The following is a 144,179-nucleotide window of genomic DNA, read 5'->3' on the forward strand; positions in this document are numbered from 1 at the left end:
AATGTGAACCAGTGTGTGGCGCATTTGAGCCCAAAACCAGCTCATAACTTTCAGACATCAACAACACACTTGATGGTTGCAATGAATAATAATAATAATAATACATATGATCATTCCCTAAATAAATACCAAACACATTCCTTCATGTACACTGCCGTTGAAAAGTTTGGGATCAGTAAGATTTTTTATGTTTTTAAAAGAAGCCTCTTTTGCTCACCAAGGCTGCATGTATTTGATTAAATAATAATAATAATAATAATAATAATGTTAAATATGATTACAATTTAAAACAGCTGTTTTCTATGTGCATATATTGTGTAATTTATACCTGTGATCAAAGCTGAATTTTCAGCATCATTATTCCAGTCTTCAGTGTCACATGATCCTTCAGAAATCACTCTAATATGATTTGATGCTCAAAAAAATTCATTATTATTATCAATGTTAAAAACAGTGTAAAAAATGTGATTCTTTGATTAATAGAAAGTTTAAAAGAACAGCATTTTTTTTAAATAGAATCTTTTGTAACATTATAAATGTCTTTCCTGTAATTTTTTATCAATTTAATTCATCCTTGATGAATAAAAGTATTGATTTATTTTATTTTTTCCCACCAAAAAATTTAATAAAAATTGTTACTGACCCCAAACTTTTGAACAGTAGTGTTTAATGTTACAAAAGCTTTTTATTTCAGATAAATGCTGTTCTTTTGAACTTTCTATTAATCAAAGAATCCTGAAATAAAAATTTAAATAACTGTTTTCAACATTGATAATAATGAGAAATGTTTTTTGAGCATCAAATCATCATATCAGAATGATTTCTGAAGGATCATGTGACACTGAAGACTGGAATAAGGATGCTGAAAATTCAGCTTTGATCACAGGAATAAATTACATTTTAAAATACATTCACATAGAAAACAGCTGTTTAAAATTGTAATAATATATTACAATATTACAGTTTTTTTTTTTTTTTTTTTTTTATCAAATAAATGCAGCCTTGGTGAACAGAAGAGACTTCTTTTAAAAACATAAAAAATCTCACCGATCTCTCTCACACACACACACACACACACACACACACACAGTCATCTGTAGGACGAGTGAAAGCGAGCTTTGAAACCTGATCTCCTCCGGCAGTGCTATTTCTGCCTCTGCTCACCACAGGAATGGCTGGAGAATGTTCCGGGAATGTTTGGAAAGGCTTATCAGGAAAATTCAGCTCTGATCATTCCTAACTGAAACATGACAGACAGTGACTGGTCTCCATAACCAGTAAGGATCTATGTGAAATGAGAAAGTCTGTCCAAGACATCTAATGATGAACAGGGAAACTTCAAGATGGGAAAATGCTGATCTTTGTAAAGAAAAGGTTATTTCTGAATACTGGAAACTACTTACTTGTTTCATTCTGATAACTGTATGAATTAAGGGTGATTGGGACATAAGGTCAAATGGGACAGAAGAGTTTATTTTCTCACCTGTGCCCTGTGAGATTACATCATCAAAATTGGATATCCTCATTGTTGTGACATCATAAAAAAACCTTATAAAAAAAATAAATAAAAAAAAATAAAAAAAAAAATTTTCCTTTCCCTTTGTAACATCACTTATCAGGCTTATGCTACTCTGAATAATACCTGAACTTCGTACTTTGAGCACTTCTTGCGTTGTTGTTGCTTTTGCCTCTTTATGATGACTCGCTGAATTTTGTCCTAATTTGTAAGTCGCTTTGGAGAAAGGCGTCTGCTAAATGACTAAATGTAAATGTAAATGTAAATGAAGTGAGGAAAATGATATAAGCTTTTGCTAGTTTTCATAATGAGGTCATAAAATTGTCATAACTACTATTTTACACAAACCTATGATGAAAATGATGCACTACTGCAACTAAATCAGTAAAATGTGTTAATTTCATGTTTCTATTTTCAGAATTAGGTTGTTTTTTATTGTGTCCCATCCACCCAAACACAGTTATATTTGCTGGATTATGCTGAAATAAAACAACTAAAATAAAACAACCCAATTCTGAAAATAGAAACATCATATTTGAACTAGATTTTGCTGCAGTAATAGGCCTACACCATATTTATTAAATCAAAGGTTTTCAGGTTAAATATGTTTGATAAACAGTTTATTGGGGATGGGGTCACCCAACCTTTCCTACAAATATTATTTTATTTTATTTTATAAAAAAATGTATTAATGAATTTTGGACCTGAACCATTTTTCTAACTTGTTTACACTTTCTAAAGACTTTTGGACTTTAAGTCTTCTTTTACCTCAATTACGTGTGTTGTGTTTTATGAATTGTGGATGAATTTATAAATGATTGAGAAATAAACATGGACTCTTAATAATGATGAACAGAAAAAGAAAACCTTGCATATGAAAATATATCAAAGTATGAAGTAATTTGTGTAATACATAGCCTATGCTTACACTAGCATGAATCAATGATGAGATGTCCCGTCCCTATCACTTAAAGGTCCTGTCCCAATTGGCCAAGGGGGTTTTGGCTCAGTTTACATTAAGGTTCATGCATCCTTTCATTATAATATAAACTTGTTTCCTGTTCAAATGGATAGATAACATCTTCAGTATTACATAAATTGTGTTTTTAATTTATGGCAATAAACCTTGAACAAGGTGGAAATTCAAAAACTGTCCCAATCACTCTTATTTCACCCAACATGAATCCAAAGACCAAATCATTTTTCACAATAAACTTTCAGAACAATGACACTTCCTATTGCCTGAATGCTTTATAAATGCCATCTCACATTTATGAGGGAAAGACTTCTCTCCAGTACTGGCAACCAAGCCAGATTCTGTATAGGACATGTTGTAAGACAGGCCTGTGTTTCTATCAAATACCTTGCCTTATTTAGTCAAATTCATATGTCAAGAGCTGAGTGAATTGTTCTGTCTATCAAATATTTTTATATTCCACAGAATAAAGAAAATTACGCAGGTTTAGAATAAAGTAAGGGTAAACAAATGACATTTTCTCAGCCCAAGACGACACACAGATGCAAACTTGCAGTATCCGCCATCAGCACTAGATGTCTGCAGACACCACACTACACCGCGAGCGTAACAGGTCCTTTTGAAGCAACTAAATAAGGAAGGATAGCATAACATGGATTTAATAAAAAAAAAACTAAAATAAAAAAACTCGCTCGTTAAAATACCCGAGTGAAATTTCAATGTTGTTTTCTAATTTCTCTCATAAATCCCCGGACCGTTAAAAAAAAAAAAAGAAAAAAAAAGTAGCCTATCTATAGTCAGTATGTGTTACAACCTATTAAATAACACTGAAAACAACAACCAAACCGTTAAAATAGTCGTGTCTTAAAACAGGAGTCTCGTTAAGAAAAAAGGTGGGAAAATTTGACCAAATTAGTAAATGTACGTGTTGTTTACGTCCAGAGCACCCTCCTCGTCATCTCATCCCTGAGGAATCATGCGTTAGTCGAGTGTGAGCGTGAGAGAGAGAGAGAGAGAGACATGCATGCATGCAGTTCGCCGGGCCTAGTCTGTCTGCGTGGAGATATTCACACGACATTAAAAACATTCACGACTGCGTAAGTTGTCATCGCATTACATTATGTCTATTTCCGGGTGAAATCACGGCTCAGAAGTTCGTGTGTCTGCGAACTGTTGTCAAAATAGCGGTTGCGTGTGGAAAGGGAGGGAGTGCAAAGCAAACAGGGAGAGAGAAAAAAAATCACCGAGCGATCGCTTGTTTCACTCACTCAGCCTGCGGAAAGAAGCAGGAAGAGGACTAGAGCTGTTCACCTGTCGAGTGAAAGACTGCACTGGACATTTGAAGGAGAAGAAGACTCTGCTTTTGTCTTCTTACTGAGATTAAAACCTGCCCGGTGGTGTTACGGAGTTCAACGCACAGTTAACTTCGAACGTTCAGTTTCCGCGAATCCCACAGAACTGGCGTCGGACATTCCATTCCCGTGGGATAATCTATTCTAAAGGTGAGCGTTCTGTGCTGGGAAGTGTTTTATGTTCTGTGGTGTGTCTGTTGCTTTGAGTGGCGTAGATTTTTTGTTACATTGCATTGATCTTTGTCCGACACTGACCGCCTCAATTGTTATTTGTTTGTGAATGATATGCCGTTGAATAAATAAATCGGATGCTACGCTGCAAAAATGACACATTCGTGGAGATAAGTGCTTTAGTGTTCCAACATGGTTAATACAAAACATAGAATTTGCATGTTTCTGTCTAAAATTTTCAGACTTGTAAATTCATTATTTAGATTTGGAGTATCACATTGTTATTCAGATATGTAAGAGTTGACATCTATTCTGGACGCTTTCACTTGCTTTATGTGGCAAGTGACTCTTAAAAAATATATTTTTAAGTTAGGAATCACAGTTTTATCATTAAACAATGTGTTATAGCCTATCCATTACGGACACTCGTTAAAATGTAGGACTGCTTGGATGACAAGTTTACCTGGCAGGACATAAACGTGTGTTTATCGGACAGGGAGGCACGACATCGGTTGTTTTGTCATAGACGGATGCGATGGCATAATACTGGACTAAACTATGACTCAACCTCCATATGGACATGAGTAATGAACCTCAGGACACGCCCACAGGCCGTTCACCAACCCTGGTGGTGCATATTCTACAGAAAAATGAAAATAACTTTCTGGATCTAGTAATGCGTTCCAGACCATTCAGAACCTGGAGTTCTTAAACTTCCTTCTTGAAAGATACCACTGGAGAGGCTCTCCAGGTCGGACGTTCAAGTTGGAAAATCAAGGCAGGTCAAGACAGGTCAACACAGTTTGACGTCATTCCCAAGGTGGTGGCGATTAAATCAACATTCCATAGTTATTTCCCATTGGAGAAGAAAATATTCTGATTTCCCTATTGTGTGGAATGCAAAATAGTTCAAAAGTGGGTCGAAATTTAAACCCAAAGATTCTCACTTCTGGCTTCACCTGTTTTTTTTATTTTTTATTTATAGATTTGGTCTTTTAACCAACATATTTATCAAAACCCAATTTTTTCCTGGCATATTCTCTCATTTTAGTTTTTTTTTCTTCTAAAATGCATCTAAATGAAATAATAAATATAGGGTATGTAGCTACACTGTAAAATAAAAAAAAGATTATATGATCAATAAGTTGACAACATATGTTTTTACATTGATTTAACTCATTAAAATAAGTTAAGCAATTTGCAACTTTTTTCAGGAGTTAGGCTATACAAGATTCAGCAATTGTTTTTAAGTCAGTTTAATGTAATTTACGTTGAAATGACTTAAACATCCAAGACAAGTTGACAAAAAAATTTAGGCAGCAATTGTTTTTGCAGTGTTGTATAAATTTTTTTTACATTCACACTATCGTATGCATATACATTCTAAAAATTTGCATAAAAACATATGCGCTCATTTGAGGCAGGTACGTTTTTTTTGTCCGATAAGAAGACTAAACTACGGTGGAAACACATTTACTGAATAAATCCTTTGATGCGCAACAAAAAACCTCACATGACTTTGCCTCAACAGAGGATTAACCGGGACTAACCAGCGGATTAACCAATCGCATCGCACGGCATCTCAAATGTTGGTTTGTTCGTTCTGAAATGCAAAGTCTGTCATCAGAATGACTTGGTTTAATTCCCTCCAGAAGCGTCTCACACGATTGTGTTCCCAAACACCAGCATCCCAACAACGCAAGAGAACATGCCAGCGTTTATTGCGTTTCGTCTGCGCGCAAGTCATTTATGATGGAGGAAAAAGAACCTCAGTGGCTTCCCTGGTTACAGCAACTTCCATTTTTATTACGGATATTTTACGCTTATTTTGCGACGATTTTATTTTCCTGAACACATGAAAGGTCATCTTCAGTCAGATAGTTTGTGTGTGTGTAGAGTAAGACACATGTGTTTTTTGTGAGTTGTTCGTCTTGGCCCTCACCCTCACACATGTGACCGGAGCTTCAGAGAGACTTCGGTGGCAGACTGTGATGTCATCAGTCAGGGGACACAAACACTTTGGGATGCCCACACACACTCGCTCACAGTCAGAAGAGAGGTCACTGTGGTGACAGGGGCCATGAATGGGCTGATTCTCTCAGTCATGTGAGAGCACAGTGTGTGTGTTTGTTTTAGAGGCGCAGGAAAACATTTTTCCTTAGAAATGGGGACACACACACACACACACACACACACACACACACACACACACTCCCAGGGCCGACTGTATGGTTTAAAGAGCAGATTATCTATCGGAGAGCCAGTTAGCATTAAGAATCTTTAATGTTGTATGTTTTAGAAACAATAACAATATTAAATGTCAACAAAATTGACCCTTTTTACTTAATACAGATTTGAGGTCATATTGTGCATGTTATCGTAAAGAAAAAAATGTTTGTCTTTGCAGTCTTTCATCAAAATGTAATAACTTGCTCTGCCTTTGAATCAAATTACATAGGCTGTGCAGAATCCCGTTGGATAATGGTAGGTTTTGTAATTCTGTTAGTCATTGTAGATAAAACCTTGCCAATAGTTGGTAATTCAATGCTGATTAACTCTAATGTAATACTGTAAGTGACCTAACTCCACCTAGACTATGTGTCTATGTAATACTGTATCCGGGATTAGAAATAAAAAAATATGACAAAGATGAAGAAGATAACTAAGCGAATCCTTTCAGCTCAAAAGCCATAAAAGTGTAATTGGCTAATCTAAAACTCTAGGTCACAGAGAGTGAATTTGACATGGGTTTCATTTTATTTCATAGTACATTAGCACTTACGTGCTATAAAAAAAAAAAAAATACAATGTAACAAACATATGCATCTGTTGTGAAACACATGTTCTCATTTGTCTGCTTAGTACTTCCCGTTTTTGTTCTGAAATGGACATAAACGGTACATAGGCAAGGTTCAATTTCCTTTAAGATTATGTAATTGTCAAAGTGCAATAGGGCATTCATTCCGGGCCATCATTATTCAGTTTTGATTATTTCTTTGGTGAAAGACGTGCATAAATTAAGCAGAAAGCCAAAATATTAAATGTCATGGATCAATATTAACGGAGTAGGCTAATCCAATATTTTGTTCTAGACGGGGGTGAAAATGACTTTAGAAATCTGTTGACTTTAGTAATCTTTGTTGCATTATATGCCAATGGTGACTGTTCAAAAATGGGAAAAAGAATGAGAATCTTTAATACTTCTGGAGTTACAGGCGAGCAAACTTGGGAAAAAAATAATTTTTGTGGCACTCAGACAGGAATGTTCTATGCAACTGTTTTCAAGAGGGAAACTATTTCTAGTTTCAAACATTAGTTGTTCTTCGGACATTCCTCCTTGAAAGAAAAAAAATCTGGTGTATGCAATGTACAATATAGCAATTTATTTGCATTGAGATCCCCATATCTCTGGGATGTAGAATTTTTACCAGACGTTATGAGATATGTATTTTACCAAATTACATTAATTTCATGTAATTTGGCTCCAAATCTCAGGTGAAAATTCTACAAAATAGTAGATTACGCAGTAAATATTCATCCATGGCTTTTAATATTTTGGCTTTCATCACTATTTACGTTAGTCTTTCTTCAGAAAAAAATATGAACAATCACAAATGTCAGGGGAAGTTTCGGAAATTTGATTGATTTGACACAGAATGACCCAATCGATTTGAATAAGTAGAGTTACTCTTAGTGGTGTGATATTTCGATAGACCGATACCAGATACCAGCTTGACTTGAAGCACTTGACTTGACTTGAGATGTGTTCTCGCTCTCTTTTCTCTCAGACGGTGAATTGACAGTTTGACACACACACTCCTCCTATCACTTACCTGTGTCATTCACTCCAGTTGAATAGTGTTGGGTCCTGAATTTAGGCGTGAAGTATTGAGCATAATTTACTCATTTCCGCAGGTTTCGTGCTCACGCCAAAAGAGCGTGCACCACTGATCTATATAAATGACGCTCTCATAAAGCCGCCTCTCAAACAGCTCGCGAGTACCAAATTTAGTTCTTGGCTTATTTGGCTTAAATGGTCAAAAACACACAAAATGATGTTAAAATGCCGTCATGGCGAGTATTCACGTAAACACAGTCAGTTTTGGAACGTAAATAGTTGAGAAAAAACAAATGTTGTATAACAGTTGAATCCGTGCTTAAGCTTTAGGGTCTGTTTACACGGCACAGTTTTCAACTAAAAACGTAAAACTTTTTATGCGTTTTGTCCATTCGTTTACATGACAAGCGCGTTGTGGGAGCCTGAAAACGCAAACTTTCAAAAACGGGTTTCAAAGTGCAAGTTTTTTAAAACGGTCTCTGCATAAACAACAAAAACATGAATATATGAAGATGACGTCATGCACATGTTTATTACGTGTTCAGTCTATAGTGTTTCATCGCCATCTAATGGCCTGGCAGAGGAATGCAGCGCTTTTAGTCGTTTTCGTGGATCAGTGTGAATGGGGATCGTTTTGACAATGTCTGTACGCAGAAAACTCAAAAGAAAAACGTCTCAGTTTTAAGCATATCGTTGTTGTGTAAACGTACCTCTTAAAGTGACAACAGTCTAATAATAACCCTGCTGCTGTTTGTCATGTTAATCAAACAACAAAAGACAAAGAGAAAATCGCTTCTGCTCTTTAATTGTAAGCATTACTGCAGTTAGACCCACCTAAAAAACTTAAAGGACAACTTCGGTATTTTACACTTAAAGCCCTGTTTTCAGATCGTTTCTGATGAAATACAATGGTTAAGATTGAAATTTGGACAAATGCTGCTGGCCCGAGAATTTTTGGTTTCTGTGGTAGCACCCCCCCCCCCCCCCCCCCCCCACCTCCACAATGGTTGCATAGGTGCACTGGAATAATCCTTCCTAAAACGCATTAAACTTTCGTTTACAAAGACGTGAAACTCACCGAGTGGTCAGGGGTGTTCACTGATATGCTCACACAAAAATTGCTGCAAAAGATGCTTTCCAACAGGTTTTATCGTAGTTTTTGTCCAACTCCATTGACTTGTATTGGATGAAAAACTACGATAAAACCTGTTGGAAAGCATCTTTTGCAGCGATTTTTGTGTGAGCATATCAGTGAACACCCCTGACCACTCGGTGAGTTTCACGTCTTTGTAAACGAAAGTTTAATGCGTTTTTGGAAGGATTATTCCAGTGCACCTATGCAACCATTGTGGAGGTGGGGGGGTGCTACCACAGAAACCGAAAATTCTCGGGCCAGCAGCATTTGTCCAAATTTCAATCTTAACCATTGTATTTCATCAGAAACGATCTGAAAACAGGGCTTTAAGTGTAAAATACCGAACTTGTCCTTTAAAGCCATGTTTATTCCATTTGTCTCATTATTCTATCGTATTTATTTATTTGTGTTATTGTTTGCAATTTGTCTATTTGGTTTTAATTTATTGACTGTTTACATGTCTTTTTTGTAAAAATAGTTCAAAGGTTCAAGTTGCTGTGTAAGCTATAGCAACAAAATTTCCCAAACTATCAAAATACGTTGATGATAAATAAATAAATAAATGTATATTTAATTTATGTATACATGGCAGATTTCACCATTATATTGAAAATGGTATTGTACATCAATATTTTTCAAGGTATCGTATCTAAGTTAGAAATTCCAGTATCATCACAACAGTAGACGATATACTTAAAAACTGAGAAGTTTTTCCTTTGAGTTTCCCGCGTACAGACTATTAGGTTGCATTAAGATGTCATAAAGCCTTGTTAGAAGTGTGAGTCACTGATGTTTCAGGAGGGGAGGTCTCCACAATCCATTGCAAACTGATTACAGTCTGCTCTAGCCCTTTCTGATCTGTTTCAGTAAGAACATGTGATTAAGACTCTATAGATTAAAAATGGATCGTAGTGACTGGATGTTTTGAATTCTACAGTGCTATCTTTTCTTGGATTTCAGTTATATAGAGATTTGTGGAATAAAATATGGCCATTTGGGGCATGATTTTTAAGTTTTTGGAAGTGTCAAAACAGGTTTTTACTCAAGTGTCAGAAAGTGGTTCTGCTTTCTTTTTACATTGTCTCTGCCCTGGTGTTTGTGCCCATAATTTGATCAGTTAGTGTCAGGACAGTCAGTACAAGACATCTGTGCTCATTTCCCGTGGAAGTGAACTGGGTGTATGATTGATAGTTTTAATTGAGTCATGCAAGCCTTCACACCACGCTTTCTTTAATTTGCATGTGGCATCACATTTGCACAGTTGTCTCTTCTCTTTCATGCACTTACATAAATGCTGAATTGCGTTCTCGTCTACAGACCTGATATCCAATGCGTATGCACACTCAGACACCTGTATGCACACCTGTGCACTTGTGGGATCTGCTGCAGTGAACAGAGCTGTAAGCGTGCCCGTACCTGGATTCCTACAGTTCCCTACATACGAGTCAGGACACGCTCAAGAATTCAGTTTCGAGGAACAGGAAAGGAGGGAGTGAAATATACCAAGAGAATAGATGGAAGAGAGGAAGAAAGTGAAGGAGGAGAAAAGTGTTAGAGCAAACACTATTGATTTGAGTCTTTACTATGTTGAATATGCTTTGGGAAGTGATATCAAGTGTGTATGTGTGTTGAGGTGCTTTTGTAAGGGCCTATTTTGTGTGTGTGTTTTGGAGGTTCAAGAGGCTGATCTTTGTAACTTGACCGAGTGAGATATCTATTTTAAGCCCCTTTTCTGGTCAAGTTTTTTGTGCCCCATATCCGATCCAAGTCATTGAATATTGAGTATCTGACAATATCAAGTTCCAATTCGATACTTGCATTTTCCTAGTGCTTGGTGCACAAGTGCATTATAGTGATTAAAATCAATGCAGTGTATACAGGGACGCACAGAGAGTTTCTCAGGGGCTCTAATGCAAAAAAGGGGCATACATCACTATGGAGTAGTGGAATATATTTATAGGCCTATATTATACATGCATATATATGCACAATAAGCAGAGTAATTGCAACAAAAAAATTTAAAAGTGGGTTTAAAGGATTAGTTAATTGAATGAGAATTTTCGGATAATTTACTCACCACCATGTCATCCAAGATATTCATGTCTTTCTTTCTTCAGTTGAAAAGAAATTACCAGTAAGGTTTTTCAGGAAAATATTCCAGGATTTTTCTCCATATAGGTCCAAATTGCAGTTTCAGTGCAGCTTCAAAGTCTCTACACGATCCCAGCCGAGGAATAGGGGTCTTATCTAGAGAAACCATTGGTCATTTTCTAGAAAAAATGTACATTTATATACTTTTTAACCACAAATGCTCGTCTTGCACTAGCTCTACGATGCGCCACATATTACGTAATCACATTGAAAGGTCAGTGACGTAGGTGAAAGTACAGACCTAGTGTTTACAAAGCAAACGTGCAAAGACTAAGTAAAAAAAAAAAAAGAATAAAAGGTGATGATGATGATGACCCTAATGATGTCGGACCATTTTTGCCGCCTACGTCAGGTTCCCGCCTGACCTTTCCAATGTGATTTCATAATGCATGAAGTCGTGGACATACAAGACGAGCATTTGTGGTTAAAAAAGTATATAATTGTTTTGTTTTTTTAGTTTTGAAAATGACCCTTTGTGTCTCTAGATAAGACTCTTATTCCTCAGCTGGGATCGGGTAGACTGACTTTGAAGCTGCACTGAAACTGCAATTTGGACCTTCAACCCGTTGGTTCCCGTTGAAGTCCACTATATCAGTGGTTCCCAACCTTTTTTTGTCTGAGACCCCCTTTTTCCCAAGAAAATATATTAGGGCCCCCCTTCACATTTAATGATATTTTCGCTCTTGTAAGCTTGCAGCAAGGATGACAAAATATGTTGTTTTCAAACAAACGGTATGTTTACTATAACCAGATATGTTTATGCACAAATAATAGCCTATAATATTGAAAATACAATAACAAAAACATTAGTAGGCCCTTTGTAATTTAAAAATGTAAGCCTAGGAGTAGCCCTAAATTTGCCCTATTTTAAATGCAATAACAAAAAAATCAGTATTCACACTTGTGTGTAGGTAAAAAAAGAATGAATATAGGCTATTACTAAATGACTTCTGTCTGGGGCCTCAATACTTGCATGTTATTTGTGAGGCTTTATCAATGTGAGGCTTTATTTTTTAGGCTTTTGACGCTATAGCGAGCGATAATAAACTTGCGTTTATTAACAGAATAATGCGTCTTTCGGAAGAACATTGTAGCCGGAACTACTTCTCTCTCTGTGTGCATCTATGACGAGTCACGCAGGTACTGGGCTACTCCGCAGCGGCAGCGATCCGAACCAGGGTAAAATAGTCCCAATGTAATCACTTATTATAGGTGTACCATAGTGATTCAGGATAAGACAAAAACACGGTTTGGAAAATGGATTCATGATGAACTCGCTCATAATATAAATTTTGAACAGAAAAAAGTTAAGGACTTTTATTTAATACAAATTGCTCAAAACTTTTCAAAATATGACGCGACCCCCCACAGAGCTCGCTGAGGCCCCCTTGTGGGCCGCGACCCCCCTGTTGGGAACCAATGCACTATATGGAGAAAAATCCTGGAATGTTTTCCTCAAAAACCTTAATTTCTTTTCGACTGAAGAAAGAAATACATGAATATCCTGGATGTGATGGTGATTAAATACTCAGGAAATGTTTATTCTGAAGTGAACTAATCTTTTGAAGGCTAGAAAGCATGAAGCTCGCGGTGTCAGAATGCCAGTCTGTCAGTTAAGTCAGAAGCAGCGAGATGCATCCCATAGCAGATACAAGTAAACAGTAAATCATTTATTTTCGAGCGATTCATTAATAGTGTGCATCAAATATGCTAAACACGGAAGTTCGAACGTGTGTGACGTGCAACAGACCTTGCACGTCACAAACGCACATTTTGAGCTTCTTCTTTTCCTTTAAATGGCGTTTGCCAAACCCACTTGAAGTGCACACTGCCACCTACTGCACGACACCTGCGAGACAGCTGACGTAAAATAAAGGATCACTTAGGATAGCCGATGACGATCAGTTATAAAAATGCTTAATCTTCCCCAATACTGATCCTTTTGATGTCCAATGTTAAATTTGAGTCGTCATGCATAACGCAATAAAAAAGACGTGATGCGTAATAGAGCTGCTCACTTCTGGATTACTTGAGAATCACGATTTGTTTTTTTAAAACAGAGATCATGATTTTCCCACGATTCTGAACAATCAACTAAACAAAATAACATGTAATTTACTAGAAATGTTATTTCTAATTAATCTGAATAACTCATTTTTAAAAATCGGTTTAATTAATTATTCAATAACAAATTAATTTTTTAACAGTCACGAGTATCATTACTGGTAAAAATGTCATTGATAAAATCGTCAAGTTACTTTCAAAAGGGGATTTATTCTATTTTGATCGCTTACGTAGACATCAGTGTTTATATCCGATCTATAAACTTTTATAATGTTGATGTTGTTTAAGCTGTTTCATACCTATTGGTCAGCGGCAATGCAAACGCAGATCTGAATTGTTGTCATTTTGTAATGAGATGGCGTGGTGTTTGAATCGAGATCGCGATCTATTAACGATTAATCGTGCAGCTCTAATGCGTAGGCTAATCACACAAACATATTTCTATTCTTCGAGAGCCTAAGTGAGAAACCGTCAGAAGCGGTGTGACAGCTGCTTTCTCATTCACACTGTCTCTCGCAAATGTGTGTGCGCGTTGTGAATTGATAGTTTGTATAGTCTATGCTTTCCATCTGTCAGCTCTTGCATAACTTTCTCATGTAGACTCATATCACAGCTTTATTCAGACATGCACATATAGTTAGTCGTACAGGAAGAGAGAGAGAGAGAGAGAGTGAGAGACACTTGTGTGCTCCACCCGCGGCTAAAATGGGACCTTTGTTCAGTCAGGCCTCGGAAGGTAACTGATTAACCTCTTTTTTAGTATGTGCTTGTGTGTGTTTATTGAAAATTTGCCACCGTGGCTCAGCAGTGAAAGGGCAGCTGCACAATGGACTCTAAATTTAGAGGTTAAAGGAATAGTTCACCCAAAAATAACAATTTGATCATCATTTACTTTCATGTAGTCACCATGCAATCAAAATTCACATATTTTTTTACTGCACAAAAATGTTATTGCATTTCTTTCCTTCACAGCCGTGAAGTTTCGTTCCTCCCAAACTTAACATCCACATCAGTTAGATCAGTGATTGTCTTAAAATGCAGGCTACTGTTGCGAAACTTCAGGACATGTTCGAGTTATTAAAACTGTTTTAAGCCTCGAAAGTAATACTGTTTCCCAAGCGGCTTTCTGTGTGCGTGCTCCGAGAAATGAACTTTGGGCTTCGGGTTCGCACCTAAACGTTTTTGTTTGTTTAAAACTGAGATCACGATTCTCCCACGATTCTGAAGAAAAAACATTACACAACTAAACAAAATAACACATAATTAGAGGTTCTGACAAAATGTTCATTGCTTCAATCTATTTAAAAAATGCATTCATTTGACAGAAATAGTTAAAAAAAATATTTGAATGGAGTCAATGTCTCATTCATAAAGACTTGTTTCATATTGGATGGATCAGCGTTTGTGAATGAATCTCTTTAAAGGAACACTCCACCGTTTTTTCATATTAAACTATGTTATTCCCTTAACTAAGACGAGTTGATACATACCTCTCTCGTCTCAGTGCGTGCCCTCAATCGCTCTGGCGCGCGGCGACACTTTGATAGCACTTAGCTTAGCCCAGTTCACTTGGGAGCACTTTGACTCGGCGCAGTAAAAACTCACTCCTGAAAAATCCTCTCCCCTCTCCCTCTCACTTCTGTCATTAGAACCAACGTGACTTTTTACTGTACCGGGTCGAAGTGCTCCCAAGTGCTATTCCGCCATACATTATAGTTATCCTTTTTACCCGCTTAGAAAAGCGCCACGTTTTATTTTGTGTCACCATACTTGGTCGTGTAACTACTCGTGTAACTGTATTTAAATAGGGAAAACGTGGAGGTGTTTGGTCGCTTCTAACTTCATCTCTGTTTGGTTCCTAATGAATGAACTGGGCTAAGCTAAATGCTATCAAAGTGTCGCCGCGCTCCAGTGCGATTGAGTGCACACACTGAGATGAGAGAGACTGAGATCAACTCGTCTTAGTTAAGGGAATAACATAGTTTAATATGAAAAAACGGTGGAGTGTTCCATTAAGGAATGATTCAATGACAAACACTTTTTTAAACAGTCTCTTGTCGCCACCTACTGCTGTAACAATATAAGCGATACAATACAATGCAAGTGTGAAAACACTTTCAACAAGGTAATTTGCTCTATTTTCATCACTACCATGTAGATATCAATGTTCATACCCAAACTATAAACTTTCACCCCAGTACATATTTGTCCTCTGTTATTTAAATGTTTGTAACACATAAATAATGACAATGTGTGGTTGACCAGGAGTTCAGGCAGAGACAGAGCACTGATTGAGTTTAGTTCAGTTTATTTTTAAGGTTTTGTTGATATTACAATCAGAATTGTATCTTGTAATATATTGCGTTGTTCATATTTGCCTGTTCAGGCACAAAAGGTTGAGTTTTAGTGGCCTCCGCTGTCACTACGAAAAAAAAAAAAAAACATTGTTCCTCCTGTTCTTCCAAACTCAAGACTTTCTTTCTTTATGGAACACAAAGGGTAAATTGAAGATTAGGTCTGTCAAGCTCCAAAAGTGTCTCATAAAAGGTCAATATGATTTGTACACTATATACCAAGCTTTCAGAAGCCACACAGTAGCTTTTGTAAGAAATCGAAATTACATGTAAGTCTTGAAATTGACCCTAATCTTTTCTAATGAGCTATTAAGCATTACAGAGCTGGCACACACACTTGGGTGAACAACACATTGGAGGAAGAAATGAATTTTATAAAAGGGTGTGGATATTTGGCTGCTGGTGTTGTACTGACGTGGGAAATGTTAGGCAGCTACAGCGCGCTCTTTGTTTATTATGAGGTTGTGGCGACACATGTGGGTAGATAGATATTCTTTTGGCCACTCCAATGTTGCCGTTTAATCACAAATTTACTACATAAAAACTGTACTTCTGTTTGTGGTTCTTTTCTCACGCTTTGGAGAGGCGTTACATTTAGAATTACACAAGTAGCCAACTCTGAGATCATCTTTAGTTCCTGTAAATTATAGCGATGAAAAACATGTCAATCATAATTATTATGAGCAAATTGAGTTCCTCTTTTTTATGTCACTTGAGTTGAAGGATGCGACCTTTGGTACAAATCCAACCTATACTTGTAGCTACTATGTTAAGTCATCCAAATGAGGTATGTCCTCTTTTATGCTTAGCTTCATACTTGTTAAAATGTGGCTTTTTCGCAAATGGATTAACGCCTTCTTCCAAAAAATACTATGTGCTCTATTTCATTTGGTATTCAGTGCTTGATGATGTCTTATATAAATCAGGTTTTCTTTCATAGTCTACGAGTTTCAAAAGCTTAATCAGCATCTTAGGGCCTGTTTACACGACGCCGTTTTCAACTAAAAACGTAAAACTTTTTATGCGTTTTTTCCGTTCGTTTACACAACAACAGATGTGTTTTGGGTGCCTGAAAACGCAAACTTTCGAAAACGGGTTTCAAAGTGCAAGTTTTTGAAAATGGTCTCTGCATAAACAACAAAAATGCGAATCTCTGAAGATGATGACGTCATGCACATGTGTATTACGTGTTCAGTCTACAGTGTTTCATCGCCATCTAATGGCCTGGCAGAGGAATGCAGCGCTTTTAGTCGTTTTCGCGGATCCGAATGGGGATCGTTTTGACAATCGTTTTGCCTGTTCGTGGAAAACTCAAAAGGAAAACTTCTCAGTTTTAAACATATCGTTGTCGTGTAAATGTAACCTAAGTCATTGTCCCTTTCTTATTTAATTAAATATGTGGCCCTTAGATTTAGGTGTTCAGTGTTGATATTTACATTGATTTCACATTTAATCAATTAACAGACGCTTTTATCCAAAATGACTTACAAATGAGGAGAACAATAAAAGCAATCAAAACAACAATAGGGCAGCAATATGTAAGTGTTTTGACTAGTCCCAGATAGTCTAGCACTGTACTCAGTTAAAAAAATTTTTTTTATAAATAGATATATAGAATATAATAGTGTTAGTATTAATGGTTCAAGTCTTTAGCTGTTTCTTAATATTTACCCATGACTTCCTTTTCAAACATGTTCTGATCAGCTTTAGTAATTATTGTTTCCTGAAATGTTTTACTTGTTCTTTCTAGAATAATTTGTTTCCTGGTTGTCAAAAAATGTGAGAAAAGCCTGTGTGTGTGTGTTAGAAGGAGGATGTGGGTCAGTGAGGAATGTGGATTCCTGGCATTCCAGTGTGAGAGCGGGAGGTAGATCAGGACAGATGAGGAAGAGAGGAACACCTCTGGGTTTGGGCTGTAGGGTTTGTACCTCTAACTGCGCCTCTCTCTGTTTGCTCTGTGATAAGGACACATACAGTGGTGTGTGTTCATGCGTGTACAGATGAAGAATGTTCATGCTCTCCTAGGGCTGCACGATAATGATTAAACTGATAATCACGATTATTTTGAGATTAATCACTGTTATACTCATTTGAAAAGAATAAAATATATACTGTATATATAGGCTTTTGCTTTGTATTTTGTCTTCACCTTAGATATTTTATGAGAAGCAATTCAGTTGTAAATGAGACAAACCACAGATTCAGATCGCTCCACAAATGCAAATTCATACAGACAGCCCACAAAGAGCGATACTCGTGGTCTTTTTTTCCTTTTAGCCATTTTCATCTTTGAAATGGGTAAACATTGCAAACAGACAGTGGCTATGTGTTTTTCAACTGCTTTACATTATGAAAACTGGTCAAATTGAAAGAAGCTTCTCTCAAAAACGTGAAAAAGTTAAAGTCCCCCTGTAGTCAATCATTGTATCCCTTAAAACTCATCTTTAAACGCCAAAATTACATTTAAAAAAAATGTCCCTTGAAAAAAAGTCTTAATGTCTTGAATATAACTCTACACCCTTACCTCATTTAGTATTCATGGTTCTAGGAATATGCAAATGAGCCCCGCCTCCACTCACTCACACCAGCTCAGAGATCCTCTCGTTGACGATCACACGTTGATCTGATTGGTTACAAGGTAGTTTGTGACGTCAGAAACACCAGCGATTTCAAACCGTGTTTTTGAGACTGTCTTTGGTTCACTGCAGTTTTAAGGAGAAAATACTCAACAATGATGTTGACTTATGAATTTGCACATGGTTTGTCTTAAAGCATTTTAAAAACACCCCATAGACATATAAACAACATTAAAATCTGGATTTTCGCCACAGGGGGACTTTAAGTTCCAAATATTAACTCCAATAATTCCAAATTATGTTACATTTTTACTTTGTATTGTAGCCATAGACTGTAAAAAAATATGGACGACGCCCCTTCGCGAGTCTGAAGCTGCCAGTGTCCCGATATGGCGCTGACATCTTGGGGCTTGAGTCTGCGCAGTAGCGATTTCGGGACCAGACCTGCGCAGTAGTGAGCAGGAAGTAAAGCAGCGAAATCAAGGCCCCGCTCTCACTCTCGTGTGAAATAATTAATTATAGAAATTTAGATATTAAATTTAAAGCTCCAATCTCCTCGGTCCTCCGAGGACCCCGAAAAAAAGTCGGTTGGTGCTTCAGTGACTACTTCGCTCAGAGAACCTGTCAATCACAGCTGTCAATCATGATGTCACACCACCGTTTTTATAGCATTAAATAACTAACTAAAAACAAACTTATTTTTAAAAACAAACACTTGAACTAACAGTAAATGACAGAAACCACCTTCGGAAAAAAGATATTTGAAGTGTAATTAAATTGTTTATTTGGTCTCAAGTCCCGTTGAATAACACAGGGAGGCAGGGCTTATGACCTATACTAGGACCAGTCACCGGGGGGCGAACGAGACGTTTTGGCCTCACTTTTCAGGGCTTGTGCGGCACGCTTGATTGTAGCACAGAGTTTGCACAGACTGAATTTATTCACCAACTACTATACAAGATGGTCAAGATTTGGATGTAGTATCAGCATATCGCAGAGGTGACACACGGCCTCGTGAAGGAGCACATATGGCTGTGTGACTCTTTCATTCGAGCAAAATTTCACAATGAACATTGCTAAACTCCAGCATACATGTTTGTCGGTGTTGGCAGATCATCAGTGCTTTTTTCGCATCACAGAGAGAGTGTGTTCATGGTTGACAAATCAACTTCGTTGATTAGGGCTGCATGATATTGAAGAAAATTGCGATATGCGATAACTCATTAAATAATGCGATATGCGATACGATAATGCTTAAAGTGTGTAAAATAAACTTAAATTACCATAAAAATATATTTAAAATTATAAAACCTACATGCGTGTTTCACATTCTTTTTGTGACAAGAAAACATCCCTACAACTTCTGAAAGTGAAAATTTTTTGTTTTACTGAAGCAACAGAAGTGTTATTTTAGGGTTTCAGGTTATCCTACATTAGATTTATTTAACAACAGAAACTGAATAATCAAATGTAAAAATAAAACACTGCTTAGTTTTGACTGTATGAATTAAATATATATTCTGATTCTTATGAAAGCTAAAAAAGTTATTCAGCCAAGAGCAGTGAGTGATTTTCTTTGTCTTTTGTTCATGACCCAAGTTATTGCAAACCGTTGCGATATGCATATCGCGATATATACATTTGCGATATTTCGATAATTGTGATATATTGTGCAGCCACATTTGTCACAGCTGTGGCTGTGGGTTGATTAAGTAAAACACTGGGCAGAAAATTTGTCTTTTTTAAAAGAAAAGCCTTGTTTGGGGGATTTATTCTATTGACATCTGGCGACCGCAAACAGGAAATACAGGGGAGGCTTGTTACTAATGCAAGATAACAGAAATGTAAAAAAAATTAAAAAAATTCCAGGACAAATAATCAGCGGAGCAAATATCACAACAATTATTTGTAATGAATTGAGAGAAGCAATTAAAATATGATTAATGCTGTCCTGTGTCTGAGTGTGTCTGTCTGTCTGAGAGTATGTGTACGTTTGTGGTGCTCATCTTGCAACGCATGTGTCTAAATGTCACTGCAGGGGCTTTGTACGTCCTGCTAGCATTGTTCTCTTAGCAGTGGGAGTCAACATTGTGTGTGTGTGTCTGTACCATTAATCATTTTGGGGACAGATTTGGGTAGGCCCATGTCCTCATTTGTAAAACCAATATAAAAATAAAGTAAGTAAAGTTTTGTTAAAATTGTAAAATGCATTAAGTTTTCTGTTAGGGAAAGGGTGTGGGTTAGGGTATTTATAAATAGATGTACATATAAAAATAAAATAAAAAGTCTGTGGAATGTCATCATTTACATTGTAAACGTGTGTGTGTGTGCGTATTTCACAGCGAGAGAGAAAGAGTGAGCAACCTTTTTCAAGCAATAAAAACAGGCCCTATTTTGACACCCACTTCCCTCGCTGCAGAATGTACTTGCATGTACTGTGGTGCAGCGGGGGTCAGATGGTGGGACTATGGTATATTTATGTACTATGATAGTGAATGATTACCATATTCAAATACCATGGTATTTCAAAGAATAACAATAACAAAGAAACACATGGTGCTTTGAAGCACTCAGTACTTTGTAGAATACTATAGTTTTACCATAAAAAAAAAAAAAAAAACGTGGCATTGCAAGGTACATGCCAAAAAACTTCTTGTATTACCATGTTGCAAGTAAAGACAGATATTACTGTGGTCCATGTACCAAAAAAATTTTATTACCATGGTACCGTTTCCAGAAATCGTAGTAATACCTTTTTTGTGTGTGTGTGTGTGTGTGTGTGTTAACAACACAGAGTCCATCAGAGAATGTAAAATGAGCCGATTTCCAAAAAAAGTGGAGTATCCCTTTAATAGTTGTTCATATCAAGAGGCTGTGGCATAAATTGTGTGTTTTTCATGAAGGAGAGGTTATGTTCATGTAAAATCTGCATTAACTTTGCCTCATTACACCCTATTGTTGGCAAACATTAATGGCGTCAGGTTAGCTAGAATAACCAGAGGTGCTGCTGTACTATGAAATATTAGCTCCATGATTTGCTGTCTCAGCTGATATGGGGACACTCAAGGTCCTTCAGTTCTGACTCTGTTCATCTCGCACGTTTTCATCTGAATCCTCTTTGTGTCTCTGTCAGATGCAGCATCCTCTTCATCCCATCATGGAGCCGGCTGAGAAATAAGAGACTGCAGAGACAGCAGGTGAGTGCTGACAGACCACAACACAAGGACCCCATTGTAAGCCATTGCAGCAGGCGATCACAATATTCTTATTCAGGTAAAAAAAATTAAATGTCTTGCTAAAACCTTAGTAGAAAGTATCAACAATTCCATGCATTGGGTGATTGGTGTTCTATTGGGATTTTTAAGAATAATTAAATGCACAAATTTCATGCCTTTTTTTGGGGGATATATCCATTTCATTCAGGATCTCTCATGCCTTTCAAAATGCACATCAAAATAGTTGGATGGAAACCCAACTGAGACTCAGAATGATATCTGAAGGATCATGTGACACTGAAGACTGCTGAAAATTCAGCTTTGCCATCACAGGAATAAATTACATTTGAACATATATTACAACAGAAACCAGTTTAATGAATGGGTGAACGGGTTTCAAAGTGCAAGTTTTTGAAAACGGTCTCTGCATAAACAACAAAAACGCGAACCTCTGAAGACGATGACGTCATGCACATGCGTATTACGTGTTCAGTCTATAGTGTTTCATCGTCATCTAATGGCCTGGCAGAGGAATGCAGCGTTTTTAGTCGTTTTCGCGGATCCGTGTGAATGGGGATCGTTTTGACAATGGTGTCGTCTGTACGCGGAAAACTCACAGGAAAAACTTCTCAGTTTTAATCATATAGTTGTCGTGTAAACGTACCCTAAGAGACTACTTTCAAAAACATAAAAAAATCTAAATATTTTCCCAACCTTTGACCGGTAGTCCCATTACCTTTCCTTACTTCCCTACTTGCTAGATTCGCCACTCCCCCTTGTATCAGGACCTCAGGATTTACAGATTAAGCACTGGCAGAAACCCCAGGAGGGTGATGTTCAGGGTATCGGAGCCCAACACATCCTTTACCCCAGCAGCCTGTGAGCGTGACTTCACTGCCTGAGACTTCTGAGTCAATGGGACAGCAAGTTTTTTTGGCTAAACAACATCCTGCTAACTCCTAAAGGTCAGAAAGGAGGCGGGTGAAATAAAAGTGTAAAATGCCAGCACTGCAGGTTATCTATTCCACACCCTGTGGGACAAGCACCCCTTTCTCTTTTCTAGGATTAAACAAGAGAGTCGCAGCTGCTCAGTGGTCTAAACTAGACCCGTTCAGTTTATATGCCACACAGTTTCAATGGAGTAAAGTTCCTCCGATGTCACCCAAGGAGGTCAGTTCAAGAAGAGGGAAAAAGTTTAGCCCTCGACCTAGCTAAAAGTGCTTTAGCCCTCCACCTAGTTGCGCAAGTAACTTTTTTCTGGTCTACTTGTGCAACTAGGTTGAGGGCTAAAACCAGAATGTCTCATCGCTTAGTTGAAGCTTTTATATTAAGTCGTAGGTCTTCAATCTTGCTGCTGGGGACCCAATGTCCTGTAGAGTTTAAGTGTCTACTTTGCATTATTTTCGGTTGTCAGTGGGGAATGTTTCTTCAGGAGTAATTGTACTAAAACTCCTATGGTCCTTGGGGAGAGTAGGACAGAATATGAGGTGCAAGTTTGCTCAGTAAATTTGCAAGTACACACACAAAAATTACGCAAGGTTTTATCACACCATTTCCACGGAAGCTAACCCTAGGGGCAATCATAGCTTGTTACTTGGCATGTCTGCCCCAGACAGCATATCTGCAATATGGCAGTTGTTCATATCTCATGGCGAGAGACAGAAAGGATGTTAGAAAGAAAATGTTTGGTTACTTACGTAACTCTGGGCCTCTGATAACAGAAGTGAGGTGTCCTCCTCGCAGATGGCACGGACTGGAGATATGCTGAGAGTAAACTGAGGATAATCAAGTCGTAGTTTTATTCAGTTGTTGTTTTTGGAAAGTACCTTTTTTTAAAAACTTTTTTTTATATAACTTTTCAGAACTAAGACAAACAGCAACAAACGGAATGTGCCTTTTGTTGATTTTTTTTTTATTATGTATTTAATGTCTGACCATTTTGATCTTTTTGCTTGTGGGAGGAGATTATGTCTAAAGCTGTCAATTTACTGTATGTGTCAATAACATCCCTGTTAAATCATAATTAGATATTGCAGTATATGATGCTTGACTGGCGTTGATCTTGCATCTTAAAATTATTATTATTAGAATATTTACAGCAGTTCAACGTTACAGACTGTTTTAAATGGGGTATGTTTTAGACACTTTTTAAACACTATAGTTAGTGGTACGTGTATGCTAGCATTTACATAGGATGTGGGTTTAATTGTAAGTGAGTTAGACAGATAGCTGATTAACCCCTCATCTGAGAGCTGTTTACTGTGGGGATAGTGGTGTGTCTCAGCAAAAACCAAGCCTTAAGTGCTTTTTTTTTCTTTTCTTTTTTTGACTGTAGAACTAAAAAAGGGAAGCAGTGCTTGTCGATTACTTTGTATATTTTTGCGTTGTGCAAAAGGTCATGTATGCACAGCAAAATGAAGGTCACAGTAATTGCTGGAACATTCACAACAAAAGAGTAATAAAAGGGCAAACTGGTTGAAATACTTTTTTTCTATCACAGTTTTATGTACAAATACAATTCTTAGTGAGTTAGTAAGTTGACTTTTTGAAACATGTTCCCACTGTGGCACTTTCAAAAGATTTGAGTTCTGTTGACATATTGTTGCTTATTACGTTAACCTAATATTGTGTATAATTTAACTACAATTTGTACATTAATTGATTTTTTGGTAAAAAATTAAGTTGTGTCAACTTGAATGACATTGTCGTGAAAACTTTGGAAACTGGGCAGTGGATTACTAGTTCCCAGCATCCTTTGCATGATAGGACTGAATAAGGTGAATCAAGTGAAATTAAGTGTTATCTTATGTATTTATTTTTAGTGAAGCAAAAGACCTGTTAGTGTTTAATACAGTTATGTTTGACATTTAAAAGTTTTTGTGGTTACCACTGTGCTGAAGAGTAGTTGACATAAAGGTTAATGCTACATTCACTACATAAAATAAATTATTCCTAATGCCAGTGTCAAGTAATATCTTGTTTTTTTTAATTGGTTAAATTTAGCAGTATTACATGGCTGTGCAATTCAACTGAAAGAGATTCCAGGACTATAATGTAATTAAAGTAATGTGTCTTTTTTTGTGAATGATTGAATGATAGGAGGAGGAATGTGTGGACTTAGCCTAATAATAGTTCCTGCTCTTTGGAATCCGAGGGACATTTGCATGTGGTTTTCCTGTTTGCCTATGAGAGTGCGAAATTCATGTATTTGTTTTTTTGTGAATGTGTGGAAAAAAAAAGTCTTTCTGTGACCTCTGTTGAACCCACCAGAGTGAGTGTGTGTGTGGGGTGTGTGGTGTGTGGGGTGTGGGGGGGGGGGACATAGTGGGGCATAGTGCGCCCAACCATGCTTTTTTATTACAGAGGTCTTTTGTTCCTCTGTGGTAAAGAAACTAACGCAAGTGTATTCTCTCTCTCCCTCAAAGAAGCAATTCATTTTCACAACATGACAACATGGGAGGGTTTATATTGCCTCACAGTGCGTCACAGTGCATCTGAAATAGAGGAAGTGTCACATAACTGATATTCTGCTTGATTTCCTACTCTTGACATGGTGAAATAACAGTCATTTACAACAGAAAAACTTGAGGTAAAGTTCTAGATGCATTGTGTTACTAATTCAGTAATGGCTTGGTGGTGGTGTCTGAAAGCATGTTTTAAAAATGCTGGGAACTCTGTTTTTGTCAGGAATATAGTAATGGGTTCATGCACAAAGTGCTGTTTTTGGTAGATTTTTTTTCCCCTTTTATTAGTGGCCCAAGAACAAAATGGTGGTATTTGGTGATGTTTCATATTGTTATGTCCCCAGATTCCTTGGCTCATTCTCTCATGTTTTAAGCCTAAGCTTGTGTTGTTGTTGTTTTTCCCAGCATATCAATTATAATTTTTTTAAGACACTTTTCCGCCTGATATATTAACTTACCAACATTACCGTACATTATTGTATGCTTGTACTGCTTGTGCGACTGCACTAAATTGATGTATTGTGCGTGAAAAAAAAGTACCAGGAATACTGGTAAAACGATGACCAGTTTTAACTGGTTAATATCCTTGTGAGTTTATCTTTAAATAATTTCCGCTTGGACCCTGATAGTTGCAGATTGTTGGGCTTGTTTTTGTGCTGCTGTAAATAATTTGACATGACTCTCTGGTATACTGGATGCTGATTGGTCTATTGCTGCATTCTGTGGTCAAACATTTTTATATAATGACCGACACAGATAATAGGCCATTGATTCAGGCAACTGGTTTTCTTTAACTGTGCTAGTTTCATGTGTTTCATATCACTTTGTGCTCTTTCTTCTCGCATAATAAAATAATTTCTCAAATCAAGCATTCATGATAATGATCAATATATCTTTCTTCTTCTTTGTCTGTGTTTTCTCTTCCCTTTTTTGCCCATCTTCACTCAAACATACAAATTCTGCAGATCCACGTGAATGATCATGTGCTGACCAGGCCCGCATTAAGAACACACAGGGCCCTGGGGCCGTAGCGAACCCAAGGGCCCCTTCATAGTAGCCCATCTTCTTTCCACAACATTTTCTACTGCAGGAATAATTAGTATTTAAAATAATGATATTTAAAAAAAACTCATCTTTGATCACCAAAATTACATATTTAAAGTTTTTTTCCTTGAAAAAAATTATTCATGGCTTAAAATAGCTTGAATGTAACTACACCCTTACCTCACTTAGTATACACGGTTCTATGAATATGTAAATGAGCCCCGCCTCCACTCACTCACACCAGCTCAGAGATCCACTCGCTGACGTGATTGGTTACAAGGTAGTTTGTGACGTCAGAAACACCAGCGATTTCAAACCGTGTTTTTGAGACTGTCTTTGGTTCACTGCAGTTAAGGAGAAAATACTCAGCAATGGTGTTGACTTATGAATTTGCACATGGTTTGTCTTAAAGCATATTAAAAACACCACATAGACATATAAACAACATTTAAAAGCTTGATTTTCATCACAGGGGGACTTTAATACGCAGAGATGCAACGTATCTCTATAGAAAATATAAAAATATTTTAAGCAGCAACACTTTTAAAAGCATAGATGCATTGACACCAGATATGAGGTCAAAGTAAACAGGTTTCCAGAAACAGCAACAACTTTTGTTCATACGACTGCCTTAGGAGTTTGCTTTAAACAGTTGTATCATTAGAAGGTCTTCTTTCTGGCTGTAGAAGAGGGGAATCATCCGGGCTGGACTGGGGCTCAAATTCAGCCAAATTCATTAAATAAATTAATGATTAAATAAAAGATAGTAGTAATAAGTAATAATGGATAATTTTTGAATTTACTGCAAATGTGTTAAACAGTATTAATATTGCATTATATTGCAAGGCTCTTAATTATTGAATTAATATTTTGCAGTTATTAGAACTGAATGTACAGTAGGTCCTGAATAATGACCATAATTCTTGTATAGAATCCAGAGTTTAACTGTAAGATCAAGATGGGCGAAAGCCAAGCTCCTCATTACCATGGATTTATGGTTTCTATAATAACAGCAACAATAATATAGATAATAAAAATAAGATAAGATATTTAATAATAAGATATTTGCAATGAAAACATCTTAAACACTATAAAACAACCTTGTTTGTCATTATATTACCCATGATTTAATATAAGGCTAATAATAGTAAGATTAACAGTAAATGCCATAATGTCACACAGCTTTAGTAACTGCATGGTCTTTTTTATAGTGGTGGCGCTGTGTGTGTGAAGAGCTTGTAATTACTGTTGTCTACAGTTAACCTTGACACTTGAGTGTACATGGGAGCTATTCAAACTGGGTTCAGGTTCACCACAGAGCCTTTAAAGTGCCCCTATTATGCTTTTTTTTTTTTATATTACCTTTCACTCAGTGTGTAATATAGCTGTCTGTGAATGTAAAAGTCTGTGAAGTGCACGATAGATAAAGTTATTGTCTCCCAAAAGAAAGACTCGACTCTGAACCGCCAAAACGGGTCGTCTGGAATCCGTCCTGCGACTGCTGGATTAATGCGGTTTAATCAGGTAGCGGCTTCATCGTTTGGCTTTTGCTCTCTGTTTCCCAGGTGCTCCACTAAATAACTGCGCTTAATGTGTTGGGGTGTGGAGGGGTTTTGGCGATTGGCCCACCAGGAAAAGTTCAGGTGCTCCCGATCGCCAGTCAATCTACTTCCCAGCCAATCACGGGCCCCTTCCTAGCCCTATTGTTAATGCGGCCCTGGTGCTGACGTGCATTAATATAAATTAATAAAGAACACTTTATGACTTTACAATTTGTTGACCAGCTGATGCCATAATGGGAGTCTTGATTAGTGCTGCTAGAGATAGAGATAGAGATGGAGAGAGCTCTAAATCCAATATCCTTCTGAGAACTTTTACAGCTTAATGACCCCCCACCCCCATCTCTCTTTCTCTTTCAGGCTTTCTCACGCTACGGTCTTTTTCTCACTCGTTGTATCTGGCAAATGATTGCAGCACTGTGTATTTGGTGCCTTTACCATCCTTCACTCTCACTAAAATTGACACAGTGACATTACATTCATTGATACAGTAGCCCCAAAAAAGTATTTGGATGCTAAAGTCAGGCGTCTAGTAGTCATTTCAGAAGTCAGGGAGGCAAGACTGTTCGGTATAAGAACAGAAAAAATCTTTTTAGAGGTTTGTTTCTCCAATTTGCAGCAAATTGTCGAGGGCTGGGCAGGACAAAATGTCAATGAGCTTTCAATAAAACGTGGCTGCCTATGCGGTATAAAAACAAAAAGAAATTGGTCCTGGTCTCTTCCCTTTTGCCTAATAGGTAGGAAAACTTCAACACCCACAATGCACTGGGCATGGGCACGCCCAGTCTGTTTCTATTGGATAAGCTTGACCAGAGAACTTGAGTAGGAAACACCTCTTAGCAAACTTTAAAAAATCTGCAAACTTGCACTTTAAGCATTGCAGTTCACATAGAATGCTCTATGTGAAATGCAATGCTTAAACTGCAAGTTTGCAGATGTTTTTTGTCTTTAAATGATAAAACAATAGATGTACTATTAAAAAACACAAAGTGTTCATAAAAAAAATATATATATATATATTTATATATATATATATATATATATATATATATATATAGTGCTTCATTTTGCAGAATATACTGTATTATATATATATATATATATAGAAAATAAAGTTTTGTTTTTCATGTTGCTTTGATTCTATAAAAGCATAAGAGGGAGAAAAGAAACTTATACAGTCACTGAAAAGGTTCATAAAACACTCTTTACCAAGTTATTTTAAAACAACAAGACCACACTTCAGGTCTACAGATGTTGAATCCTCAAATTAACTAATCATGTGACATTTCTTTAGTAAGGATACAGGATCATGGGCTTTTCAATCCATCCAAATAAGATTAATCAGCGGAACTGTGACCACAGTTACGGCATCACTGTCCGGAAATCTCCTGGAATCAGTGTTGCCCTTGTCTCTGTACGGGAATGAAGAGTCAGGGCTTTTTCAACGTGTTTGCTGCACATTCGGGCCCTCAGTCTTTTGTTGTATACTGCATCTTTGATCTGCTTTATGTGCTCTGTGTGCAGGGTGGGTGTTAACTCAGTCACTTCTGCAGATTTTTTTTTTAGCATTTGCGCGTGGCTGGGTCATAAGGTCTTCCATTAGTCATGGTGCTTTTGAGAGAGACACACGTGTGTGTGTGTGTGTGTGTGTGTGTGTGTGTGTGTGTGTGTGTGTGTGTGTGTGTGTGTGTGTGTGTGTGTGGGAGCGAGTATAATAGGGAGTGAGAAGAACTTCCTTTTTTGTTTGTGTTAAAATATCAATCAATAGTAAAACCTTACGCTCTTTTACCTTAAAACCCTTTACGGTTCCCTTTGTTTAATGTCCCTCATCTCTATCAAAAACAGATTACAGTTTTTTTCCAATTGCTAACATACTAAAATGACATGCACAGCACAATTATTTCAACTGACACACAGAGAGCAAAACCTCCAAAAGTATAAATGTCTACATTTTCTGCTTTACACACATTTTGCAATTCAAAATGGCACTTTTTATATGCACTGAACACGGTTCTCTGCATAAGACACAACAATCTGACATAAAGTCACATGTTTGCCATTTCAAAACACTGCCATTCAAAATGACACACATGAGCTAATTGGCCAATACATGTGCCACCTGACCAAACACCTCAATGGTTAATTGTTAACACTTCAAAAATTTTTAGTTTACTGTTTTTTTTTGTTGTTGTTTTTTTTGTGAGCATATTTTTGTTCAGTCCAATGTAAATATATCTGCTGTGCATATGTTGCACTGACTTGTTTGGTGAAAAATAAAAAAAATAATGTTTCAACAGCGTGTGTGTGTGTGTGTATCTGCAAATATTTCTGTGCATGTGAACAATCTGAAGAATTTCCTACAATTTGAACTATTTTAGTATTATGGCAAAGCAGTGCTTTTCATTATGCCCAACAGTGTGTAGTTGGTTAGACAAAAATCTGGTAATATGAATGAAGTGTGTGCCATTTCGTGCAAAAGTTTGATTTTGACATTTTGGTTGCAGTGCTTCATTTTGCAGGCTATATTAGGTATTTTGCAGTTTGGGCGTGTGGTTTTGTGAATTGTGTTAAGTATTTTGATAAAACCAGCCTAGTTTGCGAAATTGTGTGTTAGCAATTGGAAAAAACTGTAATCGACAAAAAGTCCCATAGCCACACTCTTTAAAACACAGGCAACTAAAGATCAAAGAATTCACAACATTCGATTACAATAGTAATGTTTTTGGTAACACTTTTTCAGTGTCCTTGTTACATGTACTTATCATAGTAAATTATGCATAATTACATGTAACTAACCCTAAACCAAATTCATAATCCTACCCTAACCCTATAGTAAGTACATGTAGTTAATTAATATTACTCAGTACTTAAATATATAATTACACTGTAACAATGACACCTTTAAAAAAAAAGTGTAACCGTTTTTTTTTTTTTTATAGAAATCTTTTGGATTAACTCGACTGAAATGTTATTTTATATTGAATAAATTTACACCATTTTAGTCAGAGTAGACGAACTTAAATTACTGAAGAACACATTATTGATGGATGATTCATGACATTTTAAGGGCAAGGAAAAAAGATAAAGGATAAAATGACAGTTTAATTTTGTCTTTCCAAAAACGTTTTTTTCTGTAATCCAAAGCTTTAATTCTGTGTTCGTTATTATAAGTACAAATAGAGGCAGTGCCGTTTTATTATATATGTTATAATATTCTGCTTTCCGGCTACTTTACTCATCTGTAATTTTCAATTAAAAATGGCAGCTAATATTTAGCTGTATCAATTTTTAACGGTGCATTTGAAACAAAACAAATAGTCTTTTTTTCTTAAAGGTTGTAAAGGTTCAACCAAACCTTTAAAGGTACATTTAAAAAAGAGCAGAGATGATTTAACTACATGGCTGCTAAAACTCAAAACAAAAACATTTTAAACTAAGACTGATAAAACAAAAAATTGTATTCAAAAAGATGGATGAGTCGGTCTACGTGCTCGAGTGAGAGCTGAGTCTATCCTAGGGAATAGAGCAGCGCCCAGCAGTCAGACAAGTCAGACGGATATAACATTTTACCATCACACATATATCACAGTATAACGTCCCATCACGCAAAACTGTCACTGCAAGAAAAGATGCTCTGTACCAAAGGAAAGTTTCTACGCTGAAACACAGCCCGTCGAAGACTATCACTAGCCAATTCACCTTTATTTATACAGCACTTTATACAGTATAGATTGTTTCAAGGCAGCTTTATAGTGATAACAGGAAAATTATGGATTGTGGCTGTTGTTCTTGAGAAATGCCACTACTCGTGGACCACACTGAATCCTATGGAACGCTAATTTGCCATTACATCACTGGGAATGGGAAAATGGGAAATACCAAGTATTAGAGTACTGGGTATTATAAATACTCTAGTATTAGAGACGCGCAGAAACGATCACTCTTTGAGTCTATGTTTCTCTCAGTTCTCCGGTCTGGACATGCTCTCGCAAAGCTAACTTATCAGACCTCAAGATGCCGCGCAAAATACCACCATAACCAGTCAATTTTAAACACACACGTTCAGTGTTTTCATCCGTCATGTGCGAGTGCTTAAGTACTCAGGTACTCGTGCCCATCCTCAATAGTACACGTGTTCACTTAATATCTCTTAGTTTGTGGCAGTTGTGTAAATGCAGGGCAACCATGAGGATGTGGCTCCTTCAAAAATATTTAAAAGTTCTCTTTCATTCAATTACATTATTTATTTTTTAAAGGAGTATTTTGAGCAGTGAAGAAGAAAGTGTTTCAACCTGCCCTGATGTGCAGTGACTGCAAATCCTCTCCTCTCTCCGTAACTGTGTGTTTTTATGTCTTCCTCTGTCTAAGATGGTGTTCACAGAGTCTGTACTTTAATACTTTGTGTTCTCTCTGTTAGGGTTGTCAAACGTATCAGTACTTCAAGTAACGGTCGGTACCAGTGTTGCCAACTTAGCAACTTTGTCGCTAGATTAAGCGACTTATCAGACCACTTTAGCGTTTTTTTATTTTTTTAAAAAAGGAAACAGTTTCTTTCCTACTTTTTTCCACCAGTACTGTCCTGCCAGTGTCTTGCTTTCCCACTGCTGTCACACCTCTCTCTGCGTCTACCCTGTTCAGTGAGTGACACACACACACACACACACACACACACACACATTTGTTATCTTTTAGTAGAGCACAGTTTTTAGTATGACTGAAATATAAGTTTAATTGCAATACCAAAAGATTTATGGCACACAGCTCACAAATAATATAAACAAGATAATAATATCATAATAAAATTATGATAACCATTAAATGTCAAAACCGCAGCCTATCGGCTTTGTTGAAAAATGAAATATGATTGATTCACTGAGACATGCAGATTTGTTGAATCAAACTGTTAACTTATGTCATAAAGTCTGGTAACTTATGATAAGTGTTTTTAAAACGTCTCTTAGGGGTTGTTTGCTCATAAATCTGGCTGAACTGGTTAAAGTTAAGATAAATTTATCTGCAGTCGAGTGACTTACGCAAAGCTCCTTTTCACATTCAAGATTTTTTTTTAACAATTTTATGTTATCTGAATCGGCGACTAGCGATTCTGCTATTTAACTGTTTCTCAGGAGCTCTGTTATATGTAAGCTCTCGAATTAAATATGAAATATGTAAGCTCTCTTGGTTTTTATTGACTCAAATACTGAGGTTTACCTAATTGATAATCAAATATCCCAAAATATTCATTTTTAGGCCTGTGTGAGGAAATGGCCTACAATAATTATTATTTCACGTTGATACTAAACGCAACCCATAGGAGTTGTTCAAATTAATGGGACAGTCTTATGTATTCATTTATTATTTCAATTTTAATTTTCATTACCATTATTTTATTTTCCTGTTTGTCATATGACCAATCAGTCTTGGATGCTGATTCCTGCTGTTTGCAAGCGTTTTCACAAAGAAAAGCACACGTTTAGTCCTTCTGTTCTCCTGCTTGATCACTGGCTCTTTAAGAGTGCTGGAAAGCTTTATGTGAACTTGATCACAGTCCAACAAAGCACTAGTTCATAAAGTGCTCTTAAAGGAAAAACTTACGTGAAGGGTTAACCTCAGAGCACAGTAGCTCTTAAGAAAGGGTGGCGTCGGCCGGGAGACGTCAGAGGTCTGAGAACGTCAGTGATATTGAGCTGCGGTTGGGCTTCCTGAAGCATAGAGTTATTAGAAGCTCTTGATGTGAGCTGTAATGGATGTGGTGAACTGTGGCCCCTCTAAAAGCAGACAAAGTGCACTTACACAGCATTGACACAGCAATTAACTCTTGTTGCTTTTGGGTTTGCGTATATCTAAATAAACAATAGTGTGCTTGTATGTGAAAATCTGTGTTCACAGTTTGAAATACCACATCCTCTGTCCCCTAATGTGGGTATGTCTTTGTATAGCTTGCCATTTCTCACCAGTCTGTATGGAAGCTAGCCGTGAACCACATCCCCCTCCTCCGACCCCGTTGTCTCGTCGATTGACATTGTGTGACTGAGTTTCCGCACCTGTCTGGTGTCTGTTTGATGAAGTATGAGGTTTTGAGTTTGTTTGTTTGTAAGGTGAGATGAGCAGCATCATGTGGTTCACTGACTCATTGTTATGCTCTTCAGGGAAAATGCTGGCTGAAAATAGCAAGTGTTTGTTTTTAGACACACAAGGGTGCTATTTTTGTAACAATGTAGTTTTGTTTTTGTTTTTCGTTTTCAAGATATAGTTCATCCAAAAATGAAAATTGCCATAATTTACTGTAATTCTAAACCCATAAGACTTTATGGGAACACAAATTAATCTAATATTCTCCCATTACTTTTGAAAGCTTCAAAAAGAATATAAAGACTAGGGGCCCTATCTTGCACCCAGCGCAATTTACTTTATACACCGACGCATGTATCATTCCTATTTTGCACCCGCGCACAGCGGACTTTTCCCTCCACAGACGCACGTCAGTAAATTAGAGAATGAACTTGCGTTCCCGGGGGCGGTTCAGCGAAAAGAAGAGGCGTGTTCCGGTGCAAACGTTCCCTGGTGCTATTTTGCAGTTTCAGAAAACAATTCCGCCACTGACCAGGAAAAACCTAGTCTAAAGACAGTGGCGCGTTATCATTGGAGCGTTCAGATGCTATTTTAAGGGCGCATGCTTGGCCATAATGTAGCGTGTGCACAACGCGCATACACTTTGCTTTTCTCATCTACACAGACACAGCAGTTTTCATTTTTGCAAACATAGTTCGAATTACAGGGGACAGAAATATCAGTTTTGGGGGGGTCAGATAATTTTTCTGATATTGTGAAAAAATATTATTACAGTTACAATACAAGTCAACTCCTATTTTCACTGTAGGAACATTTTAATGTAAAGCGATTTCAGACACCCCTATTGTGGACCGTACCATTTTTAACCACCGTGGCTAGAAGCAACGGAGATAGAGAACGACTTCAACTTCTCAAGCAAGTGTCAACGTTTAATGACAAAACGCTAGTTTCATAAAGTATCATTCTTTTCAACATTCCTTATTTGTATATTCAAAAATATTTAAAATAATCTAATTTAATACAGTTATCATTTTTCAATGTAAATTAATTAATTTTATTGGTAACAGCCTAGTGTCTAATTATTTTAATTGAATATATTTATAAAATTTAAGAATTTGAAATGAAAGATGGAGCATACACTTAATAAAATTAGGGGAAAATGCCCTTTATAAAGTGTTTGTATTGAAACAGTGATGTATTGAAACATTGACAATTTAAGTTTGAATGGAGTAAAGCCTCTGTTTAAGGAAATGTAATTTTGCCAAAAGAAGAACTTTTATTTTAAATAAATGTTAATTTTAAATCAGCCTACTTCAGTGTGATATGTTACCATATTATCATGCTTAACACTAAGAATTTGAATAATTGTAATGTGATGATCAGATGCAGATATCTAAATATAGGCGGTTTGCGGGTGGATCATTTATTTTTAACAGTGGATTCGGGTGACTCAAAGTGCACCAGATTAATGAATTTATCTTTAAAATGTACTAAATTTTCTTACGGGGGGGCATGCCCCCGGACCCCCCTAGAGATACCAAGCTCCACCCACAAAAATGCAGTGGGAAACACATCAGGCTAAAATCACATGATGATCTACAAAAAAATACACATTTAATTATCTTATTATTAAAATACAGTATTATGATTTTACCACCTCCGCCTCATTTTGAGCCAGGAAAAACCCTGAAATAGGCAATAGGCTTTACTAGTAATTAGAATGGTATTTCAGTGCACTTAACTTCTAACTTAAGAAGGAGTTGAGTTTGGGAGTTTTGGGAGTTGATCAAAACAGTTCTCTTTTGGATATATAATAACAATGAGATATTCTGTAGCCTACTGATTATCAGTTTGTCGCATGTTTAGACCTTGTATGTGTGTTGCACAACACATGTTGCACTTGGCGATCACGGTGGGGATTGATATGGTAGTGCACCATGATGGTCATAGAAGAAGTGAAGGAGCAGTACCCCCCAATTATGGTGGGGTAATTCGCACTCTGTTTGCAAACCATACATAATTACAAGGAAAAAATATTCCACACGAGGGAAATCATTGAAGATGTGAAAAAAATAGGCATAAATCTAGCTTACACATTTACCCAAATTATTATACGCCTGTTTAACCGAAGCTCATTTGGGTGGGTTTCTCCAATCCCCATACAATGTCACTTCTCTGTGTTTTACAGCCCTGACGAGAACGTCGGTCTCCTCGGCTGTGAACCGCTCCTGGCGCGCGCCTGGCAAATCCGCCGCTATAATAGCAATCCGCTATGGAACAAGTGCGCCTGCTCTTAAAGGGAATGTGAGATGATGCTCTGATTGGTTTATTTCAGGTTACGCCCAAACCACACCTATGAGTAATGTAGCTACTTCAGACCAACTCATTTTAGATTTGCGTCGGGCGCAAGAGTCATTGATCCCGCCGGTATAATAGCAACAGTGCCGAGATCCGCCCACAAAGTTACTTGCGTTTCGCGTTTGATACTTGCGTTTCAGATCGTTAAATAAGGGCCCTAAGGGTGTAAAAATATATCGTGAATATATAAAAATATATACACACACAAAGTAAAACCAAATTTAGCATTTTAATCAACAGTACAATTTTTTTTTAAACCTTTTACTATATGTCTTGAAGTATCGCAATAATATCGTATCGTGAGTTCGGTATCGTGATATGTATCGAATCATGACATGAGGGTATTGTTACACCCCTAATAAAGACTTTGTAAAAGTAATCCAAATGAATTGAGCGGTTTATTTAATTAGACTCTTATTCTCTTATAAACATTGATCAACGCACATACATAGAGCAAGCATGGTTGAGCTTCTGTTTACCATATTTGAAATGTTCACGTTGATCACATTTCTCTTTTTTTCTCACATGCAAAAATGTTTTATGTAAGTGTTTGCTTAGGTATTACTATATACTACACATATTTTTCAGTCATGTGACTGGTGTGGAGACATGTAGGGCAAAACATCCATAGAACTGCATCACAGACCTGTCAATTTCCCATCTGTTTCAAGCCACAAATATTTTGATCGCCTCTCAAAAGAAGAAAAACAATTGTATGTGGACAAAATGCAAGTTTTGGGCTCTTGCGATCCATATACAGCAGATGCTGCAGTATTTCAATCACTAAAACTGTGGGACATTATAAATGCTCAGCGTGAAAAACACTTGAAGTGCCTTAATATGCTAAAACAGTGGTACTATTAAAAAGATCAAATTCAGTATAAACTTATTGATGATGCATAAAGGTAAGCAGATGAGTCCAGAATACAAACGCAACACGTTAAATGGATGTGGCATATAATTAAAAAAAACGTTTTCAATGTAACACTTTAGAGAAACTGTGCGTTGCTTTTATATTCTGGGTTCATCTGCTTGCCTGTACTTACTATGCATCAGCAATAAGGTTTACATTGAATTTGGTCTTTTAATATCACTGCTTACTATATTAGTACTTAAAAATAACTGGCAGCCAATAGAGGAAAGACTTGTTCTTATAAGGGTGTGACATCAGATGAAAACTCATAATGATTTGCTCATATTTGAGCCCCCTCAAAATGACACCACAAATTGTTGAGGAGAGGTGTGCTTTTACTTTTCTAAATCATTTCTAAATGGGTCTGACAGGCGAGACCAGAGGCATTTCTAGCAACCAAAATATCATACAAAATCCATTCAGGACACCTTTGCAACTGCTTAGTAATGCTTTGGCCATCTCTCATAAAACTCTAGTAGCAGTCCTAGTAGTTTCTAGTGCTGTGGATGAAAATACTCTTATATAGTGCACTATTTGAGGGGACAGTTATTTGTAGTGGTGTCCAAAACGATAATGAACATTATCGAGGGCACTCGTTCGATTCTACTCCACTGAGCCTGTCTAGGATAATTTGGAGTGCCCTCTGAAATCAAAATGTAAGTTTTTTTTTAGCTTTTAGGACGAAAATGTTAGCCTTTAGGTTATGAATAAGCTGCCGTGTTCCAAAACAATGACAAAATTCGCATTTAGGAGATACAAGCATTCAAAACTTAGTCTCTCACTTCCGCTAAAATGGAACACGGAGACTATAGCTTCTCATCACATCTTCTGTCCAATCAAATGCTCTCCAGAATCTAAAGCTCCGCCCCATATGCTATAAACAACACCTGGCCAAAGCGACCGTTGACACGTCACAGAGCAATATGGGTTGGAGATGTGTGTTCGGTTGCTCAAACGTTCGAGTTTTATTCCGTTTTCCAACTGTTTGTTGGTTATGAATGAAACGGCTAGAATTTATTCACACCTCTACTATTGAATCCAACGTATCATCAGCGCTCGGATTCACTTCCATGTCGCTGTGAAGTACGACTTGCAGTCTGTGAGGTAAACTAAATGATATTGGCTATTTGAAAAGGGGGAGGAGCCATTCAATATGTCCCGCCTTAGCTTCCTGTTTCAGTGGAAATTACGTCAGTGCATCAAACAAAGCTGCGCTTCTGAGGCACTTCAGTGGGACTTTAAATAACGGGCCAGTGCGGTGCCAAAATCAGACTTCTGCCGGATTATGACCCCCCTGCTTCTCCCTACCACACAGGAAAATGAGACACGACAGTGCACACATTTCTTTACCCCCTCAAGTTTACCTTATTTCAATGGAAATTTTGCTTTTACTTTCATCTTTTTACTTTACCTTTGTGTTTTATTTTACAGCTAACCTTTGTTTGTTTTGATTTTTGTTGAGGTTCCCATGGTTTGGCTCCAGCGCGCTCTCTGCCATGCCTCCCGCCAAGACAGATCAGCTGGACTTGTGGGCGGAGTCAGGGCTGGATGGAGACGACCAGGTGATGGTGGACTTCCTGTTGCCCACTGGAATCTACATCCAGATGGAGGTTCCTCGGGAGAGCACCATCCAACACATCAAACTGGTGCGTATGTTTCTTTACAAGCAGATTCTCCCTTTCAGAGTCTGGACGAACACTTCAGGTGTGAAAACTGGGCTTCAGATAACTATTAAAGATATTTTTGCAAACGCAAAGCAGCCCCTGGCAACCACCCAAAACAATCAAGCATTCTGGTGGAGTTTTCCATGTCTTCTGAAAATGTAATTTTTACCTTTTAGATTCTAGTTTAACCATTACCAGGAAAGAATGCAAGGGCACTTCAGATAGTTTATAGCTGAGCACTTCAGCTTCAGTCCTGAGAGGCCAGTGTCCTGCTTAGTTCAGACAAAGTTCCTCTGAAGCCCTATTCGGACGGTAATTGTTTCTCTTGCGGTCGTAAGGTATTTTCAACATTTAAAGGGGTTAGTCTGTGATTTTATTGCCGTCCGAATCCAGAATGTCAGTGTTTTTCTCCCACCACCCACGTAAAAGTCCCTGGCCGAATTACCTACTGTTTTTTGACCAACACCATTTAATTGCTGTCCGAATCCACATCTCTGAGTTTACAAGAAGAGATCACTTCAAAATTCATTGTTTCAATCCTTTTGATCACTGCAGAGCACCGTACGTGTGATAATTGTTGTGCTTCACTGTAATTTGCATGCATTTTAAAGATGTACACTTTTATTTCATCCCCGCTCCACCTCTGCGAACAAAAAGGAGAAAGAGAAAAAAAACAAGTAAACATTTGAAATGGGCCATTATTGTGGCAGCAATATATGATACAATTTTTAAATATGTAGGCTATTATACACAACATTAACAATACAAACCTGTAAATAAAAGGCTGCATTAACTTGTTTACGCTTACTTCCATATTTTTTAAATAACATCCTTTTGAGATAAAATGCAAGACATGAAAACCGCATACGCGCATCTAGCTTCCTATTTAAAAAAAATATATTTTTATTTAAATAATTAAATAATAAATAGAACATTATTTTCCTATTATTAAATTAAATATTAATTTATTTGTATTATTCCAAGCATATGACACTTTAGTTACAGCAGACAATCATGTGACTGACCACTTGAGCAGCGGGTTCGTGGGATTACAAAACTCACTCCTCCACCGTCAATAAATCGCCATCAGAATGCATGGGTTTATCACTGAGATGCCATGCAAATTTAGTTTTACAGACGTCCACGTGAGAAACAATTACCGTCTAAATAGGGCTTAAGACAAATAATTCTCGGCAGCCATCTTTGAAACTGGCAGCTATTTCAGTCATGCACTCCTATCTCTTTGAAACATCAAATTGGAGATGGCGGTCTAGTGGGTTAAACCACTGAACTGGTAAATTGAAGGTTGCTGGTTTGATCCCAGCAGTCACCACCAGTGTGTCCTTGAGCAAGACACTTTACTCCACGTTGTTCCAGGGGGATTGTCCCTGTAATAAGTGCACTGTAAGTCGCTTTGGATAAAAGCGTCTGCCAAATGCATAAATGTAAATGTAAATTCTTCAAAGCTGTTCACCAAACTTACCATAAAATTTCATATTTGAAATCACCAATGATATCTGACAGCAATTGTCTCATAAATGTTGTTTCTAAACACTCAAATCATGACAAAAAACTGCATTTTTCCCATTCATAGTAGTATGAGTGCACCATCTTTGTTTAGCTAAAGTCTAAACAAGCTAACCATGTGCTGAGTCCGAAATCGAATACTTCCCTACTATGTAATATTCGAAAAACAGTACAGCAACAGAGCAGTATGTACGAATACATAGTGTTGGATAAACAGCAGGCATGAGATTCTGAAGTGCGCATTCGATGGACACTTTACCATCCCATAAGGCCATGGGAGAGGATTTATGAATGACAGTGAAGCGACACAATTGACGGTGTAGGTCACATGACAGTAACAACATGGCAGATGTAGTACGTCCAAATATCATTTGTACTACACTAGGGTTGGGAATCGAAACAATTCTGGAATCGAAAACTTGAGGTCAAGAATCGGATACTTGTTTTAAAATTAAAATTTCAATTCCTCTTATAGATTCCTTGTGAGCATTTCAATATAACTTTAAACCAATCAAGCACGAGAAAATTCACTCGTTCTTGACTGAATAACGTCTGTAAAGCAATTTGTAATGTATATTTTATTTATAAAGTGCAGTGTTATTTACATTTGATTACAGTTTCTGTACCCGAAAATCTTAAAACACTTTATTTCAATCTTATATTTGTTCAGTTGTTTCTTTTGTTGCGATTGCTAATTTTTTTATTTGTTCTTTTTTAATTACTGAGTGTTTACTTGTCTTTAATAATGCTTGACATTTATATTAGTTAGGCTAGGTGTTTTTCTATGGTATTTTTAAACCACAGGCATGCGTTCCTTGTATAAGTGTTATTTAGCCTGTTGAATTTTGCTCATTATATTCAGCTACAATTAAATGTTTTGCAATAAGACTAAATGTGAGCAACCTTTTTGGAATCGAAATTCGGAATCGATAAGCAGAATCAAAATCTTATTCAAACAATAACCAACCCTATACTGGCCATCCAGCACTAAAGTTGAAGATCCCTGGTTTATATAGTATAGCTAGTATTGAGAATTTATATTTAACATGCAATTTTGATTGTATCATTTACTGTCATCATCCTGTTTTTGTGTAGCTGTTATGGAAGGAGGCACAGACATACCCTCTCTTCTCATTGCTGGGGGAGATGGAGGGTCACATGTTCGAGTGTGTGAACCAGGCAGCAGTTCACGAGGAGCTGGAGGACGAGAGCAGGCGACTATGCGACGTGCGACCGTTCCTGCCTGTCCTCAAACTGATCACACGCAACTGTGGACGTGCAGAACGCCTACTCGACTCTAAGATCGGAGTCCTCATTGGCAAAGGTGACACATATGCACTTAATCACATGTGTAATGAGAGCTATACTTTTAGCTTATATCCATTAGATTTGGATTTTTCAGTGACCCTTTCTGCAGTTTACATTTGTTACCCCAGTGGGTAACAACAAGCAAATGTCTTTTTTTTTTTTATTATTATTATGAGAGGATCACTGAATCATTCAACTCAAACAATTTGGTCAAAAACTGTGATTAATTCAGGAATAAACTATCACTAAATCTTGCTCAAAGGCATGCAACAGTTGTTTTTTAGGGAAAAAATTGTTTGCAGACCAAAAATAGACCAAGCAACTAGCAATATTGTGTCTTAAATGCACATTACTTCATATTCACTTTTTTACTGAACTGATATTATTTGAACTGAAAATTACACACTCACAATTGAGCTGTTCAAAATATCAGGACTGTGTGATGACCTATGGCACAACAACTTGAAACAACAACACTCTTGCTTTTGTCTTACAGATTTAAAAAAAAAAATGTGTTAATACCTCAAATTTTTTATATTTAGGTTTTTTTATGTACAACATGTAATACATATATATATATATATATATATATATATATATATCAATGTGCTTTGTTTAAAAAAAATATTGGCAATAAAAATGAGAACACTAGAGTCGGGCATTGTTTGAATTGAACTAGTAGTATAATCAGTATTTAAAGGGAGACATGAAATTTGCCTTGATGATTTGACAAATCAGCTCTTTGTACCATTAAAACATCCTAATGGTTTCATAGCTTAGGTGCGCTCCATTCGACCGTAAGTGGACTGCGAAGTGGACTTTCACAGGGTATTTCGCCATCTTAAGTGAGATTCCAATCCAAAGGGAACGAACATGTTCAGTTCGAAGGGCACTGCAAACGGCGCAGGGAATAAGGGAACATCGATACATCAATGTGTAATCAAACCAACTGTCATTGTGCACCGCATCACCAGTCTGAACTAACCATAGAGCAGAGCCGTTGGAAGAGATTTTAAATAAAAATTTCTAACGGCTCTGATTTTACGTATGCATTTGAGTATTCATAAATATTGTTATTATTATACAAACTAGAGTAGGCTATTTATGAATGGTTGGGGTGATGAATGTTACATTTCCATAGTCTATTGTATGAATATCTACACAAATTAAAAGTGTTGAGAAGCAACTGAGGCGCAGTAATTATTTTTTATTTTTTATTTATTTACCTCAGGAATGTTTGCTAATTGCTATGCAGCTGCGCGTGGGAAAGAAAACGCACGAGATGAGACCTCTACAATTATTACGATTATATTAAGAGCACATTTATATATAGATAACCAAATCAAAAATTATTTTCATATTGAATGTCCGTTACAGTACAGCTTATGTTTAGTCATGAAGTAGTCTAATAAACTAATACAATGCTTCGATTTTTATTTATTAGATAGGATGCGATGAAGTAATGTGTTTTGTATATATAGGCCTATTATATGATTTTAAATTTGAAAGTAAAGTCAATATTTATTTAAGTTATATCATAATCTGCGCGACCCCGTTGTTGCCTTTCTTTGATGACGTTGCAGTGCATTCCAGATGAGCGATTATTGTCAGCGAAGCCCACTTCAACTGATGGACCGTGTTTAGGGAGTAGGGGGCAGTGAACACTGCGTAGGGGACCCTGTCGAATGGAACGCACCTTTAGACACAGACGGATACTCATACATCATCGCACCATAGGCCCCGCCCACTGGCGTTCAGTCGCTTAACGGCTGACATTTGGCCTACACTGGATGTGAGCGTCACGTCTAAAACAAACAGAAGCCATTATAATCAGTGACGCTGTCTACACTGGATACAGTTTACAGATGTGTGTTCAGATTCAAGTCTGTCGACAACATAACAGGACAAATGAAGAGTGAAAGAACGTTCGCTTCGATTCCAGTTAAACTGTTTGTTTGCGTCTCTGTACAGACTTCAGAAGGATCCTAGCATTGGAAACAAGTGGATGGTTTAGTTTAATGGTGTCCTGGATCACGTCTAGCTAGAGTGCGGTGATACTGTTTCCTATGCAGTGATGTTAGCCAATCATAACAGTCGAGTTTACTGACAAGCCTTAAAGTAAACCGCCCCGTAAAAAACGAATCGTTTCTGACAGAGTGAAGGTTGAAAATAAGTTTTTCCGCATTAATATTTGGGGGGGTTTTTTTGTCCAAAAAAACTTTATTAATCTGAAGGAACACATAAAAAAATACAAAATCCATGTCATAACCCCTTTAATGATTAATGATCAATAATCAATGATTATACATTTCTGAGTGTATTATAGACTTGAAGTGAACTGAGAAAAGCATATGTAGGTTATTTCAATTATCACATTTTCTGTTTCACACATGTATGAAGTTTGTAATGTGTATCTGTTAATCTTTGGCACACACTTTTGGTGGCAGCAATTGTGCTTGAGACTCAGCAGAGGCAGATTTGAAAGTGATGCTGATTGTATGTTTATGTGAATGTACATATTATTCATAATAAGACTATGATGAGATGCCAGGCACAGCCCGCGAGGCTTATGTACTCACACACTCTAATTCCCTTACTCATTCACTGGCTCTGAAACAAACACACACACACACAATATGGGCAATATCTCTTAGTGGAGAGGATCAAATGAATTTTTAATGCTCTTTAAATGTCATCATGTGTGTTATCTGGAAGCCATTTGAAACCTTTCCCTCAGAGCTCTGTTTCGCGACAAAACACACTGATGTCATTCAACAGGAACAGACACTCATTAAAGGAGTAGTTCAGTCAGAAATTAAAATTGTCATTATTTCAACGTTATTTAAATGAAACTTTAATTTTGCTGATTTTTTTTTTTAGTGAAACAAAAAAGGATAAATCTTGTATTTTTTTTCAATTAAATTACATATTAGTCCATACGCCTAGGCCCAGTTTCAGACAGGGCTTAGATTAAGCCAGGATTAGGCCATAGTTCAATTAGGCTTTTATAAACATGCCTTATCTTGAGACAAAACAATGGCACTGACATATTTTAAGATATATCCGTGCAAGTTACTTTCAGCTCAAACATGTACTTTAGTCTGAGACTAAGCCTTGTCTGTGAAACTGGGCACTAGTGTTCTATACACAGACCGTTGCATAGCTTCACAACTCGCAACACACACTGTTTACTGTTTCTTTGACTTATCACACATTGTTTTTACTCTTTTATAAAACTTAAAAAAGGCTTGATTTTGGACCAGTGTTAAAGTGTGCATGTTTTTGAAGCAGAAATTCACAGCATCATATATGCATAAAAGTTAAAACAACATTGTATCTGTGACGGAGTGATTCACATGATTTTAAATCAGATTCTATGTTATTCATTGCATAAACAAATTGTCTGCCGTGGATGTTGTTGAAATTGTGAGAGTGTAAAGTCACTGAACGTTATGCCACATGGCACAGGTCTTCACGAGTTGGACGCCCTGCAAGACCAGGAAGTGAAGGACTTTCGCTCCAAAATGAAGCGAATCAGCGAAGAGAAAATGCACCAAATGCAGATGATGTCGTGGGGGGAGTGGCTTCGGAGCTGTTACTCCCCTCAGCTGGAGACAGGGTTATTGGAGAATTTGATTGACAAGCATGAGGGCGTAATCAAAATTACCATGCACTACGACCAGTCACAGGTGTGTGGTGTTATTTTAGTACATGGTATGTTGCATATGTCTCTACCATGAAATGAATGATCAGTCTTATCCTTGTATTTCTTTCTCTCTGTGTAGGACACAGCTAGCCTGAAAGTGTCATTGCATTGTTCAGTATCTGAACTAATGGACCAGGCTCTCAAGAAATGGCAAACCACTCATGGCCCAGAGGAAGACATTGGTTCCCGGAGTGATTATGTGCTGCGTGTCAGCGGCAAACTGGAGTTCCTGTTTGAAGATTACCCTCTTAATCAGTACAAAGTAAGATTCAATGGCAGAAATGGCTTTGAGGGGTCAAACTGTATTTTCTAAGGTTCATTGTTGTTAATATAAGTACAGTACAGCACATTACATACCGTTTTTAGAGCAACGTGCAGTTTAAAATCTCATGTATTTTGCTCCTCTTCATTCATTTGATGATTTTGATAATTCAGTTGATAATTCATCATCATGCAATTTCAAACCTCTATGATTTGTATTACCCCCCAACACACACACACACACACACATATATATATTGTGTGTGTACTGGTTTGACCTACATTGAGGACCAAATTATAGTGTGGTGTGTATTCAGGTTTCAGGCCATGCCCCCTACATTATGAGGACATGCCATCATAATTCAAATCGCTAAATAAACAAAAAAAAATTGTTAAAAGTAAAAATTAAGTTTAGGGGTAGGGTACACACACGTGTTTGACCCACTGATCTATATAAATGACGTTTAGTGGTTTTACCTCGTAATATTTAATCCAAAGATTAACATGCCTTAACAAAATGAATGGGGTCAATAGAGTGGTGCAGGTAAATTTGTAGGCCAAAATGCGGAAAGGAGTTAGCATTTTAGCACGGGACTCAATGGGTTTTTTGATTGGGGTTTTGGTTAAATGGCTGAAATAAGGTCTGAGGTGAACACAAGCTCAAGACACTTTCACGTTTTATTCTACGAGTGATTTTTCTAAAGCTCTGACATGTCTTAAAAGAGGCAGTTGCTAACAAGTGGCTGAATGGGACTAAAGAGGCTGTGGGGAAGCCTCTCAGGTAAACTTAGTCCGCTTACAAACTATTCTAACTCAAACGTTCTGGGAAATTGATTTTAGATAAAAACTGAAAGAGCTGTTGGAAGCTTAACGATTGTGACGTTGAAGTTGTGGGACAGTGGTGTAGTTCGTCTATAGCCTACCTTTAGTTTTTTACTTCTGGCGACTGCATTTTAGCCTGACTACGTCAGACTTCGTACTTCCGCTCAATTTCATTTCGCTTCTGTACTCAGTCTGAGACAGCGTCATAGCTTTCCGTTTTCCTCCGGCCTGAAAACAGCCGGGCCAATCAACGAACAGAGGGCGGGCTGAGAGCCGTGACGTAGACGCTGATTGTACCGTGGATGCATAGATTTACTTCACATAATCTGCAGAAGTCGTTCACAGCCATGTTCACTCCGGTGTTTCGCTCGATGGTTTTTGTTTTCGCATCATATGTGTGTTTACAGTGGAAGTTAGATGCGGCTGAGCATGCGCATAACACACGCCATAACCAAACATTATGTGATTGGCTTACGGGTAACCAATGATTTTAAACTTCAGACAAGCGCCCCCCCGCGAGAGAGAAAACACTTCTCTATTATGCCATTCTAGACTCTGTCTACGAAGCAAAGCGAAGTAGCAGAGTTTGGTATTACCAGGCTAACTGCATTTAGGCTTCAAACAAAAAATTGTTCATCTGTGATAATTATCTTGATGGTGCAAATCTCATGAACTTCTGTTGATCACAGAGCTTGTTTTAAGCGATAATCCAAAAGCCTATGGAAAAATCGTATTGGGTTTTTGTCTAGGTGTGATGCGAACCGCCAGCTGGCCTACAAAGTGACGTCAAACCTGCACCACTCTATAGCCCAGGTGACAAGTGTGCTATTCTCCAAGCCTTCTGGAGCTATAAATAAAAAATAATTAAATAATTGGCTATTCACTGAAAATATAGCTAAAAAATATTTGTGTGAACTTTATTACTTTACATAAAGTGGAGCTTTAAAAACATTGTCAGTAATCACAAGTAATGATTATTATACTTGGATTGGGTTCTCCATAAAATTCACCATGCATCAAATGAACCCAGGGAGCTTCAGTGTAGATTAGCCTTTTTACTATGGAAAAACAATTAAAAAGAACACCGCTAGTGAAATGTGTCTAACTGGTAGGTCATGTTCAGACATCAAACAAAAGAGTGTGTGCTTTACTTTAAATGTTGTGTGCATAATAGTTCAGTTCCATCATGAGCGATCGGTCACAGCAGTCCATTAAAGATCATAAGTGCCATGTTGTTCCAGGAAATACATAAAAACTCAAACCATGCAGACACAGTTATCAGAAATCATTTTACAACTTACAAAAAAAGTAGCAGTATTATTTCGGTCAAGTCACCTTTATTTATAAAGCGCTTTTTACAGTACAGATTGTTTCAAAGCAGGTTTACAGTGATAACAGGAAAATAATGCAACATAAGTGTCACAGTTCAGCTTAAGTAAGTTCAGTGATGGTTCATTTTTGTTGTAAAAAAGTTATTTAGTTCATATATATATATATATATATATATATATATATATATATATATATATATATATATATATATAGCCGCTCTGGAGAAAACCGCAATGTCATCGTCCAGCTCAGTTCAGTTCTCATATAATGGTGTCAATGCAGACAGATCAATAATATTGTTGAATATTAACATGGCAGTATCATGGAATTCTTTTAGGTACTTGGTGCCTCAGTAGGATAGAAGTATGATCTATATTTTCTGTATGAAAACACTAATCTAAATGTTTGTTTGTGTGTGTGTGTAGTACATTAGGGCTTGTTTGTTGGCAAATGAGAACCCTCATCTGACAATGGTTCACTGTAGCGTTGTGAAGGCCATGTTTGAGAAGGAGATCAGCACCATTGGATCAGTGCTTGCTCGGAAGTGTTCGAACCCTCCTCTACCACTGCCTCCGAAGAAGAGACAGCCGACGGTAAGGACACTGAGTGTCTGTGTGTCCTGCACTTCTGTAATCAAAGGTCGTCTTCATTTGTGCCGCTAGCACCAAACAGCACCGCAAAAATAAAAAATACATTTAAACGGGTTTTCCAAACACTCCTATTGCATCTCCACCTCGCATCTCATCTGCCGTTGTTCAAACAAGCAGGCGGTCCCACCCCAAACTCACGCCAATCGTTGAGCAGAAGTTGACAAGTTGGACTCCTCAAACAAATAGAGCATTGTTTCAAAAGCGCCATAGGGTCACAGTGTTTACACTATTCACTAAATCTAACTACGAATGAGATGCTTGTAGTTCTTTTTGCACATTTAACTGGAATAAGAGAAAGTAAAGGCAATTAGCTGAATCATTTGAATACATTTATCTCAGCAGGTGTTGTGTAAATGCATGTGCATACAGACAGAGTAGGAAACATCAAACTTGGTGTTTTTTTTGTTTTTTTTTGCTGTGCAGCTCCTTTACAGTATTGTGATACTTGTTCATTGGCTGGTGTGTTTTAGCTGCCGTGTGGATGAGTAGTGTTTTCTGTCTGACAGATATATCATATAAATCGTGGTCATGTGTAACGTCCAGTGTACATTATAGTTTGTTTCCTTCACACACAGTTTTGGGCCAGTGAGTTTCAAAAATGTGTTCCAGGAAGTGAGTCAGGCATGTGTGTGTTAGCACTGATCATGTGAGTTATTTTGCAGATGTCAGAGTGCTGACCATGTCAAAACTGCTGCTGTTAAACCAAAACCCATAAGGGGAATGTTTATGTGCATTTGTGTGAGAGTGTATGTTCACGTGAATTTGTGTCTTTGAGGTCACAGTGTCAAATGTATAGCAAATTGGTCTTGTGCTCTTAGTCTGAAACTAAACTGAGACCTTCAAAAAAAGGGACTAAAGTCCCTAAGTCAAGCACTACAACACTACTACTATGTACTAACCTACCCTTAAAATTACCTTATTTTAAATTTCCTTATACTTAACCCACCATTAAACCTACCCATACTACCAAACCTGTATCTTACATTTCGTGTATCCCTCTTCAATAGCAGTAAGTGTGTTTTGTGATGCATGTATTAACAGCATTGCAATACTTGATTCAGCATTTCACACAATAAATACATAGTACCTAACAATTTTTTGGATGCAAGTACACAGTAGTTAAAGACAGCTAATATAAAGTGTGACTGCAAATTGTATAGTGATTTAAACTTAAGCCACACTTAATGTCTAAATGTCATTGCATTAGACAAAATAAATATCAAACCAAGAACCATATGCAAAGAAATGTTGCAAGAGTGAACTTTTAAAAAATGCAGCCATTTTAGGGGATGCCAGGTCATCAAGTTCATACACGTGTCCCAGGAGAGAAACCACATATATAATTCATCACATTAACTGTGGTTGCGTTCCATTGGCGTTTGACTGCCAAAACATGTCCGACATTTTGATGTTAAAACCTATTTGAGACAATTACTTGTGTAAAATGTTTTGCCTGAAAAACTTGAAATTAATGCTAATTTTGTTACACTTTAATACAGTGTAACCATAATTTTCATAATTGATTGTCATAATTTACTTACATGCTCCTTTTATCTTTCTCTCTCCGCAGCAGTTACATACGTGTGTTTGGAAGGTCCATTCTTTGTTCAAAATTAATCTTGTGAAAGGTAACAAGGTGAACGCTGACGATGCTGCGAAGGTAAATACTGTCAACACCTCTGAATTTAGCATGATCTCACTAACACTAACCTTTATCTGCCTCCTGCTGGCCCACAATCAGTATTACATTACAATTAAAACCTGTTTATTTGAAGGTGCAGTTTGTTCCATTCCAAAGTAATGACTATTTCCAAATTCCTAACATACAAAAGCAGACCTTTAGGGACAGTAAAGTGTAAAGTTCTTGCATGCAACCTTTTGCCTCAATCAGCAACACACATCCAGATGTCAGCAAGAAGAGTAGTCCCACTTCTAAACTTATTCAAATAAACAAGAACACACATTGTTTTACTGAAGAATTGTGAGTGAGTGTTTCACCAAAAATACATTATACTTAAAATATACATAATTACTGCTTTTAAACCTTGCCTGCTTGGCATTCCATTGCAATTAAGTTAATACCTAGCATATTTCTTTAATCTGATCTTTACTTCATCATATGTTGATCTAAAATTACCCTTTACTTTTTAACAAACCTTTATACCAATGCAAAATACATTTTCAGTCTGACAATTACACAAAGCAATCAAAGCACTAACAATAATGTCAGTCAAGTCAAGTCACCTTTATGTATGTAGCGCTTTATACAATACAGATTGTTTCAAAGCAGCTTTACAGTGATAACAGGAAAATTATGATTCAGTGATGCAAATGGTTTCAATTCTGTGGTAAAGCAGCTCTAAACAGACAATAGTAAACATTTATTATTCAGCTGAAGTCAGTTCAGTGTAATAACTTCAATAACTGTGTAAAGATGATCAATATGAAGTGAGTTCAATTCATCTATAAAGCAGTTCTGCGGAAAACAGTGATGTCATCGTCAGCTCAGTTCAGTTCTCATCCAATAGCGTCAGTGCAGTCAAATCAGTAATATTGCTGAATATTATTCAGTCAGACAAATCTGTCATTGTCAATTACCTGGATAAGAGCAGCATTTGCACATACATTTGAATAATCTAATCCAAAAACAGTTGCATGTCATTTGTGTAACTTGTGTGCGTGTAGATCCAGGTTCGAGCGGGGCTGTTTCACGGTACGGAGATGTTGTGCAAGACCGCGGTCAGCAGTGAGAGCAGCAGTCGATCTGAACATGTGTGGAACAAAACGCTGGAGTTCGACATCGCTGTTTGCGACCTGCCGCGGATGGCCCGCCTCTGTTTCGCCATCTACGCGGTTATGGACAAAGTGAAGAAACAGAGATCCACCAAGAACCCCCAGAGCAAATACCAGACTATCCGCAAGGCAGGGAAAGTGGTGAGATTAACACACACACAAACTTTATTCATAGCACACATTCTTAAGCAATCGCAAACCAGTCCTCGAATTTACTTTTCCAAAGGGTAATGGATGGTTACCAAAACAATAATTGGGGATCCAAGTCTATTTTTTATCCCCCACCCCTCAATTTGAGCACTGTCACATACACTATAGCCCCTTTCACACATACAGTCTTTACTGGTCAATTACTGGTAACAGATCATATGTGAACAGGACCTTTTCAAATATACCGGTAAATTTGTTCCGGCAATTTACCAGTAAGCGAAGTTCATTACCAGTAAATTACCGGTATATGCGCTGTGTGAACGCGGAATGAAGATTGCCTGTGTTTTGCACGTACGAGGCCAGAACGCACTGACGCAAGAAGTGATTTGGGCCAATCAGAAGCTCTGAGCCATTTATAAAAGTATGACGCAGATGACACGTTTACTCTGCACTGTTTGAAATAGCCCATTTTTTTTATTTACCGGTAAAGTCATTCTGCCAATTTTACGGTAATTTACCGGGATTGCTGTGTGAAAGGGGCTATTCATCAGGGGCTATTCAAAGGGGCTAGATCATCTGTTTTGTTTGTTTTATTTTCTGTCTAGCACTACCCAATAGCATGGGTGAACACGATGGTGTTTGACTACAGAGGGCAGCTGAAGACTGGGGACATTATCCTTCACTGCTGGTCCTCTTTCCCTGGTGAGAACACACACACACACATTCATAGGCGCCAAAAATGGCCGAGCACCCACGGAAAAACATGAGATATTCACCATTCATTTTAACCAATCAAAAAATCGATTGAGATTTTTCTTTTCTTATTGTTGGGTCTCACATCTGGTTTCGACGGGACAATACACACAATTCTACTGTAGATACTGTAGTTACAGCACAACAACCTGACACAAAAGCTTGTGCTTTTTTGTTTTTTGCATGATGATAAATTGCATTTTAAGTAATTAACTCCAAAATCATCAGGTATATCACCAAGAGAGCTACTCGTGACTACACTCATGGAAAGAATATGTGGTTTTGTTTAATTGGTAACCAGGGTTTGAAATGAACTTTTTCACTCACCGGCCAATTTGGCTACTAAGTTACCGGCCATTTAGAACTTCTATTAGCCAAAAAAAAAAAAGAGAGAGAGAGAGAGAGAAAAGAACCAGATTAATACATCACGGTTTATATATAAGCTTATACTGTATATAAGCTTACATAAATAAAATTTGGATTCCATACATTCATTTCTTATTCAAACCAAATCCTGTCATCCAGCATCTCCTCACAATACAGTATAAAGAGCATTAAAAAAAAATTTGAATGTTTGAAAATATCATTGTATTTTCTGTTAGCCAAATGCTTTTTAATCTTCACTATTGCTTCAATGCAAGTGAACAAATGTTATTTGTTACGTAGTGACTTGTATTTTCAAGTAAGCCAGATATATGTTGGTAATGTATTTGCAGTCCGTGCGTTTCTCTTCGTGAGACACAAATAACTTTTGTGTAATGAATTCATCAAGCACACCATCGTACGGAGGAAATACTCTCAGATTACTGGGGTGTGATTGTGACTATGGTTGTGTAAACTGCTGGGTAGTGTGTCACTGAGATGTGTCATAGGGTGTGTGTGTGTGTGTGTGTGTGTGTGTGTGTGTGTGTGTGTGTGTGTGTGTGTGTGTGTGTGTGTGTGTGCTTGTGTACTTGTACAACTATCTTTGTGAGGACCAGTTTGAGTTTTAGACCATTGGAGTGAGGACAAAGTGAGGACATTTTGGCCGGTCCTCACTTTCTGAGAGCCCTTTAAAGGCCTGTTTGAGGGTCAAGACTTGGTTTTAGGGATAAGGTTATAATTAGGTTAAGGGTAGGTTTAGGGTAAGGGTTCGGGTTCGGGTTAGGCACTTAGTTGTGATGGGTAAGGTTAGGGTAAGCAGCTAGAGATTGCATTGTGTCAATGAATGTCCTCATAAAGATAGATGTACAAGAATGTGTGTGTGTGTGTGTGTGTGTGTGTGTGTGTGTGTGTGTGTGTGTGTGTGTGTGTGTGTGTGTGTGTGTATGTGTGTGTGTGTGTGTGTGTGTGTGTGTGTGTGTGTGTGTGTGTGTAGAGTTAGAAAAACACTGTGTGAGCTATCAGTTCATCTGTGAGTAGTACTTCATTTTGTGGAAGGTTGTGCACTGATGTCTTGTAAAGGAAGGAAATGTGTTCAGGAAATGCCTTTTTTGTGTGTGTTGCAGATGAGCTGGAAGAGATGTTGAACCCTATTGGGACGATTCAGACCAATCCATACACGGAGAACGCCACAGAACTGCATATAAGCTTTCCTGAATACTCAACACAACCAGTTGTATTTCCCGCTTTTGACAAGGTATCCATATCTCACATATCATACTCACACATGTGAGCACGACTAATTAAACACATACTTAATACCAAAACATGTACACACGACTACTTGCACACATTATCTTCTGTACTCTGTAAAACCCAATATACAGTTTTTAGTGTGGATAACTAGTTTACTAGATATTACTAGCCTATAACCCCACAGAGCGTCCACTCAACATTTACTAAAAAAAAAAAAAAAAATAGCAGAGCCATCAGAAAATTGCCTGATTGGCATCTACACAATATTTTTGTCAAGAATTGCCCACTTAGACAACGCTTGTCTGACTCACATGTAAAGTGGAGTGTATTAGTTAATGAATCAGAGTTTTGTTAATACATGCTGTTCAGGAGCGCAAATACATACAGCAAATTTGCCTGTGAACGCTTTATATACAATTAAATATAGGTAGGTCTGAATCCGGGTGATCACTCCTAAAGATTTTATATATATCATCATATCGTCCAGCCCTAAAACTATTTTTTTGTCAGTGTTTATTTAAATTTGAAAAATTGCAGAAAATAAATGGTAAATATTTAATTGATGAATTGTCAATACAATATATAACAATACAATATATAGGGTATGATTTTACACCTAAATTCCAGTTGTTTCTGTGAACTGCAGCGATCTCAAAGCTCTTTCCCATTTTAAATGTGTTTTGAGTGTTTTTCGCGGCATTCACGCTGAAAACCAATGCTGCAGCTCAGTCTTTTTGCCACTCAGGGTGTGTAACTGCAGTCACTCCAGCCGACAGTGACGTCATGCACGTAACCTCTTCATAGTGTAGCTAAAGAGAAATATTCCTTTTTACTCGCAATTCCTGTCCTGCGGCAAAACATGATGACAGTTGCGTTTGAGACCATACGATTTTGAGTGCAACCTGGACGCAACACTGAGTGGTGGGATATTTTGCTAATAAAATGATTCTTTATAAATGTATAACTTTATTATGTCTTAACTCTTAGTATGTTTAACGCATGTGCAGTAAGGTGATTGTTTCGGGAATATTTTCAGCCTTTTATTCTCTTTTGGCTGAAAACTGAAAAACCATTTTATAAGTTACCAAAATGTAGCCAAAAATTGAGAGTTACCAAATGTTTCAAACAAAACTCTGCTTGAACCGAAAACACTGCACACTCGCACCATTTTTTGCATACATTAGTCAGTGAATGGTCATAACGTAATCTAACATTTGTCATGTTCTGATATTTTTCTTCCATAGATCCTGGAAAAAGCTGCAGAAATAGCAGGATCCAATGAAACCATGACAATGGTAAAATTGTGACATCCATAAACATTCAACATCTAAGGTTATATAATGTTTAAATAATGTCCCAGCTTCTTGTTTTCATGTAATTGTGGATTCTAGTTTTATCATTGATGTCATGCATTAATATCATAAGCTCCACATAAATACCATTTCTATGAGATGATCTTCCTAATGAGCTGAAATCCATGCGTGTAGGGTCGTGGGGGTAAGAAGTTTTACATCGAGCTGAAGGAGATCATGGAGAGGGATCCTCTCTCTCAGCTGTGTGAGAATGAGAAAGATCTGATCTGGACGCTTCGCTACGACTGCAGAGAAAACTTCCCTCAGTCTCTCCCCAAACTGCTGCTGTCTGTCAAATGGAGCAAACATGAAGACATGGCTCAGGTATACGCTCAAACATACACACGCTTACACATTCATTGAGGACATTTCATATTCAACAATATTATTGATCTGTCTAGTCAAGTCAAGTCATCTTCATTTATAGAGCGATTTTAACAATGTAGATTGTTCCAAAGCGGCTTTACAATGATAATAGGAAATTTAAGTAAAGTGTTTTGGCTTTAAAGCAGCTCTAGAATAAAGTTATTGTCCAGCTAAAGTTAGTTTTGCTTGATTCACTTCCGTCACAACGATCATTAGTTATTAACTTAGGGGCCGCTAACACGACACCGTTTTAACAGAAAACTCTTAAGTTCTTTCTGCGCAAACTTCAAAAATGCGAACCTGTGAGAGCGCTGATGGCGTGCACATGCGTATTACGAGTTCAGTCTATAGGGATGCATGTTTGAATATATATGTGCGCAGGCGTGTAGTCCTTCCCTACAAATCAACACACATAAAAACTACTTGTCTGGCCTTAAAATGTATAATATAGAATTTTTATTGCTTCCACGTAGCCATGCGAACCGGAATTATCCCGACAACGCTTTATCTGTAGAGAGGTAAAGGGAAGGGGGCCTTCACAGGGGAGAGACTAGTTGACATTTCAGGACTGCGTTGTTGTCGCGTCCAGGCTAGGTCCTTCATCAGATCTGGATACGGCCTGGATCCGGCAGACTGCAGTAAACCTCGGGATAAACAGAGAGACTAATATTAGCGTAGATGCCATTCTTCTTATGATGTAACGAGTACATCAGGATTTATGGGAAGTGTTCCCGGTTCCGTCTGACCTAATCTATGCAGCCTAACATTGAATTATATAAGTCTATAATGTGTTTTAGTCTAGCTTTGAACTGACAGAGTGTGTCTGCTTCCCGGACAATGTTATGAAGATTGTTCCAAAGTTTTGGTGCTAAATAGGAAAAGGATCTACCGCCAGCAGTCGATTTTGATATTCTAGGTATTATCAACTGGCCGGAATTTTGAGATCGCAATAGACGTGAAGGACTATAATGCGTTAAGAGCTCGCTCAAGTACTGTGGAGCTAAACCATTTAGTGCTTTGTAAGTAATCAGCAATATTTTAAAATGTATACAATGTTTAGTCATGAACGCATGGTCTACATTGACACCATTATATGAGAACTGAATTGAGCTGGACGATTACTTGAACTAAATTAATAACTTTTTTACAACAAAAATGAACCATTACTGAACTTACTTAAGCTGGACTGTGACGCTATTTTCTTCTAGAAACAAACTTTGTTGCATTATTTTCCTGTTATCACTGTAATTCTGCTTTGGAACAGCCTGTATTGTAAAAAGCGCTATATAAATAAAGGTGACTTGACTTGACATTCCCCTGTAGATGTGTTCGAACTCAAACAGTGTTTTTCTCTCTTGTACTGCAGTTACAGGCTTTGCTGCAGATTTGGCCCAAGCTAAGCCCTCGAGATGCTCTCGAACTCCTGGACTTCAACTACCCCGACCAGTATGTCAGAGAATTTGCAGTCATCTGCCTTCGAGATATGAGGTGAGCAGCCCACGCTGTCCTGGGAGCATGTCAAGGAAACCTCATGAGAAATGCGGAAACCCTGAATGTTTGTTCATGTGTGTGTGTTAGTGATGACGAGCTGTTGCAGTATTTGCTGCAGCTTGTGCAGGTGTTGCGCTATGAACCGTACTACGACTGCGCCCTCAGCCGGTTCCTCCTGGAGCGCGCTCAGACCAGCCGAAAAATAGGCCATTTCCTATTCTGGCATCTCAGGCAAGTGTGTACATGTGAAGAAGCCTGAATATGTCAATAATTCAGTTCACCTGGTTTTTCAGTATGCTTACGCAGAACTCAAGGTTATGATTGTGTGTGTGTTGTACATTACAGGTCTGAAATGTACATGCCAGCGGTATCGGTTCATTTCGCTCTGATTTTGGAAGCGTACTGCCGAGGCTGTATCCCACACATAGAAGTTCTCAAAAAACAGGTGCAACACTTTCATTCCAGCCTATTTAAGTATTTTCTGTTTCGGTCAGAGATAGCATTTGGTCTGTTTAAAATAAAATCAGATGGCAAAAATGTTAGAAAAAATACAATTGTAGACTTAGGGAGAATTTCTGCTTCATTGATCAAAACATTGCAGTTCTGATTTCTTTCCTTGGTGATACTTTTTTTCTAGAGTAGAATTTGATTTATTGAGATTGTGATTTTTTTTATGTGTTCAAATGTACCAGTTTTTGTTACGATTGAACATTGTGTCTATAAGTGCTGTGAAAATGTATACAAAGTTGGGTAACGCTTTACAATAAGGTTCATTAGTTAACAATAGTTAACTACATTAATTAGCATGAACTCATAATGAACTTGCAAGTAAATGTCCACTGAAGGCAAGTTTGAAGAACCCAAGTGCAGTATTTATTCCTCAAACATGATTAAACATAAAACAAAGGCATGGCATGAAACTCAAAACAGAAACATGAACATGGACGTGAAGCTTACCAATAGTGGTTACAGGAAACAATACTTGACCAAGACACATGGCAAACATGAGGGCTTAAAGACACAAGACTAATGACTAGACAAGGGACACCTGTGAACATAATCAAGACAATCAACCAATGACAACATGACACATTCACATGGGGAACACACATGGCAGGATCACATGACAAACATGAAACTAAACCAAAACATGACAGAACTGCACTTCTACAGCATTTATTAATCTTTGTTAATGTTAATTTCAACATTTACTAATACATTATTAATTTTGTTAACATTAGTTAATGCACTGTGAACTAACATGAACAAACAATGAATGACTGTATTTTTATTATAAATACAGTGGAAAAAAATTATTGCAAATGGTTAGTTCATGTTAGTTACCTAATGTTAACTAATGAAACCTTATTGTAAAGTGTTACCCAAAGTTGTATACTTTATATAAAGTTGTAGATACAGCAACAAAGGTTTATTAAGTCAAATTAAGTCAATTACAAATGAGCGGTTGTCATAAAAAGAGAGCAGACATTTAAAGTACTCCTATTGTGTGTGTTTTTTTTATATATAACCTCTCATGCAGTGTGTACTGCAATATAGCTGTTTGTGAAGGTAAAAGGTCTTCAAGTTTCAATGATCAAAGTGCACAACAAAAAAAGTAATTCCAGTCTTACTTTCTGTTACATACCTATGCAACTAACAATGTAACAAATTAGCATAATGCCAGCCTATGGTCTTCATTGGCTGCCTGCGAATGACGTCTACTTTGACGCGTCCTCAAATACTGTAGTTGCTGAGACTGGAAGAGTTTGATTCGTGTTGTCAACATGTCGAGAAGACACTGTTTTATGCGCTGGGAATCCACTTCAAAACGCTGGAATTGATTCGGAAAAAACTGCGCCATCGTTCGTATCGCTGTATATCAAGCGCTGAGAAAGATCCAGAGCTGAGATTCCGATATGGTAATAGGCGTTTGTTTTCCGACACGCTCTGTAAGCGGTTGACCAATCACAACAGACTGAGCCATCTGACCAATCAGAATAGACCAATCACAACAGACTGGACCATCTGACCAATCGTAGCAGAGTAGACCAATTACAAAAGACTGGGCCATCTGACCAATCAGAGAAGAGTAGACCAATCACAACAGACTGAGCCTTCTGACCAATCAGAGCAGAGTATACTCTTGGAAAGGAGGGGTTTAGAGCAACTGACTGATTATTTGAATAAACTATTTTCAGACTCTTATAGAAATGAGGTGATTTGCAATGTATATTATGAGAAAATAAGTGTTTTTTGACCTTGGATGCATGAAACCTATTGTAGGAGATCTTCAAAACAAAATTAGGAACCTTTAAAATAGCATAATAGAGGCACTTTAATAATTAGCATTATGAGGATTGAGTTAAAGCAACATGGCTAACATGTGCTGAACTATTAGTCACAGATAAAAAAATAAAAAAATGTGTTAAACGGAACCGTGTCAAAAATAACAAGTGCAAATGCAAGACATGGACAAACTGTGTCAGTGAAGAGGAACAGTACTTAACCGTTCAAAGTTTGCCAAAAATGACAGCTGGACATTTCAAAATCAAGGCAAAAGTATAGTGCTAAAGGTCAACTCTTCTGTGACACACTGTCAACAAAAGCTGTTACAAAACATCTGATGTTTAATGTACAGTTAAATCATTAAGATTTCCTTCTTCCGGCTCAAACCTGCCTGGAAGCTTCTAGTAATTTTGCAGACCTTTACTTACTGCGTGTAATGTGCTACATTTGCAACTATTGAGCGATTAAATGTAAATGTGTAAAAAAATAAAATAATAATAAAGTCAACAGCTTCCTGATTCTTACATCTAAATATCATTAAACATTTATGGACTTAAGTTCTAGAGTGCAAAGTGTACAGATGTGTCCAAGAGCAACCAAAGCAACATTTAAGAAACTATGCAGAGAAGTTGCTATGCTGCTGATATTTTTATCACATGACTTGTTTAGGCATCAAATTTATTCATTCAGGTCAATCGCACCTTATAGCGCTTTATACAATACAAATTATTTCAAAGCAGTGATAAAGAGAGAAACAATGATTTCGAGCTCTTTAAAGCAGCTCTAAAAAGACAATAGTGTCATTATTCAGTTGAAGTTCAGTTCAAAAACTGTGTAAAGATCATCAATTATGAAATGAGTTCAGTTCAGCTATAAAGCAGTTCTGGAGAAAACAGTGATATCATCGTCCAGCTCACACAATAGTGTCAGTGCAGTCGAGTCAATAATATTGTTGAATATTTAGTGTCCTGAACTAATCAAGCCAGAGTAACTCAGAATGGAGAAAAAAAATCATTAAATGCATTTGCATCATTGATTTTTGTGCATTTCTTATTTCTGAATAAAAGTATCCACTCTACATGCAAATGGAGTTTTTTTTATGCGCATTAGATTTTACTTGCATCTTGCTGTTTTCATTTTTTTGAGTGTGTGTTTATACAGTAAGTTAATAACTAATGATCTTTGCAATGGAAGTGAATCAATCAAAAACTAACTTTAGCTGGACAATAACTTTATCCTAGAGCTGCTGTAAAGCCAAAACAATCTGTTACTGTAATTTCCTATTATCACTGTGAAGCTGCTTTGAAACGATCTATATTGTTAAAAGCGCTATATAAATGAAGGTGACTTGACTTGACTTGTGATATCCCACAATGTGCATACAAATATTCAGTAGCTGGAAACCCAGCTGTTCCTCTTCACATTCAGAACGTTTTAAAGCAGTTTTGAAGGCAGGATTGTATGGCCATACGATTTGGAAATTAACATTATGATTATTTTGTAGGTTGAAGCTCTCAGTAAGCTGAAAGCAGTAAATGAGCTGATTAAACTGGCCACCATAAAAACCAAGACGAAACAAGCTCATCTTAAAGAGGCCATGATGACATGCCTTCGACAGACGGGATTCATCGAGACTCTGTCCGACCTGCATTCACCTCTCAACCCCAACTTATTGCTTGCTGGAGTCAAGTAAGATTTGTGTGTTTCGTTCACTGCAAGTTCACTGCACACCAGTTGAATTATATGGGGCGAATGAACTATATTAGTTGGTGAAGGAATTGTTTATTTTCAGTATTATTAAAGTAAACATGCATCAGCCTTTTTACTTCCACAATGATCAGGTTAAAGGAATAGTTCACTGAAAAATGTAAGTTTCTGTCATCATTTACTCACCCTTAAGTTGTTTCAAACCTGTATGAGTTTATTTCTTCTGTTGAATACCAAGGAAGTTATTTTGAGGAATGTGGGTAACCAAACAGTTGATGGACCCCATTGACTTCCATAGTACTTTTTTTTTCCTACTGTGGAAGTCAATATGGGGTCCATCAACTGTTTAGTTACTCAGATTCCTCAAAATATAATCTTTTGTGTGTGGAGTGCTGCGGTGTGACCAGGAAAGCACAACACACACTAACAGTTTCCAGTCACAAACAACCAGAGTCCCGATTGTGAACACAGGAAATCTCACAAAATCTCTTGCATCAAACAAACAATTTAAAGTAAACAAACATGGCGGACGACCGGCGAGAAGAAATGGCACTTATAGTGTATGGACTGCTTTTTACAGAAAATTCACGGGGGAAAAAAAGAAAAGTGGTTTGACTCTAGATGAAGTCGTGGAAACGGTGTGAACATGGACTTTACATGTCTTCCGTCAGCTCGCTTTCTGATTGGGTATTGTTTCGTTTCACGTGATAATCTCCAGAGCGTTTGTCCTCGGGGTGTAATATGTTGTAGTGTGTACCCAGCATTCTGAAAAGTTGTCTCTATGCATGACGGGTGGTTTGGGGAAGGAGTTGAGAAATATGTAGGGTTGGTGACGTCAGCTGAAAATTAAAATGGTTTCAAAGACTAATTTTGATGGAAGATTATATACAGTATACTGCAAAATACCATGGAAGCTTGTTTCCGCCACAGAATGAAAAATAAAAAAGGTAATTGCGAGTTTACATCTCACAATTCATCTCACAATTCATCTCACAATTAAAAAGTCAGAACTGTGAGATTTAAAGTCGCAATTGCAAGAAAAAAAGTCAGAATTGCGAGTTTATTTCTTGCAGTTCTGACTTTATATCACGCAATGTAAATTCGCAATTGTGAGACAAAAAGTCGCAATTATCTTTTACAATGTTTTATTCTGTGGTGAAAACAAGCTTCATTAAAATACTGCATACTAAGAAGAATTTTCTAACCAGCTTTTTTCTCCTCCTCTGCCAGTGTTGAGAGGTGCAAGTACATGGACTCTAAGATGAAACCTCTGTGGATAGTTTACAATAACAAGCTGTTGGGAGGAGACACAGTGGACATCATCTTCAAAAATGGAGATGGTGAGAGAGAGACGGCTCAGATGCGAGACACAAGGCTGTCACAGAATCACATTACAATACTTTTACAAATCTCTCTTTTTCAGACCTGAGGCAGGACATGTTGACTCTACAGATTTTGAGGTTGATGGATCTGCTATGGAAGGAGGCCAACCTGGACCTCAGGTAGAGAGTGTGTGTGTGTGTGTGTTGACTCTACAGATTTTGAGGTTGATGGATCTGCTATGGAAGGAGGCCAACCTGGACCTCAGGTAGAGTGTGTGTGTGTGTGTGTGTGTGTGTGTGTGTGTGTGTGTGTGTGTGTGTGTGTGTGTGTGTGTGTGTGTGTGTGTGTGTGTGTGTGTGTGTGTGTGTGTGTGTGTGTGTGTGTGTGTGTGTGTGTGTGTGTGCGAGTGTGAGTCAATCTTGAAACTAGATTTTGACAAGAACACTAAAGACCTCCTATTGTTGAACTGGGACGCCTGTCAACATTGGAAACAGCTCCCTCTAGTGTATCAGAGTGCTCTTAGGCCTTGTACACCCAATTTGGGAATTACAACTGCAACTGTTAAAGTCCTCATGAAATCAAAATTGACCCCATTTACTTTGTTAGCACACATTACTGGTCTTAGGGTGAACAATTAATCCGTGCAAGTTAAGTTCATCAAAGATTCTTGGAAAAAAAATTTTACATAACTGTTTTCAACATTGATATTAATAATAAACGTTTCTTGAGCAGCAAATCAGCTTCTTAGAATGATTTCTTAAGGATACTGACACTGAAGGCTGGAGTAATGATGCTGAAAATTCAGCTTTGATCACAGGAATAAATTACATTTTAAAATATAAAATATAATTATTATTTTTTATCAAATAAATGCAGCCTTGGTGAGCAGAAGAGACTTCTTTTAAAACATTACAAATCGTACCGATCCCAAACTTTTGAACGGCAGTGTATGTGCTAGATAACAATATAAAATACATAACTATATAGCTAGATCTGAAATCCAGAGGAGCTCTTGTATTATCGTTTTATATATCGCCCAGCCTTTATGGTATGGTATGGCTCTATGGTAAAGCACTAAGGCATTGTAGACAGTAGGACTTTCTCTAACGCTGCTTTGAAATTATGCATATTGTAAAAAGGTGCTATACAAATAAATTTGACTTGGCAAGTCTGATTGTCTTTCTCTATTTAGGCACATTTCCAAAAACTGACACTTGGAGCCTCCAAAAGCCTCCTTGGAAACCTTGGAAAAGCCTGATAGTTCCTTTTAAACGCACTACATCTACTTAATATTTTTGAAAATATTGCACGTAATTATTGTTAATAAAGTACTTTTTTAGTTCAGTCAAAAGTGAAAAATTGCACTCAAGCATTGAAAATACATAGTGTCATTGCAAAAACTTTTTGGGGAATAAAACCACTAAAACCAAATGGCTGTTTGCAAAGTATTTCTAAACGAATAAAAAATAATGACAACGATTCAGCTCTATTAATCCTTCGGCAAGTATGATCACACTGATTCATGTATAAGTATGAAACAGCTTCACAAACATCTTTTCTACAGAATTTGGATTATTATAATTTACATCATCTTAGGGCTTCCGTACTTTTCAGCCACACAGAATCATTATTTCTTTATTTATATCTCTAAAATAATCTCAGAAATACTAGGACAAAAGTTTTGGATATGAACACTGCTGTCTACGGTAGGGATCGAAATAGATAAAAACACCATTTGAAAGTAACTTGACAAAATTCAAATTAATTACTTTTTTTTTTTTTTATAGACTGCAGCAATTAAAAATATGAATTGCTGCAGTCTAAAAAACTGAATTAATTAGAATTTCGTCAAGTTTCGTTCAGAACCTCTAGTAAATTACATGTTATTCGTGATGAGAATCGTGATCTCTATTTAATTATTATTATTGTTTTAAATGTGACTCTCTATTTACGCAGAATCGTGCAGCTCTAATACACAGTAAATGTAAACCCATGGTAGACAAAGATGTCAGGCTTATGCACGGGAGGTTTAGGTGCTTCAACAGCTGTTTTTAAACAACTGCTTGATCCGGACTGTTATATACGTGTTTCCCTGAGAGAGCAGTTCTGGTGAAGAGAGACGGTGTCAAAATCTGTGCATGAGTTAAGACTGTTAACACTTTTTTTGTAGCATCTATAACGACTACAGTCGTCCAAAAGAGTGTGATGTTACTGAATTAAAACTAGTTGTTCAGTTTGGTTCTATACACATTACACACATTTGTATAAATGTGGTTCTCAATACCAAAACTACTGTATGTGTAAACATCAGGATTAAGCACAAGGAGGAACTGTATTGAGTTGCAGTTAATGGCTTTAGAGATGATTTCAAATTATGTTTTTTTTATGTCTCGTAGGATTGTGCCTTATGGTTGTCTGGCGACTGGAGATCGCTCTGGTCTGATTGAGGTCGTGTCTTCAGCTGATACCATCGCGAACATCCAGAAAACAAGCAGCAACATGGCCGCTGCTGCCGCCTTCAATAAAGACGCGCTACTGAACTGGCTCAAAGACAAGAACTCTGGGTGAGTTAGACCTGTCTACTTCTGACTTCTCTTATCAACAGTGTTTGATTATTTTAATACATTTGTTTTTCTTGATTCGAAAGCTTTTGGATATTAAAATTTGCACTGTTTCCCTCCCCATGATTTCCACAAAAATCATAAAAACCAATCATAAAAATTTCATTAAAAAAAATTTTAATAGCGCGGAATGTCACAGAATTTGGTAAATTTCGGGTGAATAAATTAAAAGTAGGGCTGTACTCGTAATCAAATCGTGATATAGATTAGAGGTCTGCTGGGCTTTAAACTGAAGGCCTGCACCCAAAGTTTAACCCGACCAAACCGGCACAGTTAAACCAAACAACAGCCGATGGACCGGAAGTCATTCATTTGCTATGGGGAGTCTTTGAACTTTGGGTGCGTTTGGAAGGGACTACACCGAATGGGACACACCGATCGGATGTGATGTATTCCAATCAGATCGGTGTGAGAATTATGAATAACTTTTGTTTAACTTCAGAAACACTTGATGATACATTTAAACTTTTAAAAATGCATGGTTATCGATAAATAAGTAATCAATTAGTAGTCTTTTATTTTTAATGTTAAAACTTTGTTTATTGCAAAATTAACTTCTAGATCTAGCCTCCTATCAGGTCTTGACGTTATAGAAATTCTAGGTGGCAGTACTCGTGTTCTTATTGTATTGAATAAAGTTGCTGTTTGTGTCAAAACTGATTGGTGATGTGATATGTTGACATAGAGATGCTTTGGAGAAAGCCATTGAGGAGTTCACGCTATCGTGTGCTGGTTATTGTGTTGCCACCTACGTCTTGGGAATTGGTGATCGGCATAGCGACAACATCATGGTTCGCAGTACAGGGCAGGTATGTTGGGAAACCGTCCTACACATGAAACCACGTGAATGTATCGTGTTCCCGCATAATGCATGCTGCTTTAAAATGCCATTCTATAGTCCCTTCTGTTGATTAAAGTGGTATAAAGTTTGGTTGTTTTTAGATTGAAAACATATTTACAAACCGTGTGTGTGTGTGTGATTCAGCTCTTCCACATAGACTTTGGCCATATCCTAGGAAACTTTAAGTCCAAGTTTGGGATCAAGCGTGAGCGTGTTCCTTTCATCCTCACACACGACTTCATCCACGTGATTCAACAGGGAAAAACGGGCAACACTGAGAAATTTGGAAAGTTAGTGACTGACTTCTTTGTCTAATTCACTTTATCTCCCTCCCTATTAATGCACAATTCCATTTCTCTTTTTCATCATTTCTTATGATATAGGACACTAATCTAACGTAGTGCTTTGTATATATGTAGTTTTAGGCAATACTGTGAGGACGCGTATCTGATTCTAAGGAAGAATGGAAATCTGTTCATCACACTCTTTGCTCTGATGCTCACAGCAGGACTGCCAGAGCTTACGTCTGTCAAAGATATCCAGTATTTAAAGGTAAAGAGACACGTACAGCGCAGAATTCCCTCTCCTTCAAAGGATAGTACATCCGAAAATGAAAATTGTCATTTATTCACTCTCAAACTGCTCAAAACCAATATGAAATGGTAAGCGAATGGGGTGGTCAAGCTCCAACAACACTGACAAGCAACAAAATTAATCCACACAAATTCATGCTAAATTCCAAATCATACATATAGATGTGTTAGAGGAAAAGATATTTAACTAGTTCACTGAAAATCTTGGTTTCCTTGTGCATTATGTATATACATAACGAAGAAACTTAATTGGTTGTTATGCAAATTGTGAATGCCCAGGTTTGATCAAGTAAACTGTATTTGCGAGCTATGGCAAAAGGAAATGTTGTCAGTTCCTCACACAAAGCTATAGTATGGCCTCAGGAGAATTGGAATATATAGTCTTATATATTTGCTTTGGTCATGACGTATTGAAAACTGTTCCGGACACCTATAATTATTCAGAAAATATGAGTCCGTGTTTGGCCAACTGAGATTAAGGAAAGGTTAAGATCATGATTTTTTTAGTTGTACTACAGCACAGCTTGGGTGTATATAAGGAGTGTTTGTTTTTTGCTTTTGGAAACAGTGAGACTTAAAAATGAGACTTAAAAAACGGAATTATATGGTGTATTTATGGTATTGCTATTTCCTTTATGATCCTAGAAAACCACTGGTATCCTTCCACTTTCATTGTTTGGAAAAGAGCAGCTTGGATAATCGGTCAATATCTCCATCCAATAACCTAAATTAGTCTTCCAAAAATGAAGTCTTAGCAAAGAAACAACACAACTAGAACAACCAATGTGGAAAAGCAAACACACAAACCAGAAGTATCTAATCAATTTAATAAACTTAACCAAAAAAACAATATGCTATAAAAAACAGTAGCCCTTACTGTTGACAAACTTTGTTCATCAACTTTACAGACATGACACTATTAATCTTCAGTGTGAAAACTTGACCATACTTTCAATATAAGGTCCGACATGTTAGGAATACTTTTAGCTGTGTTGCTATGTGTCATGTGTAAGCAATTGATTAGGCTAAACACTGTTTTGAGCAAACGTAAGCGTCTCAGTTATAATAAGCCTATTCCAACGTATCTGCACCGGCTGATATGACACGTGGACACAACTGTTTAAGGCTGTCTACACTGGACACATCAAAGTAAACATTATAAACTGGTACATTTGTCTTTCTGAATGGGTGCATGATGATGTATTGAAGCGCCCATTGTAGCATGTTGCATGGCAGTGTCCCATTTGCTTTGACGTGTGTATACACTAGTCAAGTCAAGTCACCTTTATTTATACAGCGTTTTATACAATACAGATTGTTTCAAAGCAGCTTTACAGTGATGATAGAAAAATGATGCATTTCGACTGTTGTTCAGCTGAAGTCATTTCAGAGTTAACTCAGTTTCGTTGTAAAGATAATCAATTATAAAATTTTGTTCATTTGATCTATAAAGCTGTTTTGCACAAAACAATTTCATTGTCCAGTTCATTTCATTTCTCATACAATAGTGTCCGTACAGTCAAATCAATAACCTGCCTATTACAAAGGGAACTTTTCCGGAAAGTTCGCCTTGGCAAGTTGTTTCGAACTCCCAAAACTAATCGTTCTTCGATTTCGCTTGATGTATATCGGGGCCTTAAGTGCTCCTAACTAAGCAAGCCAGTGGCAAGTTAACTGTACTCCCATTAGGTGACAGAATGGCAGAAAAAAAAAAACCTTGGGAGAAACCAGGCTTAGTCGGGGGGCCAGTTCTCCTTTGGCCAATGAATGAACATTGCATTGAACACATATTACACAACACAAGATGTTTAAAATGGGACTAGCAGCTTGCACTGAAGACAAATGCACTCATTGAAACCTTAACATGTCGTTAATAAAAAATGTAACGATGTTACCAATACATTTCTCTGATTACAAATTCTCTGCCCTCGCATATTTGTCTCTTAAAAGACATCTCTCAAAGTAATCTCTCTCTTCAGAACTCACAGTTCCCCTCTTATTGCAAGAAAACAATATTACTTAATTGAAATAAAAGACAGAATCTCAGTCATATGATGGCTTCACATTAGGAGAGATATGCAGCTGCATTTAGATATCAGTTAACATTCCCTTCTCTGATTCTTAAACAATAACCAAAGCTAGAATCTAATTCATGCCTCACATTTGCATTTATATGTGAAAAACCTTGCACACCCCAGTATGTAAATTCTATTAATCATAAATACAATTACTCAGTAGTATTATTTATGAGATTTGTTTTCTCCTCTTTTCTTCCTTCGTCTTTTGCTCAAATTAGTATTATTTTTGTTGTTTTTGTTGTAAATATCTCTTATCTTCTCTTTTCCTTCATTTCCTGGCTCTCTCTGGGAGGTTGAGAGGGAGAAGAGATAGAGAGTAGATAGAGGTAGGGGAGTAAAAAGAAAAGGGGAAGAGAAGAAGCTAAAACATGTAATCCCAATGTCCATAAATCTTTGTAAATGCCCTGTCAGTTATATTTAACATGCTACTATGTTGATCTGTATCTTTGTTTATATGCCTGTCATTTATTTATTTATTTTTATTTGTTTTGGTTTTGGGTTTTTTTTAGTCGGTATACTACAAGTAAAAAAATTAAGAAAAGAATATCACACGAAACAGAATGAAACCATTATAACATCGAATTAGGTCAATGCATTAACTGTGTTAAATGAGATGCCATTCAAAATAAATAAATACATGATAGCAATGAATGGAGTGACAGCAGCTGTATGTTTGTTTTCCAGGACTCTCTGGCATTAGGTAAAACTGACGAGGAGGCCCTCAAACAGTTCCGGCAGAAGTTTGATGAAGCTCTGCGAGAGAGTTGGACCACCAAAGTCAACTGGATGGCTCACATTGTGGCTCACCCTTCATAAACACTAACATCTGGCCACACAAACATCTCTCCAAACTGAAGCCCAGGGTTCAGCAAAGTGCAGCAAAACTGTTTACTGCCGTAAAACCAGCTTATTTATGATCTTTGGAAATCGATGGCCAAATCGCATGGATCTAAATGATCTTCAGAGGTCTAGAGTCTGCAGGAATAAATGAAAAACTCGGCTTCTACACAGGTTTGTTGTGTTGAAAATCAACTGCCTCTGATCATAGTACAGCCATGCAAAACCTGGACTTGACATTGGATGTAATTGCCTTATTGAAGGTGACAAACTTCTGTGTTTTCTTCCTCCACTGAAAAATCAAAAACAATAAATAACTCCAGTCTGTCCTTCTGGAGGGAAAGCGGAGTTCCTAAACCTTCAAACAGCAAGGCAGGTTTTGGCGAACCAGAAATGTTTTTTTTGTTGTTGTTGTTGTTTTTGTACAACCGTGTTAACATATCGGGACTTTTGAAAACGGACCAATCAGAGCACAAGCTCAGAGGAAGTGCATCTTATCAGACCAAAAGGTAAACGTGTGCCTCACTGCACAAGAAACTTTTTGTTTGTAATTGCTTTTGAAATTTTTTTTTTTTTAAACTGTATGTGCCAGACTACTTTATTATGAGAAATGGTCTTAAAAACACTGGAATCATGTGATGGGTATACATATTTTATGAGTTTTAAACGATGTAAAGGTAAAGCACTGTTCCTGTATGCCACAGTACTACTTTATGGACAAGTCTGGCAGGAATACTGTATAATTGAATCTGCTGTAAAATTGAAGAGGCTTCACACACAGATATTTGATTGAGGATCACTTTGAACAAACACCCCAACATCCCTCCTCTCCTCTAGGTTGAGCAGATCTCATGTTTATTATATGGTGCTAGCCATCAAATATATTCCTTGTCTAAATGTAAGCACAGCATCATAGCCAAACTTGTTGTTTAATGGTACAGTCCATGAAAATTGCTTGTTTTGGTGCCTGTTAATTTGAGAGGTATTCACAGATTCAAATGGACTTAAAACTGCATATTGAAACTCGAGATTTCAAAGGCCTATTTAGTCAGAATATCTGCACAAAAGACTCAGCGGACCAAAAAGGGGAGGTCGTGACGGCTACCGTCTACTGACAGCTCAGACAGTGGTAATAATAATGTCTATATTTGAAAGCACAGACGGTTTTTTACTGCTGATAACCTCCTGTCTCTAGTGCTGCTTTTCTTGTTGGCTGTGTGACTAGAGATGTGTAGATGCGCTGAGCATGATATTTTTACACTGATTATGCGTATGTGTGAATGGGAGGGAAGACTGTGTACTGTGATATTATGTGAGATTATTACGAGCGATGCAGAGAGTTTAGCGCCAACATTCCAGAGAATTGTACATTCATTTACTGCGCTGTTGTGGTATATGAGAGAATAAGAATTAAGATTTGTGTCTATCAAATAAATTACAATTTATACTAGAGCAGGTTGTGCTCCGATGTCCATTGGCTCCACTCCATATGCTATTATGGGATGTTTTGATGCCTTAGTGCAATATGCAGACGTAAACGTGCAACTGTAAACCTGTCATGAGAGTGTGTGTGTGTGCACTCGTGCTGCTGTGTGTTACACTGATGATGACCTTTGATTTCACTGAAACCTTTAATACAGGCTTTGCTCTGTCTCGCCCTTTTCATAGAAATTAAAGTTGTTTTCATTGAACTCTTTATAATTTCTGTTTGATTTGGAAAAAAATAAATTGTTAAATTATAAAAATTATACACAGTACTGTGCAAAAGTCTTAGGCACGTTAGTATTTTCACCCAAAAAAATGTTTTTAAGCCAGTTATTTATATCTTTTGCTGTAGTGTGTTAGATCAGTTTACATTTCCAAACATTAATTTTGCCATTAATTGTAATAATCCAGTGAGATCCAGTGAGAACAGCCGGTGCTCCACATGGAGATCTGATCTCAACATCATATGGGATTCCTTGAGGATACAGAAAAAACTGAGACGGACTAAATCCAGAAGAACTGTGTCAACGTCTCCAAGAAAGTTCATACCGGCTGTTGTCAGACTCCTTGTGCATACAGAAATCTCACTGGATTATTACAAGTTATGGCAAAAGGAATGTTTGGAAATGTACACTGATATTTCCTACTGTCACATTACAGCAATAACTGGCTTTTGCACAGTACTGTAGATGCATAGAAAAAGAAAATGGAAAGAAATGGTATTTCAAGACTTGAAATCTGTTTAAAAAAAGGAGACATCTTACAGAGCTGTGCTGGTATATGCAGCTCAAAAGTATTATGAAATTATTTTTGCTTTCTAATGCAGATCTTTGATAACCTGCTCTTCACTATGTCAACTATATAGTGAATGTGAAGCTACATCGCGCTGCGTTGCATGCTGGGATCTCTTAAGAGGATCCGCCTCTGCTACTGAAATTATTGAGACCTGGACCTTTTGTTTTGTTTTTTTGCCATTAAATGAAACATTCACAGTCATTCTCCATGGCATCGTTTGCAGGGAAGAGAAGCTATTTTATTGCATCATATGATCATTTGTTTTAACTAGTTTTGTAGAATTGCAGTCACTGGTTACCATGACAACCGTCGCTGCTGCTTTAGCCGACACACGGTAGAAATGTCCCAATAAAAATACAGTACCAGCTGAAAGAAGTCGATCCATTTCTTTGTTGGAAACGTTTAAATGTGACTGGAGTTTTGTCATGTTTACTTTCCCATATGGCCACGGAAGGGAATCAAGAGTTTGTGGGTCACATTCACACATGCTGTTTTTCTTAATATTTATTTATTTCAACACATGACAACCAAAATGAAATCCCTAAAGCCTGTGGTCAGTTTTGCCGTGGCTGCGTGCAAGTTCTGCTAATACAAAAGCCGATGAACTGCGAGAGTCATACTCGCAAAGGCAATGTTAAACCAAACAAAATACAACCCCAAATCAAAAGTTGGATCATTTTGTCAAATATAATAAAATCAAGAATCAGTGATTTGTTAATTCTCTTCCAACTTTATTTAACTGACAGAAGTACAAAGAAAAAATGTCCAATGTTTTTGTAAATATAAACCAATTTTTATTTTGATGGCTCCCAAAAAAGTTGGGACAGAAGCATGTTCACCACTGTCACATCACCTTTCCTTTTCATTACAGTTTTTAAATTTTGGGGAATTGAGGATACTAATTATTGAAATTCCATGTGGAATTTTAGCCCAATCTCGCCTGACACAAGACATCTGCTCAACAGTGTGTGGTCGTCCTTTTCATGATGGGTTATACATGGACTGCAGTCAGACCAGTTAAGCACATCTACTGGTGTAGAGTTCCCACCAAACCACTGTTGTAGCCTGTGCAGAATGAGGCCTGGCATTGTCTTGCTTCCCAGGAAAGATGTACAATCCCAACATACGCCTCCACGTCAATAGTACCTTCACACACATCATGCAAGTCACCCATCCCATGTTTGCTCTTGCACTTGTCGCTGATGAAAGTCTGGATGGTCCCTTCCATTATTGGGACTGAGAACTCAATGTCTGTTTTTCCGAAAATCAAGCTGAAACATGGACTCATGGACCCACAGCACACATGTCCACTGTCTTCTAGACCATCTGAGATGAGCTTGGGCCCAGAGAACTCGCCGGATCTCCACATATAACTGATGTATAGCTTTCTCCTTGTGTAACAGAGATTCATGAGGCATTTCTTGATGCAGCATCTGACTGTGTTAAATGACAAGGGTTTCTCAGCACATGTGGCTGTATTTAACAGAGTAGCATGACGGTTTCTCATGCAAAGCTGTCTGAGGGGTCAAAGGTCACGCACATTCAATAGAAGTCTCCTGCCTTGCCCAACACAGACTGAGATTTCTCTGGATTCCTGAATCTTTTCACAATATTATGTATAGTAGATGGTGAAATACCTAAATTCTTTGCAATCTTGCGTTGAGAAATGTGATTGTTGAATTGTTGGACAATTCTCTCATGATATTTGGCACAAAGTGATGAGCCATGCCCATGACCCATCTTTGAGTGTAAAAGGAGCATGTGGACTGTTCAAAAGACTTGGACTTGGACTTGGACTTTAACTTGGATATTCTGTGAACTTTTAAATTTTATTTTTACCTCCGTCCCAACTTTTGTGTGTTGCAGCCGTCAAAATTTGGCCAGTGAAAATATTTACTTTGTACTTTGTCAGTTAAATATACGTAAAACCGAATTAACAAATCACAGATTGTTGATTTTTTTACATTTTACAAAATGCCCCCTACTTTTCTTGATTTGGGGTTGTACAAAACTTCCAAAAACACTATTTTATTGAGTGATAGATAGGCAGTGGGTTTGATCAGACATTATTAATAGATTTGCTATCCGGCTTCGTCCCTTACGAAAAAACTGTCCATGGTTTTGACAAATACAACAACAAAAAAAAACAAGTTAATATAGTTTAACCATGGTAAATTAACCATGGTTTTGCTACATTAACCATATTTGTAGTAAAACTGATTATACAAATGGGAATCAATCCGCCATAAACCATGGTTAATTTTCACCCCCTTAACTTGCCAACCTGATTTTGTTTATTTAACAATAAATATGCATTGAATTGGATTTGCATTGAAATATACAGTTACATATACATGTAATATAATATGTAATATGTAATTACATGTAATATATAATATAACATTTCACACTAAACCTCTATGAGTTTGTTGCTTCTGTTGAACACAAAAGAAAATATTTTGAACAATGTTGGTAACCAAACAGTTTATGAACCCCATTGACTTCCATTGTTTCCTTTTTTCATATTATGAAAGTGAATGGGAACGAGAAACTGTTTGGTTACACTAAATAAATAATAAAAAACTTCAGTTAATTTGCTGCCTTAAAGTTTTAAGTACAACCAACTTGGTTCAAGTTGGCTGTATAAGTAATTTCAACTTAAATTATATTAAAATGATTTTTTTTTTTTGTATAACTTATAAGTTGTATAATCAACTCATTTTGATGAGTTAAAGTATTGTAAAAACATGTTATCATGACTTATTGATCATATATTTTTTACAGTGCCCACATTTTCCAAAATCTCTTCTTCTGTGTTCAACAGAACAAAGAAACTCAAAAGTAAATGATGACAGAATTGTAATATTTGAGTGAACTATCCCTTTAGATTTTTAAAATTATTTTAGGTACAGACCAACCAGTGACTCTTTAACATTTAATGAGCTTATTTACATTTTACAGGGACCCGCATATGAGTGTAAAAAAATAAATATAGCCTATATAATAATAAGAATATCATTTGACGTGTGAGACTGGAAATGCAGCGCTGAATCATTTTTGTGAGTTTAATTAAAGATATTTATATCAAAATAACATATCAATGTGCTTTCATTTCCACTGGATTCTCATGAAAAGGGCACAAACACCCTTTACCTAAAGTAAACTAACCCTGATTTGCCTATTATTACTGTAGTAAAAAATCTAAACGTGAAAAAGGGGTGAATTCTTTTTTATATGCACTCATTTCACTATATACAGTGGGGAAAACTCACATCCAGGTTGCGTTCTGCTCTTCCCCCTGCACACCAACGACTGCACTGCAAAACACCCGGAGGACACCACAGTCACTGGCCTCATCCAGGACAATGACGAGTCTCACAGACAGGAGGTCGAACAGCTGACTGAAATTTATTTGTTTCACAAATTTGTTTATTTTCAGTTTTGAGGTAAATTGATCTAATTTTGTTTCTCTGGAAAGAGAGAATCTCATAGTGATCTATGACATTGCTTTATGCTGAATATAAAAGTTTTTTGTGTCTAACATTGACATTTTATGTACATTTAATAAGAGTAGAATATTTATTTTTATTTTTATTTTCATTATAAAATATAAATAAAAAATCAACGTTACTGTTGTTATTAAAAGTTAATTTTATCTGCATCTCAACTCAATCTCAGTGCTTTATTGTCAAATGTGCATTTCCAAGAAATAAACATGTAATATTTTTAGTAACTGCACTTATTAATGCAAAGCAAAAGTAGGCTATTTTTATGATTAAATAAGTAAATGTAAAAATAAATGCAGTGCTCCTGCTCTTAAGAGTTAGTCTGGAGCCCTGAAAAAGCAACCTTTGTATGCATGTGTCCAAACTGTTTATACTAATCTTTCTTATACTGTCTATGATACTAATTCAAATGTTTTCATGCTCACTGTCTCTATTACTGAAATACTATTCGGTGTCTGAGCAAGTCTATTATTATGTGGGTGTGGGTGTCTCCTGTGGCGTTATACAACAGTCAATGTGTCAGTCCAGGTCCAAACCTACTGTCTATGGTCCAAACTACGAAATAGCGTAACAGTAGAGATCCGTAGCCTACACACAGTACTAGAAAAATGCAAAACACTTCTCTCAAAAAACATTTTAAGTGTGTCAGTAAAGAAAGCAGCGTAAAACGCAAGTTACGTAGGGCAAATACAGTGTAGATGCGTTGTTCGCGTTTTGCTGTCTAAAAAAAATTCGCTGTATTAAATGTAATTGAGTAGCCTACATTAGTACTTGTAACGAATAGTATTTTCTTATATGAAGAAAATATCTTCATATAGGGAAGCAACGGTACCGTTGTTTTGAACTTTATATATATTTATTTTATTTTATCTTATTAAATGCCAGTCACATACAAATAATAAACAGGGCAATAATCCAACATATATTGTAAAAATATTAAATAAATATAGATTGCATTATTTTGAACTTTATATGGTTTCTCCACTTTCCACGACATAACGTCAGCATGGGATTCCACGTGAGACGCCTTGGCTGTTTACATAAAGAGACTAGCGGAGCCATTCACCAATGAGCGCGGGTTGACGTCACTCAGTGGTGTTTTCCATGGGAACCCTTGTGCGCTAGCCAATAGGAAGTAGAAGGGGAGGGGCCAGAATTCAGGTCAGAGCGCGAGCCACTCCTGCTTCAGGGAATCGGGAACGGTGAAGGATTGTAAATACACTATGCGTGTCTCACTCTGACAAATGTAACCCGGGAAAACATTGATACCAACAAATTCCTGGGATAAAACGTGGATAAAGCGTGCTATTGCAGGTTTGTGGCTTTATACTACTTCTTTTGTTAACATAGACATTCAAAAAGTGTTGCATAACCGGTCGGGTACTGCGCATGCGCGGGTACTTTAAATCGTTTTGTTTTGTGTAGTCTTCTTATATTTTTGAGGTGTACTAATTATAATACAATATATACAATATTATACGCGTTTTCCGTATTCCTTCGTGTATGCCATTTAAGAACAGCTGTAAAACCGAATCGGTATCGGTGGTGGCACGACTTTTACATAACTGTGTCAGTGTACCGTGCAGTGCATTGCAGGTCAACGTGTTTTTAGTCCACGTAAATTGCAGTCTATATATCGTAAGATAATTAATACATGCAAAAAAAAAAAAAAAAACTAATATTTTTTTTCTTTCTTTTACATTCCCACGGTAAAAAATACAAATAAAATGTTATAAAACCCATCATGTCTTTCACAATATATTTTATTACTTTTATGAGCAATACAGACTCTGAACAAACGCATGAAGAATGATGAATAAAGCCAGTGAGAGCCAGCTGTAGGCTATATTATAAGAACTAAAGAGTTTTTGGAACTGCCCTTCATTAATTAATACAGTCACGTGTGTGTGTGTGTATCACCCTGTCATTAACTAATGTTAATTAAAAAATTTAAAACGCTCATTATAAAAGTGGGGTATTCAAGCCATAAATTGCATTTTAATGTATTTTGAATTAATTCGTTTATTCAGACAGAAAAGTGAACATTATGTTATTGACTCTCATGCCGATGGAAGTTTATTTCAGTTTTATTAGCCAAAGATAACAATATGAGATGAATTAATGGCTTCCATAATCAATAAATATAATTATTAATTAATTTACCTTATCTTACCATATGTCTTTTTCTCAGCTACAACAATATAATGGGATCAGGGGAGCTTTGACCTGTAAAGCTTGACCATGTCCATGTCAGGTGAGGCCGAGCCGAAGCACTACATGTACAGGGGCGCGTCTGAGGAGGGCGAGCCGGAGTCCCCGTGTGTTTCCATGTCTCACATACACCGCATGGGTGAAGCCTCTGCCGGTAGTGACAGCAGTCATGACCCACACACCTCTCCCAGACCTCAAACACAGATGCATGATGACATGGAGATAGGTGGAAATGGCTCCAGTGGAAGTGGCACAGAATCTCACAGTAACGAGTCGCAAAGTAATGAATCCCACGGTCATGAGTCTGTGGGGAGTTCCAGTGGAAATGGAAAAGATTATGGCACCATGGCATCATCTGGGAGTAACAAAAGGTGAGATTCGTTCAGTCTTAAAGTCTTAAAGGTGCTGTAAAATGAAATCGACACCCAAACAAACACACCCCTCTCTTCATTGACCCCCCCCCCCCCCCCACACACACACACACACACACACACACACACACACACCACACCACCCCCCACCCCCCAGCTCACACAAGTGTGGATGAATCGGCTGTGATGCAACAACCACAGCATGTCTTGATAATAATGCCCTGACCTCTTTTCAGAAATTCTCCAGTCGTTTTGTGTGTCTCACTTAAATTTGTTGTTCTCTTCACCTCTTATTTTTCTTCTATAGCTCAAACTCTCAAAGTCTTTCCCCTCCCAGTAGCAACAATGCTTTCAGCCTGGTCAGTTCAGAGCAAGACAACCCATCAACCAGCGGCTGCAGGTAACACCACCACAGTCATTAAATAGCTATACGAGACAACCACTTAAGTCGATCAGCTCCTCTTTTTGACTGGTGAGGGAGTCTTACAGTAATTCCTGTTTTACAAACATGCAGTGACCCCTCTAAGTATCACAGTATGTACAGAGGGATTAATAACTGTGTCATTTTGCATGTGTGTTGTCTCTGCAGTAGTGAAGAATCAGCAAAGGCTAAGACTCAGAAGGAGCTTTTTAAGTCCCTAAAAGAGCTGAAATATCACCTCCCTCCCGACAAGCGCAGCAAGGGCCGGGCGAGCACACTTCACACTCTCAGATACGCCCTGCGCTGCATCAAACAAGTCAAAGGTCAGACAACCACAAACAAATTCATTTCTGCAGTTTTTATGTGTTTGTGAATGCATATGTGTGTAAGCTTGGCATGTTTTTCTTTGTTTTTGCAGCCAATGAAGAGTACTATCAGATGCTTATGATCAATGACAGTCAGCCCTCCGGTCTGGACGTACCCTCATACACCATTGAAGAAATCAACAGTATTACCTCAGAATATACACTCAAAAATGCTGTGAGTTGCACACACAAACACACACACCTTTAAATGGTTCTTACTTATGTGCTCAGAAACTCTCTGCAAGCATATCTTTGAGGAAAGCTCATTGTGCCAATGTCAAATTCAGTTAAAACACAATAAACATCTTTACATAGTCCTAGACTACATATGATGGACTGCATATGCAGAACCCAGATCCCAGGTTAATATATAGCTGCGTTTTTATTACAGATTTGCGCATCTAAGTATCGATACAAAACTATTGCGAAATGACGGTGTTTCCATTAACTGTTGTTATGCGACTAAAACATAAATTACTCTCGCGATAAGTAATTAAAAAAATCATGGCAGCGGGTGTTATTAGGTTTATGGATATCCCAGCCATTATTTTTCTTTAAAAATAACTAAATTATATTATATTTCTTTGTTGTTTAGAATCCAGTATTTCCCGTCATTTCCCGTCTTTTATGAGTTTAATAAAGAACTCTTTCTCGTCTTCTGTCCAAACATACCGCGTCATCTTTAAAGAATGATCGACTTTTACATACGCCGGTAACCTTTAAATGCAATTGCATTTTTGCTAAATATTTCTCTTTTCGAATTGCTTGAAAAACCACCTCATGCGAGCGTAAAAACTTTTTTGCAATATTTGGGAGTTTTTTGCAAATTTACATGTTTCCATTGGGTGTATTTTCGATTCGCAATTTCAATTTGCGCAATTTGAAGGGTAATGGAAACGCGGCTCATAACATACAACAGTGTTATTACTCTAAAATAAGACTTGTGGGAAGTATTGTATTATTTCTATACAATAATTTTGATAAAAAATGTGGAGGACGATGACATCATGGTTTTCTCCAGAGCAGCTATGTACATAAATTAACTAAATTAATAACTTTTTACAACAAAAATGAAACATCACTGAACTTACTTAAGCTAGACTGTGACGCTATTTTCTTCTGGAAACAAACTTTGTTGCATTATTTTCCTGTTATCTCTGTAAAGCTGCTTTGAAACAAGCTGTATTTTAAAAAGCGCTATATAAATAAATGTGACTTGACTCATTATGTGACAGAAGCACATAAACGCAGTGTCTGAAACTGTTTTGGTGTTTTTGTGCGTGAAGGATATTTTTGCAGTTGCGGTGTCCCTGATCACGGGGAAGATTGTGTACATTTCGGAACAGGCTGCAGGAATCTTGAACTGCAGAAAGGATGAGTTCAACGACAGAAAGTTTGTGGAGTTTCTGGCTCCTCGTGACGTCAGTGTGTTCTACAGTTTTACAACACCATACAGGCTTCCATCTTGGAGCATGTGCACCGGAACAGGTCAGTCTACCAATCAATTAACTGATTTAAACTACTGTAGTGCTGTCAGTCGGTTAAAAAAAACGAATTATTCTGTAATTAATAGCAATTGATTGCACCTAACATAAAAAAAATTCATATATTTTTATATTGTAATACAAAATTTCACATTGAATCTCCAAATCAGTGTCAGTGAATAAATGCATAGATTCACATTTAATGTTTGTGTGTCTTAATAGAGTATTTGTTATGCATGCCAGAGGTTTTGAGTTCTAATCTACCCTTATATACTTCATTTATTTTTTTGTCATTAAAGCCATAGAAGTTCATCAGGGATTGTAAATCAAGAGCAGGGACACCTTTGTGTGCATTTTGTTTTATGATTTTACCGAAAAAAATTGTGTCTCTGCAATAGCAATAGCGTTAGATTGAAGCGTTAGTCCGTGTGAAGACTGATAACAGCAGCAACGAACACTCGGACAGATATACACTCTATGTAACACAGGCAAATGAAATGAATACTTTGCTAGTCAACTGAAGATGTTTCTTTTGTATTAGGATCTATATCTGTGGTGTGACGTTTCAAAAAGTGGTGGGGACAATGTCGACAATGGCAAAAAGTGGTGGGAAATGTCCCACCTACAAATTACGCCTATGTAACTACTGCTACTGATATCTCAAAAAAAAATCTCAGTTTCTGGGGATGAAATGAGTACTTATAGCCATTCAGCATTACTGTATACATTGAAAGCCATCATTTTTAATATTTAATTGGCTTTAAATAATATTAAAAAAAATTATTTAAGTGAACTTAAAACCGTCTTTACATAAACTGATTATAATAAATGGCACATTTAGCTGTGCCTAATATAGCAGGGCTCAACGCTAAGGATTTTTTTCTACTGGCCTGGGGTCCGTTCTTCCTACATGGATTACTCAATAAGCTGGATTTCATTGTTGACGATTGTTTACATGATAAAGGATTGTTAGGTTTTTCAAAGCTCATCCTGGAGTTGCTGTCATAGCAGCAGGTCCGTAAGCTCAAACCTGCTCAGAAGCAGCTTATTTCATGTAAACAGGATTAGATTGCATCTTTTTAAGTGGAGGTGATACTTAAAGTCTGTCCCAGCCACTGCTTTTTTCATACAAGAGTACCCTATTTAACCAGGGACAATAATAATGATTTAAAAATAAATTTGCAAATAATATCATAATGTAACAATTTAATCCAGATATTTTAATCAAATCCACAAATTCGTTTGAAGAACCATATTAGCCATAGATCAGTTATCACGATTAGAAGATATGGCATCTGTCAAAAGCAACACGCAAACCCAAGAATATTACTGAACTGGAGGCCATTGCTCATGAGAATTGAGCTAAGACTCTTCAGAAACGCTGCCAGAAGCTGGTGTCTGGTTATACATCTCGTTCGCAGCAGGACATATCAGCAAAAGGCTGTTCTACTTAGTACTAAAGATGTTTGCCATGAAGGGGTTAAATAATTTTGAGACTGCAGAAGTCATTAAAAGTTGCATTTTCAGTTTAATTTGGGGAAACCACTTGAAACATTTGTTGTGTTGAGCTATTTGAATTACTTTTGTTTGATTTGTTCATTGAAAACAGCTTAAAGTCTAAATTTTGCAGTGGGGGTTGATATAAATCCTATTTAAATCCAAACTTTTTGTCCGGGCAGTATATACAGTATATATGGGATAACATGGCAGCAAAATTAACAGTAATTCCAGTGAAAGTATTGAATCCAACTAATCTAAAATTCTTATTATTGGATTGGTGCAACACTTATTTGAGGTCAAGTATGTAAAAAAAAAAAAGAAGCTATCTTGTTTTGTTCTTCAAATAGTTCTCTCTAAACACAAGATCAAGGTTCCTCTTTGCCTGCCCAGTAGACAACCGTGGCCATCCACTTTTAAATTGAGCCTGGTTCTGGATGTTTTCCCCATTCATTTTTCCCCCCAATTCGGCTCAATCTTGAGCCAAACCAACCAGCTCTGGTTTGGAAGAATCACACCTTTACAACATTTGGTTTGAGGTCAAATAAGTTTTTATAAATAGAAGTAGTAAAAAATAGAATAGTTATTTATCAAATAACAAAACTGTTTACATGTTGTACTCCATGCTTACAAAACCTGGCTTTAGTATATGGTTGTGTCTGTGAGGGAGATTTCCTCATTTATTTACTCTCTTTATCTCTCTCCATTTCTTTCACATTCATTCTGATCACATTCATCTCTTTCACACTGTTTTCCAGAGTCGTCATCCACTGAGTTCACGCAGGAGAAATTCTTTTTCTGTCGCATCAGGTCAGAGAAATTTATGATAAGTGTTTATAAATATTAGTGCAAAAGTAATGTTTAACACTGTCATTATTTTACAGATGTATTACATACATATATAGTGTGATAGGTTTGAAATATATTCTGACATTCTCTGGCTATCTGATGCATATTGCACACTACACTGTGGCTGGTAAGAGCCGGACAATAATATTTAGATATTATTGGCTGGCTAGTATGTTACTTAAGAGTTGGGTTGTGCAGGTTTTTATTAGTGCACCAGGAAACAAAGTTCTATTTTCAAGGTACTGCTACATTAAGAGCTTTAAAAGAAGATATCACGGAACATCATGATGTTTGTAAAATTTGGCCCTTCACTTCTTTAAAAAATATTTAAGAGGCACTTAGTAGCAAGTAAACTAGATATCCCTGAGCCTCTAAACCTGCACTTTACCTGTCAATCAAATGGTTGTTTCCTATCTAAGGGCCAGATTTACTAAAAGGCAAATTAGCGTAAGACCAAAATCCCAAAGAAGCGCAGATGGGAGTGTCAAGTTCTACTGACAATGTGCAAAATGAAAGAACACAGCAGCTGCCTTGCTCAAGGGCACCTCAGTCATTTCCTGCCGGTATTGAGAATCAAACCCGCATCTTCGGTCTGACTCTCTAACCATTAGGGCATGACTGCCCCAACATATTATATGCCCCTATATTACTGCAAATAATGTACGACCACGAACGATTGTCATTCAATGTACTGCTTTAATAGAAAGCCAGTTAATATAATTTTTCTTTTAATACAAAGTATTTTTCGAATGGGAGTGGGAACATGTGTATGTAGCCATGCGCACTTTAATGCTGAGGAGGAGTCTAGCATACAAGCCTCAGAAGGACTGGATTAGGAAGGACACTTGCCTCACTAGGATAGAGCTTTCCATTTGAGAACCACCCACAATTTACCAAAATCAGCACAAATTAACGCAGATTTGCAAACAAGCAGAGCCGATGATAATCAGGTGCGGGCATTAGCAATAGCAATAGCAATAGCAAACGACATGTTCGGATAATGTCTTCCCCTGGTGTTCCAAATAAATGAACACGAGTGGAGAAAGCTCTCTCCCTTCTACACATGCTCTCTGTTCTCTGCCGAGTCTCCTCCTACAGCAACTATCACAGCTTTTAAAGTGTATTTTTTTGGCATTAAACCGTGGCACAAATACCAGTAAACTGACTACCGCAAAGTCGCAAACCTAGTAAATCACGTTTAATTACTCTCCTCCCAAAAATGTGCATCTGAAAGGGAAACTCCTAAAAATGCATATGCATAAGGTCAGCTGGCAAAAACAACCGTCCACGCCTTCTCAGCGCTAATGTTTCACTGTGTTTCTTATAGTAAATCCTAAAAGTAGTTGTTGTTTTTTTAAAAGCAAAAAGAGGGTTTGTGTTGGCGCAAGTTGTTAGTAAAATCTGGCCCTGTGTATTAAGATGTGAAGTAGAGCAGTGTTATTATGCTGTTTGTCAAAAGTCTAGTGACGCAAGACTTGGTTTAAAATTATCTTTAAAATGTGTTTGTGTTTTGCTGCATTCATGACATAATTACCGTAGTTTCGAGAAGACAACATATGACATTGAATCCTGAGTTGTTTACATCCTCGGACCGGTAATTATGTGTTTCTATGGCACCTCTATCAATGCCTCCATTCTGAATCTGCAGGGGTCAGGTGGTACAAGTTACAAGCTCTATGAGGACGTGAATGCTTTTTACAAGTTGAAAGCATGTAATTGCGGCATGGCCTGAGTGCACCTGTTTTTTTGTGTGTAGTGGTGGTAAAGAGAAGGAAGGAGATCTGCAGTACTATCCCTTCAGGATGACTCCATATTTGATGAAGGTTCAAGACTCTGAGTTCTCTGAGGAACATTTCTGCTGCCTCATACTGGCTGAGAGAGTTCACTCTGGATACGAAGGTAATCGCACTCAATGTTGCCCTTGCCCTCATGTGGTTACGTTTCAAGCTCTGTTTGGTGAATTAACGAAGATCAAATCCAATATAATGATAATAATATAAGTTGTCTTTTGATGTGTTTTTCTAATATGCAGCACCAAGAATTCCACCTGATAAGAGAATCTTCACCACGACACACACACCTAGCTGTGTGTTTCAGGATGTCGATGAAAGGTTTGAGTCTATATTAACTATGATACTAGGCTGTGGTTAGTTTGTTGTCTCTTCGTTTTATCACCTGCAAATACTGTATCATGTGTAAGATAGATTCAATTGCAACAATACGGCAGCGATTTGTCATTATATATTTACATTTTTCCTCTGGTTAAAACAAGTTTTGGACACACTTCATGGCCTTGTGGTTGGCAACTTTGCCAAATGGCATAATGGTGCATTTTTAAATCTCAAAACTAAAGAGATTTAATAGGAGGCAATTGCCTCAGTTCCAGCTAAACCTCTGTTGGGGAAAGGAGGTTGAGACAGTGGAACAGTATAGCTATTTGGGTACTATTTCAGATAACTGTTTTCTCCAAATATCAAATTTCATCAAAGACTGATGTAGCTTATGTTATTTAATGTGGATAAAGCACTGATGTGTATGTTTAAAAAAATCTTATAAGGAATGGATTTAATTTTTATTTTCCTTGCTATGTTGGTTTCCTGCCATAAATGTTAAGGATAAGGATTGTAAATCAGGGTAGAAGAAAAGCACAAAGCATACCTAATATCTGCTTGCATTGCAGGGCGGTGCCTCTGTTAGGATATCTGCCTCAGGACCTGATTGGGACACCTCTTCTGTTACACCTGCATCCCAGTGACAGACCTAGAATGCTGGCAGTGCACCGGAAATGTAAGGATACAAAGACAAAACACAATTAAGATGTTTATTTTGTTCAAATGTTCTCCTCCTGGTCTTCCACCTGACTGGCGAATTCTCCTTTGAGCTGCATTCATCATACCATTTTTGTCATGCTTTGCTCTACAAATTCATTTTATTTGCTTTTAGAGGTAAAGTTACGTTGAGTATCATTATGTACTACCTAACTATAACTGGAATTATGCTCCCCACAGCCAATCATATTCATAATCATGTAGTGACTAATTTGTGATTTCCATTTCACTTCATTTATACGCAGTTACAGTGAATTCAATAGTGCTCCAATGATGAGATGGTATGGTTCGATGGTTTTGTTTATTCACAAAAAAAAGAATCAGTAAAAAAAAAAAAAAAATCAGTACAATGACAGTTATCCAACAAAAACAAACTTATTGTGAACAACGATTGAAAGCCTTACATCTGCTGGCTTCTTCCACAGTTCCACAACTCCAATTATGTCATTTACTAGGGAGGCGATATTTAAACAAATATTCATATGCATAACATTCTTTAGACAGCAGGTGTCACTATATTGACATTAACAAATTAAATTGAATGGTTCATACACACAGTATTGTCCTTGCTTTCCTAATTGTCTCTCTCTCTCTCTCTCTCTCTCTCTCTCTCTCTCTCTCTCTCTCTCTCTCTCTCTCTCTCTCTCTCTCTCTCTCTCTCTCCTGCAGTTCTGCAGTATGTTGGGCAACCATTTGATCACTCTTCTATCCGATTCTGTGTGAGAAATGGAGAATATGTTACTCTAGACACGAGCTGGTGTAGCTTTGTGAACCCGTGGAGCCGCAAGGTGTCCTTTGTTATCGGACGGCACAAAGTTCGCATGTGAGTTTTCACCAGTGCTTATGTATACAAGAAAGGTATTTTACTCTAGATAAAGGTAGCTATAACATCCTTTTTGATATATACTTTGTGTGCAGGGGTCCAATGAATGAGGATGTGTTTTCAGCTCCTACTTTAACCGAGGACAAAACCATTGATTCAGATATACAGGAAATCACTGAACAGATTCACAGACTGCTTCTTCAGGTGAAAACTTTCATTCACACACACACACACACACACACACACACACACACACACACACACACACACACACACACACACACACACACACACACACACACACACACACACACACTCATAAACACATTACATGCACTCTCTCTCTTTCATGCACTAGTAGCACACTGCATGGCGAGGATGCCATGCATAAGCATTTGTATGGAGGTTGTAAAATTATTGTATGATGGAAAAAAAGACACTAATGTTATTTTGGACTAACTAAGCCCTCTCTTCGATACTTTTCTCTTCCTTGGCAATTTGATTTCTGTCATTTTTGGCAGTTCACATTTGATGGGCTACAGCAAGTCAGGTTTGGCCTCACATTCTCCAAAAACACTTTTTGGTATAATGTGGAACTCATAGTTGACGTTACAATAACGAGTTTGCAGAAGCAGAAAACACAACACTTCCACCACATGCTTCACACTTCCAAACATGACAAGTGTGGCCAAGCAAATCCACTTTGACTTATCTGTCCTGATCTGGTTTCTAATGTCGGTGCTGAATAGCAAACTTCAGTCTTGCCTTGATATTGTTTTTTGAGAACCGAGACAGATCTTGCATGTAGATCAGGTTTTTGTCTCTTTCTATTGGTGGACTGGTACACATGCACTTTGATTGTAGACAGAATTAGTTGCTAGTTACATTTTAAAGTCTAAAATGAAATACACTGTGTAAATCTGTCTCATAGCCGGTCCACAGTATGGGGTCCAGTGGTTATGGCAGTCATGGCAGCAACGGTTCCCATGAGCACCTGCTGAGCATAGCGTCCTCTAGTGACAGCAATGGAAATGGAAATGCAGCAAACGTTGGGAATGGGAGCAATGAAAAGAGCAGAAAGGAAGAGCGGACCAAAAGCAAACCGGTAATTCTCTTTCACAACATACTCATCCAGAACTCCCACTCATTTAATGAAGAATTTCCAAAATAGCTGATATTTCTGTAAGAAGAAACTGTTTTATGGTCATTTTTCACTTGTTACAGTGGTTTTATCATAATTAAGGGGTGTTATTAGGAACTTGAAATGGAGTGCTAAAACCCTCTTAAAAAAAGACAAAATTATTGAAATGTAATAGTGATAATTTTTTCTTCCCTGAATACTCTTTTCTTTTGCACTGACTTTTAATGTATTTTTTGTTCAGTACAAGTGTTCACTCCTCACCACATCATCTAAAAATGTTTTTCAGAGGTCATTTCAGGAGATTTGTAAAGGGGTTCATATGTTGAAGGCTCAGGAGCAGCAAGGCTCCTCTTCCAAATCAGAACAGAAAAAGACCTTGGACAGTGAGTATGTGTGTGTGTGTGTGTGTGTGTGTGTGTGTGTGTGTGTGTGTGTGTGTGTGTGTGTGTGTGTGTGTGTGTGTGTGTGTGTGTGTGTGTGTGCGTGTGCGTGTGCGTGTGCGTGTGCGTGTGCGTGTGTGCGTGTGTGCGTGCGTGTGCGTGCACAGTACAGCAGGGGTTCCTAACCTTTTTGAACCCTTGTGAACTGAATTGTTTACTTCAAAAGGGATTTACATTAACCACTGTGCTTAAAAAATCCTGACTTGCTTTGGACTTCTTTCTATGAATTGGACTTCTTAAAGTTTATTTGCTCAAGAATATTTTTCCTTTTCATTTTGAGATTTTTCTTTTATACTCTGAGTATATATTTTTTATATAGAGAATTTGTTCGGTGACACTTTAAATAGGACCACCATTAAAGGACTAGCAAGACTTAGCTAGGTAATAAATTGCTTTTTTAAACTTGCAATGTAATTTGTGGCCCTTTGTATTTTATGTGGATTAAATGTTGCCCTCTTGGCCTCTGAACTTGAGGTCCCCTGCCCTAGAGTTACACTTATTTTACAGTATTACAAGGTCTAAATGTTCATGTGATTGTGTGTTTGAGTATGTACTGTGTCTCTTTAGCAGGGCTTAGGTCTCCTGTTGTAAAGCAGAAAGACTCTGCACTGCTGGTCAGAGATGGACCTGCCACAATGGAGGAACTCAAGGACCACACAATGTACTCGTACCAGCAAATCAGCTGTCTGGACAGTGTCATCAGGTGTGTGTGTGTGTGTGTGTGTGTGTGTGTGGGGACATGTGATTTATACAGCTTAACGAGTACACGCTCATTGATTTATATCGTCTGAAAGAGAAGGCATTTTTTTTAATATGGAGGCAATAGTGAATTGTGTATCTTACAGATATTTGGAGACCTGTAACATCCCAAACTCTGTAAAACGAAAGTACCAGTTCTCCTCGAACACCACCTCCTCAAACTCAGACGAGGACAAGAAAGCCTCTGATGCCACTCTTCAGCAAACTGATGGTATAGTCTCATATGTTGTCATTGTTTTTAAACTGTTTTTATAAATATCAAACAAAGATACTTCTTTCGAATCTTATTAAAAAAAACATTTTATTTGGTTTTAGATTCTCTATGTATAGAGGTGGCATCATCTATGTCTATAAAGACCAATGAAAAGCCTCGCTCATGTCCTGCCCCAGGTCGTGTTGTGGAAGGGCATTTATCTCCTTTGGACCTGCCCAGCAAAGCAGACAGTGTGGTGTCTCAGTGTTCCTACAGCAGCACAATCGTACATGTGGGGGACAAGAAAACACAGCCAGAGTCAGGTACCAACACATCACACACATGATCACACTATAATACATATTTACATCATTTATTTATTTTATTTAAGGGAATAGTTCACCTAAAAATGAAAATTTCCTTTTACTCAACCTCAAAATGTATGTGACTTTCTTCCCTAAGGTTTTTGAGGAAACCATTTCAAGATATTTCTCCACAAGTGAACAGGGCTCATTTTAGTCCATTTTTGATGGTCCAAAATCCATATTAAGGCAGCTTCCAAGTAATCCACATGACCCCAGCTGACAAATAAGGGGTAAAACAGTCCAAATCAACTATGTCAGACGATTTTAAAGTTGGAGAAAAAGAAGAGATGGAGTTTTTCGCCCAACACTACCTCTTTGAACACGGACAAAGAACTTCAAAATGTGTTTTACAGTGTGAAGGAGCTTGACATGTAGTCTTTGCACATTTTCCTTGTAAACAATGGGGTGATTCTTGCCGCCTACATCACACATTACGTTCTCAACATGCATACAATTACGCGAGAGGTCTTGGACGTAAACGTAGATGTGCATCACAGAGCTGAACCGAGGCAAACATTTGTAACTAAATAGTATAAAAATGTTTTAAAAAAAGATCGTTTCACCAGAGAGGACCCTAATTTGAAAGCTGGGGTCGTGTGGATTACTTTACAGCTGCCTAAATATGGATTTTGGACTGTCAAAAATGGACTACGGTGAGCTTCGTTCACTTGCATGCAATAGAGAAAAATCCAGGAACGTTTTCCTCAAAAAACGTAATTTCTCTTCGGCTGAAGAAAAAAAGTTATATACATCTTCGATGGCCTTGGGGTGAGTAAAGAATCAGAACATTTTTGGGTGAACTTTTTCTTTAAGTGGGATATTGTAGATTTATTGATGCAGCAACAGGATTCTTCCACAAGCTCAGCTTGCAAGTATTTATTTAAATTATAAATCTCAAATCTCAGTGTAGTGACCCTCTGCAGGCATCGTCATGAACAAAATGTTAGAAATCTGCAAGTGACGACAATATGGGGAACCTCTATTGTTCTTTCCATCACAACAATGCAGGTGTTGAGAGGAAGATCAAATGATTTTGTGTTGAAATTGTCTGGACAGTGTCATCAGGTGTTATTTGACTGTAATTTGCAGAGCTCATTGAAGATGCTGCAGAAAGCCCAGCACCTTCTGCACCTGTTAGTGTGGTTTCCCCACCCACAGTGGAGCAGGAAGCCTATAAGAAGCTGGGACTCACAAAACACGTACTGGCGGCACACACGCAGAAGGAAGAGCAAGCATTTCTCAGTCGCTGCAGGGAACTCCGGAATGGTCAAGCCCTCCAGAAGGATTGCCCAGCAAGCACACAAAGAAACCGAGGACAGGCTGCCGAGGGTATGTAAACATTAAAACATATCTGGAACTTCTGATAGCAAACAGCTCCAAATTATCCTGAAAAGAGTGGATTACGTGTCCACAAAAATATTAAGCAGCACAACTATTTTCAGCATTGATAATAATCAATAAGCAAGGTTTCTTAAGGTCATGTGACACTAAAGAATACTAAAGACACTAAAGATTAATGGCATCATCACAGAAAAAAAAATGTCAACACTTTATTTTGATGGTCCCTTTTGACTAAATGTAACTTTGCAACTACATGTCAACTAACTCTCTTTAGAGTATTAGTAGACTAGTAGACATTCAACTGACTATAAGTAACTACTTGTCAACTTATTCTAACCCTACCAATCTAGTAATACAAGATTATTAAGAACTAACAATCTAATGAAAGTTAGTAGACATAAAGGTGCAATATTACCTATAGTTAACAGAATGTGTTAAAGGGACCATCAAAATACAGTGAAACCCCAAAAATTATATATATATATATATATATATATATAGTTTTTGTGGTTGGTGGTTGGTTAGTTTACATTACACCAATTTTCCACTCTTTCTTGGTCTCTTTCTCTGCCTCTTCGGCGGCTTCAGGTGCTCATGGATCCAAAGCAGGACCGGGTGCCCCTGTTACAACTCCCAAGAAAAGTTGGCGCACCAAAAAGTCAAAGAAACCACGCAAAAAACATCCCGATTCCTCAGATAATGCTGCATCTCAGCACAGACCTCTCCCACCCTTGCAGGGTTTAAACCAGACATCTTGGTCCCCTTCCGAAACATCCCAGTCTGGGCTTTCAGTCCCATTCCCCACGGTGGTCCCAGGGTACCCTCTTTACCCTGTAGTTCCCCCTGTTGCCCCGCCCCAAACCCCTACAGGAGTAGCAGAGTCCCAGAGCACTCAGGCCACGCCTTCTGCGGCTGCTTATCCTACCCCATTGGTCACACCAGTTGTAGCAATTGTTTTGCCCAGTTTTATGTTGCCACAGATGGGCACAGCAGCTCCCTCTCCATTCTATGCTGACACCCAGCAAGCCTACAGTTCTCTCCTTCAAACCCAGAAAGCCTACAATGGCCAGCAGCCCCAGCAAGCCTACCAGCAACCCTTGCAGTCTCAAGTCTACACCGGCCAACAAGCATTTCAGCCACAACAAGCCTATACCAACCTTCATAACACGCAAGGCTACAATAATCACCAGTGTTTTCAGTCCCACACCTCCTTTACTTCCCAGAAGCCAGCGTTTACACCCCAGACACATTTCCAGTATGGAATGACATCTGAGCCCAAACCCTGCGTCGTTGCGTCTACAGAGTGTCCTTCTCCTTTGCCACCTCCTCACTCCCCTCCACTGTTTGAGTCTCGCTGTAGTTCTCCATTACAGCTGGACCTGCTTCAGTTGGAGGACAAGCAGGACTCTCACATCCAGGGTAATGGCAGTTCAGGACAGGACAAAATCAACACATCCATCAATAGCACTTCTTCTGCAATGGATGACTTACAGCAGGTAAAGGGGCTACAAACTAATGAACTATTTACAACACACACACCTTGCTAATCATGAACTTTATGAATCATATAATGATTCATATTTAAATACTGTATATTCTGTTTTTGCACTATATGACTTAACTATATTTTGTTTACCTTGTACTTTTCTGTGCCATTGCCCGAAATAAACGAAAATATAAAAATTTGCCTGATTTTCTCTGGCTTCTTTTCCAGGCGTGTTGTTCAGGTAACAGTGGCCGCTGTGGTGACCACTCCTCATCCAGCAGCGTGTTGGAGCTGTTGTTGCAGGAAGACTCTCGTTCCGGCACAGGTTCTGCCATGTCAGCATCTACTGGCTCCATATCCAATGACTGCAACACCTCCAACAGTGGAACAGGTCTTCACATTTAACTTATGACTATTTAAAAAATACTAAGCACATGCAGGCTGTCATCATACATTACGTAAGGAATAATTAATCAGCGGACCGCTGATTTTACATAAAGTGGTAAGTCGGGACCATTAAAATCTTTTGTTGTTACCGCTCAAGACATTTTCATTTCTAAATCACTTTTATGTAGAACTATTTTCTTATACCAGTGATGAAGTATATTGCTTAGAAACAGTCAAAGCCGCCTATAGTTGCGGCAAGTTCTTGGCTGTTCAGAACAGGTAGTTTCAGTTTTATTGACCTTATTACAGTTGCACATCACTTTTCCATTAATAATTGGTGGTTGGTTAGTTAACGCCATTTGTCAGTCACCAGTCTCTATATGTGACTAGATTGCAGTTGCAATTCTAAACTACTAGCAGGAGGTAAAGCCACCTAATGTATGGCTTCACTGACCACCAGAGGGCGACATCTACTGACAGGTTGGTCAAGGTTTGACCTTAACCTAAAATAACCAATGTGCTGTGGATGTCTGTAATGCTTATTGTCAATTCACACAGGATAAACAATCTAGTAATCACCAAGATGGGTTCTAGATTTGCACACTGCCGACACAAGTAATTGACCCAACTCAAAATATATTTTATATTTTATCATAAATATCTATCATTTTTATGGTAGGTTTATTTTAACGGATAGAGACAGAATATCAAAAATCCAGAAAAAACACATTATATAAAGGTTCTAAATTGATTAGCATTTGATTGAGTGAAATAAGTATTTGATCCCCTACCAACCAGCAAGAATTCTGCCTCCCACAGATTGGTTATGTGCCCATGTGGAACACAGATAGCTCTGTCACTTTAAGAAAGTACTCCTCATGTCAGCTAGTTATATGTATAAAAGACACCTGTCCACAGAATCTGCATATTCCATTCCAACCTCTCCACCACCATGGGCAAGACCAAAGAGCTGTCAAAGGACGTCAGGGACAAGACTGTAGGCTGCACAAGGCTGGAATGGGCTACAAGACCATCAGCAAGAGGCTTGATGAGAAGGAGACAACTGTTGGTGTCATTATTCGGAAATGGAAGAAATACAAAATAATGAAACAATGAACATATAATGATTCAGAGAAGGCTTGGGAGAAAGTGCTGTGGTCAGATGAGACCAAAATCGAGCTCTTTGGCATCAACTCAACTCGTCGTGTTTGGAGGAAGAGAAATGCTGACCATGACCCCAAGAACACCATCCCTACAGTCAAGCACGAAGGTGGAAACATCATGCTCTGGGGCCGTTTCTCTGCTTAGGGTACAGGACGACTTCACCGTATTGAGGAGCCAATGGACGGGGCCATGTACCGTAAAATCTTGGACGAGAATCCCAAGATCCTTCCCCAGACAGAACACTGAAGATGGGTTGTGAATGGGTCTTCCAGCATGACAATGACCCAAAACATACCGCCCAGGCAACAAAGTGATGGCTCAAGAAGCACATTAAGACCTTAATCCTATAGAAAATCTGTGGAGGGAGCAGAAACTTTGAGTTGCCAAGCGACAGCAAAGAAACCTTAAGGATTTAGAGAGGATCTGTAAACAGGAGTGGACCAAAATCCCTCCTGAGACGTGTGCAAACCTGGTGACCAACTACAAGAACTGTCTTACATGCTTCACTTAAACATGCTTGCCAACAAGGGTTTCTCCACCAAGTACTAAGGCATGTTTTGCTTGGGGATCAAATACTTATTTTAACTCACTGCAAATCAATTTATAACCTATATATGATGTGTTTTTTCTGGATTTTTTTGGTTGATATTCTGTCTCTATCCATTAACAAAAAAATTACCATAAAAATTACTGACCCTTCATTTCTTTGTAAGTGGGCAAACTTACAAAATCAGCAGGGGATCAAATAATTATTTTCTCCACTGTAAATGTAAAAATCTAGGTTGTTTTCATGCATCATTTTACTCATTGTGACATTAATGCTTTCGAAAAACATGATTGGAGAACGTCATAAATTACAGTATTTAAAGAACTAATGGCTGGAATTTTATTAAATTTTTTTGTGTGTGTGTTGCAGGAAGCAACACAAGCAAGTATTTTGGCAGTGTGGACTCCTCAGAGAACAATCAAAAGAGCAAAGAGATAATGAAGGAACAGGAGCAGAATTTTGCCAAGTATGTTCTTCAAGAGCCTGAATGTAGACTTACAGCCGATGACGATGACTGTGTCATGATGACCTATCAAGTGCCGTCAAGGTAAGCGTCAATTCTGTCTGCTATTGGGAGAAGAGGGAATTGGTGTTGAAAGGTATTGATGACCCAGATGTTTTTAATGAAACCTAAGAGATTTATCTCTCTCTCCATTGATAGTCCATTCCACCAAAATGGTCAAACTTCCAAAGTTTCATAAAGACGTTGTAAAAGTAATCCATATGAATCAAGTGGTTTAATACAATGTACATTTACAATGTTTTATGAACTTTTTGACGCTTAAAAGTTTTGGTGGAGAGGAAAAAAACTGAGCTCATCGTAACTGAGCTGATCAATAAATGATGACAGGATTTTCATTTTGGGGTGAACTATTCCTGAAAGTGTATTTACTCATCAGAAAAGCAATGTCGTAAGAGTGTTGGTGTTATGGGACAGGGACATGGACAAGGTTCTGGAGGAAGATAGGGAGCGCTTGAGGCGTATGCAGAAGAACCAGCCCTGTTTCTCCTCAGAACAGCGTCGAGAACTGATTGATCAGCACCCCTGGATGAGGAGAGGAGGCTTACCCAATGCCATCAACATCATGGTATTTTGTTCATGCAGAATCACAATCCACTATCTTATATATTGTTATTACAATAATATTGTTATTATTATTGTATTATTCATTTTCATGTTGGTTTTAAGACTATTTTGCAGCTTACTGAGCTGAAACTAATAACAGCCAAACTAATTTCCCTGTTTAAAATTTAGCCCAACAAGGGAACAAAACATAAAAGAAAAAGAATGACAGACCATTAGGCCAAAGTATGGGCGAACGATATGACAAAAATCTTATTTCACTTAATTTGTATTATTTTATCTTTGTTATTAAAACATAAGAACAGATAAAATACAGTAAAGATATAAAGATGGTATTTTTAACAGCAGCATTCAAGTAAGATATTGATAAAGGGTTTACTACCCTTTAAAACATAACCCACTGTGTTTATTGTGCTTAAACTGTTAAAAACACACAAACTTCATATAAGACGCAAAAGAGAACTTAGGCTGTGTGACAGTCGGCTTTATGTGCACATGCTTTTGGTGTGTGCACTCAAAATACTAAAGGGTCATTCCGTGTCAACTCAACCAGGGGTCCCATTTTGTTCATATTTTTTCTGAAGAAATACAAACATAAATAGTGATAAAAGCCAAAATATGAAATGTTACACATGTATATTTACTGAGTAATCCACTATTTTGACTATTTGGAGCTAAATTAGAGGGGTGTAAAAATGACTTTAGAAAGATGGCAGCATCATTATTTTATTTTTACACAAAGGTTGGTACAGTAGGTCTGTTAGTATAATCTGTTTACTTAATAATCTTTGTATCATTATATACCAACAGTGACAGTTCAAAAAGGGCAAAAAAGCACTTCTTGTGTTTTTTTGCCACACATTTGCATGCCTGTAACTCTAGAAGTATTAAATATATCTTAATATCCTTTAAGATTCTGGTTCTTAACAAACTTTCCTTTTGGGATCTTCATTTTAAAGGCCCATGATGGTTTAATCCCAGAGATATGGACATGTCAATGTGGCTCCATGAGTAAATTGGTAAATTGTTCACATTTTCAGTGGTCAAAAACCAAATGTGGGTCACTTTGCATACAGCTGATACTTTTTTCTTTTGAAGAGGAATATCTGAAGAACAAATAATGTTGAAACTGGAAATGTATCTAATTTTCAGCTCAATTGCATAGAACGTACCTGTCTGAGTGCCATAAATATTTGTTTTCTCTCCATATCCCAGAGATATCTCCATATCTCTGGGACTTAACCATATTTGGCCCTTAAAATGAAGATACCAAAAGGAAAGTTTGTTAAGAAGCAGAATCTCTGTGTGTAAATAAAATAATGATGCTGCCATCTTTCTAGAGTAATTTTTACACCCCTCTCATTTAACTCCAAATCTCAGGTGAAAATAGTCATTTTGACCCCTCTCTACAAAATAGTGGATTACTCAGTCAATTTACACGTGACATTTAATATTTTTGCTTTCATCACTAATTATGTTTGTCTTTCTACAGAAAAACTATTAACAAGTTTCTGAAATTTTGTTGATTTGACACGGAATTACCCTTTATGTCATACCAACGTGCGAGTAAAATCAAAATGAGTCACATGAGTGTAACAGCAGTGGAGTTGGTAATAATAATAAAAAATGCTTTGTACGTCAATACTTAAAATCTCTTTATAAAGGCAGATCATGAAAACATATTGTCATAGCACACGACCCTAAGTGACTGTTTCAAGCTGCCCATACTGCTGCATTTTAAGATGATTCGTTTTGGAAGCTTGTTTCTGGCACTGAAGAAAAAAGAAAAAAGGTAATTGTGACTTTTTTTCTCACAATTCTGACTTTTTTACATCTCGAGATATAAATTTGCAATTGCGAGAAAAAAAGTCAGAATTGTGAGATAAAAAGTCACAATTATCTTTTAGATTGTTTTATTCCATGACGGAAACCAGCTTCCATAATGACCTCCGTGTAGAGTGTCTTAATAATAAATATTGTTTAGAAATCTTAATTAGTCAGAATTGACAAACTAAATCTCACCCAATATATGCACACTGAGTCTGTCAGTTGGGAGGAGTGGTAAAAGCACAATTAAACAACTCTTGCATGTGTTTGTGTAGGATTGTATGTTCTGCGAGAATGAGGTCTCCTCTCAGCCAGAAGAAGACCTGCCTGATATGGAGTTGGGGATTTTGGGAGGAGAGGTGGTAAAAGATGGAGGCGGATCTCATTCACAGGAAGAGAAGGAGCAACCTAGTGGATCATGATCTGGATCTTGACATTGTACTAATCACAGCCAGCAGAGGACAACAGGACCTTCCAGGTTCACACCTGGACACATTGAGTAAAACAGTCTGGGTTTGACGTTCAATGAATGTGTTTATTTATGTGTCCGTGTAAATACAAAAGAATGCCAGATAGCTGACTGATTTACCCAAAGATGCTGTTCAAATGTGCTGTCACATGGACCTGACTCTGAGCACGCTCTGTGGTTCTGTCGCTTTATAGCTTTCTCTAGTTCTCTGTACTGTTTATGTAGCTACAGCAATGTTTTCCTTCATGGAATGGTGCTCTGTGCACATATCAGAACATACACATATATATATATATATATATATATATGAATGAGGTGTAGACTAGAGCATCTATTCTACAGTGTTTATAAATGAAAAAGAGAAACAGACCTATTATGACCACAAGCCAATACTAATGCAATCAAAACCAGGAACTGAAACGTTTGGGGATCATTCCAGCCAAATAAGCTGCTGCCAACATCACATGACCAGTTTGTTCCACTTACTTGCCTGTCTTTTTGTCAGTACATCCACAGGAAGTATTTGTTGTGGGTGTTCAGGGATGTGCAATCATGTGAACTAATATTTTTGTAGACATGTTTTGTAGGTCTTAAAGAAATTGACCAAGAAATCGAAATGTCTACCTTTCATCGCTTCTTTTGTCGTTTGGCTATACAGATGTTCTGTTCACACTGCCGTTGTCCAACAGTGACAGACATCCTGTAAACTGCCTGAGCGTTCCTGTACCTGAAAGACTCTGTTCCTGTACCTGAAAGACTCTGCTTCTGTTGTCTGAAGTTTGGTGTACTGTGGAGTGCACTTCATGGCCAGTAGTGCTGAGGTATGAATACTGCCACTGACTCTCTACATCTCAGTTTTCTGATGAGTGAAGTATTGAAGCTGAAAAAGAGCCATAGGGTTGTGGCGACTTCTTAAACGGTTCCTGTCAGTAAACATTAGTTTATTCAAATTTTTTTGATAGTTTTTATGATCATGACATTTGGTTTGTGGCATGTTTTTCTCTGTTTTTCTCATTTCCTTAATGTAGTGAAATAAACATGTCTCATTATTCCTACCTTTTAATAAAAAGATACTTGTTCTCTGTCAGCAGTTTTAATTGTCTGGCCATTTATTGACCAATTTCTCTCAACACGAGGACTAGAGAGCTGTCGGACAGAGGCGTTGTGTGTACGTTGTGTGAACATCTAGACTAAAGAACTTGTAGTTCTATCTAGACTAATGTGAACATGCATTTACTCATCTCACTCGAAATTAATAAAAACAGTGAAATGTAAACTCAGAAGATTATGCAAACCTGCAATAATTAAATGTTAAATAATAGAAAATATAGGCCTAATAGAAATATACTTTTAATCTCACTTTATTAACCAATGTCTTTGCTGCTGACTTTCGATGATCCAATTCGACCATACTAAGCAAAAATGACTTAACATTTAAAAACAGACATTTTCAAATTCCAAAGCTTGTATACTATGTATACAATGTGTAGTCAGATAAAAAATAAGCCTATAATATGAACACAACTGCGAAATTTCACGTTTTTTTAACAGTAAGGAAAATGCCATAAACGTGAAACGTTTCTATAGGTTCTTGTCTGTAGGCTACATAGTTTTCCTCCCATAGAGCCATTTCCTCCTTTTTATAAATAAAAAGCTTAACGTCAATGCAGTAATACGATGATATTTAATTGAACATGCAACGCGCTATTGCACGTTAAGCGTTTTATAATGGTTTTCTATGGGTGTTGTTCATAATCTGATGTAATCTGTTTGCCTCATACTAATACTTTAGTATGCTTTATTAATAAGGTATAGGCCTATATTATGTACTAAATTTGGTGCTTCAATGTCACTCACATTGAGCGTCTTAAAAGGGGAAGAACGCTTGATTACGCTGCCGTTGTCTGTTTTAGCAGAATACTGCCATCTAGTGGTAGCAGGTTTTCTCAGACATCTGTGTGTGGATCGTGCAAGGCGAAACCGGCGAAATGAAAGTCTCAAAATCCAAATGAATCAAATAGGATCGACTCAGAAACGAGTCAATGAATGCACGCGTGTCACCCATAGGTGTCACCTCATCCACAAATACACATCTTACTTGTTGCATGCGCAAATTATGATACACTAATACAAAGGAAAACATTTTATTCACAAAAATGTCTCTATTCGTACAAATTGCTACACATTCATTCAATTTTGAATTTTGCACACGCAAGTTGAAAGGCATGGATAAAACATTTCTGCAACATGTATCCAGTTGCTTCAGACGTGCCTGAGGGACTCAAGCCTAACGTTAGGCCCCTGCCTGGAAGAAAGCCAGGCAGCAATCCCACGAAGAAGGTAAGAATCACCGATCTATAGCCTATTAAAGGTAGGGTAGGTAATCCTGTTCAGAAACACTTTTTTTTATACTGGGTGAAATGGTCCTTCCATCCTGATAGTAGTCAATACATTATGTGTTTAGAAAAAGGAATGAAAAAAATCAGACCTCTGTAGCAGCTGCAGGACAGTAAAAACTCTGACCAATCACTGCCATTCGGTGCGAATGTAAAGAACCAATCAGATGCCTTCATGTCTCGTGCCCGAGCCCCACTGCGCGCGCTGCCCTGCGTGCACCAAGCGGGAAGGAAGTCGACCGGAAGTTGAAGCCGGCCGCGTGCCACCATCTTGTAGCAGAACTTCACCTGCTGTTAGCATCCCATTGACTCCCATTCATTTTGGCGTCACTTTGACAGCGAATAACTTTACATCTGAGGCGTTTAAAGACTCCATTTGTCCATTATTTATTTCTAAAGAAACACGACAATGTATAAAATGCTCCATTACCTTGTAGCTTACGTTATGGCCCCGTAAAAACAGTTTTTGTAAAAGTAGGCTAACGATTGCGTCATAACCACGCGACTCTCTGTCGCACAGTAGAGAGATTACCGTATTGACGGGAGGAGAAGCTCGCGGGCAATCGGGGAGACGTGGACGCAAAATGACAAAATAATTAATCAGAATACCTAGCAAAAGTTTCTCCTGCTCCTAGCTCATGGACACCTCCTACTCACGATCTCCGTCTCTGCAAGATTCGGAAGGGAATGATTCAGATTTCTCATGCCACAGCCACTAGAAGACAGACGGGTTGCTCACGTCACATCTACGTCGTCAAGCTCAGTTTGAGTCTGCGCGTCAGGAACGGAAGTCCTAAAAAATCGCTGAAAACGGGCTTCACTTGCCTCAATTGAGTTCCAATGAGATGACTCTGTCCATTTCTTATACTGTCTATGGCGTGCACTCATCACATGTCACCGTTCCCGGAAATATTCAGCTCAAAGCACCTGCATGCAGTCAGCGAAGGCAAACAAGGCAAAAACTACTTCCTCGGACCCTGCCCGCACTCTTGAACGACCTCCTCTGCTTCGCCCTCAACCCCGGACCTGTCATCGAACCGACGATGCGGTACTTGTCTCCGGACTCGGAGTGTACGTTAACGTTAGTCTTCATTAGAGTCAACAATGTTTTCATCATGGAAACTCTTACATGCAAAACACCGTATATGTTATGAATCTTACATGAAATTCACCTTCATCACAGTGTAACTGATGGTAATGGAAAAACGTGTATCAATGCAACCTGTTTTTAGTTTTGCCTTATAAATATAGCTCGTTACCGAATGAAACTTTACCATTATCGATATGCTAGCTTGATAGTGAGTACTAAAATAAATCTCATTTGTTTATATTCATAGTGATAAAGTTAGGTATTTTATTACATGTGATTCTGACATGATGTCACTGTATGTACTGCGCTCCTTCCTCTCCACTCGTCTCAGGTAATAAATGCGTCTTGTTCATGTGTTTTGGGGGCGTGGCTTTGGAAGGAGCTCAGAAGGGAGGGGGTGGAGTGAATGGAAATAATGAGCTGTGTTTATTGCAGATTAAAAGGTCTACAGTCACTCGATTTTTATATTTTCTTTTTCAGAGTACTTACATTTTAATTATGTATTGGTATATAAACACAGTTTAAACAAATTTGGAATGTTTTTTTTTTGAAAAAGGATTACCTACCCTACCTTTAATGTGCTGTTTTCATTGAAACACACACACATACACGTAATTAATTAAACTATTTTAATTAAACTATTTTGCCTCGGGCGGTTCTTTGCCTCCACGTCGTACATTACAATTGTTTAACGTTTCTTGTTTATCGTCAACAGGAGCTCGCTCGCCTGGACAGCATCACTTCTTCTTCTGTCTCCAGCCGACCGCAGTCAGTCCAGCTTCCTCCAATCCGCAGCCCTCCCCATCCCAGACATAGATATCATATATAAACGCTAGATGTCTTATGGCGCCGTCACTTCCATAGACAGTATTTAAACGGTCACTTCCGGCATCACCGTTCGGCCATCTTGTCACAGTGAAGCTGTGAATTAAGGTGAGTGATCAGCATGCAACCAAATCCTCTTATCTCGCTGAAATCTTGACTTATTTACAAACGGTTTGGTTTCTTACAAACGTTATTAACGTGGCTATAATTCCGAATGCTTGAACATGTATGTTATAATTATTCATATGTATGCAGTGCATGTATGCAGTGTCATAACTACATCTCTGACGTTTATAACAAACCAAACCGTTTGAAAATCAGTAGAAACTTGAGCAAGTTATGGTTATTTAAAAGTACATGCACCATTAAACGAGTGAGCGAGCGCCCTGTGATAAGATGGCCGCCACGTGCGGACGTCGACCTCCATTGGCCAGCAGCGCGCACGAGACATCTAGCCTTTATATATGATATCTATGATCCCAGAGGTGAGCTAGTCCAGCTTCCTCCAATCCACAGCCCTTCCGGTGCCAGAGGTGAGCTAGTCCAGCAATCTCAATCTACATTTGAATTCAAACCATACAGGGCTCACATTAAGACTTTCCATTCACCATTCAAAGAACAAGGGTGTGTGTTGTAAATGTAATTTATTCTGAAGCAATATTATCATCAGGTTTCAATCAGCTTTGATACTTTGTTACTGATAATTAAGATGAACAGATGAATGTTCTTTAGGAGTACATATAGGGTCAGTCTGCCCGGAAGCTTCCGTGATTCGGGCTGCACCCTCATCCTGGACTCCTCCCTTCCTCTGATCTCCCCATCTTCACCCCAGTCATCTGTCCCCACGTCACCGCCCCGTCTTCCGGGTCTACGGTGTCGGGCCATGGTCCGTCGGCCATTCAGCTCCGCGGGGTCCTCAGGCACCCATGGTTCCACCACCATTGATCGGCTCCCAGGTGTCGTCTTGCCCGTCAGTTCAGGCTCCTCCCCGGCTCCTCCCCCCGTCTGTGCCACCATGGTGCCCATCATAGGTGCCCATCGCCAACGTCCCCAGCTCCACGCCCTCCGCTGAAGCCTCCGCCCTTTTTTCTGTTGTTTGAACTTTTGTTGTCTTTCCGAGGGGGGCGTAATGTCCCAATTATGTTCTGCCTTGTCTGCACCTGGGGCACGTTCAAGTTCAAAACGGTGCGCATCGTTTTGTCGGGGCTGAACGCAGCCCTGTTCTTGTTAGTCCCTGATTAGTTAACCTTCATCCACCTGTGTCTAGTTTCCCTCTTTTACCCTGTGTATATATTCTCTCGTTCAGTTCTGTCCCAGTTCTGTCGGTTATTGTTTGTGTGTTCGTGTGAATGCTAACACGCTTTTACATTCTGTTCACCTGCTGGCTTAAACCCTTGTTTGCCATTCAAATCAAGTTTGTCTGTCTGTTTCATCTGCCTAGTCATGACAACAACACTGTAGAGCTGTTTTCCCTTACGAAAAAGAAGTTTATTCAAGTGTTCTATTACTTCGTTTAAACTAAAAATAAGAAAGTATACTTTCAGTCTACATTTTATATACTTCTCAGAAATATGCTTTATGTACTTAAATTATATATATTTTAAGAAATATACTTAAAATCACACTCAGATGTACTTGACTTATACTGAGAGAAAAGTCCAAGTATATTTGGCCTGTACTTGTACTCAATCTTTTGATCGAGATATACTTAAAATTATAATTAAGTATTCAAAGTATACTTGGCTTGTAGTTGTAGTAGCTTTTCACATGATGAACACAACCAATGGATACATTGGCACATTTTTATTCATTCATGTACACAGTACAACGCACAAAAAAAATTCCTGTTTTACTCTTCTTGTTTTGTTTTTTAACTCTCTCCTCCAAAAAAAATAAAAAATTCAAGTCAAGTCAAGTATGCTTTATTGTCAGTTCTTCCACATGTACAGTACATACATATAGAGAAATGAAATTACATTACTCTCAGACCCATGGTGCATACAAATAACATTAACACTAAAGATTAAAAATCTAGATAAAATATAAAATACAACTATCTAATAAATAACTAAAAGAAGTAGAAGAAGAAGCAGTGCAAGACACATGGCAAGTAAAGTGCAAACCAGTGAAGTAAACAGAGATTTTAGTGCAAAGAAAATAAGCTTATTCCTGTCTGATTAAAGTGCCAAAGGGCTCAAAGAGCAGTCCTTTTATTTAAACTAACTGATGAGGTAGTAGAGCAACTGATGGGCAGACCTATACGTTACAAGTGACTGGTGCATGACATCATCATTGTACGTTAGTGGGAGTGGAGAGGGGAAGGACCCAAGGATGTGGATCTGGACGGGGGAGTGGTCCTGGTTCCGTGGAAAAAAAGGTGGGTAATTTCGGGAGCAATTTCGGGGTAATTTCATATTTACTTCAGATGTGTGTGACCATCGTATGACAGTAAAAGAGCACACACAAACCTTATTCTAATATGGAATTGGATTGGATTGGTAAAGAGTGTTGGGTCGTGACAGGAGGGCCTCCACTCAAGGAGACAATATGATGAACACGTCTAAGAATGTTCCACATATGGTTGAAATACCATCATTTGCCTAGAAAGATAACATTCTGGGAGTCACGACTATAAAGGAGAAAGGATGCCCTCCCTTCACTGTCACACTCTGGGTCATAAAAATGACAATTAATATATAGTTTAAATGTTATGGTTATTAGTAGCACTGTGGGGTCCATAAAAGGCAAACAGACCCCCCCCCTTTTTTTAAGTATTACTTATTTATTCTTATTTTATTTCTTTAGTCTAAACCAGCTGGTCGAGACGTAAAACCTCTTGGTCTCAAGGGATCCGTTTTCATCACCATCTGTTCTCTCAACAGTTTGCTGACCCCTCACCCGACTCAATATATTCTTAAACATCTGTTAATGCGTTCTGAGTGCGATTTCAAATCGTCAATGAGCTTTATTTTTGTTTTAAATTAATTCATTTGCAATAAATTCTGTAAAAATTAAAATCTCTTTTCAATATTTAGCTTTCTCTGAACTCTAAAGAAAGTCCAGAACATTTGAATAATCCTTAGTTTCTTCGACTTAGAAACAGAGAATCTCTGGAAACACTTTATCTGCAATCTTACCTGACCACATCACACTATGTCACTGATATACATAAATCTTTTTAGCATTTTATTGGCCCTCTATATGGCCCAATGTCATTTCTAAGCGGTGTTGGGGTAACGCATTATGTGAGTTACGTAAGCAGATTACTTTTTTTCAGGCTGCCTATATAGTAAAGTAACGCTTTACTTTTACATTTACAACAACATTTTTGAGTTACTTTTTAAAATAAGTTACGCAAGTTATTTTGTTTTCCCATTTATTGACCGATTTCTCCCAACACGAGGACTAGAGAGCTGTCGGACAGAGGCGTTGTGTGTACGCTGTGTGACCATGATGGTTATTGTAGTTCTATCTAGACTAATGTGAACATGCATTTACTCATCTCACTCGAAATGAATAAAAACAGTGAAATGTAAACTCAGAAGATTATGCAAACCTGCAATAATTAAATGTTAAATAATAGAAATATACTTTTAATCTCACTTTATTAGCCAATGTCTTTGCTGCTGACCTTCGATGATCCAATTCAACCATACTAAGCAAAAATGACTTTAGATAAACATCACATTTGTGTCATTTTTTGTTTTTATTGCTGAAGTGTTGAACTTTATTCTCCTGCGTCCTATTCTGCAGTCCACAATGAAAGTAACTTTCCCCAAAACTTTTTAAAACATCAACAACAAAAACTAAAACTAACCAATAGCTGTTTGCTTAAGCTACATGGGCTCAGGTTTATAAATATATACATCAAAGTGTATGTAATGTACCATAAAGCTGTAATGATTTATCATTACATCCATGATCCTGTTCCTTCAGACAGTCTGACTCTTCAAACGAACCTTCTGCCCCGATTCTGAGGGGGCATCCAACCCAAACTTCATTACAAATACATGAATTACTGTGTTCACACCTAGCCCATTGACAAATTAACATGAAAACTTTTAATACAAAGCAAATAAATTCACAATCACTATTAACAAAAACAAAAGACATTTTCATAAGAGCATAAACATGAAATATAAGACATCTTTATACCGGACACTGCAGTACTGCAATACTGTGATCTACAAACCATGAACTGACACTTACAGTACAATTAAATTATATATCTTTTTTTAATATTTATAATCACTAAAGTAAATAATCAATATTAAAAACATACTTTATGACTACTACACTTAATCTACTCAGTCTCTCAATGTGACTTTTAGTGTTTTTTGACTATAGGTCTACAAAGGCACAAAACAAATCTTTCTCCCCAAACTCTTTATAAGTCATTACGGTTCACTTTTTAAGGCAATTCAATCTAAAATTCACTTCTAAATGAGCTTTTATAGTCATCTTGTTTCTGAAGAAAAACTGAAGAAAAGCATCTGGAAATATGTCAGGGTCGTTCTGTATTCCATACTGTTCCGTAATATGATGTCATATCCTGCTTATGCGCGTATATAAATCCTAAAGCTCTAGCCATTTCCTCATGAGACTCTGAATCATGACAAAAGAATCCCAGCATCTGCTCCAATACAGGATTAAGTGTATTCTGAAGAGGGAAGGTTTGTGATCTGTGAAGAAGTGTTTCTACCACGGCCTCCACATGAACTCGGAGTGTGTGATGCTGGAGGAGTTGGCTGAGCTTGCTTCGCTCTCGCTCTCGGTCTCCTCCAGGTCTGAGCACAGATCCTCGCTGGACGGGGACGGGGACAGTGCTGAGGACAGGTCGGACACACACTCCCCGCTGGAGGAGGACGGCTCTGAGATGAGGTCCAGGATCATCTCCTGAAGGTGCTCCTCGTTTAAGGGCATGCACTCCAGCAGGTGGTTGAGCAGCTCCGAGGTCAGCTTGGAGTCGATCCCGGGACACGTGGACACGAAGGTGTGCACCTCATGCATGCACTGGATATAACCCGCTGCAAATCTCTCGCTCGCCTCCTGATTCACAGCTTCAGCCTCTGTAATCCAGACACACACGCTTTCAGTCGTTTACACTGCAAACAATCGCAACTGAGTATTGCAACTGAGGTTGGCTCATCTTACCCTGAGAGCGGTTCTGTAGGATGTTCTCAACTCGTCTCACTGTTAGTTCAAGCACCTCTGCGTTCTCTATCTTTGTCTGCAACTGAAGGAAAAGTGAGATAAATATGCAATATTGTTTATAAAGTGAGGTGAGAATCTATCTATCTATCTATCTATCTATCTATCTATCTATCTATCTATCTATCTATCTATCTATCTATCTGTCTGTCTGTCTGTCTGTCTGTCTGTCTATCTATCCACTGACTGTCAGTAAAGAGGAGATAAACTTACATCGTTATCTGTGAGCAGAGTCCTGAGATCCTGCAGGCTTTCATTAATGCGCGCTCGCCTCTTTTTCTCCACTATTGGTTTTCGAGTCTAAGGAGAAAAATATACAGTCCATGCGGTGTGTGTTTAAGCATACCACAAACTTCCGTTTTCTTTTTTTGCCATTTACTGTAAGAACAACGCAAAATGGCCTTACCTTTCTGTCACCTTTAGCGGCATAATATGCGTCGTCCTCCACACCGAAGTCGTTTCTGAGTCTGGCCGCGGGGGCCATTGCGAACCGGGTGCGCCGCCGTCCGGAACCGCTCGCTCCGGGAAATAAAGCTGAGGAAAGACGCAATATTGTGTCTTCTCTATTGTGCTTTGTGTACAAACCAAACGGGGCTGGTAGTTTAGCGATGTGAGGCTAGAGTGAGGGTTTTATATGAGCTAGTTTGCATATGAATGAAACATTCGCGTGCTCGCTCCAGCCAATCGGCGCGCGCGCTTTTGTCTCCGTCTCCGAGAGCGCACATAAGCGAAGCTGCAGAACTCAATTCTTTTTTGTTTATAAACCTGGTTAGGCTTTATACTTTCTCTTCGGCAAACGCTCTAATGAGTCTTGTTAACATGACTGTAGAATACAAATAATTCATATACATTGTGTAGTAGGCTATATCCATTATATGTGTTTTGCACGCACCACTTTTTAGTTTGTTTTTGTATTTTTCTTTTTATGCCATTTTTTAGACACACCTACTCTCTCTCTACACACATGCTCTTTCTTTAATTACCTGTTTTTTTTTCATTAAGAATAATAATTTCATTATTTTAATTTAGAAAATGGTCAATTTTGGGTATTTATGCGTATGTACTTAGACTTAAAGGGCCTTTAAGTTCATGAGAAATCTGTTCAAAATTGAGTTGCGCTCGCAGATGTCAGGGGTCGCGCGGATGTAACGTAATGCCGTCAGTTGGCAGCTGCACGCGCAGTCAGGGTCGAGTACAATAGAGGAAAGAGAGGGAGAGAGAGGGAGAAGGGGGGAGTTAGGGGGGAGCGACAGGTGTCCAACTGTTCATCTGGCGCCCGATGCTCCTCTCGACTGTCTGACTACATAATAGACAACATTCAACATTCATCATGACTATTTCGAAAACTTGTCCAGGTAACATTTTAAAACCAAACTCCAAATAAAATAAAAAACAAACAAACAAAAACGAACCAACATTATAAAGAAAACTATAAGCTTGTAAAATTGACCATGACGATTTTTGGGATTGTTACATTATTCTTCTGACAATTTAGCACAATTATCCTGCCAAATTCTCATTAATACATAATACTTTAGCAATGCTGTGACAATAATTCATTAATTTAGATGTTGATATTTTACAAACACAAAATAATCAAAACAACTAAAAACCGGGGGGGTATAGAGATTAGTGCTAAGAGAGGATTGAAAAGTATCCTAAATAAAAATAAAAACCTATATAAAAGAACACACGGTGGGGGAAGGGAGCTGTGTGTACAGGTTCGTTGACTAATATACTCAAAAATGAATGAAAAATAAACGTCAAACTTGTCACCAGACCTATACAAAAGTGTCATAAATGTGACTGGATGTTTCCCTTTAAATTTAGTGATGTTCACAGGTTAATGGGTAGGGTTAGATGATAATATCAATAACCATATGAAAATATCATAAGTCTACCTACTAATCTAATCTACCTTATAATGTAGGTTTGACCTACATTATAAGAAGTAAATATTCGCATACAAATATATTACTTTTTAAAAAATTATTATTATTGCTTTAGTGCAATTTCCACAAGCAAGTGTTACATTTTCAAAACTTAGTATTAATATCACAACAAATCATCAAAAGTGCCCTTTTTTCAAACATTTCATCATATTTTCAATTGTGTTTGTACAATACACTAAATACAGTTTTATCCTTTTCACGACGTCTGAAAGGTTTCATCTTAAAGGACAAGTTCGGCATTTTACACTTAAAGCCCTGTTTTCAGATAATTTCTGATGAAATAGAACGGTTAAGATTGAAATTTGGACAAATGCTGCTGGCACTTTCAGCACATAGCCTTTCCATAGGAGGTCTCTTCTCAGTGTTATGGGCCAGGAGCTGCTGACAGTAGCTGGAATAATTCTGGGAACCATGGCTGGTTCTTCCAGTGTGGTGCCACCAGCTCCACAGCACATGCTTCTTCCCGTATCCGACTGACGACCTGCGGGAGCCGACGCGGCCACTTTAGAGCCAGTACGTCCATTTCCTTTGAAAAGTAAATTTGGCAGTAGGAGTTCTCTTTTGTCACAAAGAGGTCGACATCCGCCTGACCGAAGGTGCGCTATGACTGCTACACAACTTATCGTCCAGGCCCTGGTCATCTCTAGGCTTGACTACTGCAATGCTCTTCTGGCTGGACTTCCAGCATGTGCAACCAAACCCCTACAGATGATCCAGAATGCTGCAGCTCGGCTTGTCTTCAACGAGCCCAAGAGGGCCCACGTCACTCCTCTGTTCATCTCTCTGCACTGGCTACCTCTCGCTGCTCGCATCAAGTTCAAGGCACTGACGCTTGCTTACAGAACTATCACAGGCTCAGCTCCCTCCTACTTTCACTCACTCCTACGAGTCAACGAGCGACGTCTCGTGGTTCCATCACAGAAAGCCACAAAATCACTTTCCAGAACATTCTCATTCACAGTTCCATGCTGGTGGAACGCTCTCCCCACCCTCATCCGGAATGCAGAATCCCTGACAACATTCAAAAGACAGCTGAAAACCAATCTCTTCCGTGAGCTCTTTACCTTATAAAAAAAAAAAAAAAATAATAATTCCTTTCCCTTTGAAACATCACTTATCAGGCTTATGCTACTCTGAATAATACCTGAACTTCGTATTTTGAGCACTTCTTGCGTTGTTGTTGCTTTTGCCTCTTTATGATGACTCGCTGAATTCAGTCCTAATTTGTAAGTCGCTTTGGACAAAGGCGTCTGCTAAATGACTAAATGTAAATGTAAATGTAAATGACTGCCCAGGGGTGGAGTCTCCATTCACCCGGGGGAGGTCCGATGCGTGACAACATGTCTGCTCCCTCCTTCAAGGAGCCTGGCATGTGAACTGCCCTCCCTGAGCAGAGGTTCCTCTGTGCCCATAGGCGAACGACGGCCAGTCTGCATAGAGAGCAAGACCTGACAACTCCTTGGTAGTTTATGAAGGCAACCACCGTCCTGTTGTCTGAGTGGACCAGGACATGATAATCCTTGAGTTCTGGCTGGAACTCCTTGAAGGTCAGAATTACTGCCAACATTTGGTTGATGTGCCAATGATGTGACATGTGTTTTATATAGCACCTTTAAAAAGTTGCTTTCTCAAAGCGCTTTACAGGCAAACATAACAACAGAGAAAACAACACACTTTAAATAAAAAAATAAACAAAAAAAATGTATAATCAAGTAAAAGCAATCCTAAAATAGAATGTTTTGAGACGAGATTTAAAAGTCACTAATGTATTTGCTTCCCTGATGTCGGCCAGGAGAGAATTCCAAAGCTAGGAGCATAGGAAGAAAATGCTCTATCACCAACGAAGCCGTGTCTTGGGAACAACCAAGAGACCACTTTTGAGAGGAACGCAGATTACGACGTGGTGTGCAAGGCATTAATAGAAATTAAAGTATTGAGGAGCCAGATTATGCAAACCCTTGTATGCCAACATAAGGATTTTAAAATGAATACGGTACCTGACAGGTAGCCAGTGCAAAGACTCCAAGACAGGGGTAATAGCAGCCGAATTTTGTAGATATTGAAGTTTGTCAATTGAGGTTTTTAATACCCCAGCTAGAAGACCATTACAGTAGTCAACAAGTGAAAAAACAAAAGAGTTTATCAACCTCTCAGCAACGGAGAAGGACAACATAGGACGTAAACGTGCTATATATCTGAGGTGATAAAAGGATGTCTTAACCTTATTCTGCACAAAAGGCTCAAATGACAGAGTGGCATCAAATATAACACCAAGATTTTTTAATTTGCTTTGAAACTTCAAGGCAACACCATCAACAGATAGAGTAAGAGACCCAGCCTTTCGCAGTTGATGAGGAGAGCCAAGGAGCATTACTTCTGTTTTAGAGCCATTTAAAGACAGAAAATTATTAGACATCCAAATCTTGATCTCAGCAATACAGGTCGAAGATGCACAACGTCCACTTGCTGACCCAGTCTTGAATGAATATAAATCTGCGTATCATCAGCATAAAAGTGATAGTTAAGGTCAAGAGATCTTAATAGTTGACCAAGTGGATAAATATACATACTAAAAAGTAAGGGACCCAATACTGACCCCTGTGGGATGCCAGTATGAACAGAACCAACTTTGGACCTATAGCCACCCATAAAAACAAATTGACATCAGTCAGTGAAGTAGGACTTAAACCAGCCAAGAACAGTCTCTGACAAACCAAATACATTTTCAAGACAATTAAGTAACAGTGCATGGTCATAGTGTCAAAGGCTGAACTAAGATCCAAGAGAATAAGAAGAGACATGGAGCCGGAGTCGGAGGCTATTAGTGACTTTAACCACCATAGTCTCAGTGCTGTGTAATTTCTGAAACCCAGATTGATGAGGCTCAAATAGATTATTTTCAATTGAATATTTGTTTAATTGGGCCGCAACCACACCCTCCAAGATTTTAGTCAGGAATGAAAGATTTGAGATTGAGCGATTATTTGAAAGAATTTACATATCAGAGTTTTTGCATCTGTGATGGGGTTCTATCTCGATGTGAAAGTAGGCCACCAAGTGCCATGTTGGTTATTGGACTCATTAATTATCAAAACTATTTTCATATATCAGAGGGATCAGTAGATCAGTGATTTTGAGGGTGGGCAGCCCTCTCATACGCAACAGGAGAAGAGATGAACAGTTTTGTTAGACTCCAATTCCAACATCTTAATAAACAAAATTCAGAAATGCCTGCAGAAATATTGTATTGGTTTGATATTGATTCTGCATCAGTCTCCACCAAAAAATGTCCTATGGTGAGAAATCTACGAAGACTGTATTTGTATGTGAATAGGTAAATTAGGTTAAAAAAAAAAGAAAAGAAAAGAAAAAAAGTAATGACTATATATGTTAAAAATCACTTCTTTATTAATAATTGTTAAAAATTGTACATAGAACATAAGTAATAGGGATTCAAATGCTACATAGAATTAGTAGATAAAGAATGTTTAATTTAAAAAGGATTCTAACACTGACAATTCTTTCATTGAAAATATATAGTGTTAATTAAATAAATAAAATTATTAATAGGGGCCTTCTACAATGCAGGCTACAGTAGCTTTACTTCAGAGAGGAAGTCGAGAGGGTCTGAAATGGGAGCTATTCAGGACTAGATCCACCTCACACACACGAGTGCAGTGAAACATATCTATAAGATACATATTAGAGGAGGCTCTACCACAGTCAGCAAAAACTGTGTGAATTCACACTGAGACTGGCAGCATACTTCACACATATACATTCTTGGTCAACATCCGTACAAAACGGTACATACAAATGTCCAAGTCATATGCACTACATAAACATACATGCAGACACAATCTGTTAAAATGACAGACATTTCACCAGGGCCTCCACATCTCTAGAACTGAGAGATGAGGGCTCATTCTCATGGGCGAAGAACACTGATCCTGAGACTGGACGGCCCTCTCGTACAAGACCGGAGAAGGAGGGCAGGCTTTTGGACTGTCCAGCTCATCACTAGAAGAAACACTTGTTGGGGAGTTCTTGGGGAGCTGAGGGCGGTCCTTAGCCGATCGAGGAAGAGATTTGAGCAAGTGGTTGAGCAGGCGGGACCCCAGGGTTTTGTCCATCCAGTCGCAGGAAAGTAGCAGATTGTGAACTTCCTGCATGCACTGGATATACCCAGTACTGTACCTCTGTTGGGCCTCTGCATCCAGAACGGGGTCTGAATGGAGACGGAAAGATTATGGGGAAATATTTGTAATTGTTAATCAGGGCCCGTATTTATCAAGCCTCTAAGAATTACTCCCAAGAACACTGCTAAGAATTGACTTAAGAGTAAAAAAAGAGTTGGCCTAAAGTTGCACCTAAAACACTTTGTGGGGTACGTGCGTATTATACGTTTGGGAAGGATTATTAGTGTGGGGTACGTGGGTATTACACGCCATAAAGTGCGAATCACATTTTCGCTTATAAATTGCAAGATATATAAACAATTACGTTTGATTAACTGCTCGTCTCAAACTTTCAAAACATTCTTCCTCTCCTGAAAGATCTGCGCTCGTCTCTGTCTCCTCAGTGCATTACAAAGCCCCAACTGGCAACTCCTAACTACTTGAGAGACCTCTCGAGCCGTCTTAAATAACTGGGAGAGTAAGAGTGATTCTTAGCATTAAGAAATTTGATAAGTTGCTTTTACACTTAAGTTTGAAAGAAGGAGTAAATTTCATGAATTCTCAGCAGTTCAGACTAAAATGGCACTTTGAGAAGCTTGATAAATATGGGCCCTGGACTTCACCAACGAAATCAATGAATCAGTGAAATTTTTCTTTTTTTGTTGTTCTATCCGGTTATAAGACTAAGACTATCCAAGTCTTTTCCTTGACAGTAAATCCAGAAAAGCCAATGTTTCAATTGGAATTGGGAAACTTCACTTTTCAATTTCAATGCAGTAAAACAAAACAAAACAAAACATACAGTACAAACTAAAACACTACTAAATGGCTATTTCAAATTGCAAATGACATTTACTTACCAGAATCTCTATTGCCCTGGATGTTCTGCAAATGTTTCACCGTCATCTCAAGAATATCAGCCTTCTCTAACTTAGACTGCTGTTTAATTATTTAAAGAAAAGCAGTTTATGATGAGTCTGGTGGCACTGACTCTTAAACGTAAGATTACCTGGTTTAAACAAACATTTTTATCTTTATAAACTGTTACATGCAAGAATGTAATGAACTGTAAAACATGCATTTTAACTTACATCAAGCCTGAAAGACCCAACGACTGTCTCTCTCAGCTGATCTAGACAGTGATTTATTCTTTCCCTTCTCTTTCTCTCAATGAGGGGTTTCCGTAACTGAACAAAAGACCAAAAATAGTCAGAGGACAAGAGGAAAGTAGGTTTAGTCTAGGTTAAGTTATATGCTCAAGAACATTATGTAGTGATTTTGTATAGTACCTTTCTCTCCTCTTTGGCGCTGATGTGCCTTTGGCCTGCGTTCTGTTGGAGGTTGGTAGCAGTCATCTCCACTGGCTTCTGTGCAGTAAAGACTGAGTTTCACTCACTCCTGTCTCAGTGCTGGGTGTTTCTAAGGCCCTCCGCGCTGCGCATGCCCTTTATTTATAGGAGGGACATTAGCATCTCAATGCACAAGCTCTTTGCCTGAGATATTTTCCCACACGCTCGCTCCCATCACTCACAAATGACAGGTCACCGCCTCTATTCAATGCATGAGCCCTCAAACACACACACACATAGACCCACTCAAAGCAAACAACAGATGTCCAGCCTAGAGGCGTTCTGCACACAGAAACAACACGTTTTGTGTGTCACATGAAAACCCAAGATGGTCTTCCAAGGTGCTTCGGCATTCCCAGGATGTGTGTTCGGTTACAGTCAAACACCTGAGACCCAGAGCGTATTCATGCCCTGTCATTAACAGACCCAAACGAAACCAAATCCAATCCCAGAGGTACACAGAGCCAGCAGGCGGGACCCCAGTAATATGGCTGAAGTAAATGATAGATAAATAGGCATTGTTTGACAAGCAAAAAGTCTAATTAATGTGCTGTATAGAATTACTAAATATTAAACACGAGACAACCTTAATACATACATTAATATATGTCAGAAATGAGCATTCTAGAAAAGAGCCTGAGTAGGAAGACTATAAGCCATAAGTTGTATGGCTACACCCTCCAGCAGTGAATGTGAGCAGATGTCAGAGGGCTTTCGACCACGGGCAGATGTTTGTGAATTAGTCTCTGATCTGTTTGACTAGAGCCACGCGACTGCCAGCAGAGCACACAGACGTGGGAAACTCCACCGGACAAAAGCACTCATTGATCCACAGCTAATGAGAGTGACCCGGTGCGAGGAGAGGGAGGAGGGGAAGGGCCCAGCGCAGAGCTGTAGACAGGTGCACAGCTTTCTCTCTGTAACGTTTCTATGGAAGCTGGTTTCGCCACGGAATAAAACTATTTAAAAGATAATTGCGACTTTTTATCTCACAATTGCGAGTTTATATCTCACAATTCTTATTTTCTCAGAGTTTTGAGTATTTGTGAGTCAAATTCTGTGGAAAAAAAAGAGTGACATTTTCTCTCAGATAAATAGGCATATAAATATCTGACTTTATAACTCACAATTCTGAGAGGGAAAAAAGTGAGAATTGTGAGAGAAAAAGTCGCATTTACCTTTTCTTTTTTTTTTCTTTTTTAACAAGGTTCCATTGGTTTGTCAGTGCTAGAATGGCAAACACGGCTCTGTTTACACATCACAAGTGTGAGTTCTGGATGACCGCCAGGGAAAAGCACATCAGTCAGTAAGATCCAAATAGGGTTACACTTTATTTCAATAGTCCACTTTAGACATTCTACTAACGATAAGTAACTTCAACGACATGTCAACTAACTCTCATTATAGTATTAGTAGACTGTAGCAGACTGTCAGTAGACTGGTAGGTTATGGTTAGGTGTTAGGGTTCAGGTTAATAGAATAAGTTGACTTGTATTTGCCAAGTTACTTATAGTCAGTATAATGTCTGTTGGGGTACCAACAAAATAAAGTGTTAGCAAATATTAAGCAGACACTCTACTAATCCACTAATGACAGTTAGTTGACATGTAGTTGCAAAGTTACTTATAGTTAGTAGAATGTCTAAAGTGGACTATCGAAATAAAGTGTTAACCCCAATTAGAACCGCATTGCTTAACCCCCCTAAAATTAGACCTCGCTCATACATTTTGAACGAATTAGTTTACCTGTGATGTTCTGTGACATTTGGATGGTGACATCATCATATATATATATTTTTTTTTTATGATGAATTAAATGGTTATAAATCTTAAATGGCTATACTCAGAAATGTATTTAAAAAAAAGATTTAACCTCAGTTATTGGTATTGTTGGTCGGCGATTGGCTTGCATTCTGGCCTTGAGTATAGCCTATATGTAAGACAATGGGGAAGATGCCCCCCATTAAAAACAATCTGCATCTACTTTTAAATTATAACATATAGATTTAAATTTAGCATGTGCGTAATTATGCCAATAATTTAGTCCTCATAGCATAAAATGTAAAATTATTCACTGATGGGATAATATGGTGACCAGGGGTATTCCAGAAAGCAAGGTTATAGTTCACCCCAAAATTACAAATCTGTCATTAATTACTCACCCTCATGTTGTTCCAAACCCGTAAGACTTTCGTTCATCTTTGGAACACTTTTTGATGAAATCTTGAGAGATTTCTGTCCCTCCTTTGACGATTTAAAAAATTTGAGATCATAAAACTAATCCATGTGAATTGAGTGGTTTAGTCCAAATTTTCTGAAGAGACTTGATCGCTTTATATGATGAACAGATTTAATTTAGGTTTACAAAATTTTTGCTGTGGCTTTGTTTTGAACTATTTTCCAAATATTATATATTATAGAGCAAAACAGACAATTTTGTGTCAAAAATGCTCTTAGTCACTTAATATTTACTTCTGAATTATATTCTTGTTTATTATTGAACTGTTGTATAACATCTATTGCAGTTGTCCTGATATCCTCATATTCGGGAAAACAGAAAATATGAAAACAAGAACACATACAGGTGCATTTTGCACCAATATCCTGAGTTTTATGGTGGAGAACATATGGGTCTACTACATATAGTATTCATTTTTGCAGAATGCAGCATGCCTCTGATGGACATCATTAGATACATTTAACTTGTAACACTGTAGATTTCAGATTATGTTTCACACCACCTGTTTTCACCCTCACGGAAACAGCAGATGAGCCCAGACCTCACAACCCATGTAGTTATATAAGACCAGTGCTGGGTGTAATTAAGCAATTAATTACTGTAATTTAATTCTTTTTCCCTTGAAAAAGTAAAGTAAAGGATTACTCTTCATTTTTCAGTCATTAAATTAGTTATGTCTGATGCAATTGCATTAAATACTGTATAGAACAATTATATAGACACAATAGTGAATTTAACATCAAAATTTGCATGATAAAATCTATGTTTTTAATGTAACCTTCTGCTTTTAAATATTTTGGTCAGTTCAAGAATAATTTATGCAGTTTTATATTATTTATTTGAATGAATTAAAAGATCAGATTCATGTCTGTCCTTGTTCGTTCAGCTGGTTGAGGTTTGTTTGGGATTTAGAAAGAAATTAGTAAGTAATGCAGTACCTTTTAGAGTAATTAGTACAGTAATCTAATTACACTGCTGAAGATGCTTTAATTAATTACTTTTTTAGAATAACTTACACGACACTGTATAGAACAATCTTAGCTTCTAGCATTTACAGTAGTGCACAAACGAGAATGCTTCACTTTTTATTCTGCATGATGATATTGCTCCCACCATACACTGATCAGACACATACATTAAAACCACTGGCAGGTGGAGTGAATAACATTGATAATATTGTTACATTGGCACCTGTCAATGATATATTAAGTGACCAGTCAGAAGATTAAAAGATCTGAGTGATTTTAACAAGGGCCAAATAATAATGGCTAGACAACTGGGTCAGAGCATCTCCATAACAACAAGTCTTATGTAGTGTTCCCGGTATACAGTAGCTATCTACCAGTATCTAAGAATCTAAGTGGTGCAAGAAAGGACAACTGATGTACCGGCATCAGGTTCATGGGATCCCAAGGCTCAGTGATGCAAGTAAGGATCAAAGGCTGGTCCGATCACACAGAAGAGCTACTAGCTCAAATTGCTGAAAAAGGGGATGCTGTCCATGATAGAAAGGTGTCAGAACACATAGTGTATCACAGTTTGTCAGTCTAACTGAGCATTTATGGGATGTGCTGGACCAACAAATCTGATCCACCTCTCAGCTTGCGGGACTTAAAGGATCCGCTGCTAATGTCGTGGTGCCAGATACTGCAGGACACTTGTGGAGCATCAACTCATCAGAGCTGTGTTTGGCAGCACAAGGGGGACCTATACAATGTTAGGAAGTTGGTTTTAATGATGTGGCTGATCAGTGTATTACCCATGCTTAAATATGAGAATTTTATTCTACCTGGCAACAGAAAATATTTAGCTGAAAACCAAAAAGTACAATTCGACATGTTTCACACATATTGTATCTCTGCACAATTTGCTTATATTATTTATTCTTTTCAAAATGTAGATAAACTGAGTGTCAGATGATTTTTTGCAACGTGTCTACATGCTGCCTAATTTGTGTAAAATAACTGACCCTTTGTGAGCGATTTCTCACTAAATATGTTGGTTTTAAAAGCTCTGTGTAAAGGTTTCTTTTGCAGTTTTTCCTTAGAGAATGTGGTATTTGATAATGAGGTGTGTGTATATACTATGATTTTGCATAAAATATCTCATTTACAAAAAATTTAAAAAATCTGTAATACAGAACACTGTGCTTTTATTGTATTGATTTGATTACCAGAGCTATTAAAATAATAAAATTATGATGGATTTGGAGAATGGAAACCACAACAAATTATTAAATTAGAAATGGGTAAGACAGTTTTAAAACTAAGTTAAATGACTTCTAGAGAAAACAATCAATCAATCATGCAATTGTCTTTGGATTCAAAACATTATACAGTAGATATTGACCCTTGACAACTTCACCATTTAGCATTGTAGCAGTGCAGAGTCTAAAATATTCCCAGCCAAAGAACAGTTTTACTCAATTAAATAGGTGTTTTTTCAGGCAATTAAAACACACGATGCAAAACAGCAGTTATTGCTGTAAAATTAATAACAAGCTTATTTGCTGCAAGTCTGCCACAAAACTAAAAAAAGATCAACAGCATTCAATCATTTAGTTTTACACATAACAATTCCATACAACAACAAAAAAATCACACAACATATTTCTCTGAATTATATAAACAGCTTTGTGGAACTTATGAGGCAGCTGATAAACTAAGACAGAAGGGAACTTAAGACATTGAGTATGCAAGTAAACAGGCTGGGGCAAATGCCATTACTCCTCGATTGATTCAGGGTGAAAAATGGACAGAAAATAGAAATCAGGAATCAACCATCAAATTCAGTGTTTTGGAGGCACAATATTGAATTCCAGCTTTTACTTTGTGCTTCCGTTGTTTTCTTAATATCTCATTTGTTTCTGTCTGTTTGTGGATCTATTGCATTATTGTACATCATCTCTTTCTTTATGTTACCACCCTTTCTTTTTCTGTCTCACTCACACTTTGTTCCTCACTCCCTCACTCTCTCTTGCCTCTCTCAGAAGTGCTGTCCCGTCTGTAGGAATGTTATTTGCAGGGTTGTTGTTTCATATAAGGATCTCCACCAGATCTAGGTCAGGCAGGGGCATCTTCTGTCCTCTGCTCAGCAGTGCTCGACCTTCTAGGCCTTTAGCCTGTCTGGGTGGACATTCTGCACATAAACACAGGGTTAAAATTATTTTTTTGTGAAACCTTTTTTTTTTCCAGTGATACCATTCTTCCAGCATTATTTTATTAGATACTAGCATTATTACTAGTATTCGATTCTAGAATTTGTTGACTACAATATTTTTGTCTATAGAATCATTTAGTCATTGTTTTTCAGTATTTTTATGGGAAAAAGTGCAGGTCACTGTGTCACTCACAGCATCATGTGACATTGCATCAAGACATCCATTTTATTAACCCAACTGACCCTCATTAAGGCCTGCTACTTTTGTCAGTAATTGTGAGAATTTTGAAAGTACTGGTCGTGATGGTACCAGGACAAAGGATCTAATTTGAGCTTCAATTTAAAATTTCCACGAAAAATGGAAAATGCAACCGACTTTTCTTTTTTATTACAAACTAAATGGATAATTGATTGTGAGTGACAGGTTTTTGGAAAAGAGAGAGTGAAAATCATCTGGCCATTGGACAACCTTGGATTGTCCAGCCCTCGCGTCGGTACACACGTCACCACAGATGAGATGTAGAAGCAAGGACTCTTGCAGTTCCAGGGCACATTACAGTTTTATACAATCAAAAAGATGATCTGGCCCACATGCAGCGTGGAATGACAGCCCTTGGGTGGCTCACTCCTGTTTGCCAGGTCTGGGCCACAAGCAGGCCATAGCAATGCCACATGTCAGCCAAAAGCAAAGAAATGAACCAGAACTAGAGCTTATCTGAGCCACAAAATCTGTGTATATTAAATATGGAGTCATTTCAGCCTTAATAAGCCTGTTAACAAGCAGAATCACTGAAGGAAAGAAGAGAACAGAAAAAAAGACGGGCAGAAACACAAGAACTACAACTGACTTCAGACACAGTCTTAGATGAAATCAACTGAAGAGAATCAGCATGCAGCATGAGATCCAGCAATATTATAACAATCAGTTAGAAGATTTTGACAAAAATGAGCACAAAAAGCTAATCAACGATGACACACACAGACATCAACAATCAGCACATGAATCTCAATAATGGTGACAATCAAAAATATTCAGATAAACAGATCATTTCAGAACATCACTGAAAAGCTACTAAATGTCACAACAAAAACAACAGCAAAAAATAAAAGCAAATATTTAGAATTAAACAAAATAATAGGACAATTCAGCTGCATAATTAATTCATGTTGCAATGCATGCTGGGAGTTTTGTACTATGCTGGAACCCAGCATGCATTGCAGCAAGGTACTTTTGATTGTCACCATTGTTGAGATTCATACGCTGATTGTTGATGTCTGTGTATATCATCACAGATTAGATTTCAGAGCTCATGTCTGTTAAAATCTTCTAACTGATTGTTATAATATTGCTGGATCTCATGCTGAAGGAACACAGGGTTTGTGATATGTATATATTAATGGTACAACACAATTGTTTGATTCAAAAGACATCAGTGAAACGGTCTATTTCAGGTAACCATCACCTGATCTCGTTTCACTTTGCTGCTGCAAACGTATTTAACAAACACACTGTCACAGCAGCCAAAAATAATAATAAGAGTTAAGAGGAAAAAACACTAATTACTGTTAATGGTGACTTCAAATGAAACATTAAAGTTAAACCTCTGTTAATTCTCAATAAAACGTTTTGTAGACGTCTGACAGAAATAAAGTCAGTCTGGTTAGTAATAAGTGAAGCTGGTAATGCTGTTTGTGGAGTTGTTTAATCCTCCTCTGCTGAGATCTTCACAGATTTAATGTCTTCTTTTCTCTTCAGTTGAGTTCATCTAAGGCTGTGGCCGAAGTCAGTTGTAGTTCTTGTGTTTCTGCTCGTCTCTTTTTCTGTTCTCTTCTTTCCTTCAGTGATTCTGCTTGTTAACAGTCTTATTAAGACACCCAAGGCCACCCAAGGGTCGTTATTCCACACTGCATGTGGGCCAGATCATCTTTCCACATCTGCAAGATGTGGGCCGGATCGGGGACATCAAAATGTTGTTATGTGGGTAGATGTTCAGTTAAATCTAATTGCTTTGATATATTAGATGTTTTTGATATATAAAACATTTTTGTGTTTTGTTAGTTTATGAAGTTTAACAGTTTTGAAAAGAGTAAATGTGCAAATTGGCCTGCATAGTACACAGTTTTGGTGGTGTTTGTGTCTAAGTGAGAAAAGAATGCATGTAAATTGAAAGATGTCGTCATTGAATGCATTTTGTGTCAAAGCAATAATAAATGATCCACAGTTTAGCTCACATAGACTGCTGTTGTGATTACTGTGTGAAGAGTTTTGAAAAAGTATTGAGAAATGTGTCCAAGCGATTATACAAAACTGTAATGTTTTTGATTTAAGATTACAAGGGCATGTGTTTTTATAATAATGATGTGCACAGATAATTCATTTACAATAAACACTGGATGATTCAATTAAAAATAACAATAGTTCATTTTGATTTCATGGTCAAAACTCTACCCATATACACTCATAGTTAACTTTATTAGGTACACCTTGCTAGTACTGGATTGGAGCCCATTTTGCCTTCAGAACTGCCTTAATTCTTCATGGCAGAGATTCAACAGCTGGAAACATTCCTCTGAGATTTTGGTCCATATTGACATGATATCATCACGCAGTTGCTACAGATTTGTCGTCTGGACATCCATGATGTGAATCTGCCGTTCCTCCTCATCCCAAAAGCTGCTCTATTGTATTGAGATCTGTGACTGTGGAGGCCGTTTGAGTTTAGTGACTCACTGTGATGTTCAAGAAACCAGTTTGAGATGATCTGATCTTTGTGACATGGCCTTTTATCCCACTGGAAGTAGCATCAGAAGATGATCCACTGTGGTCATAAAGGGATAAACATGGTCAGCAACAATATTCAGGTAGACTGTGGTGTTTAACCGATGCTCAATTGGTACTAAGGGACCCAAAGTGTGCCAATAAAATATCCTCCACAACATTACACCATCAGAAGCCTGAACTGACGATACAAGGCAGGACGGATCCATGCTTTCATGTTGTTTACACCAAATTCTGACCCGACCATCTGAATGTTGCAGCAGAAATCCAGACTCATCAGACCAGGCAAAGTTTTTCCAATCTTCTATTGTCCAGTTTTGGTGAATTGTAGCCTCAGTTTGTTGTTCTCAGCTGACAGGAGTTTCACCGGTGTGTCTCTTCTGCTGCTTCAAGGTTTGATGTGTTGAGTGTTCAGAGATGCTCTTCTGCTTCAAGGTTTGATGTGTTGAGTGTTCAGAGATGCTCTACTACAGACAGGTGTCTTATTTGAGTCACTGTTGTCTTTCTATCAGCTTAACCAGTCTGGTCATTCTCCTCTCCATTTTCCAAGGCATTTTCTCCCACAGAACTCACTGGGATTTTCTCTTTTTTGGATCATTCTCTAAAAACCCTAGAGATGGTTGTGTGTGAAAATCCCAGCAGATCAGCAGTTTCTGAAATACCCAGACCAACAACCATGCCACGTTCAAAGTCCCTTAAATCCCCTTTCTTCCCCATTCTGATGCTCAGTTTGAACTTTAACAGATCGTCTTGAACATGCAATGCAAGTTGCTGCCATATAATTGGCTGATTAGATATTTGCGTTAATGAGCAGTTGAACAGGTGTACCTAATAAAGTGGCCGAAGAATGTAGAAGCTACATTGTCACTTAAAATACTTTCTGGCTCTCACCTCTCTTCTCTTGCCTTGTGGAGGTTCCGACGCTAAATGTCTTTGGACTCTGTCCTGTTTGAGAGATGCTGTCTCTGCTGACTGATTTAGAATGAAGGGACAGGAGAGGAGTGGAGGGGAGAGATAATGATAAAGGAGGCAGAAGAGAGACAGATGAGGGCAGGGGTAACGTGGAAGAGGAAGAGGGAGGGAGAGAGGAGCGGGGAACACAGGAGGATGAGGTTGTTAATGATGTGTTTGAACCTGCAGAGGCCAAGAAGGGAAGAAAAGAGGAAGGTAGAGAGGAGAATGATGGAGGAAGAGAGGAAAGAGAGGAGGCAGGGAGAGATGAAGAGGCTGAAAGAGAGGGCAGAGGGGGAAGGATGTGCTCTACTTGGTCCTTTCCTCGGAATACATCTGCAAACAAGAACACAAACCATTTGGTGAAACCTCTGGCAACACAGGTCACATTGTAGTGATATAGTGCTATAGTCACATTTATTTATATAGCGCTTTTTACAATACAGATTGTTTCAAAGCAGCTTTACAATACGTTATATACTGTAGTGTTTAGATTGTTGGTCCCTACATGGTGAGTGTGCTCTTAAAGACTGAAGTAATGCATATTTGTATATTTATTCTCATTTTCACCTTTTTACACTGCATGGTGTCCACTGACATTTGTGATTAAGCAACTGTGGTAACTGTGGGTAAAGCATTTTAGGTGTTTTAGAAGAAAGTATGTTGAAGCATTGTAAAATATTATTTGGTTATATTATCATTATCATTCACTACTCACCGGCATACCTAAAAATTGTATTTCATCAACGTTTGAGAAGTAAATTCTTTATGAAAATTCAGTACAGTACACACAAGGTCATTAAAGGTCACTAAAGGTCAATTTACACCAAGACCTTGTTATGAAAATATATATTTTAATAGAAACAATAGATACCATAGTCCTATTCATACAGGGCTCAAACATTTATCCGTCAACATTTTTTCTATGGAGAGATGTCAGATTTTCCTCTTTGTCCAACAAATAAAAATGACCAACTGGAAACTATGCTTTTTCTCTTCTGAAACTGTTGTCGCTGTACACATTATAGTTAAATGGATTTGAATCAGAATCTCCCTAGACTTTGTCTTTGATGTCAGCTTTGTTGTGTATGAGTCCCTCAACTGTCCTCAAAATCATACAGCCATTGTTGTAAATGGGTTAATATGCAGAAGATGCTAGAAAATTGTAATATAACACAAAGCTACAGTCATTCACTCATACTGTAATTTGTGTGTTGTTGTATACTTGTATACTCACTTGTACTGCCTTTCCAGCTCTGCTGGTCTCTGTGATCGGCCTGTGATGTCTGACGTGTGTGTAGTCCACTTGCTATGGAAATTGAGGGCACAGAGCGGGCAGGACGCAGAGGAGCGGGATCTCTACGGGAACGCTGTTGTAGAACTTGAATCATGGCGTCTTTCTCCAGCAACTGAGCATGCAAGTCCTTCATCCTGTGATATACAGAGCAATTCTTAATTCTTAAAGTAACTGGGTACTTATTTGAGGCTATATAACACCGGGGCTATATAACAATGTTTTGGTTCTACATATTCCCCTGTTGACCAAAGAAATTGCCTTTAATTTGCAGCAGAAAATGTTTATTTAGTTCTTTTTTTGCAATACAACCTTTTATCCCTTAGATAAGAAAATGATATTTTCCTGATTAACATTTACATGCTTCTTTGGTTATCGATCAAGCAGACTTAAACATTACGTCATTAAAGAACCTAATACAGTATGCCGTCTACGTAAAGAGTAACTGCTGAATTTGTTAAAGGGATAGTTCACTTTGAAATTAATTTTTGGTATGTTTTAGCTTACCTCAAGGGCATCCAAGATGTAGGTGTCTTTTTTCCGCAGTAGTTTCAATTTTGATATTTTTAGGTCAAACCGTTCTTGTCTGTCAGTCATATAATGCAGGTCTATGGTCACGGTCTCAAAACACAAGCACAGAGTCCAAATTAAAACAATTCCCCGTCGTCCAAATTAAACAATCCCCCATCGTAAGTACACATTGGTGGCCTAAGACACGAAACGAGCGGTTTGTGTGAGAAAACGAACAGTATTTATATCGTTTTTACCTCTTATACGCAGACATGTCCAAGTGAGCTGATCTGACGTGTACGCAGACTGGTGCATAGATATATACACTAGATGTCGCCTTAAAGACATTCGTTCCAATGAACTGCCGTAGACAAGGCGACATCTAGTGTGTATATATCTATGCACCAGTCTGCGTACACGTCAGATCAGATCACTCGGACATGTCTGCGTATAAGAGGTAAAAACGATATAAATACTGTTCGTTTTCTCACACAAACCGCTCATTTCGTGTCTTAGGCCATCAATGTGTACTTACGATGGGGAATTGTTTAATTTGGACGACGGGGAATTGTTTTAATTTGGACTCAGTGCTTGTGTTTTGAGACCGTGACCATAGACCTGCATTATATGACTGACAGACAAGAACGGTTTGACCTAAAAATATCAAAATTGAAACTACTGCGGAAAAAAAGACACCTACATCTTGGATGCCCTTGAGGTAAGCTAAAACATACCAAAAATGAATTTCAAAGTGAACTATCCCTTTAACTTTGAGAAGGGGTACTCATCTATACATATATAGTTATAGTTATAGATCTAGTTCAGTCATGAAACTCTGATTGGTCCTTTACATGCAATATGCATGATATCTCATCATTAACACATGCCACAAGCTGATTGGCCTTCGCTCAATCTGCAGCCAATGAGATTATCTGCTCAACATTTTAATAGTCTGATTCAGTGTTTTTTTATTTAATATAGAATTTTTACATTTTAGGCAAATATATAAATATAATGTATTTAAGATTTCTGCAAAGAGTGACATGCCTGGGCAACATGTTTTATACTGTGAGCATATTTATATGAGCATTATGTTTATTAGCATTCACCTTTGTTCCATGTCCTGACAGTGCCGACTGCTCTGGCTTCTGTTGTCGTCCTCATGCAGCCACAGCGAGCTGTCACTGTAACTGCCGCTGCGGGAATGCTGGATCATAGTCGTGTCTCTGAAAACACAACACAGTCACACAATCAATCTGTCAAAACAAAAAAATTATAAGATGAATTTATATAAGATTCAATTTTAGAAAGGAATGAAACAGAAAAGAAAATGTGTGTATTGTACCCACATAAACATGCATCCACTTAAACCCATTCTCATTCCCAACGTATCAAAAACTGAAGCGTCAAGAGCCATTAGGATGCTAAAGGACACCTAGGTGTAGTATCTCCATTGCTTTCAACGAGGCAAGGGAAAATGCATTGTCATTTTATAAAAATGAAATATTGGGCATATCATTTAGTCATTATGACATAAGATCAAGGTTCCCCTGTAGGCCAAACAATCTGATACCACAGCTGCCCATCACCTGTACCTGATCCTCGTCATTTCTGTATATAATAAAGAGTAAAACTGTATAAAATCCCATCTTAGTGAGATATGGATAATAATTTGAACCGCTTTAAAGTTTTTATATTTGTATCATTAGATATTTGAGTAAGTTGAAACCCAATATTAAAAGTGAATTCTGGGGGTAATCAAGGCTGGGAAGGATCCATCTGTTGTTTCCTTCATTGCTCTGGGAAAGGACGCATTTGAAGGAGCCTTTGAATTGGGACAGCCTTCATCACGCCGCTGTGACGCAATCGGCCTTTGAATTGGGACGCAGCTGGCCTACAACTATTGGAAACAGACTTCTTACCTGCTTTACTCACCTAGGTAGAGTTTTCACTTATGACATCGAGTCAGAGTCTGTGGTTGAAATTGGACTGAATAATGAAGACACATTTGACACTCGTGGAAGGTAGGATGACGGCCTCGGCCCAGATGAATTTACTATGATCTCATGGAATGTTCAAGAGTTAAAGACGAAAGTCAATAACAGTGAGTTAATGGATATCTTGCGGGAGAAATCTATCATCTGTTTGACTGAAGTGTGGTCAAAAGATGAATCTGAGTTCTGTCACTTATTGGCTGGTGACACAGGTTTTTGTCTCATGCATTGATTAGTGTGTGGCAGCTTTTGGACGTAACATTGGAGGTATATGTAATATGATTCTATTGTGAAACATTTTTCTCAAATCTGTAAACAAGTATATTGTATATTTTTAAACTCTGACAAAGAGAGTGGATTATTTGGTGATAACATTGTTTTTGGCTTTACGTACATTTTTCCTGAGGGATCCAGATCATATAGAAATAGAGAAGAGAAAAATGGCATCAATTCTCTGGAAAATGACATTTTAAGCGTGCTAGATCAAGTAGGAGAAGATGTACAATAAATTTTTACAGAAGATTTTAATGCTAGAACTGGCAATGAATGTGACTACATGGAGTGTGATGATTCTGAATATATAGCATGTGGTAGATATTACACTAATGATTATTTTGAATGGAATAGAAAATCAAAAGATAAGGTTGTCAATACTTTTGGTAACTGTCTTTTGGATATGTGTCGTACTTTAAATATACACCTTGTAAATGGAAGAGTTGGAAAAGATACGGATGGTGACGTATATTCTGTAACCATTACGGTATGAGACTGAATTTGAGTAAATCAAAAGTTATGGTTTTTCGAAGAGGGGGCTTTTTAAATAAGAATGAAAAATTGTATTTTGCTGGTGAGCAGATTGAAGTGGTTAATGCTTATAAATATCTGGGTATGTGGTTTACACCAAAATTGTCATGGTGGAAAACTCAACAACACTTAGCAAACCAAGGTAAGAAGGCAATGCTTTCTTTATTAAGGTTTGTTCGTAAGCATAAAAGTAGCTGTAACCAAGCGTTGTATTTGTTTGACCACATGGTTGCACCCATATTGTATTATGGATCTGAGATGTGGGGCTTTGAGCCAGTGGAGTGTCCTGAGAATGTTCAGTTATCCTTCTGTAAAAAAACACCTGTGTATCAGTACAGGTGTGAGCAATATTTTGGGCGATCTGGGTAGATTTGCATTGTCTACTACCTATATGAAAAGGTGTATCATGTATTGGATAAAATTAGTCTAATTATCGGTATCCAAGAAAATTTTATAATATGCTTTTTCAGTTAGATGAAGTAGGTAGAAAAACATGGGTTTGTGAGTCGAAATATGCATGGAGATTGGCATTGTATATCATGAAATGAAGAAAAGAGCATCTGTCATGCTATTGTGAAGTATGCTATGTGAGCATCTATATGCTTTGTGGAACTATGGGCCAAGAGGCCATGTATTCCTGAAATAAATCTGATTGATTGATTGATTGATTGATTGATTGATTGATTGATTGATTGATTGATTGATTGATTGATTGATTGATTGATTGATTGATTGATTACTCACCTTGGTGTTTGGCTAGTAAGACTCCAGTGATCTCCTGGTTTTGCTTCCGTTTGCTCCAAGCTAACTCCAGTGAATTTAACTACTTACCTGTATACTTACCGGTATCTGTGTGTGTCAACATCTCACCTGCTCCTCTGTGTGTGTGGATCTTCCGCTGTTCTGGAAAAGATAAAAGAACCAAGTTAATCAGCAAACATCTTCTCACTGAACTGTCTATCTTGCATTTGCTTACCTGCTAAATCTCCAATAACCTCCTGCACTTGGGTTCACTTACATCTCTGTGTTTGGAATCGGATATATCCCTGAAAATGTTATGTTGGGGTATAATTTGAACAGCAACAATTATTTTATTACATTATACTATTTTTGAGCATGATTGTTTCATCCAAGAGAGGGCAGGGGCACCGCTGGGGTTTCTGGATCCCCGTTACAGCAACCCTGCCGTAACACTAAAATCACAAACACATTCACATGTTGATAAGTGTTTAGGTTTAGGCTGGGTCTCCCGGGGGAGTTAGGAGCTCCAAAAATTACTACTGATATTTAGTAATATCTTGAGTGTTAAATGGGTTTAAAATTAAATGTATGGATGAGTAACTAAGTGAAAAAACTTTATTTTAAAGAAATTTTCTCTCAAAACAAGCCATAATAAGTCATTTGATTAATTCATTCTATTTAGGGGTGTTGAACATTTTTACTGGAAAACAAGAAAACAAGATAAAATTCTTGTAACAAAAGGTTTTCATAAAATATATTAAGCTATATGAATCATGAGCTAGTTCCTATGCTAAGTTTCTAGTCAGGCATCCCTCAATTATGTCATATCTGTCTCTCTTTTTTTTTTTTTTTTTTTTTGCCAATAACAGTACAAGGGCGACCTCTATCTGCTTTTAAGAATACAACACCAAGAATCTACCAAAACATGATTAGAGTTTCATGGCTGTTTGAATGGATAACAAACATATATATATAAAAAAATATAAAAATTAAAGTCACTTTTGGTTCCCAATCCTGGTCCTGGAGAACCGCCCCAACACTGCACACTTTTAATTTCTCTCTTACCCAACATTTATTTGTGGTCTTGGATTCTTTAATAATGAGCTGATGTGTTGAATCAGGTGTGTTTGATTCGGGACACATCTAAAACGTGCAGTGCTGGAGGTCCTCCAGAGCCAGGATTGGGGACCACTGCCATATACAGCACATCTCGGGTTCAAAACCAATATGTGCATATAACTTCTAATGAAATCAAGCAACTTGCTCCTGCATACGTACAGAAACAGTGGCCCGATTGGTTGCGTTTCATTTCATTATTTCACTAGAATGAAGACTTGGTCACAGAGTGAGATTGAGCACGTGTAAGAGAGGGGCATGAGAACATTGCTGCTTAATGTGAACATGAATCTACCAAATACATTAACAAATACATTAACAGATTTGTTAATGGAATGTACTGTGCTGGATCAAACAAAACTGGACTGGAGCATACATGGATAAATCAGACTGACAATTTTTGTCTTGTGGACTATTCGTAAACATTGTTGTGTGAAACAGTTTATTCAGAAGAGTAATAAAAAAAAAATTGCATGCAATTTTTATGATCCCGCTTATTTTGTTAAAATGATTAACATCTTGAATATTCTGCAAGTGATATGTAAACTTAAGAGCAGAACCGTACCGAAAAAGGTCAAACATTTGTAATAGTCTGTATTTATAATAAAGCCAAAAAAGCTAACAGAACACATGAATGGTGATCAGCTTTATAGATAATTGTCCAAATTTTGGGGTAGACCTGACCTGTTGAAGGGAGACAGTCTCCATCCATCCTATGGTGGGCTCTTATCTTGGCTCAGTAGTGTCTGACTAACTGGGATCCATGTCAGGAAGCAGGCACACTGGTTTAACTGACTGTCTACAAGCTGCCATGAGATATCACATATCTCATAAATAACATCACTAATGTATTTTATCATATAAACGCTGTCTCTTCCATGAACTACCAAACACTAAAACCATACCTTGCCTAGAAAAAAAATTGATTGATGTCAACTTAGACAATGAAAAGAAAATGGAAGTTTAATGTTTACTAAAGTTTTCCAAACATAAGCTCACTTTCATTGAAGTCACTAATTGTAAATGAAATGATTCCTGTCACTACAGTCACTAAAGGTACCACAACATATATTCCATAACTGGCAAATGTGGAAAGATGATCTGGCCCACATGCAGCGTGGAATGACGGCCCTTGGGTGGCTCACTCCTGTTTACCAGATCTGGGCCACAAGCAGGCCATAGCAATGCCACATGTCAGCCAAGAGCAAAGAAATAAACCAGAGCTGGACCTTATCTGAGCCACAAAATCTGTGTATATTAAATATGGAGTCATCTCAGTCTTAATAAGCCTGTTAACAAGCAGAATCACTGAAGGAAAGAAGAGAACAGAAAAAGAGACGAGCAGAAACACAAGAACTGCAACTGACTTCAGACACAGTCTTAGATGAAATCAACTGAACAGAAAAGAAGACATTAAATCTGTGAAGATCTCAGCAGAGGAGGATTAAATAACTCCATAAACAGCATTACCAGCTTCACTTATTACTAACAAGTAGCACATTTCACAAGTCTTAGTGGCACATGCCAATGAAAGCCGGATGTTGTCAGATGATTGTGTTAAACAACATGCATCTGTTTTCAGTGTTGAATTATAAGTCAAGAATAGACTGTACAAGTAACTATATGAAACACACTGAAAACTGAATATATGATGATGAGAGCATAATGCAAAGAAAGAGCAAAGAGCCCTCGGGTTTTCTAATAGTGATTTGGTCACCTTTGGCTTTCTAACGGAGGGCTTTAAGGATGTGTTCACATTTGTCAGGTTTGGTTTGATTAAAGCGAACCGTGGTGCGATTGCTCTGCTAGTGCGGTTCATTTGAATAAGTGTGACCAACAAATGGACCAAGACCGCTGAAAAGATGGGTCTCGATGTCCTTCCAAACAAACTCTTGGTGTGGTTCAACTGAAATATGAACTCAACATGGACCAAAGACATGTTAACCAACCAAAAACAGGATATGTTATCACAAGATGCGACCCTAAAAAGGACAAAATGCTCAAGCAGAGTCATGATGTATCATAGTTCAGTACAGGCATCAGAACCGCGTCTCCTCGCAGCAGATCTTTGTGTGTGTGTGTGTGTGTGATGGAGGGATTCCTGCCACTGTTTTGACTCCTTTACACATTTTATAAGCTCTTCACGAGTTCTCAGCTGGTCAAAATACCATCATATGTAGCTAGACACATACAACGAGCGCATTTACCCCGGCACACAGAATTGTTTTGGATGTTCGGTCAGTTTTGTTGCGAAATATATGTAATAAAAGCCGACCAATCAGGTTGTGACCATATCCCTATGCCTTTAGGTTCGGTATCTGTAGGTTTGGTGTTAAAATGCCAATGTGAACACTAAGCGGACCATGACTAAATGATTTTTTTTTGGTCCGGACCAAACTAAAACTTTGGAACAAACATGTTTAAACTTTGGTTCGGACCAAACCGAACTACAAGTGTAGACATGAAGGCATGATTTATTGTAAAGATGCAAATAAAAATTGAATTTACTATGTCTTTATATAGAAAGCTGGGTAAATGTGTGTGTGTGTGTGTGTGTATTGACCTCTGTGCTGAGGCTGTAGCTGCGGCCTCCATGGCGAAGTGTCTCATTGCGCTCTCTTCGAAGTACTTCTGCTCCCAGCATGTCATATCAGCCTCCAATCCCAGAATCCTTTCCTCTCTCTCCCTTAGCAGATCCAGTAGCGCAGGAGCACTGGACTCACGCACAGAGAGGGGAACGCCTACACCAGCGCGCTACACACACACACACACACACACACACACACACACACAGACAGTGGTTATGAGTAATGTTGGGCTGGATAATTACTCTCTAACATTTAGGTCTGTTGCAGTTGACAACTCCCTTCCGTGGCAAACAGATAATGTGATTGGGCATGTGAATGTTACTATTACATAAACAGATCTACACCAACCTAAATATGTCACTGTTAAAGGGATAGTTCACCCAAAACATTTTATTTTGTCATCATTTACTCACCCTCAAGTTGTTCCAAACCGGTATGAGTTTCTTTCTTCTGTTGAACACAAAGGAAGAGATTGTAAAAAATGTTGGTAACTAAACAGTTGACGTCAGCCACTGACTTCCATAGTATTTTTTTTTTTCCTACTATTGAAGTCAATGGCTACCATCAACTGATTGATTACCAACATTCTTTAAAATATCTCCTTTTGTGTTCAACAGAAGAAAGAAACTCATACCGGTTTGGAACAACTTGAGGGTGAGTAAATTATGAGAAAATAAAAAAAATTCAACAAATTCAAAAGGAAAAACATGAATAATACATAACTAATAAAACATAAATAATAAATCAGCTCCATAGCGGGTTCCAAGTGATCAAAGGCAATTCCAATTCAACCCTATTGCACAGCTTTGTGCCGGTAGTGTTCATTCTGTGCAATGTAACAACATACAACCGAGTCAACGAGATGGTTGGAAGATGGGAAGTTAGGGAAGTTAACTCCACCCTATCTCAAGAACATGTCCTAAGAAAGCTGCCAGTCATTAAACCTCTTTTAGGACAACCATAAATTGAATTAGTTTACGACCCCACTGAATTAGTAAACTACAGAATAATCTTAAATCTTTCAAATTACGTACAGTATGTATGTAAATATATATTTAAAATATTTGCTCGAAGGTTGTGAAAGACCTGGGAGTTATGCTTGCCAGCAATTTGTCTTTTGAAAACCTTATTTCCCATGTTAACAAAACAGCATTTGGTAACACTTGACTTTTAATAAGTATACAGTAATAAAGTACTTACAAATCATTAACAAACTATTAGTTTTATGTTAATTCATAGTTTATTTATTGTAGTCTCTACATTGTTAATATATTAATAGGCTTTATATAAACAGAGAGCTCTTCATTCATTGTCACTGTAATTAACACAGTTATTATTGTTTAATTAGCTCATACTTTGTTTACTTTGTTAACTGTAAATAATAACTGTAAATATTAACTGTAAATAGTTCTCACTTTAGATTAGGTCACGGAAAATGGGTGCTTTAAGTGCTGTTACTTGACAACTTTTACTTGACATTAATTTCATTAGTATTAAGTGTTCCTTAAAAAAATAAATAACTCTCTCTCTCTCTCTCTCTCTCTCTATATATATATATATATATATATATATATATATATATTATGTCACCAGATGAAGAAGAAGACTGAAGACGGCAGGTTCAAAATATATACAAGGTCTAATCCAAAAGCAGGCACAGAGTTGTAACAGTGTGTCCAACAATTGTTGCACAATGTTGTATTTACAGTACAACTGTAGAAATTGCAATACTAATATTTATGTCTTAATTTCTTCTTTTTCAAGAGTAAAATCATCCAGCTTTTATTTTGCTGAAAAATCATTAACTGTTAACAGGTTTCTCGCTTCTTACTACAAATCTGGTGAAATGGGTGGTGCACATTGCTTTCCAAATATATGCCATAAGTGACCCAAACTCAGAGCAGAAATACAGAGGTGGAGTAAATGTGGAGCAGCTGACCACATTATCCCAAACATTGTAATCCCTGTAATTCCTTAAAAATCTTAATTCTCTGTACCTTGCCTTACTAATACTGAAAAAATAACAATTTAATTACTTCAATGAACTTCAATGAGTTTATCCATCAAATGTTGGACCAAGAGCAGCTTTTACACCGGAGTAAAGAGTTGAGCATTTGAGTTCCGTGCAGACAATAAAACTGACTGGAGCAAGACAGTGACTGGACTTCAAATATTCAAGTGACACGCAACTCATATTTTACCGAAATCACACATGAAATCAAATAACACTCGCTAGATAAAGAGCCCAGAGTGCTCTGATTGGCCAGCTGATTGTAATCCCTGTAATTCCTTAAAAATCTTAATTCTCTGTACCTTGCCTTACTAATACTGAAAAAATAACAATTTAATTACTTCAATGAACATGACCTGGACACACTATGTAGTTAGCATGTGTAAATTCATTGCATTGCTGGAGGAAGATGGGCTTTTTGGCATTTACATTTTTTATTTTTTTATTTCCAGTCAAGTCAAGTCATCTTTATTAATATAGAGATTTATACAATAACTGTTTCAATCATTGTACTGTAATTTTCAGTTGAAGAAGTTTCAGTTCAATTCACGGACCTGTTGTGTTCGCAATGACTCCAGTTCTCTCTCCAGGCGCGTACGCAGACGTCGTTCCAGCTGCTCGCGTTTCTCACATGCCACCTGGAGTTGTGCTAGTGCCTGCTGCAACCGCTCCACCCGCTCCACATACTTCTGCTTTTTACTCAACTACAGCACACAGACAGACAGAAGAGAGATAATGATTTACTTGGGAAGACTGACGCTGCTTAGTGGGTGTTTTATATCTCTCTCTTTATTTAAGTATGCCAGATTGTAAAGATAATAAATAAAAGTTTAAGTGAGCTACTGCTACTGGCCTGTCCAGTATAATATAACACAAACTCTAGGGATAACAGTTTCAATTAATGTTGTTTGGATGTCACAAAGCAGTGCAATCTAATTGGGTGAGCAGTTTACTTGATGCAGGATTTATGGTTTGAACAGTATAATAGGCCAGTAAAAGTGATTTAAAAGCTTCTTCTCGTGTGAGTTTTCCCATTAATTCTCAATTACAACCCATCCTCACACTGAAATCGGATTGGATTCATTCAGATTGATGAAAATTAATACATGTAAACATACTTACTGTGAGTGTATATTAGTTACATTTATTGTTTGCTTTTGGGATCTGATAGAAACTTTGGACCAGGAAGCGGTGAAACATGACGTCAGACTTAAAGGTAGGGTAGGTAATCCTGTTCAGAAACACTTTTTTTTATACTGGGTGAAATGGTCCTTCCATCCTGATAGTAGTCAATACATTATGTGTTTAGAAAAAGGAATGAAAAAAATCAGACCTCTGTAGCAGCTGCAGGACAGTAAAAACTCTGACCAATCACTGCCATTCGGTGCGAATGTAAAGAACCAATCAGATGCCTTCATGTCTCGTGCCCGCCCCGAGCCCCACTGCGCGCGCTGCCCGGCGTGCACTCATCACATGTCACCGTTCCCGGAAATATTCAGCTCAAAGCACCTGCATATGCAGTCAGCGAATGCAAACAAGGCAAAAACTACTTCCTCGGACCCTGCCCGCGCTCTTGAACGACCTCCTCTGCTTCGCCCTCAACCCCGGACCTGTCCTCGAACCGACGATGCGGTACTTGTCTCCGGACTCGGAGTGTACGTTAGTCTTCATTAGAGTCAACAATGTTTTCATCATGGAAACTCTTACATGCAAAACACCGTATATGTTATGAATCTTACACGAAATTCATCTTCATCACAGTGTAACTGATGGTAATGGAAAAACGTGTATCAATGCAACCTGTTTTTAGTTTTGCCTTATAAATATAGCTCGTTACCGAATGAAACTTTACCATTATCGATATGCTAGCTTGATAGTGAGTACTAAAAGAAATCTTATTTGTTTATATTCATAGTGATAAAGTTAGGTATTTTATTACATGTGATTCTGACATGATGTCACTGTATGTACTGCGCTCCTTCCTCTCCACTCGTCTCAGGTAATAAATGCGTCTTGTTCCAGCCTGAGCGTTTGGCGTCGCGCGTTCATGTGTTTTGGGGGCGTGGCTTTGGAAGGAGCTCAGAAGGGAGGGGGTGGAGTGAATGGAAATAATGAGCTGTGTTTATTGCAGATTAAAAGGTCTACAGTCACTCGATTTTTATATTTTCTTTTTCAGAGTACTTACATTTTAATTATGTATTGGTATATAAAGACAGTTTAAACAAATTTGGAATGGTTTTTTTTGTTGAAAAATGATTACCTACCCTACCTTTAACAACGGGATTTGTGTCTATCACCAGTAACTATAGCAACAGTGACTGAAGTATATCAAATATGACGGTGTCCATAAATCTAGAAAGTCTCATCACATCTGACACGATAAGAGTCCAATCGAGGGATGAGTTTATCCATCAAATGTTGGACCAAGAGCAGCTTTTACACCGGAGTAAAGAGTTGAGCATTTGAGTTCCGTGCAGACAATAAAACTGACTGGAGCAAGACAGTGACTGGACTTCAAATATTCAAGTGACACGCAACTCATATTTTACCGAAATCACACATGAAATCAAATATCACTCGCTAGATAAAGAGCCCAGAGTGCTCTGATTGGCCAGCTGATCCAGTGTGCTGTAATTGGCCTAACACCTCAAGCATGTGTCGGAAATGTAACACCTCTTTACCATAATCGTGAGCTTCAGCTTCCAAGGCTTCTTAACCAATTAATATAAACAGTTAAACAGTTAATAATGCTGTTGTTTTTTTATCGTATCAGTTCAGCCGAGAGTCAGATTCTGAAAATGTGGATGATCAAGCAGATCAGCTTTGAAAGCACGACTTACATTTACATTTATGATTTGGCAGACGCTTTTATCCAAAGCGACTTACATTGCATTTCAAGGTACACATTTACATTCTTATCAGTTATCTTATCAGTTATCAGACTTGAGCAGAACTTTTCACAGTGGAAAGGTTTTATTTTGTATTTACTATGTTTTTGGACATAAATCCATCTCAGCACTTGATCATTTGTGAAGGCTCCCGGCTTCGCCCTAGGTTGACCCTCTTAGGGCTATGCCATGGTTTGTCATCCCTTCAGCTCTGTCAGAGCATCCCATTTCACCAGTTCTGCTGAGGCTTCCTCCACTGGCTCCTCTGCCAGTGTTCATCTGTTCCTCTGTTGGCTTCCATGTGATCTCTTCCTCCGCCGGCTTCCCAGTTGTCTCGTCCTCTGCCAGCTTCCCTGTGGTCTCTTCCTCTGCCAGCTTCCCTGTGGTCTCTTCCTCTGCCAGCTTCCCTGTGGTCTCTTCCTCTGCCAGCTTCCCTGTGGTCTCTTCCTCTGCCAGCTTCCCTGTGGTCTCTTCCTCTGCCAGCTTCCCTGTGGTCTCTTCCTCTGCCAGCTTCCCTGTGGTCTCTTCCTCTGCCAGCTTCCCTGTGGTCTCTTCCTCTGCCAGCTTCCCTGTGGTCTCTTCCTCTGCCAGCTTCCCTGTGGTCTCTTCCTCTGCCAGCTTCCCTGTGGTCTCTTCCTCTGCCAGCTTCCCTGTGGTCTCTTCCTCTGCCAGCTTCCCTGTGGTCTCTTCCTCCACTGGCTTCCCTGTGGTCTCTTCCTTCGCTGGCTTTCCTGTGGTCTCTTCCTTCGCTGGCTTTCCTGCGGTCTCTTCCTCTGCCAGCTTCCCTGTGGTCTCTTCCTCCGCTAGCTTCCCTGTGGTCTCTTCCTCCGCTGGTTTCCCTGTGGTCTCTTCCTCCGCCGGCTTCCCTGCGGTCTCTTCCTCTGCCGGCTTCCCTGCGGTCTCTTCCTCCGCCGGCTTCCCTGCGGTCTCTTCCTCCGCCGGCTTCCCTGCGGTCTCTTCCTCCGCCGGCTTCCCTGCGGTCTCTTCCTCCGCCGGCTTCCCTGCGGTCTCTTCCTCCGCCGGCTTCCCTGCGGTCTCTTCCTCCGCCGGCTTCCCTGCGGTCTCTTCCTCCGCCGGCTTCCCTGCGGTCTCTTCCTCCGCCGGCTTCCCTGCGGTCTCTTCCTCCGCCGGCTTCCCTGTTGTCTCTTCCTCTGCCGGCTTCCCTGTGGTCTCTTCCTCTGCCAGCTTCCCTGTGGTCTCTTCCTCTGCCAGCTTCCCTGTGGTCTCTTCCTCTGCCAGCTTCCCTGTGGTCTCTTCCTTCACTGGCTTCCCTGTGGTCTTTTCCTCCGCTGGCTTCCCTGTGGTCTCTTCCTCCGCCGGCTTCCCTGTGGTCTCTTCCTCCGCTGGCTTCCCTGTGGTCTCTTCCTCTGCCAGCTTCCCTGTGGTCTCTTCCTCTGCCAGCTTCCCTGTGGTCTCTTCCTTCACTGGCTTCCCTGCGGTCTCTTCCTCTGCCAGCTTCCCTGTGGTCTCTTCCTCCGCCGGCTTCCCTGTGGTCTCTTCCTCCGCCGGCTTCCCTGTTGTCTCTTCCTCTGCTCGCTTCCCTGTGGTCTCTTCCTCTGCCAGCTTCCCTGTGGTCTCTTCCTCTGCCAGCTTCCCTGTGGTCGCTTCCTTCACTGGCTTCCCTGCGGTCTCTTCCTCTGCCAGCTTCCCTGTGGTCTTTTCCTCCACAGGCTTCCCTGCGGTCTCTTCCTCCGCCAGCTTCCCTGTGGTCTCTCCCTTCACTGGCTTCCCTGTGGTCTCTTCCTCTGCCAGCTTCCCTGTGGTCTCTTCCTCTGCCAGCTTCCCTGTGGTCTTTTCCTCCGCCGGCTTCCCTGCGGTCTCTTCCTCCGGCGGCTTCCCTGTGGTCTCTTCCTCCGCCGGCTTCCCTGTGGTATCTTCCTCCGTCGGCTTACCTGCGGTCTCTTCCTCCCCCGGCTTCCCTGCGGTCTCTTCCTCCGTCGGCTTACCTGCGGTCTCTTCCTCCGCCAATTTCCCTGCGGTCTCTTCCTCTGCCAGCTTCCCTGTGGTCTTTTCCTCCGCCAATTTCCCTGCGGTCTCTTCCTCTGCCAGCTTCCCTGTGGTCTTTTCCTCCGCCGGCTTCCCTGTGGTCTCTTCCTCTGCCAGCTTCCCTGTGGTCTTTTCCTCTGCCGGCTTCCCTGTGGTCTCTTCCTCTGCCGGCTACCCTGTGGTCTTTTCCTCCGCCGGCTTCCCTGTGGTCTCTTCCTCCGCTGGCTTCCCTGTGGTGTGGTCTCTTCCTCTGATGGCTTCCTGTGGTGTGGTCTCTTCCTCCGCCGGCTTCCCTGTGGTCTTTTCCTCCGCCGGCTTCCTTGTGGTCTCTTCCTCCGCCAGCTTCCCTATGGTGTGGTCTCTTCCTCTGATGGCTTTCCTGTGGTCTCTTCCTCTGATGGCTTTCCTGTGGTCTCTTCCTCTGATGGCTTTCCTGTGGTCTCTTCCTCTGATGGCTTTCCTGTGGTCTCTTCCTCTGATGGCTTTCCTGTGGTCTCTTCCTCTGATGGCTTTCCTGTGGTCTCTTCCTCTGATGGCTTTCCTGTGGTCTTTTCCTCCGCCGGCTTCCCTGTGGTCTCTTCCTCCGCCGGCTTCCATGCGGTCTCTTCCTCTGCCAGCTACCCTGTGGTCTTTTCCTCCGCCGGCTTCCCTGTGGTCTCTTCCTCCGCTGGCTTCCCTGTGGTGTGGTCTCTTCCTCTGATGGCTTCCTGTGGTGTGGTCTCTTCCTCCGCCGGCTTCCCTGTGGTCTTTTCCTCCGCCGGCTTCCTTGTGGTCTCTTCCTCCGCCGGCTTCCCTGTGGTGTGGTCTCTTCCTCTGATGGCTTTCCTGTGGTCTCTTCCTCTGATGGCTTTCCTGTGGTCTCTTCCTCTGATGGCTTTCCTGTGGTCTCTTCCTCTGATGACTTTCCTGTGGTCTCTTCCTCTGATGGCTTTCCTGTGGTCTCTTCCTCTGATGGCTTTCCTGTGGTCTCTTCCTCTGATGGCTTTCCTGTGGTCTCTTCCTCTGATGGCTTTCCTGTGGTCTTTTCCTCCGCCGGCTTCCCTGTGGTCTCTTCCTCCGCCGGCTTCCATGCGGTCTCTTCCTCTGCCGGCTTCCCTGTGGTCTTTTCCTCCGCCGGCTTCCCTGTCGTCTCTTCCTCTGCCGGCTTCCCTGCGGTCTCTTCCTCCGCCGGCTTCCCTGTGGTCTCTTCCTCCGCCGGCTTCCCTGTGGTCTCTTCCTCCGCTGGCTTCCCTGTGGTGTGGTCTCTTCCTCCGCCGGCTTCACTGTGGTGTGGTCTCTTCCTCCGCCGGCTTCACTGTGGTCTCTTCCTCCGCCGGCTTCCCTGTGGTCTCTTAGTCCGCTGACTTCCCTGCGGACTCTTCCTCAGCGGGCTTCCCTACGGACTCTACCTCTTCCAGCGTCCCTGCATTCTCTTCCTCTGCCGGCTTCCTCGTGGTCTCTTCCTCTGCCGGCTTCCTTGTGGTCTCTTCCTCTGCCAGCTTCTCTGTGATCTCTTCCTCCGCCAGCTTCCCTGTGGTCTCTTCCTCTGCTGGCTCCTCTGTGGTCTCTTCCTCCATCCATTCCCCCATGGTACTCTTCTGCTTGGGGGTCCTGGCCCACCTTCCCACCCTCCCACCCACTGTTAATCATTATCATCTCCTCCCACCATTAAGGTGTTGTTTTTGTTTATGGCTCCAGGAAGCGCCTACCAGTAGGGGGAGTAATGTTCCATGTTATGTTGTTGTACATTCAAAGACTCTTGTTTTGACATTGTGTGGATCTCCATTCCTGTGCTTCCTTTGCTTTGGACATTCTATTCCTGTACTTCCGTTTTCTTCATCTATTGGATCTATTGGTTTATATTAATCTACTGCAAAGATCCTGGCCTCTGCTCATCCCTCAGATGTTGTTTAATATGTTCATTCAGGGTGCACAGACTCACCTCTTCTTCTAGTTTGACGACTTTGCTCTGAGCGTTATTTAAAGCCTGCTCTAAGATGTCAATGTGTCGTCGCTGATCCTCATTGGCTGATCGGAGAACAGCTGCCTCCATCTCTAATTTTTCTAGATCTTTCAGGCTTTCTCTTCCTGAGAAAAAAAAAGAAGAAAAGGAAGAAGAAAAAATTCAACATTTCAGTGTAATTAGTAGAATACGGTGCTCTATTTAGTGTATTTAGTTTGCATATAGATTGATGTTCTTTGACTGCAGCTTAAAGGTGAACTGTGAAACTTTGTCCTATCTATGGTCATCTGTTGTTAAAAACATAAATTGAAGATTACTTGAAGAGTTGTTATTTTAGTTGACTATTACACAAAGCCAGTTTCAGTGGCTACCCAGTGGCTACCCATAAGTTTGAGTTTGAGCAAAACTTGAGTTGTTGTTTTTTTTTGCTCAAGAAGGTGGATTGGTTTTTAGCAGTGTTCTTCACCATGGTAACTTACCCAGTATAAAACCTTCTCTGGAGCAGGTTAGCCATGTAGAGGTCACAAACCAAAACTGGACCTAACAGCTATGAGTGACATATATCTGATGCGGTCATGAAGCCACTTCCCCTGTATCTCTTGTTCCAAATTAAAGCAGTTCACAGTGACTTTTTATTTTTTTATATGCCAACTATTATTAGTTTTATTTTTTATTTTTTTGTATATCCATATAAGCTTTAGAAAACATAAAGCTTTTAAAGCAGTTCACAGTGACATTTTTTTTTAGTTTTATACCAGCTATTATTAGATTTATATTTTTAGGGGGTTTTTGTATATCCATATAAGCTTTAGAAAACATAAAGCTTTTAATATTCCTATAATTTCTCTTTTTAGCCCTTTGTGAAACTAGAGTTAATCATAAACTCTGAATCAAAACCTGAGTTGGCAGATAACTGAATTATATGGTTATGTCAAACTCTAAACCTACTCTGAAACTCAACTAGCTTTGTGTAACAGGCTAGTTGTGCTTTAGCACTGCTCTACTGTGTGGAAATCTTATAGTTTGAGGTACACCTATGCTTGCCTGTGATCATATCAGGGCACATCTGTCATTTTACACCAAGACCCACTGGCTAAAAAAAAGAAAGTCCTACAAAGCATATATCATCTGATATGACAAACATTCAAATGATGCAAACCTGAAATTTGCTGCCAAATCCAATTCTGAACCTCTTAAAACATAAATATTATTGTATACTTGCCAGGGAATCGGAGTAAGGCAAGAACTCAGTTTTTATGCACGTGCTCAATTATGTAATTTTAGTTTTTTCCCCAAAGAGAGAGATAGAGAGAGAGAGAGAGAGAGAGCAAGCAAGGAAATGGCACAGGAAGTTAAGGGAGGGAAGCAAGCATTCATTTGGGTTGAGCAGTTAGACAACCTGATTAGATTCAATATTTTTGGGGGAAAAAGACCAAGCAAACAGAAATGGTGTAAAAATAATGATTGTGTAATGATGCACAAAAAGCAGTAAAATCTCACTGTGTGAAAGATACAAGTGTCCGTCATCTTGGCCCTCCAGCTCCTGACTGGCTAGCTGATGATTGGCTGTTTCCAAACGCTCTTAAAAACACATATGAGAAAATGTTATTTGTCACAGGACACAAGAACAGCTAAAATAAACTAAATTGACAAGCACATCAATAAAATACTTACAAAGTTCAACAATTTTGAATAAAACTCAAGTTCTAATCAAAGCATGAGCACTGTCTCACCTCTCAAGTCTCTGTTAAAATCATGAAGACGCCTGATCTCTGCTTCTAGTTTATTCCTCATGTTTTTTTCCAAAGCATCCCGTTTGGATGTGCTCTTCACTAAACACTCATGTGCCTCTGACAGGTGCACAACTTCCACCTCCAACTGAAAATACAGCACAAACTCCCATTAATGCTGCACTGTAATATAATAATGCCAGTGTCCTCCTGTCAGTGTGCTGTATTAAAATCATACTGGACAGTATCCCAAAAATATTTTCATCACCACAGCACAGATAGATAGATAGAGAGTCAGACAGATAAGTACCCGCTGTAGTTTGCTGGCCTTCTCCTTTTGCTTGAGAAGTTCTTGTCTAAGGCTTTGGTTCTCTTCTTTTAGGATCTCCAGCATCTGCTTGGCATGGCTTACCATGGCATACGTTTCCCCTGGGAAAGGCTGTCCAAAAAGGGCCACACAAGAAGACAGTCCCTGGGTCTCAGATCCAGTCTGAGCTAGAGGAAATCCCAGGGACTGAGACAGGGATATAGCCTGATATTGTTGCTGAGAAGCCTGTGAGGGCAGGATACAAGTCTCAGAAGCCATGGGACTGGTCTGTGTTTGTTGCTGTGATGAAGACAAAGGGCACTGTCTAAAATACAAAGAGATAGTGATTGAAAAGTGAGACAGATAATGTGTTAGCTCCTGTTCATAATAAATACTTATAGGTGAAGTGTGTACATTTTCCAATGTTAAAACAGTTTATCATTTACAAGTTAAATAGATGTGAGTTAGTTTAATGCAGAGACAACTATAAATAAGTAACTGGTATGCTGGTTTAAATTATAAACACTGAGCCACCTTAAAACATTGTTTGTTTGATTGGTCGAACATGTCAGTGTCTGGCTCAGCCAATGGTTACCTGTAATAATCTGTTTGGGGGAATTTGGAAACCATAATTTTTGCAGTTCCAATTGGTGCTGCTAGTGGCGCAGAAATGACACAATTCACCTTTACGTGTCTGTTACAATTACCTTGCTATATTTCTAAGTGGCACTGTCTCCAACATGGCTGCTCTCAAAGTATCACTGTAGAAGTGTCCCTGTTCCAGAGATTCTGAGTTGGAGTGTAATGTGGGCGAAAGCATAGTCTGTACCTTAAATTTAAAAGGATATTCTGGGGGAGGACCTCTTTGATCCAAATTCCATTGAGGTAAGGGTAAGGGTGGTGGTGGAAGTTGTAGGTTGCTCATGGAGGTCTTACTAGTTGGTGAGAGGGAATCTGCTGTATTATCATCAGACCCACAAGGAAAAGTGTCTCGTGAGCAAGGTGAATTGGAAGGTCCCACACTTTGCTTAGCTCCATTGCATTTTAGACTGAGTTGCATGATCCTTTCACTGAGTGAGCGAACATGACCCTGTTTCAACTCTGTCAGACCTTCATCAGGAGATGTACTACCAGTTCCCCCTTGCTGGGCCCATGCTTGACCCTCCACAAGAACTGCTGAGAGAGAAGTGGAAGAGGACGAAAGTGAAGGAGGGGAAGAGAGTGAGTGTGTGTTAGAAAATGATTGCAGATGGGAATGTGAGCTTGCAGGACTGTCAGACATTGTTGAAGACTGTATCTGCTGAACCTGATTGTGTTGGAGCTGACTTTGGTGTGCATGGCCCTCCTTGTGAAAGACATGGTTCTGATTTTGTTGAAGATTGTTTGAAAGGTTGTCTGGATTTTGAACAGTCTGTTGGTTGTGGCCAGGGATTTGGGACTGAGGGTCCATCAGACTTTGCTGTCCT

General features: G+C 38.4%; 5 protein-coding genes and 3 long non-coding RNA genes across 14 annotated transcripts in view; 4 read left to right on the forward strand and 4 right to left on the reverse strand.

The window, feature by feature from the left end:
- Positions 1-3,476: 3,476 nt before the first annotated feature.
- On the forward strand, positions 3,477-71,748 carry pik3cb (phosphatidylinositol-4,5-bisphosphate 3-kinase, catalytic subunit beta). 2 transcript variants are annotated; one of them, XM_082180618.1, is made up of 24 exons: positions 3,477-4,017; positions 21,273-21,330; positions 38,221-38,404; positions 41,045-41,273; positions 44,726-44,946; positions 45,043-45,225; positions 47,804-47,971; positions 49,599-49,688; positions 50,714-50,962; positions 51,577-51,673; positions 53,212-53,342; positions 54,586-54,636; positions 54,829-55,017; positions 56,426-56,547; positions 56,638-56,781; positions 56,896-56,995; positions 60,341-60,525; positions 61,774-61,883; positions 61,967-62,045; positions 64,263-64,430; positions 65,173-65,296; positions 65,473-65,618; positions 65,748-65,880; positions 68,684-71,748. In XM_082180618.1, exons 3-24 carry the CDS (start codon positions 38,255-38,257, stop codon positions 68,813-68,815), a joined length of 3,201 nt encoding a protein of 1,066 aa, XP_082036744.1. In that variant the 5' UTR covers positions 3,477-4,017; positions 21,273-21,330; positions 38,221-38,254; the 3' UTR covers positions 68,816-71,748. The 2 variants fall into 2 exon arrangements, with proteins under 2 accessions (XP_082036744.1, XP_082036743.1); XM_082180617.1 differs by having other exon boundaries at positions 3,477-3,994; positions 21,267-21,330.
- LOC309506809 lies at positions 45,614-47,797 on the reverse strand. The gene is made up of 2 exons (XR_014208929.1): positions 46,073-47,797; positions 45,614-45,883 (listed from the first exon to the last, which is right to left on the reverse strand). It is a non-coding gene; the product is annotated as an uncharacterized lncRNA (long non-coding RNA).
- LOC309506806 lies at positions 57,003-60,197 on the forward strand. Its single transcript, XR_014208925.1, has 2 exons — positions 57,003-58,055; positions 58,435-60,197. It is a non-coding gene; the product is annotated as an uncharacterized lncRNA (long non-coding RNA).
- A 4,030-nt stretch (positions 71,749-75,778) lies between the features above and the next one.
- Positions 75,779-96,740, forward strand: LOC309506042 (period circadian protein homolog 2-like). Of its 3 annotated transcripts, none has more exons than XM_082179579.1 (23): positions 75,779-75,936; positions 76,814-77,204; positions 77,512-77,604; positions 77,794-77,948; positions 78,044-78,165; positions 79,277-79,478; positions 81,730-81,781; positions 83,577-83,719; positions 83,853-83,931; positions 84,501-84,607; positions 85,318-85,471; positions 85,567-85,675; positions 86,403-86,576; positions 86,899-86,995; positions 87,623-87,755; positions 87,898-88,022; positions 88,127-88,327; positions 89,459-89,698; positions 90,299-91,206; positions 91,425-91,587; positions 93,664-93,841; positions 94,232-94,382; positions 96,481-96,740. In XM_082179579.1, the coding sequence occupies exons 2-23, from the start codon at positions 76,864-76,866 to the stop codon at positions 96,625-96,627; spliced, it is 4,074 nt and encodes a 1,357-aa protein (XP_082035705.1). In that variant the 5' UTR covers positions 75,779-75,936; positions 76,814-76,863; the 3' UTR covers positions 96,628-96,740. The 3 variants fall into 3 exon arrangements, with proteins under 3 accessions (XP_082035705.1, XP_082035704.1, XP_082035706.1); XM_082179578.1 differs by having other exon boundaries at positions 75,780-75,936; positions 87,620-87,755; XM_082179580.1 differs by having other exon boundaries at positions 75,780-75,936; positions 87,620-87,755; positions 88,142-88,327.
- An 8,184-nt stretch (positions 96,741-104,924) lies between these two features.
- her13 (hairy-related 13) lies at positions 104,925-107,350 on the reverse strand. The gene is made up of 4 exons (XM_082179489.1): positions 106,603-107,350; positions 106,410-106,496; positions 106,140-106,221; positions 104,925-106,054 (listed from the first exon to the last, which is right to left on the reverse strand). Exons 1-4 carry the CDS (start codon positions 106,678-106,680, stop codon positions 105,684-105,686), a joined length of 618 nt encoding a protein of 205 aa, XP_082035615.1. The 5' UTR covers positions 106,681-107,350; the 3' UTR covers positions 104,925-105,683.
- Positions 107,351-111,552: 4,202 nt separating this feature from the next.
- Positions 111,553-113,827, reverse strand: her8.2 (hairy-related 8.2). Its single transcript, XM_082180832.1, has 4 exons — positions 113,616-113,827; positions 113,418-113,513; positions 113,187-113,265; positions 111,553-112,376 (listed from the first exon to the last, which is right to left on the reverse strand). The coding sequence occupies exons 1-4, from the start codon at positions 113,679-113,681 to the stop codon at positions 112,030-112,032; spliced, it is 588 nt and encodes a 195-aa protein (XP_082036958.1). The 5' UTR covers positions 113,682-113,827; the 3' UTR covers positions 111,553-112,029.
- Positions 113,828-118,048: 4,221 nt separating this feature from the next.
- amotl1 (angiomotin like 1) overlaps positions 118,049-144,179 on the reverse strand; it is a 30,806-nt gene continuing 4,675 nt past the window's right edge. For 3 of the 4 annotated variants that reach the window (XM_082180621.1, XM_082180619.1, XM_082180620.1), the window contains 11 exons: positions 143,421-144,179; positions 142,717-143,038; positions 142,410-142,554; positions 142,177-142,257; positions 140,656-140,801; positions 134,415-134,564; positions 131,825-132,015; positions 125,716-125,832; positions 124,040-124,233; positions 122,743-123,138; positions 118,049-119,051 (listed from right to left, as the gene is read on the reverse strand). The exon at positions 143,421-144,179 is cut by the window's right edge and continues 448 nt beyond it. In XM_082180621.1, the coding sequence (XP_082036747.1) occupies positions 118,948-119,051; positions 122,743-123,138; positions 124,040-124,233; positions 125,716-125,832; positions 131,825-132,015; positions 134,415-134,564; positions 140,656-140,801; positions 142,177-142,257; positions 142,410-142,554; positions 142,717-143,038; positions 143,421-144,179 (2,605 nt within the window). In that variant the 3' untranslated portion in view covers positions 118,049-118,947. The remainder of the gene's footprint in view (positions 119,052-122,742; positions 123,139-124,039; positions 124,234-125,715; positions 125,833-131,824; positions 132,016-134,414; positions 134,565-140,655; positions 140,802-142,176; positions 142,258-142,409; positions 142,555-142,716; positions 143,039-143,420) is intronic. The other variant, XM_082180622.1, reaches the window with a different exon arrangement.
- Positions 125,840-144,179, forward strand: part of LOC309506814 — a 360,589-nt gene continuing 342,249 nt past the window's right edge. The window contains exon 1 of the long non-coding RNA XR_014208934.1: positions 125,840-130,638. This is a non-coding gene — a long non-coding RNA (uncharacterized lncRNA). The remainder of the gene's footprint in view (positions 130,639-144,179) is intronic.

Source organism: Leuciscus leuciscus (assembly GCF_965113295.1).
Source record: "Leuciscus leuciscus genome assembly, chromosome: 9".
Classification (NCBI taxonomy): Eukaryota; Metazoa; Chordata; class Actinopteri; order Cypriniformes; family Leuciscidae; genus Leuciscus; species Leuciscus leuciscus.

Bases quoted from the DNA above. Each gene is read 5' to 3' on its own strand.
- pik3cb (XM_082180618.1), top strand. From the start codon at position 38,255: ATGCCTCCCGCCAAGACAGATCAGCTGGACTTGTGGGCGGAGTCAGGG. The intron at 41,274-44,725 runs GTGACACATATG...CACATGGCACAG, and splicing joins CGGAGTCCTCATTGGCAAAG to GTCTTCACGAGTTGGACGCC. The intron at 56,996-60,340 runs GTGCAACACTTT...ATTATTTTGTAG, and splicing joins TAGAAGTTCTCAAAAAACAG to GTTGAAGCTCTCAGTAAGCT.
- her13 (XM_082179489.1), bottom strand. From the start codon at position 106,680: ATGGCCCCCGCGGCCAGACTCAGAAACGACTTCGGTGTGGAGGACGAC. The intron at 106,222-106,409 runs GTAAGTTTATCT...CTTTTCCTTCAG, and splicing joins CTCTGCTCACAGATAACGAT to TTGCAGACAAAGATAGAGAA. The intron at 106,055-106,139 runs GTAAGATGAGCC...TCTGGATTACAG, and splicing joins CCTACAGAACCGCTCTCAGG to AGGCTGAAGCTGTGAATCAG.
- LOC309506042 (XM_082179578.1), top strand. From the start codon at position 76,864: ATGTCCATGTCAGGTGAGGCCGAGCCGAAGCACTACATGTACAGGGGC. The intron at 86,996-87,619 runs GTGAGTATGTGT...GTGTCTCTTTAG, and splicing joins ACAGAAAAAGACCTTGGACA to CAGGGCTTAGGTCTCCTGTT. The intron at 91,588-93,663 runs GTCTTCACATTT...TGTGTGTTGCAG, and splicing joins CACCTCCAACAGTGGAACAG to GAAGCAACACAAGCAAGTAT.
- her8.2 (XM_082180832.1), bottom strand. From the start codon at position 113,681: ATGACTGCTACCAACCTCCAACAGAACGCAGGCCAAAGGCACATCAGC. The intron at 113,514-113,615 runs GTACTATACAAA...TCTTTTGTTCAG, and splicing joins GCGCCAAAGAGGAGAGAAAG to TTACGGAAACCCCTCATTGA. The intron at 112,377-113,186 runs GTAAGTAAATGT...GTCTCCATTCAG, and splicing joins CCAGGGCAATAGAGATTCTG to ACCCCGTTCTGGATGCAGAG.